Genomic DNA, 126,099 nt, shown 5'->3' on the forward strand with positions numbered 1-126,099 from the left:
GCAGAGGAGAAGGCTCCAGGGGGAGCTCAGAGCTGCTGCAGGACCTGAAGGGATCCTGCAGGAAGGCTGCAGAGAGACTTCTGCTGAGGGGGTCTGGAGCCAGGCCAAGGGGGAAGGGTTTGGAGCTGAGGCAGAGCAGGGTTAGAATGGAGCTGAGGAAGAAGTTCTTGAGTAGGAGGCTGCTGAGAGTCTGGCACAGGCTGCCCAGGGAGGCTGTGGCTGCCTCCTGCCTGCAGGTGTTCAGGACCAGGCTGGATGAGGCCTGGAGCAGCCTGTGCTGGTGGGAGGGGTCCCTGCCCATGGCAGGGGGCTGGAGCTGGATGAACATTCAGGTCCCTTCCAACCTCACAGATTGACTCTGTGGCAGCAGGCAGCCTGGGCAGCAGCCTCAGCTGGCCTGTGGGGCCAGGGATGACAATGAGAACACAGTCACAGAATGGGCTGGCTTGGAAAGGACCTCCAGGGTCATCTGCTCCCATCCCCATGCCTTGTGGACATGCTGCTGCGTGGGATGCAGCTGAGCTGAGTGGGATTTAGCTCCCAGCCTCTTGCCTGCCCTCTCTCTGCCTCTTGCTGCTTTGGTGTCAGGCTTCACCTGCATTTGTGTTCACAGGAGGCCTTCTCCTTGCCATGGAGGACCTCAGCAAGTGCTGCACCTGCATCCTCGCCCCCAGGGGCTCAGAGCCTTCTACTGGAGCCATGAGCAGGGCACAGGGATGGCACAGCAGGGTGTGTGGCTTCTCCCTTGAAGCAAAGGCAGCACCCCCAGCACTGCTGCCCAGCCAGCCCTGTGCTGGGTCATTCCCTCTCAGCCTCTCCTCTTGCAGCTCCTAGTGGTGGGAAGATGCTGGTGGACAGAAAGGAATCCTGGCTGTCTGATTGCTCCTCTGCTGCTTCATCCTTTATGAGGGGAGAGCACAGGCTGGCAGGAATGGGCCTGCAGGAGGTGGTGGTTGGGCTGGTGCTGACTCTCACTGACTTGGTCACCCTGCTGGGGAGCACTGTGGTCTTCCTCTGCCCCGAGGTGGAGAGGCTGCACACCATCAGCTGCCTGCTCACCATGTCCTTAGCCGTGGCAGACTTCCTGGTGGCTTGGCTGCTCATGCCCTTCAGGTGAGGAGAGCCTGCCAGCTCAGCTCAGTGCCTCTGCAGTGCCCCTTCTGCCCCCTGGGCAGCTGGCTCCTTCAGCAGGGCTGCCTGGAGGGTAAATGAACCCCAGAGTGCCAGGCTGGGGGGGACCCCAGGCTCCTCTGCCCCAAGCTTTGCAGGTGGTGGTGCAGCTGAGATGAGCTGGCCCAGCACCCTGGCAAGCTGAGCCTGCAGCCTGTCCCATGCAGGGGACTCCACTGCTGCCCCTGGGAGCTGAGGCCAGGCCTGGCTGTGCTCCTGGGGTGCAATGGGAATGTCTCCAGCAGCACCTTGTCCCCATCACCCCTGGGCTTTGCCATGGCACTCCTTGCACCAAGGGAGTCTCCATGCCCCTGGTAGCCACCCTGGATGTGCTGGGCCATGGTGATGAGGTCTGCCCTGAGCCTTCTCCTCTCCAGGCTGAGCACCCCCAGCTCTCCCAGCCTCTCCCCACCTGGCAGGGCTGCCAGCCCTTCTCTGGCTTTCTTGTACTGTGGACCAGTACTCCACCAAGATGCTCAGAGGGCTGAGAGCCTCCCCTGTGGGGCCAGGCTGGGAGAGCTGGGGCTGTTCAGCCTGGAGAAGGGAAGGCTGCAGGGAGACCTTGAAGCAGCCTTCCAGTACCTGAAGGGGGCTCAGGAGGTTGACCTCCCACCAGCCCAGCTTGCTCAGAGCTTCAGCCAGCCTGTGCCAGTGTCTCCCCAGCCTCCCTGTGCAGAGCTTCCTCCTCAGGTCCAACCTAACTCTGCCCTGCTCCAGGTTCAAACCACTGCCCCTGGGCCTATCCCCACAGCCCCTGCAGAGGAACTGTGGATGAGGGCTGGGAGTGCCAGGAGGGCAATGGATTGAAGCTGGGAGAGGGGAGACTGAGACTGGAGGTGAGGAAGAAATTGTTGGCAGTGAGGGTGGTGAGACTCTGGCACAGGCTGCCCAGGGAGGCTGTGGCTGCCTCCTGCCTGGAAGTGTTCAGGGCCAGGCTGGATGAGGCCCTGAGCAGCCTGTGCTGGTGGGAGGGGTCCCTGTCCAGGGCAGGGGGCTGGAGCTGGATGAGCTTTGAAGGTCCCTTCCAACCCAACCCATTCTCTGGTTCTCCTGCTCTTTGCAGGAGTTCCATGAGCATTGGCCCCAGGCCTAGGGCAGTGACAGCCAGAAGACAGGCAGCAGTGGTGCCTCCCTCCTCTCAGCCTCAACATGGCTTCTGAAGTTCTGATGAGGGGAAAATGCAGAGCAAGCAGGAGGGGCTGCCAAGCTCCTGCCAAAGCCTCATGTGAGACATGGAGATGAGGGCTGCAGGGCTGGGGAGGCTGTCTGGGGGTGGGCAGGGAGGATGCTGCAGCTGTGGGGTGCTTTACAGGGTGGGTTCAGGCCCTTCTGGGGGTGTCCTACCCCCTGCAGCTCTTACTCTGTGGGAGCTGGGGAGTGCTGGCAATGGCCACAGGGAGCAGGGGGCATGCAGTGGTGCTGAGCTGCTGCAGTGGTGCTGAGCTGCTGCAGTCTGCCAGCTCCACCCCCTGGGGTTCCTCAGAGCATAATGGACTAAAGCTGCAACCAAGGCCTACAATGGCTTGGGTTGGAAGGGAGCTTCGAGATCATCCCAGTTCCAAGCCCCTGCCAGAGCAGGAGCACAGAACCCAGCACAGGTCCCCCAGGAACACATCCAGACAGGGCTGGGAAGGCTCCAGAGAAGGAGACTCCACAGCCTCTCACCCCAGGTGGGGTTTCATGAGAGCAGAGGGGCAGAATCCCCTCCCTGTGCTGCTGCCCACAGCTTTGGATGCAGCCCAGGACACAGTTTGCTTCTGTCCTGCCAGTGACCATTGCTGGCTCAGGTTGAGCTTCTCACCCAGCACCCCCAAGTCCTTCTCCTCCAGGCTGCCCATTCCCTACCAGCCTGGATTTGTGCTTGGCATTGCCCTGCCCCAGCTGCAGGACCTTGCCCTTGGCCTTGCTGAACCTCCTGAGGTTGGCTTGGGCTCAGCCCTGCAGCCTGCCCAGGTCCCTGTGGCTGGATCCCTCCCCCCCAGCCTCTTGCCCACACCACAGAGCTGGCTGCCACATTCCCTTTTCCTCCAGGCAGCACCTCCCAGGCAGCAAAGTCACCTCTGCAGCAGGGGCTGCACAGCAGGAGCTGCACAGGAGCTGCACAGCTGCAGCAGGGGCCCAGCAGAGCCCTGCAGAGCTGCTGCAGCTGCCCTGGGGGCAGGCTGTGAACAGAAGTGAAGACACCCGAGGGCCTGGGGCTGTTTGTATAAATAAAACAAAACAAAGAGGTTTATTAAATCATTTTTAGACTTGAAAGAAGTCACAATAATTTCAGTGCACTCAACAGTGACAGCAAGTGCCTTCTGTACACCACCAACCCAAACGGATTGAGCCTGGCTGTAGAAAGAAAATCACTGCAGGGGGCAGGGCAGGGGCAGGAGGGTAGGGAAGCAGCAGAAGGGGCAGGGAAGGAGCAGGAGCAGGAGAAGGGACAGGAGAAGGGGCAGGGAAGGAGCAGAAGGGACAAGAGCAGGAGAAGGAGCAGGAGAAGGGGCAGGGCAGGAGCAGGAGAAGGGACAGGAGCAGGAGAAGGGGCAAGGAAGGAGCAGGAGAAGGGGCAGGGAAGGAGCAGGAGAAGGGGCAGGGCAGGAGCAGGAGAAGGGGCAGGGCAGGAGCAGGAGAAGGGGCAGGGCAGGAGCAGGAGAAGGGGCAAGGAAGGAGCAGGAGAAGGGGCAGGGAAGGAGCAGGAGAAGGGGCAGGGAAGGAGCAGGAGAAGGGACAGGAGCAGGAGAAGGGGCAGGGAAGGAGCAGGAGAAGGGGCAGGGAAGGAGCAGGGTAAGGGACAGGAGCAGGAGAAGGGACAGGAGCAGAAGGGCCAGGAGAAGGCAGGGAAGGGCCAGGAGAAGGCAGGGAAGGAGCAGGAGAAGGCAGGGAAGGAGCAGGAGAAGAAGGGCAAGAGCAGGGGCAGGGCAGGAGGCAGCCCCAGCAGCAGAGCACTCAGGGCTCCACTGCCTGAGCTTTTTGTGGTTTTTTTTTGCTTTTCCAAGGTACAACTCCAGCAGCTGCCCTAGGCCAGGGCTGACTTCCTCAGCCTGAAGCTGGCAGAGTCCCAACACTCTCCTACATGATTTGAGTATTGTTTAACTATGGCTCTTCCAACCACTGCCGAAAGGAAAACCAAAGCACCCCAGAGAGCAAAGCCAACAAAGAAAGGAGAGCTCCTTCTCCTCCTCTGGCTGAGCTGGGGCAGGGGGCTGGCAGAGGTGGCTGTGGGCAGTGAGAGTTTGCAGAGCTGTGGGGCTGGGGTGGTCTTTTTGCCTTAAAAATAGTGCAGAGTCCAGCAGGGGACAGCAACAACAACAAAGGATAACCAAAGAGCATCCCCAAAGGAGTTGTGGCTCATGGCAAACCCCATCTTCACTTCCCCAAGGGAGCAGCAGGGATCCTCACCAGGCTGTAGAGACTGTAATTTGCTCTATAAAAATACAGGATTTAATTCTATTTACACCTTACAGCTCTCCCTTACCCAGCAAGCTGCGAAAGTAACTGAGGAGGATGAGGATGAGGATGAAGAATCCCTTCCCCTGACCCCCTCCCCCCAGCGCAGCCCAGAGAGCCAGGAGAACGGGCAGGAGGTTGACGGGCACGGGGGCTGGGCTGCCCCCTGCCCAGGGGAGGGAATGGAATGTGGCAAAGTGTGGCTGCGGTGGGCTGGCCAAGCGATCCCAGCTCCGCCCAGCGCAGCTGCGCCCCCGGCGGGGCGGGCGGGGGCCGGGCTCGCTGCGGGCCGGCCGGGCTCGCTGCGGGCCGGCCGGGCTCGCTGCGGGCCGGGCGGGCTCGCTGCCTGCCGGCCGGGCTCGCTGCGGGGCCGGGCTCGCTGCCTGCCGGCCGGGCTCGCTGCGGGGCCGGGCTCGCTGCCTGCCGGCCGGGCTCGCTGCGGGCCGGGCTCACTGCGGGCCGGGCTCGCTGCGGGGCCGGGCTCGCTGCCTGCCGGCCGGGCTCGCTGCGGGGCCGGGCACGCTGCCTGCCGGCCGGGCTCGCTGCGGGGCCGGGCTCGCTGCCTGCCGGCCGGGCTCGCTGCGGGGCCGGGCTCGCTGCGGGGCCGGGCTCGCTGCCTGCCGGCCGGGCTCGCTGCGGGCCGGGCTCGCTGCGGGGCCGGGCACGCTGCCTGCCGGCCGGGCTCACTGCGGGCCGGGCTCGCTGCGGGGCCGGGCACGCTGCCTGCCGGCCGGGCTCGCTGCGGGGCCGGGCGCGCTGCCTGCCGGCCGGGCTCACTGCGGGCCGGGCTCGCTGCGGGGCCGGGCACGCTGCCTGCCGGCCGGGCTCGCCGCGGGCCGGGCACGCTGCCTGCCGGCCGGGCTGCCGCCGGCCCCGCCGCCGGGGGCGCGGAGCGGTCACTTGCTGGGCTGCCGGCAGTGCCTGCTCCCGGACAGGCTCATGGTCCGCGCCCGCTGCCGCAGCACGGGCCGCGGCGGCAGCTCCAGCTCCTCGAACACAGGGCTCTCGATCAGCGCCGCGGCCTCGGGCCTCGCCGTGGGGCTGGGGGACAGCATCTCCTGCACCATGGTGGACTGCAAGGGACAGGGCACACTCACACAGCCTGCAGCCCCCAGGGCAGGGCCCCAGCGCAGGCAGCTGCAGAGAGCAAGGAGGTCTCCCTCAGCCTCCTCTGCTCCACACCAACCCCCCCCAGCTCCCTCAGCTGCTCCTCCCCAGCCCTCTTCTCCAGACCCTTCCCCAGCTCTGGTGCCCTTCTCTGGCCCTGCTCCAGCTCCTCAATGTGCTTCTGGGAGTGAGGAGCCCAAAGCTGAACCCAGCCCTCAAGCTGTGGCCTCCCCAGTGCTGAGCCCAGGGGCACAATCCCTGCCCTGCTGCTGCTGCCCACAGCACTGCTGCTCCAGCCCAGGCTGCTGGAGCCCTTCTTGCCCACCTGGGCACCTTAAGGCTCCTCTCCAGCTGCTGGCACCCAGCACCCCCAGGGCTTTCTCTGCTGGGCAGTTCCCAGCCCCTCTGCCCCAAGCCTGGAGCCTCCATGGGTGGTTGTGACCCAAGTGCAGCACCCAGCCCTTGGCCTTGTTGGCCTTGGCCTCTGGATCCAGGCTGGGCAGATCCCTCTGCAGAGCCTCCCAAGCCTCCAGCAGATCCCCACTGGCACCCAGGGTAGTGCCATCTGCACACTGAGGGAGCTCAATCCCTCACCCAGATCACTGATAGAACATCAGAGACCTGGCCCAGCTCTGAGCCCTGGGGCCAGCACTGGTGACCAACCAGCACTGGAGCTAACTCCATTGCCCAGCCCTGCCTGGGCCTGGCCCCCTGGCCAGTTACACAAAATGCTCCCCAACAGCTTTTGGTTTTCCCCTGCAAAGCAGAGAGCTGCAGTGCTGAGGCAGCTGCTGCAGTGCCCAGTGCCAGACTCACCTCTTGTGCATATTTCTGAGTGAAGAGTGGTGGAAACTTCAGATTCCTAACATCACTCAGGGTCTGTGAAAACCAAAAGGGAGAGCACTATGGTCACCCTTCCAAAATGCCAGCCAGGACTCCCCCAGATCCCTGCAAGCAAAGCAGCCTGATGGCAAAGCTCCTTCTGGAAGGCTTCAGAGGGTAAAATCCACAACCTGCTGCCCCTGGCCCTTTTCAGCAGGCTGTGATTTCTCAGCCAGCAGCACCCAGGCTGCAGCAGGAACCACCCCACCAGGGCTCAGCTCTCTGCACTCTTGCACCACCCAGACACACAAATTCCACACAGTCACAGAATTCCTGAGGCTGGAACAGACCTCTGAGACCCTCCAGCCCAGCCTGTGACCCAGCCCCACCACACAGCTACAGCCTGCCACCACGTGCCACATCCAATCTGGCCCTCAACACCTCCAGGGGCAGCGATTCCACCACCCCCCTGGGCAGCACATCCCAGTGTCTGATTCCCCCTTCCATCAGGAAGTGCTTCCTGACATCCAACCTAACCCTGCCCTGGCACAGCTTCAGGCCATGCCCTCTTGTCCTGTCACAAGTTGCCTGGGAGCAGAGCCTGACCCCACCTGGCTACAACCTCCCTTCAGGTATCTGTAGAGAGTGATAAGGTCCCCCCTGAGCCTCCTCTCCTCCAGGCTGAACACCCCCAGCTCCCTCAGCCTCTCCTCATCACTTTCCCTCCAGCCCCTTCCCCAGCCTGGTTGCTCTGCTCTGGACCTGCTGCAGCACCTCAAGAGCTTCCTTGCAGTGAGGGCCCAGAGCTGCACAGTGCTGGAGGTGAGGCCTCCCCAGTGCCCAGAACGGGGCAGAATCACAGCCCTGGGCTGCTGGCCACACTGCTCCTGACACAAGCCAAGATGCCCTTGGCCTTCTGTGCCCCCTGGGCACACTGCTGGCTCCTGTGCAGCTGCTGTCCCCCAGCACTGCCAGGTCCCTCCCTGCCAGCTGCTCTCCAGACACTCAGCCACAGTCTGTAGCCTGCATGGGGCTGTTGTGCAGGACCCTGCCCTTGGCCTTGTTGAATCTGCCAGGGCAGGGCACCCAGGGCAGGGCACCCAGAACACATCCAGGTGGGGCTGGAAAGGCTCCAGAGGAGACTCCACAACCTCTCTGGGCAGCCTGCTCCAGACTCTGCCACCCTCACCAAGTTTCCCCTCCTGTTCCCCTGGCACCTCCTCTGCTCCAGCTTGCCCCCAGTGCCCCTTGTGCTGCCCTTGGCCATCCCTGAGCAGAGCCTGGCTCTAGCCCTGCACATCTTTATCCCAGCACTGAGGGCAGCCCTCAGGCTGCTCTGCTCCCAGCTCCAAGCCCCAGCTCCCTCAGCTGTGCTCACAGGGAGATGTTCCACCGCCTGCAGCAGCTCTGTGCCTCTGGGCTGGACTCTCTCAAGCAGTTCCCTGAGCTCCTTCCTGAACTGAGGGGCCCAGAACTGGACACAAGATTCCAGCTGTGGCCTCAGCAGGGCAGAGCAGAGAGGCAGGAGAACCTCTCTGACCTGCTGACCACAGCCCTTCTAACCCACCCCAGGGTGCCCTTGGCCTCCTTGGCCCCAAGGGCACATCGCTGGCTCAGGGGCATCCTTCTGCCCACCAGGACTTTGTTCTCCTCTGCCAGCTCACTCAGCTTTTAAGTGATCTGCTCCCAAGCACCTGATGTGGCAATAAAATGCCCTGCCACAGCCCCCCTGCTGCCAGCCTCAGGCAGAAGCAGCTCTCACTCTCCTCTGGAGATCTTCCCAGCTCACTGTCACTCATTGTGCACCCATCTGCTGGGCTGCCTCACCAGGCAGAGGTTTTGCTTCAGCAAGCAGTGATACTGCTTGGCTGATGCCAGGGTTCAGTGGAACAATGTGGAAGCAGCCACTGGAGTAGCTGCACTCCAGCCACGGGCAGAGAAGGGCTGGGAGGTTCTTGTGGTGCTACCAACAAGAGTAAAAGGGCAGTGACAGCCCTGGGGACTGGGCAGGCTCTTCACCCTCTTGTCTTCACAGATCCATGGAATGGGTTGGGTTGGAAAGGACCTTCAGGACCATCCAGCTCCAACCCCCTGCCATGGGCAGGGACACCTCTCACCAGCACAGGCTGCTCAGGGCCTCATCCTCATGAAGTGCATCAGAGTTGAGGCAGCTTCAGGCTCACTCTGATCACTTTGCTGCTAGACTCAGGACAGAAACTGGAAGGGCAAAGCTGCAGGAGATCCTGAGAAGCCAGGACAGAATGATAGAAGGGTTTGGGCTGGAACAGCTCTCTGAGCTCACCCAGTCCAACATCAACCCAGCCCCACCATGGCCACCAAACCATGGCCCCAGCTGCCCTGGCCACAGGGTTCTGGAACCCCTCCAGGGATGGGGACTCCACCACCTCCCTGGGCAGCCTCTGCCAGGCCCTGACCACTCCTGCAGCAAAGAAACTTTCCCTCACTCCAACCTCAGCCTCCCCTGGCACAATTCCAGGCCATTCCCCCCCACTTCTCTCACCTGAGACTAGGAAACCCAAAGAGCTCCCTGCTGGGTGCCTGTGCCAGTAAAAGTGATCTTCTTCAGGGAGGCTGCAGCTGGTGTGGGTGGGAGGGGTTGCATCAAGCACTGTCTCTCTTCCAGACCATGCTTTTTTGTCTCATTAATGCCAGAGCACTTGAAGCAAGAGAATGCAGCACCAGCCCAGCTGAGGCTGCCCCCATGGCCTGAGCCAAGCTGCTCCTTGCATCTCTGCTAACAGCACTCCATCCTCACAGGAGAACTGAGCCCCTCCAGGCACAGGTTCAAATGACTCCCTCCTTCCTGCTCACCATAAACAGGAGGAGAAACCTTCCTGGCTGTAGCCCCTGCCCTCTGTGACCTTGTACCTGAGCAGGATGGCTCTCAGGTGCATTGTAACAGCAAGGAAGGGTTGTGGTGCAGCTCCAAAGCCCCCAGGTTCACAGTGGATGCCATGAAGGTCATCAGTGGGGAGATTGTGCTCGAAGCTGTGTGACACTCACAGCTCAAACTGTGAGCCACAGTCCTCACTAAGAGCTCTGGGTGCCAAGCACTGCAGGAGCAGAGCAAGGAAGGAGGAATACAAATTCACAGTGTGGCTCCAGCTCTGGCAGGAGAAGCAAGCTGGCAGTCTCCCAGTCACAAGCTGGATTTGTGGCCTGGATTCTTGGACATCCCAGCTGAGCAGCTGCTCTAACCTGGCTTGAGCACAGAGGAGCTCTGCACAGAAGTTAAGGCCTCAGCCCAAGTGCACAGATCAGGAAGACTGAAATTTCCTTGCAGGGATCCAGGGGGTCTGCCCAAGGCTGATGAAGAAGCTGTGCTCCTAACTGCAAGGCTTTGTTAGACTGGAAGAGGAGCCCTGGGAGGTGTTTCCCCAGGGGAGCAGCTGCTGGAAGCAAAGCATCCAAGTGAGGAGCAGCCAGTGCCATACATACCCTGACCCTCTCCATCTGTGTGCTGAAAGGGTAGAGCAGCTCGAAGAGGATCAGCCCCAGGGAGAAGATGTCCACCTTGTGTGAGTAGGTGTTCCCACAGATCTGCAAGGGCAACATGGGTTAGGTCAGAAAGCTGCTCCCTGGGGGGCACCATGCACACAGCACCCCTGGCACTCAGGCTGTGGAAGTCACCAAGCTGTGTGCACAGCTCAGCACCCCAGGGCTGGCAGAACCTTGGCCAAGGGGGAGCAAGGCCCTCTGTAATCAGCTCCTCTCTGTAGGGCAAAAGGCCTCAACTCAGGTTCAGAGAACCATTTGGGCTGGAGAAGACCACAGGCTCTCAGGATGTCAGGGGTTGGAAGAGACCTCTGGAGATCTGCCAGTCCAAGCCCCTGAAGGAGCAGAGAATCCAGCACAGGGCACACAGGAACACATCCAGACAGGGCTGCAAAGGCTCCACACAAGGAGACTCCACAACCTCTCTGGGCAGCCTGCTCCAGGCCTCTGGGACCCTCACAGTGCAGAAGTTCCTCCTCATGCTGAGCTGGAACCTCCTGTGCTGCACTTTCCATCCATTGCCTCTTGGCCTATCCCAGGGCACAGTGAGCAGAGCCTGGCCCTGTGCCCTCCCTCCTGACCCCCAGCCCTCAGCTATTGATAGCCATTGATCAGATCCCTCTCAGCCTTCTCCTCTGCAGACTGAACAGCCCCAGGGCTCTCAGCCTCTCCTCCCCAGGCAGTGCTGCAGTCCCTTCAGCATCCTCATTGCCCTCCCTTGGACTCTCTCCAGCAGATCCCTGTCCCTCCTGAGCTGGGCAGCCCAGAGCTGGATGCAATATTCCAGGTGAGGTCTCAGCAGGGCACCAGACCTTTAAGATCACTGAGTCCCAACATCCTCTCACTCCCCCAAGGCTGCCAAAGCTTCACTCACTCACAGGTTCACCTCAGCCCTGGTGCTCAGCAGGGTGTCCTTGCTCAGCTGCCCAGCACCTGAGCCTCTGGAATGCATTCAGAGCAGAAGCAATGAAAGTACCCAAGCAGCAATCACAGCCACTCTAATTCATGTCTAAATCTACCTGGATTTAGAGTTATTGGCTGCTAAAGCCAGCTATATTTAGACTGACATCAAAATCTGTCTGTATTTTAGACCTACTGACATCTACATCTGTCTATGGTCAGATTTATTGATATCTACATCTGTCTATGGTCAGATTTATTGATATCTACATCTGTCTATGGTCAGATTTATTGATATCTACATCTGTCTATGGTCAGATTTACTGACATCTAAACCTGCCTGTGTTTGAACTGAGTTTCACCTCAATCTGTATTGAGTTACCTCTATATATGTAGATCAATTTACATCTAGGTCTATGCTCAGATTTATTTACACCTAAATCTACCTCTGTTAAGGTTTATGTGCATATAAATCTATCTGTAGATTAATTTATACCCAAATCTGCCTGAATTTAGATTTATTTATGGCTAGATTTAGATTAATTTACTTCTAACTCTATATTGACATTTATTTATATCTAAATCAGGGTTTATTGACATCTGATCCTATCTATGGCTTAGATTTACACCTAAATCTATCTGCAGTCAGATCAATTTCTCTCTGGGTCTACACTCAGATCAATTTCCCTCTAGGTCAAGACTCAGATCAATTTCTCTCCGGGTCTAGACTCAGATCAATTTCCCTCTAGGTCAAGACTCAGATCAATTTCCCTCTGGGTTTAGACTCAGATCAATTTCCCTCTCAATCTAGACTCAGATCAATTTCCCTCTGGGTCCAGACTCAGATCAATTTCCCTCTGGGTCTACACTCAGATCAATTTTCTTCTGGGTCTACACTCAGATCAATTTTCTTCTGGGTCTACACTCAGATCAATTTCCCTTTGGGTCTAGACTGAGATCAATTTTCTTCTGGGTCTACACTGAGATCAATTTCCCTCTCAATCTAGACTCAGATCAATTTCCCTCAGATCAATTTCCCTCATGGTCTACACTCAGATCGATTTCCCTCTGGGTCTACACTCAGCTTGATTTCCCTCTCAATCTAGATTCAGAACAATTTCCCTCTGGGTCTAGACTCAGATCAATTCCCTCTCAATCTAGACTCAGATCAATTTCCCTTGGAGTCTAGACTCAGATCAATTTTCCTCTGGCTCCAGACTCAGATCCATATCCCCCTGGCTCTAGACTCAGAGCCATTCCCCTTCTGGCTCCAGACTCAGATCCATTCCCCCTGGCTCCAGACTCAGATCCATTTCCCCCTGGCTCCAGACTCAGATCAATTCCCCCTGGCTCCAGACTCAGATCCATATCCCCCTGGCTCTAGACTCAGATCCATTCCCCTTCTGGCTCCAGACTCAGATCAATCCCCCCTGGCTCTAGACTCAGATCCATTTCCCCCTGGCTCCAGACTCAGATCCATTTCCCCCTGGCTCCAGACTCAGATCCATTTCCCCCTGGCTCCAGACTCAGATCCATTCCCCTTCTGGCTCTAGACTCAGATCCATTCCCCTTCTGGCTCTAGACTCAGATCCATTTCCCCGTGGCTCCAGACTCAGATCCATTTCCCCCTGGCTCCAGACTCAGATCCAATTCCCCCTGGCTCCAGACTCAGATCCATTTCCCTCTGGCTCCAGACTCAGATCCATTTCCCCCTGGCTCCAGACTCAGATCCAATTCCCCCTGGCTCCAGACTCAGATCCAATTCCCCCTGGCTCCAGACTCAGATCCATTTCCCTCTGGCTCCAGACTCAGATCCATTTCCCCCTGGCTCCAGACTCAGATCCATTTCCCTCTGGCTCCAGACTCAGATCCATTTCCCCCTGGCTCCAGACTCAGATCCATTTCCCCCTGGCTCCAGACTCAGATCCATTTCCCTCTGGCTCCAGACTCAGATCCATTTCCCCCTGGCTCCAGACTCAGATCCAATTCCCCCTGGCTCCAGACTCAGATCCAATTCCCCCTGGCTCCAGACTCAGATCCATTTCCCTCTGGCTCCAGACTCAGATCCATTTCCCCCTGGCTCCAGACTCAGATCCATTTCCCTCTGGCTCCAGACTCAGATCCATTTCCCCCTGGCTCCAGACTCAGATCAATTCCCCCTGGGTCCACAGATATTCACAACACTAACTCTGGGCCTCGGCTCCCAGCTGTGCTCTGAGGGGCAGAGGCTGTCGGCATCCTGCCCAACAGGCTGCTGCCAGGAGGGCCTGGAGCCCTGTGGGGGGAGCAGGGGGCACAAACCTGTTCTGGGCTCATGTAGAGTTTGGTGCCCACTTGCCCTGTGTGCCTGGCGTAGGCTGGCATGGGGGTGAGCACCGACTCCTCCTCCTCGTCCTGGTCCATGGCAGTCACCAGGCCGAAGTCCCCAACCTTCACTATGTCATCCAGGGTGAAGAAGATGTTGGAAGGCTGAGAGGAAACAACAGGGGGAGAGAAAGGGAGGGGTGAGTGAGGCAGAGGGCTCCTGGGGCCGCTGGGGCCTCGTCCAGCTCCGCTCTGCTGGCAAGGCAAGGAAGCTAGACACAGATAATATATTGACACAGCTATACACTGCTGCAGGCTGGGCAGGGGCTGGCTGCAGAGCAGCCCTGCAGAAAAGGCCTTGGGGGGCTGGGGGAGGAGAAGCTCAGCAGGAGCCAGCAGGGAGCACTTGCAGCCCAGAGAGCCAAGCAGAGCCTGGGCTGCAGCAAGAGAAGTGTGGCCAGCAGGGCCAGGGAGGGGATTCTGCCCCTCTGCTCCACTCTGCTGAGACCACAGCTGCAGCTCTGGGGCCAGCTCTGGAGCCTCTGTGCCAGGAAGGCTCTGGAGGGGCTGGAAGGTGTCCAGAGCAGGGCCACGAGGAGGAGCAGAGGGCTGGAGCTGCTCTGCTGTGAGAACAGACTGAGGGAGTTGGGGTTGTGCAGGCTGGAGAGGAGAAGGCTCCCAGGAGACCTCATTGTGGCCTTCCAGGATCTGCAGGGGGCTCCAAGAAAGCTGGGGAGGGACTTTGGAGGGTGTCAGGGAGGGATAGGACTGGGGGGGATGGAGCAATACTAGAAGTGGGGAGATTGAGATTGGCTGTGAGGAAGAAGTTGTTGCCCATGAGGGTGGTGAGAGCCTGGCACAGGCTGCCCAGGGAGGTGGTGGAAGCCTCCTGCCTGGAGGTGTTTGCAGCCAGGCTGGAGGTGGCTGTGAGCAACCTGCTGTGGTGTGAGGTGTCCCTGCCCGTGGCAGGGGGTTGGGGCTGGCTGAGCCTTGAGCTCCCTTCCACCTCTGACAGTTCTGTGGTTCCAAGGCTCCTGCTGCTGCAGGCTGCCAGAACCAGCTGGGAAGCTGAGGGAAGAGGAATGATTCTGGCATCAAACCCCAGAGTGCTCAGCTCTTCTCACCCAGGGGAGGTGTCCTGGCACTACAGAGGGCTGCAGGAAGCCACCAGCTGCTGGCAAGAGCACAGAGAAGTTCTCCAGCCCTCCCTCCTCACATGGCAAGTCCCCAGCTGCTGCTGCTGGCTCCTGGGGTTTATTCTCACCCCCAAGTGCCACACTCATATGCACCTCAGAACCTCAGCTTGGGCTTCTCTGCCCAGCACATGGGGGTGCTTGGTGCCAGCAGCTGAAGATGAGCCAGCAGTGCCCAGGGGGGCAAGGAGGCCACCAGCAGCCTGGGCTGGAGCAGCAGTGCTGTGGGCAGCAGCAGCAGGGCAGGGATTGTGCCCCTGGGCTCAGCACTGGGGAGGCCACAGCTTGAGGGCTGGGTTCAGCTTTGGGCTCCTCACTCCAAGGACACTGAGAGGTTGGAGCAGGGCCAGAGAAGGTCCCTGAGGAGCAGCTGTGCCCAACACAACCCAGCTGAGCCCGGACAGAAGCCTGAGAGCTCTGCAGCTCCAGGAGGTCTGCCTGAGCTCCCCCTCAGCTTCTTTGCCAGCTACCAATGGCCTCAGCCTTGACCTTCTGACAGGAGACTGACCTGAGAGGTCCCCTCTGGCTGGGACAGAGCTCAGAGGGGTTTACAACAGATTTTCATTCTGGATGATCCCCTCAGCTGGGAAAGCCTTTCAGACCATGGAGTGCAACCACTGCCCAGGCTGGGACTAACTCATGGCCCCCAGCACCACAGCTCTGCCTCTGCAAACCCCCTCCAGGGTGGGCATTCAGCAACCTCCCTGGGCAGCCTGTGCCAGGCTTTGAGAACCCTTCCAGGCTTCTTCTACTCTCCAACCTAAACCTCCCCTGGGGAAACCCAGGTGTGGGAGTTGGACCTGCAGGACCTGAGAGGCCTGTAAGGGATGAGGCAGGTTCCAAAGGAGAGTTGTGTTTGTCAGCCTGAAAGTGTGGGGTGAAAGCCTCCTGCTCTGTGTCTGCAGGAGGCAGCTCTGGGACTGCCCTGAGCCTGGGGATGAGTGAAGGAATTTTGTCTGCTGGAATGAGCTGGCACAGCTCTGGCTCTTGTTCCCTTGCCCACATGTCACACCAGCCACCTGGGGAGAGATGAGGCCCTCAGATGTGTTAGCAAAGTGTCTTCAGTCACCACACTGGAGGCCATGCTCAATCCACTGTCACCTCAGGCCATTGCCTCTCCTATCACCTGAGCCTGGGAGCAGAGCCCAACCCCAGCTCACTGCAGCCTCCTCTCAGGAGCTGCAGAGAGCAATGAGGGCTGCCAGCTGCCAGAGAGGCTTGCCCTGCCCTGAGGGATGATTCCTCTTTATTCCCTGGGGCACTGCACCTCCAGGTGACTGTGCAGACCTTAACTCAGCTCCTGTAAGCCCCTGCCGAGCTCACTGATGAGACTCAGCTGCTCCAGCAGGGTTTCTCTCCCCTGCCACACACAAAGATTGTGGCCAGTGTCCACACTCAGGATCTGCCAGTTTAAAGCAGGGGCTGGCACTGAGCTACCAGCCTGGCACTGCCAAGCAGCAGGCAAGTTGGGAACTGCTGCTGCCCAGGTCTGGCATGGAGCGGAGGGACCAGGACCCTGTGATGTCATCTGAGTCAGTCCAGGCCTCCCAGGAAACTACAGCACCAGAGGCTCCTGCAGGATGCCCTGGGGACAGAGCAGTCAAAGACCTTCTGACAGCAGTCAAGGAGGAGCTGTTTGCCTGCAGCACACAGCCAGGGAGGTGTCCAGCTCCAGCCAGCACCTGGAGAGTTGAGGCAGGCAGAGACTCCCAGCACTGCCTGGGCTGGCAAAGCCCTCCCAGAGCAGCCAGCACAACCAGGCTCTGCCTCTGCCCAGGCTGGGGCTGAGCCATGGCCCTCAGCACCACAGCTCTGCCTCTCAGACACCTCCAGGGATGGGCATTCAGCCACCAGCCTGGGCAGCCTGGGCCAGGCTTGGAGAAGCCTTTCAGTCAGGAAGTTTCTTCTAATGTCCAACCTGAACCTCCCCTGGGGCAACTTGAGGACATTTCCTCTTGTCCTGGGAGCAGAGCCCAATGCCCCCTGGCTGCAGCCTCCTCTCAGGGAGCTGCAGAGAGCAAGGAGCTCTCCCTCAGCCTCCTCTGCTCCACACCAAACCCCCCCAGCTCCCTCAGCTGCTCCTCCCCAGCCCTCTTCTCCAGACCCTTCCCCAGCTCTGGTGCCCTTCTCTGGCCCTGCTCCAGCTCCTCAATGTCCTTCTGGGAGTGAGGAGCCCAAAGCTGAACCCAGCCCTCAAGCTGTGGCCTCCCCAGTGCTGAGCCCAGGGGCACAATCCCTGCCCTGCTGCTGCTGCCCACAGCACTGCTGCTCCAGGCCAGGCTGCTGGAGGCCTCCTTGCCCAGCTGGGCACCCCCTGGCTCCTCTCCAGCTGCTGGCACCCAGCACCCCCAGGGCTTTCTCTGCTGGGCAGTTCCCAGCCCCTCTGCTCCAAGCCTGGAGCCTCCATGGGGTGGCTGTGACTCAAGGCCAGCACCCAGCCCTCGGCCCTGCTGCATTCTGTGGTGACCATGCCAATAAACAGATTTACCCCCCCAGCCCCCAACTCCTTTGCCACTGTGACCTTTGAGCACAAACCTTGAGGTCCCTGTGCATCAATCCCTTGCTGTGCAGGAAGTCAACAGCTTCAGCTATCTGCAGGAATATCTGCAGGCACTCCGTCCTCTCCCTCTCCTCTATCCTGCACCTTCTGCTCATCCAGTCCTTGAGGTTCTCTTTCCTGCAGAGCTGCATCTGGATGTACAGGTAGACCTTGGGGGAGGGGGGCTTGACTTTGTCTGCAATGTTCTTAGAAAGGTCCAGGCTTAAACTCGTTGGCCTTGGTGGAGACACAGAGAGAGGACTTCCCGAGGCAGACTTCTTGTGCTCGGATTCCTTTGCACCTTTTGCCTTCTCCTCAGAGAAGCTCTCCCCATGTGAAACACCAACTTTCTCCTCCTTGCTGGAGGCATTGCCACAGCCAGAGTCCTCAAACACAATAGAAGAGGAGGTCCCTTCCCTCAGGTGCCCTCCAGGAGCAGCTGAGGAGCACATCTCCAGGGAGTGCTCCAGGCCGTTGCTGTTGATGGTGCTGTCCTCTCCCTCACAGCCTGTGAGCACACTGTCCTGCAGGTTCAGCAGAGGGTCCTCTGACTGCTGCAGCTCCCTGTTGTCCGTGGCAGAGAACTCCAGAGGGGAAAACCGGCTTGCAGATGTGTCATGCTGAGCACAGGGGAGTCCCAGGGCCAGCTCCTGCTCCGAGCAAGCGGCGACAACCTCGATGTGCTCCCTGGCAGAGAAGGGCTCTGCTCGGATCTTGAAGGAGGGCACATCCATGGGGCTGGGAGAGCTGAGAGGCCAGTCAGTGCTAGAGGAACACAGCAGGCAGGTCAGCTGGGCCTGCAGGACACCCAAGGGCACTGCCCAGGTTTAGCTACTACACATCATACAATCCCAGAGTGGTTTGGGCTGGCAGGGACCTTAAAGATGAGCCAGCTCCAGCCCCTGCCATGGACACCTCCCACCAGCACAGGCTGCTCCAGGCCTCATCCAGCCTGGCCTTCAACACCTCCAGGCAGGAGGCAGCCACAGCCTCCCTGGGCAACCTGTGCCAGAGTCTCACCACCCTCACTGCCAACAATTTCTTCCTTATATCCAGCCCTAATCTTCCCTCCTCAAGCTTTAATCCACTGCCCCTCATCCAATCCCCACAGGCCCTTCTGAACAGTCCCTCCCCAGCCTTGCTGCAGGTCCAGTCTAAATCTGCCCTCTTCCAGCTCCAATCCATTCCCCCTCATCCTGCCATGGGGGAGTTGGACCTGCAGGACCTGAGAGGCCTGTAAGGGATGAGGCAGGTTCCAAAGGAGAGTTGTGTTTGTCAGCCTGAAAGTGTGGGGTGAAAGCCTCCTGCTCTGTGTCTGCAGGAGGCAGCTCTGGGACTGCCCTGAGCCTGGGGATGAGTGAAGGAATTTTGTCTGCTGGAATGAGCTGGCACAGCTCTGGCTCTTGTTCCCTTGCCCACATGTCACACCAGCCACCTGGGGAGAGATGAGGCCCTCAGATGCATTAATTATTGTGGCCTTCCAGGATCTGCAGGGGGCTCCAAGAAAGCTGGGGAGGGACTTTGGAGGCTGTCAGGGAGGGATAGGACTGGGGGGGTGGAGCAAGACTAGAAGTGGGGAGATTGAGATTGGCTGTGAGGAAGAAGTTGTTGCCCATGAGGGTGGTGAGAGCCTGGCACAGGCTGCCCAGGGAGGTGGTGGAAGCCTCCTGCCTGGAGGTGTTTGCAGCCAGGCTGGAGGTGGCTGTGAGCAACCTGCTGTGGTGTGAGGTGTCCCTGCCCATGGCAGGGGGTTGGAGCTGGCTGAGCCTTGAGGTCCCTTCCAGCCCTGACAGTTCTGTGACTCTATGATTAATCAATTTGTCTTCAGTGGAAGCAATCACTACATTGATGTCCATGACCACTCTGCTGTGTCACTGTCACTCCCAGCCCCTGTCCAGAGTCCCTCCCCAGCTCTCCTGGAGCCCCTCAGGTACTGGAAGGCTGCTCTGAGGTCTCCCAGAAGCCTTCTCATCTCCAGGCTGAACAGCCCCAACTCTCCCAGCCTGTCCCATGGGGGAGGTTCTCAGCCCTCTGACCCCCTTGGTGGCCTCCCCTGGAGGGCCATGTCACACCATGAGACTAAAGGAGTCCTCAGGTGTGGGAATCACTAAGCAGCAGGGCTCAGCATCCCTTCTGCTGCAGAGGGTGGTGTTCCCTCAGTGAGACAAGAGTGCTGATCAGAGGGACACTGAGCAAGCTCTGCTGCCTGGGCTCCCAGGGTGCAGTCAGGCTCATGTGCAGCAGCAGAAGCAGCAGCCCTGCAGGCTGAGGTGCCTGCCAGTGCCTGCTGGAGCTGCCTTGGAAGAGTGACAGCTGTGAGATGGTCATTTGATGCCTGAAATATAAAGGTTGCAACATTCTGCAAAGGGTTAGGCAGGTTCAGGTGCTATTATGAGGCCACTAAAGAGTCTGGGATGAGGCCCCACTCCTTGGCTGCTAGCACAGCCCCACTTTTGCCTCCCTCCTAACACCCTTCATCTCATTTCCCATTTTTAACTACTCCTGCCAAGCTTTATAAATGATCACTCTCATTATCCCTCACAGACTCCTGCTGAAATGAAGTCACTGGAGCACTGAAAGACTGAATGAGATCCACCTAAAGCACTGGAAAGGAGCAAAGAAGAGAGAGATGCCAAAGTGTAAAACCCCAGCAGAGCAGCAATGCTCCAACCTTCCAACCATGGGAAGGTTCAGTCACAGAAGCTGTATTAAGAACTGCAAGATGTTTCCTGAGCTGAAAGAAGGACCTACAAGGGAGGACCCAAAGAGAGGACCCAAAAATGCAGAGGAGCTACGACCAAGTGTGATATATTTGAATCACAGAGCCACAGAATGAGTTGGGTGGGAAGGGAGCCTCCAAGGGCAGCTTGGCCAAGCCCCTGCAGGCAGCAGGGACAGCTCCAGCTCCAGCAGGCTGCCCAGGGACACAGCCAGGCTGAGCTTCAGTGTCCCCAGGGACAGAGCCTCAACCCCATCCCTGGGCAGCCTGTGCCAGTGTCTCCCCAGCCTCCCTGTGCAGAGCTTCCTCCTCATGTCCAACCTAACTCTGCCCTGCTCCAGGTTCAAACCACTGCCCCTGGGCCTATCCCCACAGCCCCTGGGCCTATCCCCACAGCCCCTTCTGAGCAGTCCCTCCCCAGCCTGCCTGCAGCTGCCCTGCAGATATTGAACTGCAGCTCTGAGGTCTCCCTGGAGCCCTCCCCAGGCTGAGCCGCCCCAGCTCTCCCGGCACAGCTAACGACCATCCCTGGGCTCTCCACCAGCTCCCCAGTTCTGTTGCTGTCCAATCTCCAACTGAATTGTTAGGCTCCCCCCAGGCCTGAGTTACCTCTCATCTTTCAGCCACTGCTCATCCATCTTCTCCTGCCAGCTCTCCGGGGGAGCCTCCAGCCAGGCGTTGAAGTAGCGCACGATGCCGGGGTGCTCCAGCTTGGCCAGGGCCTTCACCTCCCGCATCACCTTCTCGCGGGCCAGCTCCCTGCCGGGCCAGCACACAACAGGGCACGGTCAGAGGGCAGCAGCGTGGCACAGACACCCCTGCAGAGCAGCTCGGCACAGCCAGGGAGGCCAGCAGTGCTGCTCCTCACACACACAGCCAGCCAGCCCCCCTGAGAACGCCTTCAGAGCGCTGCAGCAGCAGGGCCTGCTCCTAGCAGCACTCAGCCAGCTGGTCTCAAATCATGGCAGGCAGCAGAGCTGAGCAGGACAGCTTCATGCTCCCCACTCTCCCAAGGGACAGGAAAAAGAGCCCTAAGCAGCAGTGCTCTACAGGGCTGCAGGAGACACTGACAGCAGAGGAGGCAGGCAGGGACACCGTGGTGCTGCTTCTTTCACTGGCACAGAATAAGGACTCCAGGATGACCATCTCCAGTGTGGGGCTGAGTAGTGTGGAGAGGAGAAGGCTGAGAGGGATCTGATCAATGTCTATCAGTAGCTGAGGGCTAAGGGTCAGGAGGAAGGGGCCAGGCTCTGCCTGGTGGTGCCCAGGGGCAGGACAAGGACCAACAGGGACAAGCTGGAAGCCAGGAGGTTCCACCTTAACAGGAGGAGAAACTTCTCTGGTGTGAGGCTGCTGGAGCCTGGAGCAGGCTGCCAGAGAGGTTGTGGAGTCTCCTCTGGAGCCTTTCCAAGCCTACCTGGATGTGTTCTGGGTGCCCTGCCCTGGGTGCCCTGCTCTGGCAGGGGTTGGGCTGGGTGAGCTCTGGAAGTCCCTTCCAAGCCCTGTGTTCTGTGATTCTATGGACAGGCAAGCAGGCAGCCTGCTGGTATCCTGACCTAATTAATTTCTCTTCAGCAGACCACAACTGGATCCACTCAAGTCAGATGGTTTGACTGGCTTTGAGTATGCTGGGAAAAGAAGACTTTAGGCTACCTTAAATGTCTTTACTGCCAAAGAGTCACACTGCTGTAACACATTCAGAACAGAGGCATCCTGGATGTCATGGCTTTACCCCTCCCTCTACTGGCCTGCCTGTTGCTGTCCTAACTTGAGATTTCCAGAAGCAGTGTCTCCCATCTCCCACTAAAAGGAACTGCTGCAAGCTCTGTGTAGGGGAATTCAGCAGCATGGCTTGAGCACCTATGACTGAAAGACAAGGGAGGGGTTGTGGGACCAAAAAATGAAACAAAATGGGCAAATGGAGTCAGAAAAGCTGGGCAGGGAGAGAGGAAAGGGAAAAAGAAGGTAGGAAAGGCAAGGAGAGGAAGGAGAGAAGCAAATTAACAGTGCTACAAATGAGTGGTGCTGTTGTCAAAGGCTCTAATCAACAAGGGACTCAAAGCAGCCCAGGCCTTCATCCAACCTGGAGGTGTTCAGGGCCAGGCTGGATGAGGCCTTGAGCAACCTGGGCTGGTGGGAGGTGTCCCTGCCCATGGCAGGGGGTTGGAACTGGCTGATCTTTGAGGTCCCTTCCAACCCAACCCACTCCATGGATCTCTGAGCTGCCATGGAGCTGCAGCATCCTCACAAGGGTCCTGCTCTGCCAGCACTTCAGCCAAGCAGCTCACCCTCTGCTGGGATGCCAACTTCTCCACGCCAAACCCAAGTCAGCCCCCCATGAGAGGTGTGTCCTGGATGGCAGAGGGGTGCTGGGCAGGCAGGGCAGGAGCCCCTGGGGCAGCAGCCCCTGCCCTCTCACCTGTTGGGCAGCCGGATGCGTTTGATGGCGTAGTTGCAGTCGTCCACTTTGTTCCTGGCTTCAAAGACCACTCCGAAACCTCCCCGGCCCAGGCACTGGATGGGCTCAAAGTCTGTCAGGTACCTGGGAGAGGAGAGGAGGCAGGGGCAGAAGAAAGGAGGGAGGAGAAAAATGTGTTAGTACAGACAGAAACCCCAAGGCATTTGCCACTGAGAGTGAAACCCTCCTGGGAAGCGCAGGGAGCAAATCCAAGCAGCAAGTGGTGCATGGGGCAGCAGCTTGGGCTTGTGGCCAACAGCACCCTGGGGGGCAGCAAGAAAAGTGAGACCAGCAGGGCTGGGGAGGTTCTGCTGCCCCTCTGCTCTGCCCTGCTGAGACCACAGCTGCAATGCTGTGTCCAGTTTGGGGCTCCCCAGCTCAGGAGAGACAGAGAGCTGCTGGAGAGAGTGCAGGGGAGGCTGTGAGGATGCTGAAGGGAGTGGAAGAGCTCTGCTGTGAGGAGAGGCTGAGAGCCCTGGGGCTGAGTAGTGTGGAGAGGAGAAGGCTGAGAGGGATCTGATCAATGTCTGTCACTAGCTGAGGGCTGGGGGTCAGGAGGAAGGGGCCAGGCTCTGGCTGGTGGTGCCCAGGGACAGGACAAGGACCAACAGGGACAAGCTGGAAGCCAGGAGGTTCCACCTCAACAGGAGGAGAAACTTCTCTGGTGTGAGGGTGCTGGAGCCTGGAGCAGGCTGCCCAGAGAGGTTGTGGAGTCTCCTGCTCTGGAGCCTTTCCAGCCCCAGCTGGATGTGTTCTGTGTGCCCTGCCCTGGGTGCCCTGCTCTGGCAGGGGTTGGGCTGGGTGAGCTCTGGAGCTCCCTTCCTAATGTTCTGTGATTCTGTGATCTATGGAGTGTGGTCAGAAGATCCAGGGAGGTTCTCCCCCTGCTCTACTCAATGCTCAGCAAGAGCTAAAGAACCTTTGGGGGCAAAAGCCTGGGGCTGGCATCTTTTCAGTAGTGCCCATTGATAGGACAAGAGGCAATGGGCACCAAGTGGGACACAACTGATTCAAGAAGCAGTCTCCCATTCCATGGATGAGGAAGACATACAAGAGCAACATTCCTGCTCACAGGAGGCACGCTGGGATTGCTTATAGCTGCAGGCTCCCATTGGGTGCTTTGTGTCAGCTGGTGATTATCCTGCTGAGCTGCAGAACAAGGAGACCAGAACAACTGATCTCTTTCCTCTGGACAGGTCTCACACTGACATCTCCAGGGAGACCTTAGAGCAGCCTTCCAGTGCCTGAAGGGGGCTACAAAAAGCTGGGTGAGGCTTTGAGGAGCCTGGTCTAATGGGAGGTGGGAGATGTCCCTCTGCTCATGGCAGGGGGCTGGAGCTACATGATCTGGAAGGTCCTTTCCCACTGAAAGCATTCTGTGACTCTCTGCCTTTCCCAAGGGCCTGCAGTGACAGGACAAGGGCAGTGGACTGAATCTGGAAGCTGGCAGACTTAGACTGCAGATCAGGGAGAAATTCTTTAGAGTACCTTCTGTATTGAGTTTTTTTAAACCCATAGCTTTAAAACAAAGAGAGAGACCTGGAGCTGCTGGAGCAGGTCCAGAGGAGGCCACCAGGATGATCAGAGGCTGCAGAACCTCCCCTGTGGGGGCAGGCTGGGAGAGTTGGGGCTGTTCAGCCTGGAGAAGAGAAGGCTGCAGGGAGACCTCAAGCAGCCTTCCAGTACCTGAAGGGCTCCAGGAGAGCTGGGGAGGGACTTTGGACAAGGGCTGGGAGTGCCAGGATGAGGAACAATGGCTTTGAGCTGGGAAAGGAGAGATGGAGACTGGAGATGAGGAAGAAGTTCTTGGCAGTGAGGGTGGTGAGACTCTGGCACAGGCTGCCCAGGGAGGCTGTGGCTGCCTCCTGCCTGGAGGTGTTGAAGGCCAGGCTGGATGAGGCCTGGAGCAGGCTGTGCTGGTGGGAGGTGCCCCTGGAACCAAGATGATATTTGAGGTCCCTTCCAACCCAACTCTGTGACCCTATGACTGAAAGCCCTGCAAGTGCAGTGTTGGATGAGCTCACCTGGACACATATCCAGAGCTCTTGACATCACTCCAGCTGCTCTCCTGGGTGTCTCCAGCAGCAGGCTCGTACTTGCTGTCCGTCTGGCACTGCGTCTCCGACTCCTTCCGCAGCTGAGGAGGGACCAAGCCAACAACAATAAAAACCAACCCAAGCAATCAGCTCCTCAGGTACTTGAGACCAATTTGTACCCCTGGCTATGGCAACAACTGGCATCACTGAAAGCATCTCCAAAGCTCTGGTCTGATTAGGAAGTTCTTCAGCCTGAGGGTGGGGAGACTCTGGCACAGGCTGCCCAGGGAGGCTGTGGCTGCCTCCTGCCTGGAGGTGTTGAAGGCAAGGCTGGATGAGGCCTTGAGCAGCCTGTGCTGGTGGGAGGTGTCCCTGCCTGTGATGGGGAGGTTGGAGTAGATGATTCAAAGGAGGCCATGAAAATGATCAGGAGACTTGAAGACTGCTAAGAGGACAGGCTGAGGGAGCTGGGGGTGCTCAGCCTGCAGAAGAGAAGGCTCCAGGGAGACCTTAGAGCTGCCTTCCAGTACCTGAAAGGAGCCACACGATGGCTGCAGAGGGACTCTTCCCAAAGAACTGCAGTGACAGGACAAAGGGCAATGGTTTGAAACTGGAAGAGATTTAGACTGGATGGGAGGAACAAGTTCTGCCCCAGGAGGCTGCTGGAACACTGCAGCAGGTTGCCCAGGGAGGTGGTTGAGGCTCCAACCCTGGAGCTCCTCCAGGTAAGGCTGGACAGGGCTCTGGGCAACCTGCTCCAGTGGAGGATGTCCCTGCTGAGTGCAGAGCGGTTGGACTGGATGCCCTTTGGAGCTCCCTTCCAACCCAGACCATTCTGTGATCTCTCAGCTCCCTTCCCAACTAAGCTGTTCTGGGGACTGAAGAGAAAGAGTTCATTGCTTTTGCTTTGGAACCTGGAACAGTTTGCTGACAAGGCAGCACAAACCCTGGTTATGTGAAGAGGCCTTGAGAGGAACTGGGGGAGGAGACAGACAGGTCATGAACCTCTGGTATTTTCCTGTTCTCTTCAGCTTTCCTCAGGAGATTAGGTGGTGTTGGATGATAGGTTGGACACGATGATCTTGAAGGTCTCTTCCAACCTGGTTTATTCTATTCTATTCTATCCTATTCTAAGCTGTGAATTGCTTAGCCAGTCACTAAGTTCAGATTCACACAAGTTTTGTGGTGCTGGCATGCAAAAGTCCTGCTGGCCTCATGCTTGCTCTGTGCTGTAGTAGAATACACATAAGCCCTGAGTGCTAGCAAGGAAGTTGGCTCCTGCCCTGTCTCTGAGCTACCCATGGTGTCCAGCCTCTCCTCCCAGGATGCTGCAGGGCTCTGTGCCTCAGTGTGCTACATAACATCAGGGACCAGGAGACAGTGTGATTGTCTCAGCTGAACTCACAGTGGAAGATAAAAGCCTTGCAAAAGCTCAGCTCCTTTTCCCTGGCCACAAGGTAAGCAGCTGAGGACAACAAAGATGGGGAATACTCTAACTCAGGAACAGAACTCTGTCCTGGAAGCCTTCCAGCAAATCTTTCAGCAGCATGGGAAGTCCATCAGTCCCTCTGTGCTCCAGCAGATGCTTCTGTGGGCTACCGAGCATCACCCTTCCATCACTTGTCAGACTGTGCACGATCCAGAAGTCTGGGATAAGACTGGGCAAAGCTTTGGGACTCTGCTGCAAAGGATGAAAACTGCCAACAGGGCTGCTAAGTCCTTGGCAAACACCCTGAGAAGCGTTGAACACCCAGGCTGGGTCACAAGAGAGTTTCTCAAGGGGCCTCAGCGCCGCCAGAAGCAACTTCAGCCTCTGTGCTCTTAAGTGGCGCTGTGGCGGCTCCCAACACGGGGCCAGCACCGCAAGCCTCGGCAGCTTCACCCCCTGCTGAGCCACAGCTTCCCGAGCCTGCTGACATAACTGCTGGGAAAGAGGAGCCTGAGGAGCCTGGGCTCTGCCTCTTTGATCCTGCGGACAAGGGGCAGCTGTTGGAAGGGAAGCAGAGAAAGGCGGCGACAGGGAGCTGCTCTCAGCTTCCCCAGGCACTCGGGCTGCACAGCCAGCCCCTGGCTGGGAAGGGCTCCGGTACTTTGTGACACAAGATCTACAGCAAACAGTTTCAGACCGGGGACTGGGTGCCCCCTGCACTCTGGAGCTGACACAGGCTGTGCTGGGTAGCTGTGTAGAGTCCAAACTGTGTAGAGTTCAAACTGCTGCCTGCAGAGGGACCTTGCCAGGCTGGACAGATGGGCAGAGGCCAAGGGCAGGAGACTGAACAAGCCCAAGAGCCTGGTTCTACACATTGGCCACAGCAACCCCAGGCAGTGCCACAGGCTGGGCTCAGAGTGGCTGAGAGCAGCCAGGCACAAAGGGACCTGAGGGTACTGAACATAAGCCAGGAGTGTGCCCAGGTGGCCAAGAGCATCCTGGCCTGTATCAGGAACAGTGTGGCCAGCAGGAGCAGGGAGGTCATTGTGCCCTGTGCTCAGCACTGCTCAGGCCACACCTTGAGTCCTGTGTCCAGTTCTGGGCTCCTCAGGTTAGGAAAGATGTTGAGCTGCTGGAAGGTGTCCAGAGAAGGGCAACAAAGCTGGGGAGGGGTCTGGAGCACAGCCCTGGGAGGAGAGGCTGAGGGAGCTGGGGTTGCTTAGCCTGCAGAAGAGGAGGCTCAGGGGAGACCTTCTTGCTCTCTCCAACTCCCTGAAGGGAGGTTGGAGCCAGGTGGGGGTTGGTCTCTTCTCCCAGGCAGGCAGCACCAGAACAAGAGGACACAGTCTCAAGCTGTGCCAGGGGAGGTTTGGGCTGGAGGTGAGGAGAAAGTTCTTCCCAGCAAGAGAGATTGGCCATTGGGATGTGCTGCCCAGGGAGGTGGTGGAATCCCCATCCCTGGAGGTGTTTAGGAAGAGCCTGGATGAGGCACTTGGTGCCATGGTTGAGTTGATCAGATGGTGCTGGGTGAGAGGTTGGACTTGGTGATCTCAAAGCTCTTTTCCAACCTGGTTAATTCTATTCCATTCCACTCTGTCCCATTCTGCTCTATTCCACTCCACTCCATTTGGCAGGACAATGCCATCCCAGGGCCGACAGAGTCAAGCTGCGGGCGCAGAAGGCAAACCCCCGCAGACGAGAGCAGGTCTGCCCTCGCCCTGCTGCCCTCAGCCAGCAGCTGCAGCCCCGCGGGCAGCGCCGGGGTGGGTTTGGCTGCAGCACGGTCGCTCTCACACCGCCTGCCCGGCTCCCGCTTCACAGGCCACGGCAGAAGCCACCCCTCAGCAGCTGGTACCGGACCAGCTGGCACAGCCTCCCTCCTCTGTCTCACCAGTTCCATCACCAAAGCCCTGAAGCACAACTGACACAGGAAGCAGCGCAGCAAGTCATCCACTGACGCCCCGAGTGCCAGCATCCTGCAGCCGCTGCCTCGGCTGGGACTCGGCCTCAGAGGGTTAACTGCTCTGGCATCACGGCACACAGGTGCCTCTCTTCCACCATCTGGCAGGCTGCCTTACGCTCCTGCGTCCACCGATCCCTTCCCTGCTTGCATCCTCACAGCTGCTCACACAGCAGAGAAAGCTGAGGATGTCTGCAAACGTCTCCTGATGGCTCCCCCAGCACGAGGGCTGCCACAAACCTCACCCAACAGATCGCGGGGCCAGGATACCAGGCTGGTGAAGCCAAGAGCCTTCTGTCAGCCATGGGGCATCCACCGGGCACACACGGCCCGCACCCACCCGCAGGCCAAGCGGCAGAACAGACTAGAGACTAGACTAGAGACTAGACTAGAGACTAGACTAGAGTTAACCAGGTGGGAAAAGACCTTCCAGATCACCAAGCCCAACCTCTCCCCCAGCACCATCTCAGCAACTAAACCATGGCACCAACTGCCTCATCCAGGCTGGGGGCTGAGCTGGGGGCTGCGCTGGGGGCTGCGCTGGGGGCTATGCTGGGGGCTGCGCTGGGGCCATGCTTAGGGTCACACTGGAGCCGAGCTGGGGGCTGCGCTGGAGCCGCGCTGGGGCCGCGCTGGAGCTGCGCTGGGGGCCACACTGGGGCTGCACTGGAGCCATGCTAGAGCCACGCTGGGCCTGTGCTGGAGCCGCGCTGGGGGCCACACTGGGGCTGCACTGGAGCCATGCTAGAGCCACGCTGGGCCTGTGCTGGAGCCGCGCTGGGGGCCACACTGGGGCTGCACTGGAGCTGTGCTGGGGGCTGCACTGGGGGCCACACTAGAGCCACACTGGGGCCACACTGGAGCTGCGCTGGGGCTGTGCTGGGGCCGCGCTGGGCGCCACACTGGAGCTGTGCTGGGGCCACAATGGAGCCCCGCTGGAGCCCCGCTGGGGACTGCACTGGAGCCCCGCTGGGGGCTGCACTGGAGCCCCGCTGGAGCCCCGCTGGGGACTGCACTGGAGCCCCGCTGGGGGCTGCACTGGAGCCCCGCTGGAGCCACGCTGGGGACTGCACTGGAGCCCCGCTGGGGGCTGCACTGGAGCCCCGCTGGGGGCTGCACTGGAGCCCCGCTGGGGACTGCACTGGAGCCCCGCTGGGGGCTGCACTGGAGCCCCGCTGGGGGCTGCACTGGAGCTCTGCTGGGGGCCGCGCTGGGGACTGCACTGGAGCCCCGCTGGGGGCCGCGCTGGGGACTGCACTGGAGCCCCGCTGGGGACTGCACTGGAGCCCCGCTGGGGACTGCACTGGAGCCCCGCTGGGGGCTGCACTGGAGCCCCGCTGGGGGCCGCGCTGGGGACTGCACTGGAGCCCCGCTGGGGGCCGCGCTGGGGACTGCACTGGAGCCCCGCTGGGGGCCGCGCTGGGGACTGCACTGGAGCCCCGCTGGGGGCCGCGCTGGGGACTGCACTGGAGCCCCGCTGGGGGCTGCACTGGAGCTCTGCTGGGGGCCGCGCTGGGGCCATGCTGGGGGCCGTGCTGGGGCCATGCTGGGGGCTGTGCTGGAGCCACATGGGGGCTGCACTGGAGCCGCACTGGAGCCGCACTGGGGGCTGCACTGGAGCCCCGCTGGATCCATGCTGGGGACCGCGCCGGAGCCGCGCCGGAGGGGCCGCAGCGGCGCAGAGCAGGACTCACCCTGCTGTGCGGGGGGGGGTGGAAGAGCTTGCGCACGATGCAGGTGGTGGCCACGATGCAGAAGAGAATGGTGCCCACGATCTCCTTCCACCAGTGGAGCAGCAGCACAGGATCCTTCTTGCGAATGCTCTTGTAGCTCGTGTCCTCAAAGAACCGGACCGTGATCTGCGTGCTGCGCTTGCCCCGCTCTCTCTTGTAGTAGGGCAGGTAGTAGCCGTTGTCTGGTGGGGAGGACACAGAGAGGGCCACAGTGACTCAGAGGCAACCACACAACTGCTTTGCCTTCCCCCTGGCAGGTGTCCTCAGCAGACACAGAGGGCTTTTGTCTGCATGCCCCACGACTTCCAATGGCAGGTCAGAAAAGGCACTGAATCATGGCTGTGGGCTCCACAGCAACTGTGTAGAGGGGGAGGTGATGCTCCCCTTCTCTGCCCTGGTGAGACCACACCTGGAGCTCTGGGGCCAGTTCTGGAGCCTCTGTGCAAGGAAGGATCTGGAGGTGCTGGAAGGTGTCCAGAGAAAGGCCACGAGGAGGAGCAGAGGGCTGGAGCTGCTCTGCTGTGAGGACAGACTGAGGGAGTTGGGGTTGTGCAGGCTGGAGAGGAGAAGGCTCCCAGGAGACCTCATTGTGGCCTTGCAGGATCTGCAGGGGGCTCCAAGAAAGCTGGGGAGGGACTTTTGAGGGTGTCAGGGAGGGATAGGACTGGGGGGGATGGAGCAAAACTAGAAGTGGGGAGCTGGAGCTTGGCTGTGAGGAAGAAGTTGTTGCCCATGAGGGTGGTGAGAGCCTGGCACAGGCTGCCCAGGGAGGTGGTGGAAGCCTCCTGCCTGGAGGTGTTTGCAGCCAGGCTGGAGGTGGCTGTGAGCAACCTGCTGCAGTGTGAGGTGTCCCTGCCCATGGCAGGGGGCTGGGGCTGGCTGAGCCTTGAGGTCCCTTCCAGCCCTGACAGTTCTGTGATCCTGTGGTTCTATAACTGGTCTCTATCAGTGCCCATATGGAGACCAGGGATGAGCAGTGTCCCTCGGGGGCTGGTGCTGGGACCAGTGCTGTTAGACATCTTTGTCAGTGCCATGGGCACTGGGATTGAGGCACTCTCAGCAAATCTGTGGATGACACCAAGCTGGATGGTGTGACTGAATTTAGACACCGCTGCAGTGAGCAATTGGCCTCTTTACAGTTTTGGGGCAAGTCTGGTTTGGGTCAAAATGTCAAATTCATACAGGTCTCAGCCTGGCATCTCCCCACTCTGCAGCAGTTCCTCTCTGCTTTGGGCATGGGACATGGGAAGCTTTGCTCTCACAAACTAAGCCAGGGAGGCTTTCTCTTCCACTTCCAATACTTTAGAGGTAAGAAAGGTCTCTGCTTGCAACCACAATAGCATGGAGGGAAGAGATCCCTCCAGAGGGACCTGGACAGGCTGCAGAGCTGAGCCCAAGCCAACCTCATGAAGTACAACAAGGCCAAGGCCAAGGTCCTGCAGCTGGGTCAGGGCAATCCCCAGCACAAATCCAGGCTGGGTGAGGAGTGGCTCCAGAGCAGGCTGCAGGAGAAGGCCTTGGGGGTGTCAGGTGGTGACAAACTCCCCAGGAGCCAGCACTGGGCCCTGGCAGCCCAGAGCCAGCTGAGTGCTGAGCTGCAGCCAGAGCAGGGAGAGCAGCAGCACAGGGAGGGGATTCTGCCCCTCTGCTCTGCTCAGACTCATGTTCAAGGCCAGGTTGGATGAGGCCTTGAGCAACCTGCACTGGGGGAAGCTGTCCCTGCCCACAGCTGGGAGGTTAGAACTGGATGATCTTTAAGGTCCCTTCCATCCCAGCCCATTCTAGGACTCTGAATCCATGGAACCTGTCTGCATGCAGCACTTCCCAAGGAGGAATCTCCACCTACCATATGGGTACTGCAGAACTGAGAGTGCTCCATTGCTGTACTCCTCATGAGAGTATTTGTCATTGCTGAGACACTTGTCAAACTCATCAGAGCCCACCAGCACTGGAGTCCTGGAAGGAGAATCTGAGCAGAGAGAAGACAGAGTTTCCTGAGCTGAATGGTTAGGAAACTTCTGTCCTTGGATGACTTTAAATGAGAACCCCAAGGGCAGAAGTTCAGCAAACATCTCCTGGAACAGATCACGAGAGCCACAATGAATGCAAGGAAACACTAAGGGCATTTTATGGTCAGTTACTAGTACCCTGCAGACACTGAAGCTCAGCCTGGCTGTGCCCCTGGGCAGCCAGATCCAGCTGGAGCTGTCCCTGCTGCCTGCAGGGGGTTGCACAAGATGCCCTTGGAGGCTCTCTTCTAACCCACTGCATTGTGTGAAGCTGTGAATACCTCTCCCCCATGCATGGAACTCCTGGTTTGGGACAGGGCAATTCCCTCATTCCCATCACTGCAAAACTCTTCCTCCTCTTTGGCTTAGGAACTGGCTGGAGGCTGAGCCCAGAGAGTGGTGGTGAATGGTGCCACAGCCAGCTGGCAGCCAGGCACCAGTGGTGTGCCCCAGGGATCAGTGCTGGGCCCCAGCCTCTTTAACATCTTCATTGATGATCTGGATGAGGGCATTGAGTCAGTCATCAGCAAGTTTGCAGATGACAGCAAGCTGGGAGCAGATGTCGGTCAGTTAGAGGGCTGAAGGGCTCTGCAGAGGGACCTCGACCGACTGGACAGATGGGCAGAGGCCAACAGGATGGCATTCAACAAGTCCAAGTGCCAGGGGCTGCACTTTGGCCACAGCAACCCCAGGCAGAGCTACAGGCTGGGGGCAGAGTGGCTGAGAGCTGCCAAACAGAGATGGACCTGGGGGTGCTGATTGACAGCCAGCTGAACATGAGCCAGCAGTGTGCCCAGGGGGCCAAGAGGGCCAATGGCATCCTGGCCTGCATCAGGAACAGTGTGGCCAGCAGGAGCAGGGAGGTCATTGTGCCCCTGTACTCTGCATTGGTTAGGCCACACCTTGAGTCCTGTGTCCAGTTCTGGGCCCCTCAGTTTAAGAAGGACATTGAGAGACTTGAAGGTGTCCAGAGAAGGGCAACAAGGCTGGGGAGGGGTCTGGAGCACAGCCCTGGGAGGAGAGGCTGAGGGAGCTGGGGTTGCTTAGCCTGCAGAAGAGGAGGCTCAGGGGTGACCTCATTGCCCTCTACAACTACCTGAAAGGTGGCTGTAGCCAGGTGGGGGTTGGTCTCTTCTCCCAGGCAAGCAGCACCAGAACAAGAGGACACAGTCTCAAGCTGTGCCAGGGGAGGTTTAGACTCGAAGTGAGGAGAAAGTTCATCACTGAGCGAGTCGTTCATCATTGGGATGTGCTGCCCAGGGAGGTGGTGGAGTCCCCATCCCTGGAGGTGTTCAAGAGGGGATTGGATGTGGCACTTGGTGCCATGGTCTAGTTGTGAGGTCTGTTGGGACAGGTTGGACTTGATGATCCTTGGGGTCTCTTCCAACCTTAGTTACACTGTGAGACTGTGAAAACTTGGAGGCAAAGACAGAAATGTTTTACTGGGTTTGACCCTGTCAAATCCCCAGGAAAAGCAAGCAACCACTGGACACTCATTTACCCCTGGAATGATCATGAATAGAGCAGAGAGAGAGCCAGGTGGGAACATTCTCCTGGCCTGAAGCCCCCTGAGCAGCAGGAAGCTGTGCTGTGCCTTCAGGGCTCTGAGGTACTCACGGATCAAAGGCTTCCACTTGATCTTGGGCAGAGGGATAATGGAGTTGTCATTCCTGGATTCCAGAGCCTTTGGGCTGCTTGGGAACTTCTCAGAAATCCTGACTGATGACTGCAGGTACAGCTGGCCCCTGTACATCCCTGAGGGACAGAGTGCAGGGCTTAGGTTTAGTTCTCTTCAGCCACAGAAGCAAATGGCCCAGGTACAAAACATCACTGGAAAGAGTTCACAGCTGCACAGATTGCTTTGGGCTGGAAGGTCCAGGGAAGGGCACCAGAGCTGGGGAAGGGTCTGGAGAAGAGGGCTGGGGAGGAGCAGCTGGGGGGGTTTGGTGTGGAGCAGAGGAGGCTGAGGGAGACCTCCTTGCTCTCTGCAGCTCCCTGAGAGGAGGCTGCAGTGAGCTGGGGGTTGGGCTCTGCTCCCAGGACAAGAGGAAATGGCTTCAACTTGCCCCAGGGGAGGCTTAGGTTGGACATTAGAAGAAACTTCCTGACTGAAAGGGTTCTCAAAGCCTGGCCCAGGCTGCCCAGGGAGGTGGTGGAGTCCCCATCCCTCAGCTGTGGTGCTGAGGGCCATGGCTCAGCCCCAGCCTGGGCAGTTAGGTAAGGACTGGACTGTCTGATCTGCTTTCTTCCAGCTGAGCAGGGAAAGGCCTCAGCCATGTTTACTGCAGAGCAGGCTGCAGGCAGTGTCTCACCCAAGTAGACGCTGGACTCTGTGGCCCCCCTGGCAGCTTCCACCAGATCTTCCTCATCCTCCAGCACCTCACTGCTGGCAGTGTAACTTGTGTCATCAAACAGGCTGATGGGGATGACTTTGCCATCCTTCACCAGCCATGCAGAGGCAATTGGAGTGCAGAACTGAAGGAGAGAGAGGTAAGTTACTGTTGGATGAAGCAGAGAGGAGGTGAGAGCGATGCTGAGCACCGTGCTAACCTTCCCGGGGGCCTTTCTGTAGAGGTTCCAAGTCAACAAAGAGCCCAGCAGATGCCTGCTGCTTTGTGAAGCCCCCACCTGAGCCCAAGCTGACAGCCAGCCTCCATGCTCTGCAGAGCTCTGGCTTGCAGCAGGGCCTGCAGAGTCTGTCCCCCTACCTGGTACTCCCATTCCAGGTGTCCTCCTCGCCTGTTGAAAGCCATCACCTTCCAGTCAGCTACTGAGACCTTTATCACAGTGTCTTTCATCAGAGCCTCCTGCTCCTCCACATCTGAAATGATGTTGGTTTCTTCCTTGCTCAGAGGTGGTTTCAGAGTGCTCTCCAGGTACCCAGCTCGGCTCTCAAGCTCGGGGACGTAGCGCAGCTCGAAGTGACCAACGCTGAAATTCCACCTGCACGGGAAAGAGGGAAGAGGGGAAGGGAACTGACTGACCCCAGGCAGGATCCACATTCTCCATCCAGGAGGTTCTTAACCTCTTATATAGGCTGGGCCCACAGAACTCAGAGGAACACAACTGGGGAGTGCTAATCCAGAAGCACAGAATGGTTGGGGGTTGGAAGGGAGCTCCAGAGCTCACCCAGCCCAACCCCTGCCAGAGCAGGGCACCCAGGGCAGGGCACACAGAACACATCCAGGTGGGTTCTGAATGTCTCCAGAGCAGGAGACTCCACAGCCTCTCTGGGCAGCCTGCTCCAGGCCTCCAGCACCCTCACAGGGACAAAGTTTCCCCTCCTGTTCCCCTGGCACCTCCTCTGCCCCAGCTTGCCCCCAGTGCCCCTTGTGCTGTGCTTGGCCATCCCTGAGCAGAGCCTGGCTCCAGCCCTGCACATCTTTATCCCAGCACTGAGGGCAGCCCCCAGGCTGCTCTGCTCCCAGCTCCAAGCCCCAGCTCCCTCAGCCTGTGCTCACAGGGAGATGTTCCACTGCCTGCAGCAGCTCTGGGGCTCTGGGCTGGACTCTCTCAAGCAGTTCCCTGAGGTCCTTCTTGACCTGAGGGGTCCAGAACTGGACCACACCAAACAAGCTAAGAAATCTGGCCAGAGATGATGGGCAAGGTGAGAAGGCAGCTGAAATAGGGCCAATGGCACCAAAGTTTAGTGCACAGAATGAGCAATTCATCAAGCAGGACAGCTGGGGGGGTCAGGAGGAAAGCATTCATGCAGCTGATGAACATCCAAGTGTAAAGCACTCAGGAAGCACCGTGCTGCATGGCACAGAGCCACACAATTGTTTGGGTTGGGAAAGTTATCTCAGCTCACCCAGTCCAACATCAACCCAGCCCCACCATGGCCACCAAACCATGGCCCCAGCTGCCATGGCCACAGGGGTCTGGAACCCCTCCAGGCATGGGGACTCCACCACCTCCCTGGGCAGCCTCTGCCAGGCCCTGACCACTCCTGCAGCACAGAAATTTTTCCTCCTCTCCAACTTAAGCCTCCCCTGGCACAATTCCAGGCCAGTTCCTCTTCTATCACCTGATTCCAGGGAGCAGAGCCTAACCCCCCCCCTGGCTCCAGCCTCCTCTCAGGGAGCTGCAGAGAGCAAGGAGGTCTCCCTCAGCCTCCTCTGCTCCACACCAACCCCCCCAGCTCCCTCAGCTGCTCCTCCCCAGCCCTCTTCTCCAGACCCTTCCCCAGCTCTGGTGCCCTTCTCTGGCCCTGCTCCAGCCCCCAGTGAGGGCCCAAGGGTGATCCCAGATTTCTCTGCACATGTTTCTCTTCATTAATGAAGTGGAGCTCATCAACCCTGGGAGGCTTTGCAAGCTCAGGGTGGGACACTGGGGTTTTTTACCCCACTGGTTTGAATCCTCCACCCAACCCAGGGTCTCTGCCAGGTCCAGCTGCAGAAGGAGCACAGAGCTGATCTTCAGAGCCAAGAGCTCAGAAACCTTTGCACACCAACAAACTGGGCTGAAACTGAACAGCATTTCAGAAGGGAAAGAATGAAACAGGTATGGCTGGGTCTCCTTTACTCTCCTCCTCTTCCCTCCCCTCTCTCTCCTCCTCTTCCCTCCCCTCTCTCTCCTCCTCTTCCCTCCCCTCTCTCTCCTCCTCTTCCCTCCCCTCTCTCTCCTCCTCTTCCCTCCCCTCTCTCTCCTCCTCTTCCCTCCCCTCTCTCTCCTCCTCTTCCCTCCCCTCTCTCTCCTCCTCTTCCCTCCCCTCTCTCTCCTCACCCCTTCCCTCCCTCCCTTCCCTCTCTCCCTCTTCCCTCCCTCCCCTCCTCTCCCCACCCCTTCCCTCCTCTCCCCTCCTGTCTTAGTTCTTCTTTTCCCCTCCTTTTCTTCTCTTCATCCTCTCTCTTCTCTTCTTTCTCCACAGCCAGTGCTGGGGAGAGGATGCAGAGGGGCAGGGATGGCCAATCTGTGTCTTGAGCAAGGGGAGAGTATTTTTTGCACACTGTGTTTTGCTCCCCAAGGCTTCTCAAGGCCACTCTGGCCCCAGCAGGAGCCCACACTGGCTGCCTTCTGGTAGAAGTTTGGCATCTTTTATGTATTCAGGGCTTAACCTCCCCCCAGCTCTATCCTGTGAGCTGCACAGCAGCTCCTCTGTGTCACCAGGAAAGCATCTTTGCTCCTGCCTACCGTGAGAGGAGGGCTCTGGTGGAGATGCCAGCCTGGGTTTGCAGGAGCTGTGAGGAGGGAGCAGACCTCTCCCCTGCCAGCAGCAGCCCCCAGGCCCCATGGAGCCCAAGGCCTCCCTCTGCAGGCAGCAGATCCGTGGAGCTGAGCTGTGCCAGCCAGCAGCTGCAGAGCCTGCTGCAGACAGGAGAGGGAGCAGGGGCACAGGGAATGGCTGCTCTGAGCTCCATGAAGAGCCCACAGGAGGGCTGCAGAGGAACTCTTCATCAGGCTGTCTAGAGACAGGACAAGGGGAGATGGTTTGAAGCTGAGGGGGAGACTGGAGCTGAGGAAGAAGTTCTTCAGGGTGGTGAGACTCTGCAACAGGCTGCCCTGGGAGGCTGTGGATGCCTCCTCCCTGGGGGTGTTCAAGGATGAGACCTGGGCTAGTAGAGAGGAGTCCCTGCCCATGGAGGGAGGTTGGAGTAGACAGCCCTTGGAGGTCCCTTCCAACCACAGAGTCACACAATCACCAAGGCTGGAAGAGACCTCAAAGATCATTGAGTCCAAGCTGTCACCACAGACCTCATGCCTAGACCATGGCACCAAGTGCCACATCCAATCCCCTCTGGAACACCTCCAGGGATGGGGACTCCACCACCTCCCTGGGCAGCACATCCCAATGGCTAACAACTCTCTCTGGGAAGAACTTTCTCCTCATCTCCAGCCTAAACCTCCCCTGGCACAGCTTGAGACTGTGTCCTCTTGTTCTGGTGCTGCCTGCCTGGGAGAAGAGACCAACCCCCACCTGGCTACAACCTCCCTTCAGGGAGTTGGAGAGAGCAAGAAGGTCTCCCCTGAGCCTCCTCTTCTGCAGGCTAAGCAACCCCAGCTCCCTCAGCCTCTCCTCACAGGGCTGTGCCCCAGACCCCTTCCAGCATCTCAACCTCTTTCCTAACCTGAGGAGCCCAGAACTGGACACAGGACTCAAGGTGTGGCCTGAGCAGTGCTGAGCACAGGGCACAATGACCTCCCTGCTCCTGCTGGCCACAGTTCCTGATGCAGGCCAGGATGCCATTGGCCTTCTTGGCCCCCTGGGCCAACCCCATCTGTGACTGCAAGGCTGCAGCTGTGTAAGACAAGCAACCTTTGCAGCCTGTATTCCATGGGGCAGGCCTGGGGGGCAGGGTGTGAGTAGAACAGGTGCCTGGACTTTGTTAGAGACATCCTGCTGCATTCACACAGCAAAGTCACAGCCTGGACTGGTTTGTGCAGCAGCTAAGGACAGCTCACCTGTGCTCTGAGCATGAACAGGGCTCTGCACATCACCACAGCAGCTTTCAGAGTGGCACTTCTAAAAACTAAGGCTGAAAACATTTTAGGCAGGGCCTTGAGCAGCCTGTGCTGGTGGGAGGTGTCCCTGCCCATGGCAGGGGGTTGGAGCTGGGTGAGCTTCGAGGTCCCTCCCAACCCATTCCATGATTCTGGGGCTGGAATGAAGCTCTTGCAGCTCACTGTCAGAGCAAGCATGCAAGGTTAGCAGCACACACACACAGCCCTGGCTGCTCTGAGGAGCAGCTGCACCTCTGCTCAGGTAACTCCTTGGAGCTGTTGGGAAGTCCAACCCAGCTGGGAATGACAGCATCTGAAGGGTGGGTGGCAAGCAGAAGGGGCCAGGCTCTTTTCACTGGTGCCCAGTGACAGCACAAGGAGCAGTGGACACAAACTGGAGCACTGGAAGGGCCTCCTCAACATGACAGAATTCTTCACTGTGAGGCTGCTGGAGGCCTGGAGCAGGCTGCCCAGAGAGGCTGTGGAGTCTCCTGCTCTGGAGCCTTTGTGGCCCTGTCTGGATGTGTTGCTGGGTGCCCTGCTCTGGCAGGGGTTGGGCTGGGTGACCTCTGGAGCTCCCTTCCAGCCCTCCCATGCTGGGGCTCTGTGCCAGGCAGCATGGTCATTGCCATCAGTCCCAAGCACTTGCCTGGACCCCAAGCAGCATCAGGCAGCAGCAGCTGCCTGCAGGCAGGCCAGGGAGCACCTCACTGCAGGACCACCCTGGGAGGGCAGGACTACAGCAGGGGGTAACAGCAGGAGCCAAACACCCAGTCCCACAGCTCTCCTGCAGCAGGCTCCTCTTGGGGCTGGGGACTGCTTGGAGACAGCCACCCCACACTGCCTTCCCCAGGAGAGTCACTGCAGCCAGAGGCTGTCCCAGCCTCTAGGGACAGGCAGCACCTCAGGGCTGGCTTCCCAAGCAGCTCGTGGGGAGTGCTCAGGCTGTGGAGATCCCTTCCCAGCCCTGCGGTTGGGTGAAGCCAGCAGCCCAGGGACAGCCCAGGGCAGAGCCTAGGACAGAGCATGGGGCACAGGCTGGGGCAGAGCCTGGGGACAGAACAGGGCACAGCCTGGTGGGGGCACAGCCCGGGGCAGAGCACAGGGCACAGCCCGGGGCAGGGCACAGCCTGGGGGTAGGGCACAGCCTGGGGGTAGGGCACAGCCCGGGTGGGGGGGGGGCACAGCCCGGGGCAGAGCACAGGGCACAGCCTGGGGGTAGGGCACAGCCTGGGGGTAGGGCACAGCCCGGGGGTAGGGCACAGCCTGGGGCACAGCATAGGGCACAGCCCAGGGTAGGGCACAGCCCAGGGTAGGGCACAGCCCGGGTGGGGGGGGCACAGGGCACAGCCCGGGGTAGGGCACAGCCTGGGGGTAGGGCACAGCCTGGGGCACAGCATAGGGCACAGCCCAGGGTAGGGCACAGCCCGGGGCAGGGCACAGGGCACAGCCCGGGGTAGGGCACAGCCCGGGGCACAGCGTAGGGCACAGCCCAGGGTAGGGCACAGCCCGAGGTAGGGCACAGCCCGGGGGTAGGGCACAGCCTGGGGCACAGCGTAGGGCACAGCCCGGGGTAGGGCACAGCCCGGGGCAGGGCACAGGGCACAGCCCGGGGTAGGGCACAGCCCGGGGCACAGCGTAGGGCACAGCCCAGGGTAGGGCACAGCCCGGGGTAGGGCACAGCCCGGGGGTAGGGCACTGCCCGGGGCACAGCGTAGGGCACCGGGGAGGCGCCGCCGGCTGCGGGCTCCCCGCACTCACTTCTCGGCGCCGCTGCGCGGTCCCACCGCCCGCACGGTCTTCTGGGTGCGGTGCAGCAGCAGCGTCTCCTCCTGCTCCGCCTCCTCGTCGTCCCAGCGGCGGCAGCCCACGGCCGAGCAGATGTACTTCACCTGGGGCGGAAGGCAGAGGCTCGCACACGCTGCCGGCCCCCGAGGGAGCAAAGCCCAAGTCACCGCCAGCCCCGGCCCGGCCCGGTCCCCTCCAAGCCCCTCCACCTCCCAAACTGTGTGATTGCCCTTTGCCTTGTTAGCTCATAATGAGGAATGAGGACCCTGCCTAACTCTGGCCTCACAGCACCACAGCTTTGGGCTGGAAGGTCCAGGGAAGGGCACCAGAGCTGGGGAAGGGTCTGGAGAAGAGGGCTGGGGAGGAGCACTGGGGGGGTTTGGTGTGGAGCAGAGGAGGCTGAGGGAGACCTCCTTGCTCTCTGCAGCTCCTGAGAGGAGGCTGCAGTGAGCTGGGGGTTGGGCTCTGCTCCCTAGTCTCAGGTGACAGAAGGAGAGGCAATGGCCTGGAATTGTGCCAGGGGAGGCTGAGGTTGGAGATGAGGAAAAATCTCTTTGCTGCAGGAGTGGTCAGGGACTGGCAGAGGCTGCCCAGGGAGGTGGTGGAGTCCCCATGCCTGGAGGGGTTCAAGCAACCTGTGGCCACAGCAGCTGGGGCCATGGTTTGGTGTCCCTGGTGGGGCTGGGGTGCTGGTGGTTGCACTGGGTGAGCTCAGGGAGCTTTTCCAACTGTTCTATGACTCTATCTATGTGCAGCAGCTGCAAGCCATGGCCCTGGCTCCCCAGGCAGCTCAGACTCCGCTCCCCTCAGCCATGTGCTTACAGCCACACTGCAGTTTACATCCCAGGAGCATCTTATGTGCAACAGTGCTCAAAACACAGAGACAGAAGACAGCTTCTCAGGCTCTTACCTTCCCTGAGTATGAGCTCAGCCCATAGGTTGTCAGAGACTTTCCCCCAACCAGGACAACGTCCTCCCCAAATTTGTAGGAGGACTCGAGGAGGGACTCGACGGTGAAGGGCACAGCTTCCATGCTCTCCCGCTCCCTGTCCCACTGGAACAGGTCCCCATCCAGGGAAGGGATGATCATCTTGTTGCCAAACACCTGCAAGGATGGCAGGGAAGGAGGGTTACCATCAGCCCACAGCTGGATCCAAACACACACATCACAGCTGCAAGCAGCAGGGCTCTGCCCTTCCCCTCTGCTCCACTCTGCTGAGACCACAGCTGGAGCTCTGGGGCCAGCTCTGGAGCCTCTGTGCAAGGAAGGATCTGGAGGGGCTGGAAGGTGTCCAGAGAAGGGCCAGGAAGAGGAGCAGAGGGCTGGAGCTGCTCTGCTGTGAGGACAGACTGAGGGAGTTGGGGTTGTGCAGGCTGGAGAGGAGAAGGCTCCCAGGAGACCTCATTGTGGCCTTGCAGGATCTGCAGGGGGCTGCAAGAAAGCTGGGGAGGGACTTTGGAGGGTGTCAGGGAGGGATAGGACTGGGGGGGATGGAGCAAAACTAGAAGTGGGGAGATTGAGATTAGATGTGTGGAGTTGTTGCCCATGAGGGTGGTGAGAGCCTGGCACAGGCTGCCCAGGGAGGTGGTGGAAGCCTCCTGCCTGGAGGTGTTTGCAGCCAGGCTGGAGGTGGCTGTGAGCAACCTGCTGTGGTGTGAGGTGTCCCTGCCCATGGCAGGGGGTTGGGACTGGCTGAGCCTTGGGGTCCCCTCCAGCCCTGACAGCTCTGTGGTTCTAAGGCTGTCCAAGCAGGGACACTGCATTGCACTCCAGCCTCCTGTGTGGAAGCCAGAGGCTTCTCTCTCCAAGTTCTGCTGGAGACAGGAATTGTTCAGGCATTCAGAGCACAGCTGGCTTCCACTCCCAGTTAAGCAGCAGTTCAGAGGGTGACACCTGCTCCACTGGAGGCCAAACACTTCAGAGCTCAATCAGCTCATGGATCTGAATGCAGACACACTGCAGAGTCTGCCATGGGGAGAAGCACTCCTGAGGACACAGGCCCTGGCTCCACTGCAAGCTGTGCAGAGCATTTCTGAGAGCTCCCAGACAATGGCAGTGGCAAGGAAGGTTCTGCTGCACTGCTGCTTCCACAGCCAAGCCCTGTGCTGAGCTGCAGCCAGAGCAGGGAGAGCAGCAGCACAGGGAGGGGATTCTGCCCCTCTGCTCTGCTCTGCTCAGCCCCCAGCTGCAGCACTGCCTCCAGCTCTGGGCCCCCAGCACAAGTGGGACCTGGAGCTGCTGGAGAGGCTGCAGAGGAAGTCACAAAGATGATCAGAGGCTGCAGAACCTCCCCTGTGGGGCCAGGCTGGGAGAGTACCTGAAGGGACTACAGAAGAACTTGGGAGAATTTCTTCTTCATCTGCCCTGCTCCAGGTTCAAACCACTGCCCCTGGGCCTATCCCCACAGTCCCTCCTGGACAGTCCCTCCCCAGCCTGCCTGCAGCTCCCCTGCAGATATTGAACTGCAGCTCTGAGGTCTCCCTGGAGCCTTCTCTTCTCCAGGCTGCACAGCCCCAGCTCTCCCAGCCTGTCCTCCAGCCCTCTGATCTTTGTGGCCTCCTCTGGACCCTCTCCAGCAGGTCTGTGTCCTTGTTTTGGGGGTCTCATATCTGGCCCCAGCACTGCAGGGGAGGTCTCCCCAGAGCAGAGGGATCCCAGCCCACACTGCCCCCTTGCCTTTGCAGAGACTCAGATCCCCCTTGCTCTCCCCAGAGCTGCTCAGCTGTCAGCACACTGCTCCTTGGCCTTCTCTTGACCACACAAATCACCAAGAGAAAGGGCAGGGCCCAGCCTGCCCAGGCCCTGCTGCCCATCCATCACACCAAGATCTGCAGGGAGACCCTTGTTGGGAAGCATGACTCACTGCCAACGAGTGCTGGGGGACTGCTTGAGAAGCTCATTAGCAGCATGAGAGACCATAACTGACACACAGCACTGCTGGCTGGAGCCACAGTGGCTGTGCCCACCCCCAGCACTGAGGAACTGCAACCCACAGCAGCTCAGCTTCTCAGAACATGCATTAAGAGGGTGATGTTAATGAGGCTTCTTCACAAGCCCTGTCCATTTGGGCAGCCCTCCACAGCATGCTGAGAATGGACTCAGCCATGCCCCAGGCAGGGTGCAAGGAGCACCTCTGGTGCATGTGCAGTGATCAGCTCCAACCCCACCTTAGAATCATGGAATGGTCCAGGTTGGAAAGGAGCTCTGAAGGGCATCTGCTCCAACCCCTCAGCAGTCAGCAGGGGATCATCTAATCCACCCCCCTGCCATGGGCAGGGACACCTCTCAACTAGACTTGGCTGCTCAAGGCCTCTTCCAGCCTGGCCTTGAACACCCCCAGGGAGGAGAAATCCACAGCCTCCCTGGGCAGCCTGTGCCAGAGTCTCCCTTGTACTGAAGAACTTCTTCCCCAGCTCCACTCTAACCCTGCTCTGCCTCAGCTTCAAACCCTTCCCCCTTGGCCTGGCTCAAAGGACCCTCAGGAAAAGTCTCTCTGCAGCCTTCCTGCAGGATCCCTTCAGGTACTGGAAAGCAGCTCTGAGGTGCCCACAGTCTTCTTTTCTCCAGGCTGAACACCCCCAGCTCCCTCAGCCTGGCCTCATAGGAGAGAGAATCCTCCTGCCAACACAGTACTGCTGCCCAGACTCACACAGGGGCTGTTGGGGAGGGACTGCTCAGAAGGGGCTGTGGGGATAGGCCCAGGGGCAGTGGTTTGAACCTGGAGCAGGGCAGAGTTAGGTTGGACATGAGGAGGAAGCTCTGCACAGGGAGGCTGGGGAGACACTGGCACAGGCTGCCCAGGGATGGGGTTGAGGCTCTGTCCCTGGGGACACTGAAGCTCAGCCTGGCTGTGTCCCTGGGCAGCCTGCTGGAGCTGGAGCTGTCCCTGCTGCCTGCAGGGCTTGGCCAAGCTGCCCTTGGAGGCTCCCTCCCAGCCCAGTGCACTCTCTGAGTCTGATGAGCTCAGTGCAAGCAGAACCCCTGGCTGCAAGACACAGATCTGAATTCTGTGCAGGTCTAAACTCCATTCTCCCTACTGCTGATGCCCTGAGCCCAGGGCTTCCAAGTGCTGAGAATGCAGAGACTGAGCAGGGCAGGAGTGGGTCTGCACAGCTGGGTGCTGTCACTCAGCTGCCCTTGGAGGCTCCCTCCCAAGCCAAAGCAATCTGTGAGTGTGTGACACAGGCTCAGCAGCACACCAGAAATGCTCAAACAGAATGCTGAAGCCATGCAAAAGAGTCAGAAGGCTCCTGGTTATTATTTGTGGAAGCAGTGTGAGGATCTGAAACCAGAGCTGCTGCATCACTGAAATCCCCTCTGGCCTGACACTTCTTCATTCCTCTAAGTGGGTCACAGAGGAGCAAACAGCATGAAGCAAAGCTGGGATTCACCCAAAGAGAGGGAGAGACAAATCTTGCCAACATGTGCATGCCACACCTGGCACCTCCCCTGGCACTGCCTGGCACAGCTCATGCAAGGAGAAAATGTCACTGAGCTGCCCCACACTGCTGGTGACTGCTTGCACTCACAGACTGCACTGGGCTGGGAGGCAGCCTCCAGGGGCAGCTTGTCCAACCCCTGCAGGCAGCAGGGACAGCTCCAGCTGGAGCAGGCTGCCCAGGGACACAGCCAGGCTGAGCTTCAGTGTCCCCAGGGACAGAGCCTCAACCCCATCCCTGGGCAGCCTGTGCCAGTGTCTCCCCAGCCTCCCTGTGCAGAGCTTCCTCCTCATGTCCAACCTAACTCTGCCCTGCTCCAGGTTCAAACCACTGCCCCTGGGCCTATCCCCACAGCCCCTTCTGAGCAGTCCCTCCCCAGCCTGCCTGCAGCTGCCCTGCAGATATTGAACTGCAGCTCTGAGGTCTCCCTGGAGCCTTCTCTTCTCCAGGCTGCACAGCCCCAACCCTCCCAGCCTGTGCCCACAGGGGAGGTTCTCCAGCCCAGATTGTGGCCTCCTCTGGACCCTCTCCAGCAGTTCAATGTCCCTCTTGTGCTGTGGGCCCCAGAGCTGGACCCAGCCCTGCAGGTGACTGCAGAGCAGTGGGGCAGGGTCCCCTCTCCTGAGCTGCTGGGAATGTTGGCTCCCTCCCAGATATTGACCTTCTGGCAAAAAGTGCAAACACCTGGCAGTGCCAATGCTGCAGGGTGGCCTAGCACAGCCAGAGCCAGCTCTGTGCATGCCCAGCACACAGACAGGGGCCAACAGATGTCCTCCCCTTCTGCAGGGAGGGCTCACCTGTGCTAATCACCTCAGCAGTGACAAAGGAGACAGAGCAGTAAGGTCTGCACCAACATTCACACCCCAGAGCAGCCTGGGGGCAGGCTGGGAATCTGTCTTTTGAAGGACAAAAAGTGCCAGGGCCAAAGCTGCAGCATTAGCTTGTAACAACACAGAGTCACAGACCCAGTTGGGCTGGAAAAGCCCTTTCAGAGCACCCAGCCCAACCATTCCTGAGCTCTTCCAAGGCTGGTACCCATGCACCACAGCTCTGCCAGGGATGGGCATTCAACCACCTCCCAGGGCAGCCTGGGCCAGGCTTGGAAAACCCTTTCAGTCAAGAAGTTTCTTCTAATGTCCAACCTAAACCTCCCCTGGGGCAATTTGAGGACATTTCCTCTTGTCCTGTTCCTAGGGAGCAGAGCCCAATGCCCCCTGGCTGCAGCCTCCTCTCAGGGAGCTGCAGAGAGCAAGGAGGTCTCCCTCAGCCTCCTCTGCTCCACACCAAACCCCCCCAGCTCCCTCAGCTGCTCCTCCCCAGCCCTCTTCTCCAGACCCTTCCCCAGCTCTGGTGCCCTTCTCTGGCCCTGCTCCAGCTCCTCAATGTCCTTCTGGGAGTGAGGAGCCCAAAGCTGAACCCAGCCCTCAAGCTGTGGCCTCCCCAGTGCTGAGCCCAGGGGCACAATCCCTGCCCTGCTGCTGCTGCCCACAGCACTGCTGCTGCAGCCCAGGCTGCTGGAGGCCTTCTTCTCCTCTCCACCCCCTTGACCAGCTTGGATTCTCTCCTAACACTCCCCAAGCACAGGACTGTCCCAGACTGCTTTGCAATCCACTCTTGCAGCAGTGCAGAACAACTTCCAGGCTCTGCAGCTGTTCCTTTGCATTCAGAATCCCTCTCAGGTGGGACAGACAGCTGCAGTCACTAGGGAGGCACCCTGGGCATTTCCCTTGTCCTGAAGGTGTTGTTCCAGGGCCTCACTTGGAACTTTTCCACCAGCAACAACTGGCAAATGCTGTGGTACACTTCCAGGCCATGGGTCAAGTCAGGTCATGGCTTGGATGGCTTCAAATTCCTCGACAGCAGGGCACAGCCATACGAATATGAAGCCATCCAAGCCATCAAATGCTGGATGCTCAAACTTCACAGCTTAGTTTGGGGTGCCTGAAGAACCTCCCCTGTGGGGCCTGGCTGGGAGAGCTGGGGCTGTGCAGCCTGGAGAGGAGAAGGCTCCAGGGAGACCTCAGAGCTGCAGTTCAATATCTGCAGGGGAGCTGCAGGCAGGCTGGGGAGGGACTGTTCAGAAGGGGCTGTGGGGATAGGCCCAGGGGCAGTGGTTTGAACCTGGAGCAGGGCAGAGTTAGGTTGGATATGAGGAGGAAGTTCTGCACAGGGAGGCTGGGGAGACACTGGCACAGGCTGCCAAGGGATGGGGTTGAGGCTCTGTCCCTGGGGACACTGAAGCTCAGCCTGGCTGTGTCCCTGGGCAGCCTGCTCCAGCTGGAGGTGTCCCTGCTGCCTGCAGGGCTTGGCCAAGCTGCCCTTGGGGGTTCCTCCCAGCCCAGAGCAATCTGTGAGTGTTGAACGTGAGGAGAGCAGATTGAGATTGGACATCAGGCAGAAATTCTTTCCAGGGAGGGTGGTGAGCCTCTGGCACAGGCTGCCCGGGGAGGCTGTGGCTGCCCCCTCCCTGGGGGTGTTCGAAGCCAGGTTGCTCAGGGCCATGGTCTAGAGGAAGGTGCCCTTGAGCCTGGGCAGGGGGGTTGGGAGCAGCTGGTCTCGAAGGTCCCCAAAGCATTCTGTGCCTCCATCCTTCTGCACAGCAACTGCTGTGGGCTGCGCCTGCAGCGCGGGGGGCGGGGAGGGGACTTTCCTTGAAAGCACAGGCAGGCAGCATCGGCATGCGGCTCAGGTGAAGGAATGACATCAGCCTGTATCTCTGAAGCATTACCTCATCTCCTCAGCCAGGCGGTGACTCACCCAGGCAGTCAGCTGCAAATCTCTCGGCACGGCAAATGTAGGTTAGCAGGATGCGCACGGCTCCGCTCCCCCCCCCCCGAACAGCGACTGGCTGAGCGCGGCCGCCCCGCACCCGGCCCCGCCCGGCGCCTGCCTCCCCCAGCCCGGCCCCAGCCGCGGGCAGGCTCCGGAGCCTGCCGCCCAGCCCCCAGCTCGCTGCGCAGCGCCCAGCCGGGGAGCTGCCGCTCGCCATTGGCTGCGCCGAGCCTGCCGCAGCCTATCGGCGCCGGGGGCTGCTCAGTCTCCAGGCCGACAGGGGCTGAGGTAATGCGGCTGCTGCCCAGCTGCCCCGGCCCGACGGCACCGCCACGGCACCGGCCCCGCACCGGCAGCCGCGCCCGGGGCACCGCCACGGCACCGGCCCCGCACCGGCAGCCGCGCCCGGGGCACCGCCACGGCACCGGCACCCGCGCCCGGGGCACCGTCACGGCACCGGCCCCGCACCGGCACCCGCGGCACCGCCACGGCACCGGCACCCGCGCCCGGGGCACCGCCACGGCACCGGCCCCGCACCGGCAGCCGCGCCCGGGGCACCGGCAGCACGGCACCGCTACCCGCGCCCGGGGCACCGGCAGCGGGGCACAGGCAGCCGCGCCCGGGCTCTGCCCAGCGCTGCGGGGCACCGCAGGCAGCTGCCGCGGCAGGCGAAGAGCTGCGGAGTTACAGCCCCGGAGCAACAAACAACAGAAAGGCACACAAACACCCCCACAAAAATCGATGTCAACAGAGATCACAAGGAGCCGAGGCAGGGAAGGCGGCAGGAGCCGAGGCAGGGAAGGCGGCAGGAGCCGAGGCAGGGAAGGCGGCAGGAGCCGAGGCAGGGAAGGCGGCAGGAGCCGAGGCAGGGAAGGCGGCAGGAGCCGAGGCAGGGAAGGCGGCAGGAGCCGAGGCAGGGAAGGCTGCAGGAGCTGTGCCATTCCTTTGCCATGCCCGGCACAGGAAGGACACAGCGAGACTGCTGCCCTGCAGGCGCAGCTGGGGAGCCAAGCAGGCCTGGAGCCACAGAATAGTTGGGGTGGAAGAGGCCTCTGAGATCACCCACTCCAACCAGCAAGCCGACACCACCACAGCCACAGACTGATTGAACACTTCCAGGGACGAGGACTCCACCTCCCCGGGCAGCCTGTTCCAAGCCCTGACCACCAGCCCAGGCTGCTCAAGGCCTCGCCCAAGCTGGCCTTGGCCATCTGCAGGGAGGAGGCATCCACAGGCCAGGGCAACTTGTGCCAGAGTCTCACCACCCTCAGCTTTCTCCAGTCTGAAGCCATTCCCCTCCATCCTATCACTCCCAGCCCTCCCCAGCTCTCCTGCAGCCCCTTCAGGTACTGCAAGGCAGCTCTGAGGGCTCCCTGGAGCCTTCTCTTCTCCAGGCTGAACAGCCCCAACTCTCCCAGCCTGGCCCCACAGCAGAGGTTCTGCAGCCCTCTGATCATCTTGGTGGCCTCCTCTGGACCCTCTCCAACAGATCCATGTCCTGCTTGTGCTGGGTGCCCAGCACCCCAGGTGGGGTTTCATGAGAGCAGAGGGGCAGAATCCCCTCCCTGTGCTGCTGCCCACAGCTTTGGATGCAGCCCAGGATGCAGTTTGCTTCTGTCCTGCCAGTGACCATTGCTGGCTCAGGTTGAGCTTCTCACCCAGCACCCCCAAGTCCTTCTCCTCCAGGCTGCCCATTCCCTACCAGCCTGGATTTGTGCTTGGCATTGCCCTGCCCCAGCTGCAGGACCTTGCCCTTGGCCTTGCTGAACCTCCTGAGGTTGGCTTGGGCTCAGCCCTGCAGCCTGCCCAGGTCCCTGTGGATGGATCCCTCCCCCCCAGCCTCTTGTGTTCAATCTCCTGCCCTTGGCCTCTGCCCATCTGTCCAGCCTGGCAAGGTCTCTCTGCAGAGCTCTCCTACCCTCTAACAGCTCAACTCCTGCCCCCAGCTTGCTGTCATCTGCAAATTTACTGATGATGGACTCAATGCCCTCATCCAGATCATCAATAAAGATGTTAAAGAGTATAGGGCCCAGCACTGATCCCTGGGGCACACCACTGGTGCCTGGCTGCCAGCTGGCTGTGGCACCATTCACCACCACTCTCTGGGCTCAGCCTCCAGCCAGCTCCTAACCCAGCTCAGAGAGCTGCTGTCCCAGCCAGGGGCTGACAGCTTGGCCAGGAGTTTGCTGTGGGGGATGCTGCAGTCCAGGCAGACTCCATCCACAGCCTGCCCCACATCCACCAGGCAGTCACCTGGGCATGGAAGGAGATCAGGTTGGTCAGGCAGGATCTGCCCTTCCTGAATCCCTGCTGGCTGGGCCTGAGCCCTTGGCCACCCTGTAAGTGCTGTGTGACTGCACTCAGGATGACTGTTCCATAACCTTGCCTGGCACTGAGGTCAGGCTGACAGGCCTGGAGTTCCCTGGCTCAGCCAACCTGCCCTGCTTGTGGATGGGTACCAAGCTGGCAGCTTCCAGTCCCGTGGGACCTCTCCAGTGAGCCAGGACTGGTGACAAATGATGGAGAGTGGCTTGGAGCTCATCTGCCAGCTCTCTGCCACCAGCAGGCACAGCCTGCAGAAGGCTGCTTCTCAGGGACAGTGGAGGCTCAGCAGATGAATTCAGCCAACACTTCGAAAGCCACAGCTGGCAGCTTCACTCTGCAGGGCAGGAGCAGGAGTCTGCATGAGCAAACCTGGGCCAGCAGTCAGTGTGTGCCCACACTGCAAGCAGAACCCATGCAGTGGTGCAGCTACCCTGCTAGAACTGCCTCCAGATGCTCAGCACAGCACAAGGGCTTGGGATGCCCCTGGGTCAGGCTGCTCTGGAAGTGATTCCTCAGTTGCCCTTTGTTGATATGCACACAAGGAAAGGCTGAGAGCCCTGGGCATGCTCAGTCTGCAGAAGAATGAGAGGGAACCTCATCAGTGTCTACAGATATCTGAGGGGTGGGGGTCAGGAGGAAGGGGCCAGGCTCTGCTTGGTGGTGCCCAGGGACAGGACAAGGACCAACAGGGACAAGCTGGAAGCCAGGAGGTTCCACCTCAACAGGAGGAGAAACTTCTCTGGTGTGAGGCTGCTGGAGGCCTGGAGCAGGCTGCCCAGAGAGGTTGTGGAGTCTCCTGCTCTGGAGCCTTTCCAGCCCCACCTGGATGTGTTCTGTGTGCCCTGCCCTGGGTGCCCTGCTCTGGCAGGGGTTGGGCTGGGTGAGCTCTGGAGCTCCCTTCCAGCCCCTACCATTCTATGATGCATCTGACAGATGCTCTGGCTCAGGACCTCCTGCCCCTCTAAGGGGTTAGAGCTCCCCTTCACCCTGGATTTCAGGATGTTGAATCATCTGTTTCCCCTTCAGCCCCCTGCAGGATCCCTGCAGCAGAGGCTCCTACAAGCCACACTGCTCCCAACAGGAGCACACAGGGAGAGCTTTTTCTTCAACCCTTCTGCAAGGCCCCCAGCATCAGCACTACTCAAGAAGGGAACAAAGCCCCAGAGGCACAGGTATCACCTTCTGCTGAGTGAAGCTGTCCCACTGCCTGCAGCCCTGCTGACAGAGCACTCTTCAGAGCTCCCAGTGCTGTCCCAGCAGGCAAGGAAGAAGAAAAGGGACTGCAAAGGGGAGCCCACAGCTGACATCAGCACCATGCCCTCTGAGGTCTGCCCAAGGGCAGTGAGGCAGCTGCAGCAGGAAGCACCAAAGGCCCAGGTGCAGGACTTTCCCTGTGCCTCCCTCCTCTCTGCTCACCAAGGGCAGCCCTGCTCCTGTCAGCCTCCTGCCCCCCAGGGCACAAGCACAGCCTGTCTGCAAGGCCAGGGCCCTGGGAAAGGCTGCCCTTGGCCACCTCACCAGCCAGCACAGCAGCACTGCATGCAGCACCTCCTGCAGCAGGAGCATGCTGCCTCCCTCCCCTGCAGAGCCAAGAGCCAGCCCGTGCCAGGGGCACAGCAGGGCACTGCTGCCACCTGGGCAGGCTGTGCCACACCAAAGGGCTCAGCACAGCACAGCCACCCAGGGGCTGCCCACACCTCAGCAGCAGTTTTACCAGCAGGCTGCACAGCTCACCCAGCAACACTTCACAGCAGCACTCAGGTGGCCAATGCTGGCCCCCTCCTGCTGCCTGCAGCAAGATCCTTACCATAGAACCACAGAACCTAAGGGCTTGGAAGGGAGCTCCAAAGCTCACCCAGCCCAGCCCCTGCCAGAGCAGGGCACCCAGGGCAGGGCACACAGAACACATCCAGGGGGGCTGGAAAGGCTCCAGAGCAGGAGACTCCACAACCTCTCTGGGCAGCCTGCTCCAGGCTCCAGCAGCCTCACACCAGAGAAGTTTCTCCTCCTGTTGAGGTGGAACCTCCTGGCTTCCAGCTTGTCCCTGTTGGTCCTTGTCCTGTCCCTGGGCACCACCAGCCAGAGCCTGGCCCCTTCCTCCTGACCCCCAGCCCTCAGCTAGTGACAGACATTGATCAGATCCCTCTCAGCCTTCTCCTCTCCACACTACTCAGCCCCAGGGCTCTCAGCCTCTCTTCACAGCAGAGCTCTTCCACTCCCTTCAGCATCCTCACAGCCTCCCCTGCACTCTCTCCAGCATTGCAGCTGTGGTCTCAGCAGGGCAGAGCAGAGGGGCAGCAGAACCTCCCCAGCCCTGCTGGCCACACTTCTCTTGCTGCCCCCCAGGATGCCTTTGGCTCTCTTGGCCCCAAGGGCTCCTTGCTGTCCCATGCAGAGCTTGCTGCCCACCAGCACCCCAAGGTCTTTCTCCCTGGAGCTGCTCCCCAGCAGCTCCCCCCTGCTCTGCCCTGGTGCCTGCTGTGGCTCCTGCCCAGCTGCAGGACTCTGCCCTTGTCCTTACTGAACCTCAGGAGGTTACTCTCTGCCCAGCTCTCAGCCTGCCCAGGTCTCCCTGGCTGGCAGCACAGCCTGAGGGGGTCTCAGCCACCCCTCCCAGCCTGGTGTCCTCAGCACACTGGTTGAGGCTCCACTCTGTGCCCCCATCCAGGTCATGGATGAAGAGACTGAACAAGCCTGGACCCAGCACTGACCCCTGGGGACCACCACTGGCCACAGGCCTCCATCTGGGCTCTGCACCACTGATCACCACCCTCTGGGCTGTGCTCAGCCAGGTCTCAACTCACCTCAGTGTCTACTCCTCTAAGCCACACTTCTGAGCTACAGGGATGCTGTGGGAGACAGTGTCCCAGGCCTTGCTGAAGTCCCTACTCCCCCTGGGCCTGCCCAGTCAGCCCACTGCAGGTTACCAGAGCAGTCAGACACAATGTGCAGATCCACTGCTGCTCTGCTCACCTTCTGACAGCTTCTGCCCATTCCAGCCTTCCCTCTCCTTCCACCACCCCAATGCCCCACCAACCAGTTCCATGTCTCACAGGGCAGAGGAGACTGAGCCCAGCCATGAGCAGCACTGCCCTGGCTCTGCCCCTGCTGGAGGAGCAGTGCAGGAAGTGCTACTGGCACCTTGTGCTGGGCTGAGGGCTGGAGAGCTGCTCTGCCAACTCCTTGCTCTCTCCTCAGAGCAAGCCTGCAGGATCCTGCTGGAGCTGCTGTCTGCCAGGAGCCTGCACTTCAGATCTGAGCATCAGCTCCGGGGAAGCTCCCAGGCTCTGCCACTGCAGGCTGCAACAGCTGACAGCAGCAGAGGGGCTGCAGAGTTGTGCTCTCCAGCATCAAAGGCACAGACTGCTCTGGGCTGGGAGGGAGCTTGGCCAAGTCCTACAGGCAGCAGGGACACCTCCAGACAGAGCAGGCTGCCCAGGGACACAGCCAGGCTGAGCTTCAATGTCCCCAGGGACAGAGCCTCAACCCCATCCCTGGGCAGCCTGTGCCAGTGTCTCCCCAGCCTCCCTGTGCAGAGCTTCCTCCTCAGGTCCAACCTAACTCTGCCCTGCTCCAGGTTCAAACCACTGCCCCTGGGCCTATCCCCACAGCCCCTTCTGAGCAGTCCCTCCCCAGCCTGCCTGCAGCTCCCCTGCAGATATTGAACTGCAGCTCTGAGGTCTCCCTGGAGCCTTCTCTTCTCCAGGCTGCACAGCCCCAGCTCTCCCAGCCTGGCCCCACAGCAGAGGTTCTCCAGGCCTCTGATCTCTTTGTGGCCTCTCCATCAATTCCATGTCCTTCTTGTGCTGGGGGCCACAGGACCTTGTTAGGCTTGAGTGTTGATTCCTCCTCTGTCTCCTGTCCTCCCTTGAGCAGCTGAGCAGGGCAGGAGAGAGCTGCAGCATGGTAACTGCACTGCCCCAGCTTCAGCAGAGGCCAGGCCCCAATCCTGCTTGCTGAGCACCCCAGGCCCCTTGCTCTGAAGGCTGGCAGAGCTGGCACCACTGCTCCTTTAATCACACTCAACCAAGACTTGGGGCTCTGAGCACAGAGCTGCCAGGCTGCTCTGCTGCCATGGCAACAGACTCTTAAAAACTCTGCTCTTTAATAACCATCATCAGCCAAAAACATGCAGGGTGCTGGAGGAGAGACTTCATTGTGACAGGCTCCCAGCCCCCTCCTGAAGTTTGGCTGAGAAGCAAAGGCTGCAGCAGTGTGCTGGAGCATGGGTGCAGGCCACAGCTGCTGCTGCTCCTCAGCAGCCCTCAGCTGCTTCAAACTACCCCCCAGGAGAAACTGAGACACCCCCAGCCTTGAGCCCTGCAGGGACAGGGGAGCTCAGCAGCCAGCACAGCAAGGGTGGCACTGGGCCAGTGCTGGGATGCTGAAGCCCTGGGTGGTGGTAGGCCAGGGGCTGGTGGCTGTCAACTGGAAGATGCTAGAGGCACCCATGAGAACTTCCCCAGGAGGGTGGGGAGCCACTGGAACAGGCTGTCCAGAGAAGCTGTGAGGGTTCCAAGCCTGGAGGTATCCAAAGCCAGGCTGAATGGGGCCTGGAGCAACCTGGGCTGGTGGGAGATGCCCCTGCCCCCAGCAGGGAGTTGGAACTGGAGGAGCTTTAAGGTCTCTTCCAACCCAAAGCATTCTACCAACCCATGCTGTGAACTCCACCACCACCTCAGGGGCTCACACAGCTCTATGGGCTGGGAAAGCTCTCTGAGCTCACCCAGTCCCACAGCCACCCAGCCCCACCATGGCCCCAGCTGCCCTGGCCACAGGCTTCTGGAGCCTCTCCAGCCATGGGGACTCCACCACCTCCCTGGGCAGCCTCTGCCAGGCCCTGACCACTCCTGCAGCAAAGAAACTTTTCCTCATCTCCAACCTCAGCCTCCCCTGGGGCAGCTTCAGGCCATTTCCTCACCTCCCATCACTTGTTACTTGCAAGAAGATCTCAACCCCCAGCTCCCTGCAGCCTCCTCTCAGGGAGCTGCAGAGAGCAAGGAGGTCTCCCTCAGCCTCCTCCTCTCCCCACTCAACACCCCCATATCCCTCAGCTGCTCCTCCCCAGCCCTCTTCTCCAGACCCTTCTCCATCCCTAACCCCTCACTGCTCCTTTGCAGACTCCTGGGCTCCTAAAGCCCTAGCTGGGAGCTGAGCTAAGTGCTTCCCTTCAGAGATGGAGAGGAGGGGCAACAGCAGAGCCCCAGCTTGCTTTGGGGGCCCAGGGTTCCAGGTGATCTTTGCCAGAGCTGACCTGTTGCTGCCTGGCACAGGAGGGGTGTGCAGATCAGGAGACAGAGGCTGTGTGCCTTGGGGAATTAAGTCACAAAGGCACAAAGATAACCAAGGAGAAGAGAAGGCAGCAAGGGCAGAGGAGTGCAGGGAACAGGCAGGGAGTGATGAAGAGGTACTGCCTGGGCAGGGCAACTGGAAATGAGCTGTCAGGAAGCTGCTAAACTGCCCCCAGTGCTCCACTCCCTGCAGAAGGGGAGGCTGAGGAGACCTCCCTGCTCTCTGCAGCTCCCTGAGAGGAGGCTGCAGGGAGCTGGGGTTGGGCTCTGCTCCCCAGGCTCAGGTGACAGAGGGAGAGGCAATGGCCTGCAGTGGTGCCAGGGGAGGGTCAGTGTGGGTATAAGGAGAAATCTCTTCACTGAAAGGACTCTCAAACAGGGGCAGAGGCTGCCCAGGGAGGTGGTGGAGTCCCCATGGCTGGAGGTGTTCCAGGCCCCTGTGACCATGGCACTTGGGGCCATGGGGGGGTTGGGTTGCTGTGGGACTGGGTGAGCTGAGAGGCCTTTTCCAGCCCAAACCATGCTGATTGCCAGCTGCCTGCCTGAAAGAGGCACCTCCCTCCCTCTGCAAGGGGAGATGTAAGCTGCAGGGCACTGCCCCTGCTGTGGGCAGCCCAGGCAGCCATGCCCTGTGCTGCAGCAGGCCCTTGGCTGGGCATCAGGAGTGTGAGCCACCCATGACCTGCCAACAGCAGAGCTGAGCACCAGCCAGCACAACACATGCAATGGACCAGAAGTAATTGAATCACAAGCTGCTATAGAGAACTAAACCAGAGAGGCAGCCCAGAGAAAGCCACCTGATGGCAGATGACCTTCCCAAGCTCTGCAGCACTGCATCCTGACCCTGCCTGGGAGGCTGGCAGATGAAAGCTGCTGACAAACATCAGCCTCCAGGGACTGAGGAACTGTCCTGGCTTGGGTCAGGGCAGAGCAGCACTTGGGAGGACTGGGGCTGAGAGCTCTGCTACCACACATGTGATGAAGCACAGACCCAGGCTGGGTGAGGAGTGGCTCCAGAGCAGCCCTGAAAAGAAGGCCTTGGGGGGGTCAGGTGGTGACAAACTCCCCAGGAGCCAGCACTGGGCCCTGGCAGCCCAGAGCCAGCTGAGTGCTGAGCTGCAGCCAGAGCAGGGAGAGCAGCAGCACAGGGAGGGGATTCTGCCCCTCTGCTCTGCTCTGCTCAGCCCCCACCTGCAGCACTGCCTCCAGCTCTGGGGCCCCCAGCACAAGAAGGACCTGGAGCTGCTGGAGAGGCTCCAGAGGAGGCCACCAAGATGATCAGAGGCTGCAGAACCTCCCCTGTGGGGCCAGGCTGGGAGAGTTGGGGCTGTGCAGCCTGGAGAAGAGAAGGCTCCAGGGAGACCTCAGAGCAGCTTCCAGTACCTGAAGGGCTCCAGGAGAGCTGGGGAGGGACTTGTGACAAGGGCTGGGAGTGACAGGAGGAGGAACAATGGCTCTGAGCTGGGAGAGGAGAGATGGAGCCTGGAGATGAGGAAGAAGTTCTTGGCAGTGAGGGTGGTGAGACTCTGGCACAGGCTGCCCAGGGAGGCTGTGGCTGTCCCCTCCCTGGAGGTGTTCAGGGCCAGGCTGGATGAGGCCCTGAGCAGCCTGTGCTGGTGGGAGGTGTCCCTGCCCATGGCAGAGGGATTGGCACTAAAGGATTTTGAAGGTCCCTTCCAACATAATCCATCCAGTGAAGCTCTGAAGTTCTTCCTCTAGCTCTCCATGCATCTCCTAACAGCAGCTGGCATCACCCAGCACCTCTGCAGCAGCAGCAGTCCCTGCAGCAGAGCTCTGGCAGTGCTCCCCACAGGCAGGGGCAGCAGAAAGCCACCAGCTGCCCTCCTGGAGGCCTTCTCTGCTGTAACTGCAGAGCCCCAGGCACTGCTTGGAAGCTGTGCAGCAAGGCCATGGGTCTGAGTGCTCTCCCTGCTTGTCACCTTGACAGGGAGCAGGATGCTCAGCTCCACCACCCCCCCTGCATTGCCCTCCCCACAGGCTCAACACCTCCCAGGAAGCAGCTTGCTGCACTTCCTAGGAAAGTACAGCTGCTGGCTGCCCAAACACCTAACCCAAGCAGTCTGTCATGGAACCATGGGAGGGCTTGGGCTGGAAAAGCTCTCTGCCCTTAGTGAGGGCCACTGGATTTCCCCCTGCCCAGGTGTCCCAGGATGGCAGCACAGCCCCAGGGCTGTCAGCCACCCCTCCCAGCTTAGCATCATCACTGCACCTCCAGAGGGTCCTCTCTGGCCTCTCATCCAGTGAAGAGACTGACCAAAAGTGGAGCCAGCCCTGAAGAATACAGCCCCAGGGCCATGAGAGAGCTGGAGAGCCTCTGGAGGGCTAAGGATGGGGCCAGATGGTGGGACACAAGCCAGCCCAGTGGCTTCACCTCCCCAGGCTGCAGTTCCCCATGGCTGGGGACATGGCAGCTGTCCCCTGAGCCCTCACCTCTCCAGAGAGGCACAGAGATGCTTCCTGAGGGGTCACTCTCACCCCAGAGCCCAAGCCAGGGCACTGTCACCTACACCCTGCTGCAGCCTCTGCCCACTGCTCTGATCCTACAACTGCTCCCACACCTGCAGGCCTGGCCTCAGCTTTGGGCTCCTCACTCCCAGCAGGACACTGAGGAGCTGGAGCAGGGCCAGAGGAGGGCAACAAAGGCTCTGGAGAAGAGGGCTGGGGAGGAGCAGCTGAGGGAGCTGGGGGGGTTGGGTGTGAAGCAGAGGAGGCTGAGGGAGACCTCCTTGCTCTCTGCAGCTCCCTGAGAGGAGGCTGGAGCCAGGGGGGTTGGGCTCTGCTCCTGGGACAAGAGGAAATGTCCTCAAGTTGCCCCAGGGGAGGTTCAGGTTGGACATTAGAAGAAACTCCTTGACTGAAAGGCTTCTCCAAGCCTGGCCCAGGCTGCCCAGGCTGGTGGCTGAATGCCCATCCCTGGGGGTGTCTGAGAGGCAGAGCTGTGGTGCTGAGGGCCATGGCTCAGCCCCAGCCTGGGCAGAGGCAGAGCCTGGTTGTGCTGGCTGCTCTGGGAGGGCTTTGCCAGCCCAAACCATTCTGTCACCTTACCACAGGAGCTGCCCTGCAGCATTCCCACAGTGCAAGGAGAAATCACAGCCCCAAGGCCTGTCCCAGCTGCTCCTCTCACCTCACCACCATCACCTATGCCACCTTCCCACCCTCTCCTCAAACATCACCTACCAGCTTTTCCACAAGAGTATCTCTGCCACTTCCCTCTCCCACAGCAGGCTTTGCTCTGCCTCCATCCTGTCTCCAGCCTCCCCTGTCCCAGGATCTTTGCTCTGAGGCTGCTGGAACACTGCAGCAGGCTGCCCAGGGAGGTGGTTGAGGCTCCAGCCCTGGAGCTATTCCAGGTGAGGCTGGACAGGGCTCTGGGCAACCTGTTCTAGTGGAGGATGTCCCTGCTGGGTGCAGGGGGCTGGACTGGATGAGCTCTGGAGCTCCCTTCCAGCCTAGACTCTGTGATCAGCCACAGGGGCAAGGTCACAGCTTCCTGGAACAGATCCCCATGGAAGCAGGAGACAGAAGCCCATGAAGCAGTTCAGCACAGAGCTGTGCAGGTAAGAGGAGCAGCCACCCTGCTTAGGCACTGAGAGCAGCCTCAGCACTGTGCTGGCAGCCACCCTCCCTGCCTGACAGACACCTCTCTATTGTCACTCTCATTAAGCATCATTAAGGAGCTGACTCTTCCCTGAGTCTGCTCCTCTGAGCACTCCCCACAAGAGTCAGCTGCATCAAAAGGAAGCTCCTCCTTAGGTGTGCTGAGACCTCACCTGCAGGGCTGGGGCCAGCCCTGGAGCCCTCAACACAAGGACCTGGACCTGATGGAGCAGCTCCAGAGGCGGCCATGGAAATGCTCAGGGGCTTGGAGCAGCTCTGCTCTGGGGACAGGCTGAGGGAGCTGGGGGTGTTCAGCCTGGAGAAGAGAAGGCTCCAGGGAGACCTAACAGCAGCCTGCCAGGACCTGAAGGGGCTGCAAGAAGGCTGCAGAGAGACTGTTCCCAAAGGCCTGCAGGGACAGCACCAGGGGCAATGGCTTCAAACCAGAGCAGAGCAGATTGAGATTGGATGTGAGGAACAAGCTCTGCCCCAGGAGGCTGCTGGAACACTGCAGCAGGTTGCCCAGGGAGGTGGTTGAGGCTCCATCCCTGGAGCTATTCCAGGTGAGGCTGGACAGGGCTGTGGGCAGCCTGCTCCAGTGGAGGATGTCCCTGCTGAGTGCAGGGGGTTGGGCTGCAGGAGCTCTGGAGCTGCCTTCCAGCCCAGCCCCTCCTGTGCTTGTATGAAGGCTGAGACTCAGTAGCTTCAGCCCCAGCCCAGGCAGCAAGCTTCATGTGCAAGGAGCAGGGAGCTGCAAGCAGAAGGCTTTTCCTCTTCCCAGGGCAGAGCAAAGGAAACTTCTGAAACTCTTCTGCAGAAGCCTGAAGTGCAGCTGCCACCTTCCCAGCACTGCCAGCCTGCCCTGGATGGTTCCTGCTGCAGCCTGGGGCCAGGGCAGGAAGGCTCCCATTGTAGTTCCCCAGACACTCCACGAGCAGCTCCTCCCTCCTCATTGATCTGTGCACATGACAAATGATGAACATCTCACTTGTCAGCATCTTAGAGCAGCACTTTGGAGAGCTGAAGTGTTTGACAGAGCTGCTGGAACAGTTGAAACCTCCCTGCCTCACTCTGCTAATTAACACATGAGCTCCAGAGAGCAGAGCTGACAGCTGACAGCCTGCACAGGCAGCAGCTCTGCTCCGCTCCCAGGGCTGGGAGAGCTGAGCTCTGCTCTGCAAAGGCACCAGGAAACTCAGCTCAGGCTTCCAGAGCAGGGCCAGTTCCCTGCACTCTCTCCCAGGACAGCTAAACACCCACCCAGGGGAGCAACTACAAGCCAGCAGCAGCCTTTCCTCCCCTCTGGAAGGACACAACCCTTCGATGCTGCCAGGGGAGCACAGGGAGCTCCTCACCTGCCTCTTGCTGGAGGGAGGCTACCAGCTGACATCAGACTGCTGGAGGCTGGAGAGACACAGAGCCACACACTGCTCTGGCTTGGGAAGGGCCTTCCACAGCACCCAGCTCCAAGCCCTGCCAGGGGCAGGGACACCTCTCACCAGCACAGGCTGCTCAGGGCCTCATCCAGCCTGGCCCTGAACACCCCCAGGCAGGAGGCAGCCACAGCCTCCCTGGGCAGCCTGTGCCAGAGTCTCACCAGCCTCAGTGCCAACAATTTCTTCCTCCTCTCCAGTCTCAATCTGCCCTCCTCAAGCTTCAATCCATTGTTCCTCATCCTGGCACTCCCAACCCTTGTCACAAGTCCCTCCCCAGCTCTCCTGGAGCCCTTCAGGCCCTGGAAGGCTGCTCTGAGATCTCCCTGAAGCCTTCTCCAGGCTGAACAGCCCCAACTCTCCCAGCCTGGCCCCACAGGGGAGGTTCTGCAGCCTCTGCTCACCTTGGTGGCCACCTCTGGAGCCTCTCCAGCAGCTCCAGGTCCTTCTTGTGCTGGGGCCCAGAGCTGGAGGCAGTGCTGCAGGTGGGGGCTGAGCAGGGCAGAGCAGAGGGGCAGAATCCCCTCCCTGTGCTGCTCTCTCCCTGCTCTGGCTGCAGCTCAGCACTCAGCTGGCTCTGGGCTGCCAGGGCCCAGTGCTGGCTCCTGGGGAGTTTGTCACCACCTGACCCCCCCAAGGCCTTCTCCTGCAGCCTGCTCTGGAGCCACTTCTCACCCAGCCTGGAATTGTGCTGGGGATTGCCCTGAGCCAGCTGCAGGACCTGGCCCTTGGCCTTGTACTTCATGAGGTTGGCTTGGGCTCAGCTCTGCAGCCTGCCCAGGTCCCTCTGGATGAATCCCTTCCCTCCATGCTGAAGAGGAAGAGAAAGCCTCCCTGGCTTAGTTTGTGAGAGCAAAGCTTCCCATGTCCCATGCCCAAAGCAGAGGAGATGCTCAGAGTGGGGAGATGCCAGGCTGAGACCTCAATGAATTTGACACTTTGACCCAAACCAGACTTGCCCCAAAACTGTAATGAGGCCAACTGCTGAGTGCAGCAGTGTCTGAACTCACTGCAGGGAGTCTGCCAGCTGACAATGACAGCAGATGAAACACTGAAGTGATGAAAGCCAGGCTCTGAATGTTGAAGTGAAGCTTATTTGGAGCACTCAGCACTTGTGCTGCCTGCCCAACCCTGCCAGCTCTCAGCAGCATTTGTCCCCATGGCAGGCAGGCTGGGAAGGCCTCTGCTCCTCACACTCCATGGCCTCTGGCAGGCTGCAGGGAAGTTTGACTTCCCAAATTAGCCCTCTCCTGGGGCCTCTGAACTGCCAAAATCCACCAGCCTCTTTGGCCACAGCTGTAGAAAGCATTTGAGAGCCCACCTGAAGGCTTCCCCTCTGCATGACAAACACTTCAGAATGCACAGGGATCCCAGGAGTTCCACAAGTCACTGGCTGCAGCCTCCAAAGGGAAGGGAGTGTGGTGTGGGGAAGGCTACAGTCTGTGCTGGCTGAGCACCAGCCTTGGCTTCTGCAGTCACAGCACACTGGCAAATGCTCAGACCCTGGGCAGAGCAGCTGAGTGACAGCACCCAGCTGTGCAGACCCACTCCTGCCCTGCTCAGTCTCTGCATTCTCAGCACTTGGAAGCCCTGGGCTCAGGGCATCAGCAGTAGGGAGAATGGAGTTTAGACCTGCACAGAATTCAGATCTGTGTCTGGCAGCCAGGGGTTCTGCTTGCAGTGAGCTCATCAGACTCAGAGAGTGCACTGGGCTGGGAGGGAGCCTCCAAGGGCAGCTTGGCCAAGCCCTGCAGGCAGCAGGGACACCTCCAGCTCCAGCAGTCTGCCCAGGGACACAGCCAGGCTGAGCTTCAGTGTCTCCAGGGATAGAGCCTCAACCCCATCCCTGGGCAGCCTGTGCCAGTGTCTCCCCAGCCTCCCTGTGCAGAGCTTCCTCCTCATGTCCAACCTAACTCTGCCCTGCTCCAGGTTCAAACCACTGCCCCTGGGCCTATCCCCACAGCCCCTTCTGAGCAGTCCCTCCCCAGCCTGCCTGCAGCTCCCCTGCAGATATTGAACTGCAGCTCTGAGGTCTCCCTGGAGCCTTCTCTTCCCCAGGCTGCACAGCCCCAGCTCTCCCAGCCTGGCCCCACAGCAGAGGTTCTCCAGCCTCTGATCATCTTTGTGGCCTCCTCTGGACCTTCTCCAGCAGCTCCAGGTCCCTCTTGTGCTGGGGGCTCCAGAGCTGGACACAGAAGCCCAGGTGGTGTCTCAGAGAGCAGAGTGGCAGAATCACCTCCCTGAACCTGCTGGCCAGGCTGCTCTTGACCAGCAGCTCCCTACAGGTGCCACAGCACCACTGTAAGTGCCTAGCACTGAACCCATCTGTGAAGGAGCACAGCTTGCAGCTGCCACCTGCCTCTGCACAGAGCTCTGCACTGAGACCTGGGGGTTCAGTTCCACTCCAGAACATGTTTCAGGAAAAGCTCTTCTGGTAGTGCTTTTACTGAGGAAATGAAACAGGTCTGGAAAGGCAAAAGCCATGCATAAGCAACTCATTCTCAGACCTGAAGCACCATGAGTGGACCATGAGTGGACCATGAGTTACCACTCTCACTCCTTCTGCAGTCTGGTGGAGGGAGTCCCTTGGGGGGCAGTCCTGAGGGGCCAAGGAGGCCAGGTGAGGCTCTGGTGAGAGAGGATTCTGCCCCTGGACCCTGCTCTGCTCAGACCTCACCTCCAATCCTGCCTCCAGCTCTGCTGTCCCCAGCAGAAGGAGGACACAGAGCTGTGGAGTGATTCCAGAGCAGGCCACAAAGAGGATGCAAGGGCCTGGAGCAGCTCTGCTGTGAGCACAGGCTGAGGGAGCTGGGGGTGCTCAGGGGACCTTAGAGCTGCCTTCCAACACCTGAAGGGATCCGAGAGAGATCTGGAGAGGGTGAAAGCCTGGCACAGGCTGCCCAGGGAGGAGTTGAATCCCCACCCCTGGGGGAATCTCTGAGGCAGAGCTGTGGTACTGAGGGCCATGGCTCAGCCCCAGCCTGGGCAGGGTTAGAGAATGCTTGAATCTGATCCCAAGGGTCTTTCCCAAGGGGAGGGACTCTGTGGCTCTTTGTCACCCCCATGAAGTGTCCTAGTTGGAGCCCTTGGGCAGCAATGATTTCTGGGTGCCACCTCTTCAGTGCAGGGAATAATCCCCAAGCCCTTCCTTCCAGACTCAGGGGACCTGAAGTGCTGTGCCCAGAGCACCCAGCAAGGCACCAAGCTCTTCAGGTGGTCTCTCAGCTCACTGAGCAGTGAGGCAAGCCCCCAGTGCTCCAGGGTGACCTTCAGCACTCTGCTCCTTGTGTTTCCTGTCAGCCTGCTTCCCCAGGAGACAACCCCCCCAGCCCTTGGTTCATTCATGAAGCCACAAGGACTTTGCTTTTCCTGAGGGGACAAAAGCACCCAGGCACAAAGGCAGCACCTGCCAAAGGCAAGGCAGATGATCCTTCCCTTGGCTGCAGATTACCAGGGACTTGCCTCCACTCAGCCACTGCAAACCATTCCCAAGCTCCCTTGCATCAGCTGCTTTGGTAGTTGTCACTTACCTCAGCCCCTGACAGGCTCAGTGGGTTCAGAATGGCAGCATGATGTAAGCACCCCAAAAAGGGGCTGCAGCACATGGGCTGCACTGTGCAACATTCCTCAGGGCAGGGATTGTCCCCCTGGGTGCTCAGCACTGGGGAGGCCACTTCTGCAGTGCTGCATTCAGTTCTGGGCACCTCAACACAGAGGGACACTGAGGGGCTGCAAGGGGGGCAGGGGAGGCCAACCAAGGGGCAGGGGAGGAGTCTGCTAAAGAGCAGCTGAGGGAACTGGGACACTGCTTAGTTTGAGCAAGAGGAGGCTGAGGGGAGACCTTACCACCCCTGAAAGGACAGCAGAGAGGTGGTGCTGCTCTCTTCTCACAAGGAATTAGTGATGGAACAAGGGGATGGCCTCAGGCTGTCCCAGGGGAGGGTTAGGCTGCAGGCTGGGCATTGGGGAAAGTTTTCAGTGCCAGAGTGGTCAGGGACTGGCAGAGGCTGCCCAGGGAGGTGGTGGAGTCCCCATGCCTGGAGGGGTTCAAGAAGCCTGTGGCCAGGGTTTGGTGGCCATGGTGGGGTGGGGGCAGTGGTTGGACTGGATGGTCTGAGAGGGCTTTTCCAGGCCAAACAATTCCATCACTCTACCCTGGTTTCTCAAGTCCTGGTTAGTGGTGACCCTGGCAGAGCAGGGCTAAAGGTTGGACCTGATGGTCTCAAGGCTCTGCTCCAGCCTCCATGGCTCCAGGATTCTGTGACAGGGAGGACACTGCAGTCACCTCATCACCTACAGGTCTGGGCTCCAAGCTTTAGGCAGGAAGGGGACTAAGCCTTACCTCTGGTTTACTGAGGCTGGATGAGACCAGAGAGCCTGAGCCCACGTCCAGGTCCCACTGCTTCCTGCCGCTGTTCTCGGGGTCCAGGGCAGCGATCCGGCCGTCCAGGGTGCTGATGATCACCAGGGCCCTGCAGGGGAGACTCTGTCAGAGCTGCAGCAGGGCCCTGCCTGCGGGCTCCACACTGCCCTCCAGGCTGAGAGCCACCGGGGGGCTGAGAGGAGGAGAGCTGCCGGCCTGCTCCCGGGGCAGGCCTGACCTGCAGCCCTGGCTGGCATCACCTGCTGAGGCACTGACACCCACAGCAGAGCTGGCCTCCTGCCAGGCCCCCCACACTCATCTTAAACACAGCCCTTCCAAATCACCCCAGCCTGGGGCTCCAGCTCCAGGGAGAAAGACCTTGGGGTGCTGGTGGGCAGCAAGTTCTGCATGGGACAGCAAGGAGCCCTTGGGGCCAAGAGAGCCAAAGGCATCGTGGGGGGCAGCAAGAAAAGTGAGGCCAGCAGGGCTGGGGAGGTTCTGCTGCCCCTCTGCTCTGCCCTGCTGAGACCACAGCTGCAATGCTGTGTCCAGTTTGGGGCTCCCCAGCTCCAGACAGACAGAGAGCTGCTGGAGAGAGTGCAGGGGAGGCTGTGAGGATGCTGAAGGGAGTGGAAGAGCTCTGCTGTGAAGAGAGGCTGAGAGCCCTGGGGCTGAGAAGTGTGGAGAGGAGAAGGCTGAGAGGGATCTGATCAATGTCTGTCAATAGCTGAGGGCTGGGGGTCAGGAGGGAGGGCACAGGGCCAGGCTCTGCTCACTGCGCCCTGGGATAGGCCAAGAGGCAATGGATGGAAACTGCAGCACAGGAGGTTCCAGCTCAGCATGAGGAGGAACTTCTGCACTGTGAGGGTCCCAGAGGCCTGGAGCAGGCTGCCCAGAGAGGTTGTGGAGTCTCCTTGTGTGGAGCCTTTGCAGCCCTGCCTGGATGTGTTCCTGGGTGACCTGTGCTAGGTTCTGTGCTCCTGCTCTGGCAGGGGCTTGGGCTGGCAGATCTCCAGAGCATCCTGTGAGCCTGCAGGGACAGGCCTGGCTTGCAGCAGGCTCCCACTCTGCTGGGGGAGTGCAGCTGGAGCACTTCACAGGCAGCCTGCACTGGGGCAGGCCTGCAGCCAGGGACCCAGCAGGACCTTTCCAGACACTGGACGGAGTGGGAAGCAGGAACTGTGCAAAGCAACCTGGCTGTGGGTGAGGGTGCAAGGGCAGGGGGTGGCAGTGAAGGCACAGGCTGTGGGTGTGACCTGGCTGTGTCAGACAAGGAAGGACACTGCAGCACTGTGGGGAACTGCAGCCAAAGGTCCCAAACTGCCAGTGCAGGGAGCTGGGGGCTGTGGAAAGGGGAGGGGAGGAGCTGCCATTTGCCTTTGAGGAGGGGCAAAGTGAAGTCATTGTCTTCAAACACATGCGCAAGGACAGGGGGGTCATTGTATCACCTCCAGCAAAGGCCAAGGGAAAGCCTGCAGCTTCACACAGAGCAGTGACCCAGACACCTGGGGGGACCTCAGACGCAGAGGGCTGAGCGGGGCAGCCCCAGAGGCAGAGGGCTGAGCGGGGCAGCCCCAGACGCAGAGGCCTGAGCGGGGCAGCCCCAGAGGCAGAGGCCTGAGCGGGGCAGCCCCAGACGCAGAGGCCTGAGCGGGGCAGCCCCAGAGGCAGAGGGCTGAGCGGGGCAGCCCCAGACGCAGAGGGCTGAGCGGGGCAGCCCCAGAGGCAGAGGCCTGAGCGGGGCAGCCCCAGAGGCAGAGGGCTGAGCGGGGCAGCCCCAGAGGCAGAGGGCTGAGCGGGGCAGCCCCAGAAGCAGAGGGCTGAGCGGGGCAGCCCCAGACGCAGAGGCCTGAGTGGGGCAGCCCCAGACGCAGAGGGCTGAGCGGGGCGGCCCCAGACGCAGAGGCCTGAGCGGGGCAGCCCCAGAGGCAGAGGGCTGAGCGGGGCAGCCCCAGACGCAGAGGGCTGAGCGGGGCAGCCCCAGAGGCAGAGGCCTGAGCGGGGCGGCCCCAGACGCAGAGGCCTGAGCGGGGCAGCCCCAGAGGCAGAGGGCTGAGCGGGGCAGCCCCAGACGCAGAGGCCTGAGCGGGGCAGCCCCAGAGGCAGAGGGCTGAGCGGGGCAGCCCCAGACGCAGAGGCCTGAGCGGGGCAGCCCCAGACGCAGAGGCCTGAGCGGGGCAGCCCCAGCCCCAGACGCAGAGGCCTGAGCGGGGCAGCCCCAGCCCCAGACGCAGAGGCCTGAGCGGGGCAGCCCCAGACGCAGAGGCCTGAGCGGGGCAGCCCCAGACGCAGAGGGCTGAGCGGGGCAGCCCCAGAGGCAGAGGCCTGAGCGGGGCAGCCCCAGAGGCAGAGGCCTGAGCGGGGCAGCCCCAGAGGCAGAGGCCTGAGCGGGGCAGCCCCAGTGGCAGAGGCCTGAGCGGGGCAGCCCCAGAGGCAGAGGGCTGAGCGGGGCAGCCCCAGAGGCAGAGGCCTGAGCGGGGCAGCCCCAGACGCAGAGGGCTGAGCGGGGCAGCCCCAGACGCAGAGGGCTGAGCGGGGCAGCCCCAGAGGCAGAGGGCTGAGTGGGGCAGCCCCAGAGGCAGAGGGCTGAGCGGGGCAGCCCCAGAGGCAGAGGCCTGAGCGGGGCAGCCCCAGAGGCAGAGGCCTGAGCGGGGCAGCCCCAGACGCAGAGGCCTGAGTGGGGCAGCCCCAGAGGCAGAGGGCTGAGCGGGGCAGCCCCAGAGGCAGAGGGCTGAGTGGGGCAGCCCCAGAGGCAGAGGGCTGAGTGGGGCAGCCCCAGAGGCAGAGGGCTGAGCGGGGCAGCCCCAGACGCAGAGGCCTGAGCGGGGCAGCCCCAGAGGCAGAGGCCTGAGCGGGGCAGCCCCAGACGCAGCGGCCTGAGCGGGGCAACCCCAGAGGCAGAGGCCTGAGCGGGGCAGCCCCAGACGCAGAGGGCTGAGCGGGGCAGCCCCAGACGCAGAGGGCTGAGCGGGGCAGCCCCAGACGCAGAGGGCTGAGCGGGGCAGCCCCAGACGCAGAGGCCTGAGTGGGGCAGCCCCAGAGGCAGAGGGCTGAGCAGGGCAGCCCCAGAGGCAGAGGGCTGAGCAGGGCAGCCCCAGACGCAGAGGCCTGAGCGGGGCAGCCCCAGAGGCAGAGGCCTGAGCGGGGCAGCCCCAGAGGCAGAGGCCTGAGCGGGGCAGGCTGAGCCTGGAGAGGAGGAAGAAATTCTTTAGACTGAGGGTGGTGCGACACTGGCACAGGCTGCCCAGGGAGGCTGTGTTCCGCCTGGAGAAGGCTCCAGGGAGACCTTAGAGCATCCTTCCAGTACCTGGAAGGTCCTTTCCAGCTAATGGGAGGTGGGAGATGTCCCTCTGCTCATGGCAGGGGGCTGGAGCTACATGATCTGGAAGGTCCTTTCCAACTGAAAGCATTCTGTGATTCTCTGCCTTTCCCAAGGGCCTGCAGTGACAGGACAAGGGCAGTGGACTGAATCTGGAAGCTGGCAGACTTAGACTGCAGATCAGGGAGAAATTCTTTAGAGTACCTTCTGTATTGAGTTTTTTTTAAACCCATAGCTTTAAAACAAAGAGAGAGACCTGGAGCTGCTGGAGCAGGTCCAGAGGAGGCCACCAGGATGATCAGAGGCTGCAGAACCTCCCCTATGGGGACAGGCTGAGAGAGTTGGGGCTGTTCAGCCTGGAGAAGAGAAGGCTGCAGGGAGACCTCAAGCAGCCTTCCAGTACCTGAAGGGCTCCAGGAAAGCTGGGGAGGGACTTTGGACAAGGGCTGGGAGTGCCAGGACAAGGAACAATGGCTTTGAGCTGGGAAAGGAGAGATGGAGACTGGAGATGAGGAAGAAGTTCTTGGCAGTGAGGGTGGTGAGACTCTGGCACAGGCTGCCCAGGAAGGCTGTGGCTGCCTCCTGCCTGGAGGTGTTGAAGGCCAGGCTGGATGGGGCCTGGAGCAGCCTGTGCTGGTGGGAGGTGTCCCTGCCCATGGCAGGGGGTTGGAGCAGGATGATGTTGAAGGTCCCTTCCAACCCAACCCATTCCATCAACCTGTGACCTGTCACCAGCTAGAAACTCCCACAACAGAGAGCTGCACAGAAGGCCATGTGGCAGCTGCCCCCCCTGAGGTGGCCAAGCAGCTCCTCTCCTCCAACAGCTCAAGGAAACTGTTAGGAAAATACCAACTGAGCAAATATTTGAGCAGCAGCCTCCAACAGCTTCTGCAAGCCGAGCAGACACAATTATTCCAGCTGTGCAGAAACCAAGAGCAGGTTAATGATCAACCAGGGGGCAGGAGACTGTTCTCAGGCATGGCAAACAAAGCTCACACACTGAACTGGGAGGCAGCATTGATCTGCTGGAGGGTAGGGAGGCTCTGCAGGGAGACCTGGCCAGGCTGGATGAGCCATGCCCAGTGGGATGAGGTTCAGAGCCAAGGGCTGGGTCCTGAACCTGGGTCACAAGCACCCCATGAAGGTTGCAGGTCTGGAGAAGAGTGGCTGGACACTACGCAGCAGAGAAGGCCCTGGGGGTGCTGGGTGCCAGCAGCTGGAGATGAGCCCAGGGGGTGCCCAGGGGGGCAAGGAGGCCACCAGCAGCCTGGGCTGGAGCAGCAGTGCTGTGGGCAGCAGCAGCAGGGCAGGGATTGTGCCCCTGGGCTCAGCACTGGGGAGGCCACAGCTTGAGGGCTGGGTTCAGCTTTGGGCTCCTCACTCCCAGAAGCACACTGAGGAGCTGGAGCAGGGCCAGAGAAGGGCACCAGAGCTGGGGAAGGGTCTGGAGAAGAGGGCTGGGGAGGAGCAGCTGAGGGAGCTGGGGGGGTTTGGTGTGGAGCAGAGGAGGCTGAGGGAGACCTCCTTGCTCTCTGCAGCTCCCTGAGAGGAGGCTGCAGCCAGGGGGGGTTGGGCTCTGCTCCCTAGTTTCAGGTGACAGAAGGAGAGGAACTGGCCTGGAATTGTGCCAGGGGAGGCTGAGGTTGGAGATGAAGAAAAATCTCTTTGCTGCAGGAGTGGTCAGGGCCTGGCAGAGGCTGCTGAGGGAGGTGGTGGAGTCCCCATGGCTGGGGGTGTTGCAGAACCCTGTGGCCATGGCAGGGTTGGGTGATGGTTGGACCCAGAAGCAGTTCTGTGATTGCCCCAGGGCTCTGGACACACAGGGCAGAAGCTGTTTGCTTTATGCTACAGATTTTTCTCTGAAGCCCTCTAGCACTGCATGGGAGCATGTCCCAGGTGGCTCCAGTGCAACGGTGTCTTGGTGCAGCTGACAAGTGGAGGATGAGCAAAGGCAGCAGGGTGGCTGAGAGAGAGGGACAGAGACAGCGAGTGCAGTGCAGAACCCTCCCCCAGAGCTGCCTGTGAGAGGCTCCCCTCCTGCCTGCCTTCTCCTCCAGCAGCAAATGTTTGATGCCTTTGTGCAGCTCTCCTCCACCTATTATCCGTCCCCAGCAGATGCAAACCTCAACCTTCCCCAAGAGCTGCCTCATCAGCTAGGCCTCAGCACCACCACCAGCAGCAGCTCTGGGATGTGTACCTGTGGTCACCCAGGTGGTGCTGTGCCCACACCTCAGCTGAGCAGGAGGGGGGAGGCTCAGAGCCTCAGATCCCAGCTGCTGAGGGAACCTTCCTGCCAGCAGCACACCCCTGCAGCAGCTCCAACTGCCCCCCCTGCAGCAGCTCCAACTGCCCCCCCTGCAGCAGCTCCAACTGCCCCCCCCTGCAGCAGCCCCAACTGCCCCCCCTGCAGCAGCCCCATCCGCCCCCCTGCAGCAGCTCCAACTGCCCCCCCCTGCAGCAGCTCCAACTGCCCCCCCTGCAGCAGCTCCAACTGCCCCCCCCTGCAGCAGCTCCAACTGCCCCCCCTGCAGCAGCTCCAACTGCCCCCCCTGCAGCAGCCCCCCCCCCTGCAGCAGCTCCAACTGCCCCCCCTGCAGCAGCCCCATCCACCCCCCTGCAGCAGCTCCAACTGCCCCCCCCTGCAGCAGCTCCAACTGCCCCCCCTGCAGCAGCTCCAACTGCCCCCCCCTGCAGCAGCTCCAACTGCCCCCCCCTGCAGCAGCTCCAACTGCCCCCCCCTGCAGCAGCTCCAACTGCCCCCCCCTGCAGCAGCTCCAACTGCCCCCCCTGCAGCAGCCCCCCCCCCCCGCAGCAGCCCCCATGCTGACATCCCTCCAGGGCAGTGGGAGCCTTTCACCAAGCCCCTTGGCCACCAGCTCCGGCACAGCCTTTGCTTCCTGCTTGACCTGCTGAGCAGAGCTTGCTGTGGCCCCCAGGAACGGGAGCAGCTCAGCCACACCTGCACCACACGGCATGAGGGAGTGCTTTGGGTGGGAAAGCTCTCTGGGGTCACCCACTCCAACCAGCACCCCAGCACCACCACGGCCCCCCAAACCACGGCCCCAAGTGCCACAGGGCTCTGGAACACCTCCCTGGGCAGCCTCTGCCAGGCCCTGACCACTCTGGCAGCACAGAAGTTTTTCCTCCTCTCCAACCTAACCTCCCCTGGCACAATTCCAGGCCATTGCCTCTCCTCCTCTCACCTGAGACTGGGGAGCAGAGCCCAAGCCCCAGCTCACTGCAGCCTCCTCTCAGGAGCTGTAGAGCCAGAAGGAGCAACCATGAATCTGCCTTGAGAAATGGAACTGGCTGCAAGAGCAGCTTGAGCTTCCCTCTGTGAGGAGAGGCTGAGAGAGCTGCACTTGGCCAGCCTGGGGAGGAGAAGGCTCAGGGCAGACCTCATCACCATGGCCCAGCACATCAAGGGTGGCTACCAGGGGCATGGAGACTCCCTTGGTGCAAGGAGTGCCATGGCAAAGCCCAGGGGTGATGGGGACAAGGTGCTGCTGGAGACATTCCCATTGCACCCCAGGAGCACAGCCAGGCCTGGCCTCAGCTCCCAGGGGCAGCAGTGGAGTCCCCTGCATGGGACAGGCTGCAGGCTCAGCTTGGCAGGGTGCTGGGCCAGCTCATCTCAGCTGCACCATCACCTGCAAAGCTTGGGGCAGAGGAGCCTGGGGTCCCCCCCAGCCTGGCACTCTGGGCTCTGAACCTGAAGCTCATGTTTCTGGTTCCATCTTACCTTGCTCCTCAAAACCAGTCCTGCCTGTCAGAGCCTGCAGAAGAGCCTTGCTCTAGTAACAAAACCCTTTGTTTCTTACTCTGCTTTAATGCAAATCAAAACCTTGATGAGGCTTAAGCCTTCTCCCAGCCTGCAGGCAGGTGGAATCCTTTCCCCCTAAGCTGAATCAGAGTCAGTGCTGCACTGTGCCCCAGAGTGCCAGAGCCCAGGGCTGGAGCTACACTCCCAGGATCAGACTGCCCTCTTCCATGTTCACACTCCCTCTGTGAGCCTCTGCTGCTTGCACCTCGGCCTGCTGAGAGTGTGAGGTGCTGACAGGAGACCTTCCAGCTTTCAGGCACTAGCTCAATGAGCTCTGACAAAAAACCACTGAAGCAGCTACTTCGAGGAACTATTCTGGAGCCTGGAGTGTTGTGAAGCAGGCAGCTTGGCTCCTGTGACCCCCCTGTGCTGCCACAAGCCTTCTGCAGTGGATGATGCCCCATTCTTACAGCAACCCAGCAGCATCTGGCCCTGACTGGAGGGTGAAGAGCTGTGCTGCGAGCTGTCCCTGTGAGGCTTTGCTGGCTGCAGAGGTCAGGGCTGCACCTGCAGCTCCATCACACTTCACTGCAGCAGCCACACTCTGGAGGCAGCCCTGGGACACCTGAAAGTTGCAGGGAAAAGGCATTTCTGTGCCAGCTGCTGCCCTGGGTACTGGGCACACAATGGTTGGGTTGGAAGGGACCTGCAAGCTCATCCAGCTCCAGCCCCCTGCCATGGGCAGGGACACCTCCCACCAGCACAGGCTGCTCAAGGCCTCATCCAGCCTGGCCTTCAACACCTCCAGGGAGGGGACAGCCACAGCCTCCCTGGGCAGCCTGTACCAGAGTCTCACCACCCTCACTGCCAAGAACTTCTCCCTCATCTCCAGTCTCCATCTCCTCTCTCCCAGCTCCAATCCATTGTTCCTCATCCTGGCACTCCCAGCCCTTGTCAAAAGTCCCTCCCCAGCTCTTTCAGGTACTGGAAGCCTGCTCTAAGGTCTCCCTGCAGCCTTCTCTCCTCCAGGCTGAACAGCCCCATCAGTGAGGAGGGTTAAGCTTCCTCCCCTGGGCAGGGGCAAGGCCCTGAGCTGAGTGAGGTTCCCAGAAAGACTCTAAGCCAGCCTGGCCCAGCAGTGCCACAAAGTTTGCCCTTTGGCAGCTCCCAGCTCTCCCTCCTCAGCTCCAAGCCCAGCCAGGCCATGGGCACAAGCAGAGGCTGGCCAGAAGCAGAGCAGAGTGTGCACAGGGCAGGTCCTGCTCTCAGCACCACCTGCACAGAAGCCATCTCAAGCCTCCACCTGCCCTGCCCTCCAGACTCATCTGCCTGACAAACTCTGCCAAACAATTCCTTAGCAGTGGCTTCACCACCTCCTGACTGGGGACAGCCCCAAGACTGCCTTGATCAAAGCCTCCAGCTGCCAACAACAGCCAAGTGTCCCAGGAGCACTACCCAAGCAGCCCTGGGGCCTGGCACATCAGCCCTCCTGAGCCACAGAGCCTTACTCAGCTGAAGGCTGGAGGTCCAAAGTCACAACTGTAGTGCCAGGCAAGCAAGGGGAAGAGAGCCAAAGAGCATCCAGGCTGCAGGGCCCTGGAGGGGCAGGGATTCTGTTGAGAGCCAATCATGGACTCTAGCAGAGAGTGAATCTCATCACAGATACTACAGAAGGGAGGGAAACAAAGCCACCACCACGAGCCCAGGGCTGTAGATAGTCTCCACAAGCCTGGAGCAGAACCAAACCAAGGCAAGGATCTCACAGGAAGGCATCACTCCAAGCTAGGCAGCTCCTGCTACCCCAGCAGGCTGCTCAGCCAGCAGTGCACCCTGGAGGCACTCACACACAGCCCCTGGCCTCCAGCTGCTGCTCCACAGCACAGGGACCAAGTGATGGAGGAGCAAATGCCTTCTGTGCCCTCACAGATGGGCAGCAGGAGGACCCAAGCAGGGGGCCAGGAGAAGGTGGCACACACAGAGGTATCAGAAATCACACAGCTGGCAGAGCCAGCACCAGCAGCACACAGTTAGAGCTCACTGGCACCTTGGCAATGTGAGAACCCTTTGGGCACACCTCCCCACCCCAGCCACCCACAGCCAGCCTCCACAGCTCGCTGACAAGGCCCTGGGTTACCATTTCCTGTCCTCTTTTGCCCACAGCCAGGAGCTGCTTGTTGGAGTGCAGCTGTAATGGTCCCCCAGGCACAGCATCTGCTGCAGGCTGCCACAGGCACTGACAAGAGGCCAGCCCTGGCCCTTCAGGCCACTGCCTGTATCCCACCAGGACAGCTCACCGTGGAGCAGCTGGCCTGAGCACTCCTCTGCTCTGCTGAAGGTGTCAGCTCTGCCCCAGAGCAGAAGAGCTAAGACTGCAAGGGAAGATCACAGCATGGGTTGGGTTGGAAGGGACCTTCAAGCTCATCCAGCTCCAGCCCCCTGCCATGGACAGGGACACCTCCCCCCAGCACAGGCTGCTCCAGGCCTCACCCAGCCTGGCCTTCAACACCTCCAGGCAGAAGACAGCCACAGCCTCCCTGGGCAGTCTGTGCCAGAGTCTCACCACCCTCACTGCCAAGAACTTCTCCCTCATCTCCACTCTCAGTCTCCCCTCTCCCAGCTCAAAGCCATTGTTCCTCACCCTGGCACTCCCAGCCCTGTCAGCAGTCCCTCCCCAGCTCTCCTGGAGCCCTTCAGGTACTGGATGTACACAGCATGGAGGAGGAACACTTCTGGAGCCCTCCTACACCCTGCCACTGGGCAAACCCTCTGTGTGCATTCCACTAAGCTGGGTTCTTCCAGAAGAACAAAGCAGCACTTGGCATCACTGTGGTACAACCTTTACCCCTGCTCTGGCGGCAGTGTCAGAAGCTCCACAACCTTAGAACCCTCCAAAGGCATTGGGGCCACTGCAGGCACAGCTGCCAGTCACACTCCAGCTCCCAGCAGCGATGCCAGGTCCAAAGCCTGCCTGAGTGCAGCTGCAGAGCACCAGGGGTCACAGCTCACAGCGTGGCAGGAGTTGGAAGGGACCCCTGGAGATCTGCCAGTCCAACCTCCTGCCAGAGCAGGAGCAGAGAACCCAGCACAGGGCACACAGGAACACATCCAGACAGGGCTGCAAAGGCTCCACAGAAGGAGACTCCACAACCTCTCTGGGCAGCCTGCTCCAGGCCTCTGGGACCCTCACAGTGCAGAAGTTCCTCCTCATGCTGAGCTGGAACCTCCTGTGCTGCAGCTTCCATCCCTTGCTCCTTGGCCTATTCCAGGGCACAGTGAGCAGAGCCTGGCCCTGTGCCCTCCCTCCTGACCCCCAGCTCTCACAATTATAAACTAAGCCTCACATTTTCTCCTGGGAACTTAAAAAAAAAAGCCTCAAACCAAAGCTGAGCACACTGCACTTCGGCCACAGCAACCCCAGGCAGAGCTACAGGCTGGGGGCAGAGTGGCTGAGAGCAGCCAGGCAGAGAGGGACCCGGGGGTAGTGGTTGACAGCAGCTGAACATGAGCCAGCAGTGTGCCCAGGAGGCCAAGAAGGCCAAGGGCATCCTGGCCTGCATCAGGAAGAGTGTGGCCAGCAGGAGCAGGGAAGTCCTTGTGCCCTGTGCTCAGCACTGCTCAGGCCACACCTTGAGTCCTGTGTCCAGTTCTGGGCCCCTCAGTTTAAGAAGGACATTGAGAGACTTGAAGGTGTCCAGAGAAGGGCAACAAGGCTGGGGAGGGGTCTGGAGCACAGCCCTGTGAGGAGAGGCTGAGGGAGCTGGGGTTGCTTAGCCTGGAGAAGAGGAGGCTCAGGGGAGACCTTCTTGCTCTCTCCAGCTCCCTGAAGGGAGGTTGTAGCCAGGTGGGGGTTGGTCTCTTCTCCCAGGCAAGCAGCACCAGAACAAGAGGACACAGTCTCAAGCTGTGCCAGGGGAGGATTAGGCTGAAGGTGAGGAGAAAGTTCTTCCCAGAGAGAGTTGTTAGCCACTGGGATGTGCTGCCCAGGGAGGTGGTGGAGTCCCCATCCCTGGAGGTGTTCAAGAGGGGATTGGATGTGGCACTTGGTGCCATGGTTTAGTCATGAGGTCTGTGGTGACAGCTTGGACTTGATGATCTTTGAGGTCTCTTCCAACCTTGGTGCTACTGTGACACATTCCTGTGCCTGCAGCAAAAGCAGCTGGGGCTGGGGTTTTGCTGAGGCCATGCTGACCTGCCAGACCAGATGGACAGTGTGCTGCTAAAGGACAATCAGCTGACAAATTCAGATGGAAGGGGGGGGGGGGGGGGGGGGGAGAGGAAAAAAAAGAGAGAAATGAGGCAAATACTATGGCCAGGCAGATGTTCTATTTTTATTTGATGACAGCAAGTCTATTCCTATGCAGTAACCAATTAGAGAACAGCTACATTTAATCTCAGCCTTGAATCACTCCCTTGAAGAGCTTCAGTGCATTCGACTCCGCTCTCGTAGCCAACACAGAAGACTCATTCTGAAACACACACTCAGGGGCTGCACAGGAGTCCCATGAAAAACTGAACCCTCCAGAAGCACAGGACAGTAGCTCAGCTCCTGAGGGCCTGGCAGGCAAAAGAATGATCCTGCTGCTAAAAGGTGAAGAGGTTCTCACAACCTCATGAGTTTCAACGAGACCAAGGGCAAGGTCCTGCAGCTGGGGCAGGGCAATGCCAGGCACTGATCCAGGCTGGGCAGGGACTGGCTGGAGAGCAGCCCTGCAGAAAAGGCCTTGGGGGTGCTGGGGGAGGAGAAGCTCAGCAGGAGCCAGCAGGGAGCACTTGCAGCCCAGAGAGCCAAGCAGAGCCTGGGCTGCAGCAAGAGAAGTGTGGCCAGCAGGGCCAGGGAGGGGATTCTGCCCCTCTGCTCCACTCTGCTGAGACCACAGCTGGAGCTCTGGGGCCTCTGTGCCAGGAAGGCTCTGGAGGGGCTGGAAGGTGTCCAGAGAAGGGCCACGAGGAGGAGCAGAGGGCTGGAGCTGCTCTGCTGTGAGGACAGACTGAGGGAGTTGGGGTTGTGCAGGCTGGAGAGGAGAAGGCTCCCAGGAGACCTCATTGTGGCCTTCCAGGATCTGCAGGGGGCTCCAAGAAAGCTGGGGAGGGACTTTGGAGGGTGTCAGGGAGGGATAGGACTGGGGGGGATGGAGCAAAACTAGAAGTGGGGAGATTGAGATTGGCTGTGAGGAAGAAGTTGTTGCCCATGAGGGTGGTGAGAGCCTGGCACAGGCTGCCCAGGGAGGTGGTGGAAGCCTCCTGCCTGGAGGTGTTTGCAGCCAGGCTGGAGGTGGCTGTGAGCAACCTGCTGCGGTGTGAGGTGTCCCTGCCCGTGGCAGCGGGACTGGGACTGGCTGAGCCTTGAGATCCCTTCCAGCCCTGACAGTTCTGTGGTTCTCCTCAAAGCACACCCGATGGCAAGTTCTCAGCTGGTTTCTGGCTCGGGTATCCTGACCTAAAAGCGTTTCACTTTCAGATTGGGCTCTCAAACGCAGCAGGCACTTAGTCATGTTCTCTGCCTTCAACCTCTGCCTGCGGCTTCTCATCCCATCTGCCTCAGCCAATGCGAAAGCAGAATGCAAACAGCTCAGCAACATTTCCGCGCTTGAGTCAGGGCGGAAAGCCTTCCTCTGGCCAGGGCTGCTCGCTACATGTGATCACGGAGCCCATCGCTTCCTCCTGCGAGCTTCTACAACCTGCCCGGCAGTTCGTCTCAGGCGCCTGGCTTCCCTTCGGGCACACACCAGCGGCCGTGTGTAGCAAACAGCGCCACAAAGACCGCGTCCTCCTCAGGAGAGCACGGCAAGAAGGCAGAGAGGGCTGCTCGGAACGAGGGCGAAGCGCAGGTGCTGGGCAGGGCTCAGGCGGCAGCAGCTCTGCCTTTGGGTTTCCCTCCCGCTGGCGCGGAGCTGCCGCTCGGGAAGCCTCAAGGCAGGGAGCGAGGCTCGGTGCTGCCGGGGTGCGGGCAGACGTCTGTCACACGGGGGCACAGCCGGCAGCTTATTTGTCTAAGCACTACAGCGCTCCGCTCACGAACAGCCGCGGAAAGGAACGAGCGCCTTAACGCTGGTCCTGAAGTTCCCTTTCCTTCCTGCCACAGCCTCTCCCGGTCCAGCCTGCCCATCCCTGCAGCTCCCCAGCACAGGACACATCTCCTCTGCCTCTCCTTCCACCTTCAGAGCCTGCCCTGCGTGTCCCCGCAGCTCAGCCAGGGGCAGCTCAGCCAGGGGCAGCCCTTCCCAGCGTACCCCTCCCGCACCCCTGCACCGCACAGCCCAGCTCTGCCGCCTCGCTCTTCCCTTCTCCCCACTCCGGCCCTACCGACCCTGCCAAGAGCCCCTCCAGCGAACCCCACTGCCGCACGACCCCTTCCCCACACACGACCCCCCGGACCGAGCAGCTCCTTAAGCAGCACCCCAGCTGCTGATCTCCAGCCGGGACACAGCCCGCTCCCCTCCCCCCCACCATCCCAGCAGCACCGCAAACCGGCCCCGGTCTCTGCTCCCTTCTCTCCTGCGGCACCGACCCCCGCCCCGGGTACCGGTGGCCGCCAAGCATCCCCTAAACCGGGCGCTAGCCTCCTCCCCAGCATCTCCACGCACTAATCCGCCGCCCAGAAGGCCGACCCCTGCCCCCAGCAGCCGCATGCACCGGCCCTCGGCCGAGCAGCTGACCCCCCCCCGCCTCCCCTCGCAGCCCCCGGTCCGCCCGTCCCGGCCCACCTGCCGCCGCTCCGGGCCTCTCCGCTCTCCTCAGCCTCCTGCTCGCCGGGGGCCGCCGTGGCCACCCCGGCCTCATCATCCTCCACCGTCACGTCGGCGGAACCGGCCGGCAAAGCCGCGGGAGCGGCGGCCGCCCCCAGTCCGAAAGCGGCCTCCACAGCCGCGGCATCGCCCGTTGGCGGCTCCGGGCCGCCCGCCGCCACGCCGAACAGCACCAGCAAGGTGAAGGCGGCCAGAGCGCTGCGGCACCGCAAGCCCCGCATGGAGGGGCCCCGCCTCGCCCGCCGCCGCGCAGCCGTTAGGACATGAACGCTGCCGCCAGCGCCGCTGCCGCCGCCACAGAATGGGCGCCCGCGCTGCCCCCGCCCCGCCCCGCCCCGCCCGCCACGTACCGGCACCCCGCGCGCGGTCGCCCCCGGCACCGCCGCCCGCCCTTCCGCGGCGGAAACGCAGCCCATTGGGCCAGAGCCACGCCGCTCCGCCCACCGCTTCCTTCTGATTGGTGAGACTGGCGGGGAGGGCGGGAAGGAGCGGTGTTTGTCAACAGAGCTGCCGGGCCAATTGGAGTCACGCCGCTCTCTCCCCTCCCTCCCCCGCTGCTCCGGCCAATCGGGAGCGCATGATTCACCGACCTGCTTCGGGATTGGCCGGGTCGCGACACCAAGCGCTCCGCTGACTGGCGCGCCGGGCGGTGCGGTCCCGCCCCCTGGCGGCCAGCCCTCGGCCTCGCTGCAGACGTGGCCGCTCCTGCGCGCCCGCGGGGCGGGGCCGGCGGCGCACACCACCCGCGGCGGGGGCGGGGCCGGGAGCGGGACCCCTCCCGGACGAGTGGACTCGTGGGGCGGGAGCGGCGGAAGGAGCTCCGTTGGGGGTCCGCCACGTCCGCGGGGAGGCCGGGGGAGCTGCCTGCCGAGGGCACAGCATCCGAGGCATCCGTCCGCCTGTGCCCGCTCCAGCGCCAGAAGTGGGCAGATTTAGCTTGGCTGTGAGGAAGAAGTTGTTGCCCATGAGGGTGGTGAGAGCCTGGCACAGGCTGCCCAGGGAGGTGGTGGAAGCCTCCTGCCTGGAGGTGTTTGCAGCCAGGCTGGAGGTGGCTGTGAGCAACCTGCTGCGGTGTGAGGTGTCCCTGCCCATGGCAGGGGGTAGGAACTGGATGAGCCTTGGGGTCGATAACTGTCTGATTCTGTAATCTCTCTCTGCTCACTGCCTCAGGCTGGCAGATCCTAACTTGCTTCTGCTTGACCTTGGCTCCACTGCTTTTGTTGTGACTGCTGTTAACGTCGCTGCTCCTGTCTCTTGTCCCTTTAGCACAGGGGGGCAGGGAGGCAGAAGCCAGCAGCTTCCCCTGCTCCTCGGCCAGGGGGGCTTTGTGCTGTTTGTTACTTGTAAATGCCTGTGGGCATTGTAAATACTGTATCCTTGTACACATCCATTGTCTCCCAGTGTAGGTTGCAGTTCTGCTTGTGATTACAGCTTCATTTGCTGCCAGCTGAGCTGCTCTGGCAAAATTTAATGCTGGGGGGGAATTTGCAGCCCAGTGCATGGAGTCATACCCCAGCTTTGCTTGCTAACTAGACAGGAGCTGAGCTGGCATCTGCATGTCCTACCTGCCACACATCCGTCCCTCCTGATACCAGCCACGAGCCTGGCCCGTGGATAGATTTCTAGGACCACCCCAGAGAGGACCCCTAACCCTAACCCCTAACCCTAATAACGCTAACGCTAATAACCCTAACCCCTATCCCTAGCCCTAATGACCCTAACCCTAATAACCCTAGCCCTAGCCCTAATGACCCTAACCCTAATAACGCTAAACCTAATAACCCTAAACCCTAACCCTAATAACCCCAACCCTAACCCTAATAAACCTAACCCTACACCTAACCCTAACCCTACACCCTAACCATAAACCCTAACCCTAATCCTAATAACCCTAACCCAAATGCTAATAACCCCAACCCCAACCCTAATAACCCCAACCCTAATAACCCTAACCCTAATAACCCACACCCTAAACCTAACCCCAACCCTAACCCTAACACCTAAACCTAATAACCTCAACACTAACCCTAACACTAACCCTTCCCCTAACCTTAACCTTAATCCTAATAACCCTAACCCTAATGCTAATAACCCCAACCCTAACCCTAATAAACCTAACCCTAATAACCCTAACCCTAAACCTAATACCCCTAATCCTAATCCTCATAACCGACACACTAACCCTAACCCTAAAACCTAACCCTAATAACCCCAACACTAACCCTAATAACCCTAACCCTAATAACACTAACCATAAGCCTAATAACCTTAACCCTAACTCTAATAACCCTAACCACAACCCAAACCCTAATAACCCTAACCCCTAACCCTAATAACCCTAACCCTAATAAACCTAAACCTAACCCCTAACCCTAACCCTAATAACCCCAAACCTAACCCTAACCCTAATCCTAATATCCCTAACCCTAATAACACCAACCCTAATAACCCTAACTCTAACCCTAATAACCCGCACCCAAACACCACCTCTAACCCTAACCCCAACCCTAACCCTAATAACCCTAACCCTAATCCTAACCCTAAGGACCATAACCCTAACCCTAACCCAAACCCAATCTAACCCTAACCCTAATAACCCTAACCCTAATAACCCTAACCATAACCCCTAACCCTAACCCTAACCCTAATAAACCTAACCCTACCCCTCACCCTAACCCTAACCCTAACCCTAATAAACCTAACCCTACCCCTCACCCTAACCCTAACCCTAACCCTAACCCTAACCCTAATAAACCTAACCCTACCCCTCACCCTAACCCTAATAACCCTAACCCTAACCCCTAACCCTAACCCCTAACCCTAACCCTAATAAACCTAACCCTACCCCTCACCCTAACCCTAATAACCCTAACCCTAACCCTAATAAACCTAACCCTAACCCTAATAACCCTGACCCTAACCCTAACTCTAATGACCCTACCCCTAACCCTAACCAGGCTCTTTATCTTTCCTGTCTGATCTCTCCACTAATAAAGCCGAGCTGCCAGTGTTCCTTCCCTCTTGGCTTTGGGCCTGTGGCTCTTTGATGAGCTCTCTCTGCAGTCTGTCATTGTCATTTTCAGACTTCTACCTACATTTTGCTTCCTTCTTGCACTTGTTTTGAGCAAGTTGGAATCACAGAATCACAGATCTGCTGAGCTTGGAAGAGACCTTTGAGATCACCAAGCCCCCTCATTACTTGTCTAGAGCTCACAATCCAACCGCTGCTGCCTCTTGGAAACGCCCCCTGTGACTCCACCACATCCTTGGGCTGCCTGTTCCCATGCCTGAGAACCCTTCTGGGGAAGAAACTTTTCCCAGTATCCCACCTAAACCTCCCCTGGCACAACTTGAGGCTGTTTCCTCTTGTCCTGTCACTTGCTGCATGTGAGAAGAGCCCAACCCCCACCTCCCTGCAGCCTCCTCTCAGGGAGCTGTAGAGGGCAGGGAGGTCTCCCTCAGCCTCCTCCACCCTAACCCCCCCCAGCTCCCTCAGCTGCTCCTCCACAGCCCTCTTCTCCAGACCCTTCCCCAGCTTGGTTGTTCTTCTCTAGACACACTCCAGCCCCTCAGTGTCCTTCTTGGAGTGAGTGGCCCAAAAGTGCCCCCAGGGTTGGAGCTGAGGCCTCAGTGTGCACTGGCAAAGCAGCAGCTGCTGGCAGTCAGGCCATGGGCACTGCTCCCCAGCCAGCCAGGGAGCTGCAGCCCAGAGCCTTTGGTTTCTGGAGCATTTCACTCCACTGTAACAGAGTCTGAAAGCCTTCACCTTGTGCCGCATGCATTCTGAGTAACTGCAGTGACATTTCATCATGGCACCCACCTGGCCTGCTAATACCTTCCTGCTTTAGCTAACTCCTCTCTCTCTAGGGTTTTCCTGTCCCAGTGTTTACAAAGAGTAATCAATCTCTTCTGGTTTGCTTGGCAAACCACACCAAAGGCTTTCACCCTTCCCTTCCACTCCTGGCTCTCTGCTGCCCTGCTCCTCTCACCAGCCCTCCCCTGCACCTGCTCCCCTTGAAGCTCATCTCTTGCACAGCAAGGTTTGGGGCACTCATGCTGAAGGACCACTCCAACTTAGTTAACAGGAGGAGAAACTTCTTTGATGTGGGGGTGCTGGAGGCCTGGAGCAGGCTGCACAGAGGCTGTGGAGTCTCCTCTGGAGACTTTCCAAACCCCCCTGGCCAGTTCTGGAACCCCTGTTACAGGAAGGATCTGGGGGTGCTGGAAGGTGTCCAGAGCAGCGCCATGAGGAGGAGCAGAGGGCTGGAGCTGCTCTGCTGTGAGGACAGACTGAGGGAGTTGGGGTTGTGCAGGCTGGAGAGGAGAAGGCTCCCAGGAAACCTCATTGTGGCCTTCCAGGATCTGCAGGGGGCTCCAAGAAAGCTGGGGAGGGACTTTTGAGGGTGTCAGGGAGGGATAGGACTAGGGGGGATGGAGCAAAACTAGAAGTGGGGAGATTGAGATTGGCTGTGAGGAAGAAGTTGTTGCCCATGAGGGTGGCGAGAGCCTGGCACAGGCTGCCCAGGGAGGTGGTGGAAGCCTCCTGCCTGGAGGTGTTTGCAGCCAGGCTGGAGGTGGCTGTGAGCAACCTGCTGCGGTGTGAGGTGTCCCTGCCCATGGCAGGGGGTTGGGACTGGCTGAGCCTTGAGCTCCCTTCCAGCCCTGACAATTCTGACTGATCTGGGGCAAGCTGCCCTGGGTGCCCTGCTCTGGCAGGGGGGTTGGACTGGGTGAGCTCCAGAGGTCCCTTTCCATCCCCACCATGCTGGGATGCTGTGATATGTGAATTCTAACCCCCACTACAGGCACAGACTGTACAGAAACTGGGACTCTGTGCCATGCTTTCCCCAGTAACTCTTCTCCTGTCCCACCAGTTGTCCAGAGGGCTGGGGAGACAGACAGGCAGTGACCACAGACCCCAGAGGTTCAGGCTAACAGAGTACCCCACAGGCAGACTCCCACTTCAGCCATTCTGCTGGGTCATGAAGATTTATTCAGCTTAAGGCACAAGAGCCACAGCCTTGTGCAAGTGTCCCTCACCTCATTTTGTTGCACCTCCTCCCAGCCCCCACCCCGAGCAGCAGTGGAATGGAATGGAATGGAATGGAATGGAATGGAATGGAATGGAATGGAATGGAATGGAATGGAATGGAATGGAATAGAATAGAATAGAATAGAATAGAATAGAATAGAATAGAATAGAATAGAATAGAATAGAATGGAATAGACCAGGTTGGAAGAGACCTTCAAGATCACCATGTCCAACCCATCAACTAATCCAACACCACCTGATCAACTAACCCATGGCACCAAGCACCCTATCAAGTCTCCTCCCGAACACCTCCAGTGATGGTGACTCCACCACCTCCCTGGGCAGCACATCCCAATGGGCAATCACTCTCTCTGTGTAGAACTTTCTCCTCACCTCCAGCCTAAACCTACCTTGGCACAGCTTGAGACTGTGCCCTCTTGTTCTGGTGCTGGCTGCCTGGGAGAAGAGACCAACCCCCACCTGGCTACAACCTCCTTTCAGTGAGTTGGAGAGAGCAAGAAGGTCTCCCCTGAGCCTCCTCTTCTCCAGGCCAAACAACCCCAGCTCCCTCAGCCTCTCCTCCCAGGGCTGTGCTCCAGACCCCTCCCCAGCTTTGTTGCCCTTCTCTGGACACCTTCCAGCACCTGAGGCTTTTATCTTTGGGGGGAGGCTCTACCAGCTTTCCAGGCTCTCATCGGGATGAATCCCAGCGTGCTCAGCACTGAGGCAGCCGACAGCTCTGGGTGTCTGACGGGCACTGTCACCACGAAGCCCCACGACAAGCTCTGAGCGTTACCGAAACTCTGCGCCAGCCGCAGGCTTCCTGCGCTGCGCACGGCAGTGCCTCTCGCTCTGCACTCCGCTGCGCCTGGCACAAGGCTCTGCCTCCGGTCAGACACCGTCCGGGGCGAGCGGCAGCCCGCAGGCCGTGCGGCAGGCTGGGGCTGGCTGTCCCCAGCGCTGCTCTCAGCCCCCGGCCGCGGCGCTGCTGTGACCCCCCGGCCGCGGCGCTGCTCTCAGCCCCCGGCCGCGGCGCTGCTCTGACCCCCCGGCCGCGGCGCTGCTCTGACCCCCCGGCCGCGGCGCTGCTCTCAGCCCCCGGCCGCGGCGCTGCTCTGACCCCCCGGCCGCGGCGCTGCTCTCAGCCCCCGGCCGCGGCGCTGCTCTCAGCCCCCGGCCGCGGCGCTGCTCTCAGCCCCCGGCCGCGGCGCTGCTCTCAGCCCCCGGCCGCTCCTCTCCAGCCCCTTCGCGCTCAGCGCGGCCGCGGCCAGGCCCAGAGCGCCACCTGGCGGCTGCCCTCTGCCGGACTCACCGATTGCGTTGGCTGGAAGGGAGCCTCCAGGGACAGCTTGGCCAACCCCTGCAGGCAGCAGGGACAGCTCCAGCTCCAGCAGGCTGCCCAGGGACACAGCCAGGCTGAGCTTCAGTGTCCCCAGGGACAGAGCCTCAACCCCATCCCTGGGCAGCCTGTGCCAGTGTCTCCCCAGCCTCCCTGTGCAGAGCTTCCTCCTCATGTCCAACCTAACTCTGCCCTGCTCCAGGTTCAAACCACTGCCCCTGGGCCTATCCCCACAGCCCCTTCTGAGCAGTCCCTCCCCAGCCTGCCTGCAGCTGCCCTGCAGATATTGAACTGCAGCTCTGAGGTCTCCCTGGAGCCTTCTCTTCTCCAGGCTGCACAGCCCCAGCTCTCCCAGCCTGGCCCCACAGCAGAGGTTCTGCAGCCTCTGATCATCTTTGTGGCCTCCTCTGGACCCTCTCCATCAGGTACATGTCCTTCATGTGTTGGGGTTCCACAGCTGGCCCCAGCCCTGCAGGTGAGGTCTCCCCAGAGCAGAGCAGAGGGGCAGGATCCTCTCTCCAGCTCTGGCCACACTGCTTTGGATGCAGCCCAGGCTGCCCTTGGCCTCCTGTGCTGCCAGTGCCCATTGCTGGCTCCTGTCCAGCTTCTCCCCCCCTCCAGCACCCTCAGGTCCTTCTCTGCAGGGCTGCTCTCAACCTCATCATCCTTCAGCCTGGCTTGATATTGAGGATCGCCCTGACCTAGGTGCAGGACCTTGCACTTTGCCTTATTGAACCTCTTGAGGCCTTGCTGAACCTCAGCCACCTCTCCAGCCTGTCCAGGTTCCTCTGGACACACACAGCTACTGGGCAGACAGCTTTGATACCCAGAGGTCTTCTCCAGGAGTTCTCTCAACTTAACAAATGCTTTTCAGCAGGGTTAAGCTGGACTAAGTATGCCACAGAAGATGCTCCTACAACCTTCCCACTCCCAACTGACTGATCCTGCTGCCAGGAAAGGTCCCAAAAACCCGAGCTTGGCTTTGTTGGTTGCTTTACCCTTCAGACAAAACCAGCTCTCTGCCAACACATGGAAGCAGCAGGAGAACCTGGCAGTGGATAAGCTCCATAAGTGATGGAGCACAGGGTGGGAATGCTCCTTTCTGGCAACAGTGCTGTCTGAGAGCAGGGCAGCTTCAGCCAGTTTCCCAGCTCCCCTTCAGGGAGATGTTAGCTGCTCAGTTTGGCTGAGCCAGCTCAGCTGTGCCCCCCTGTCTCTGCCCACTTGGCAAGGCAGGGCAGCACGGGGCACAGCAGTGCCAGTGCCATCCCTGTGCCCAGGCTGGGAATGGATGGTGTGTGAAGGCAGCCAAGAGCAGGATCGTGCCTTTGTCTCAACCACAAGCTGTTCTCTCAGCTGCTGTGTCCCTTCCTAACATCATTTCAGCCTCAGATGCAGCACTGGGCACCCCAAGTCCTGCAGCCAGCCTTGCCAGCCTGAAGGCCCAGGCTGCTCCCTGCATTTCACCAGGGCTGGCAGGTGGCAGCCACCTCCCTGCTCGGCAAGCAACATGTCTGCTGCAACAAAGCAGGTTCAGACACCTCCCTCCGTCCTAAGCAAGAGGGTGGGAGCTGGCTGGCAGCCAGGCTGTGACACGGGACAAACCCAGGCTTGTAGGAGCCACCCCTGAGCTGCCTGCAGGCAGAGCTGGTTGTCCCTGACATACAAAGCAAATCCATCTCCCAGATGTCCAACCCCAGCTCGGGGTGCAGGGCAGGGACCAGAGACCTGCCTGCTTTCACCAGCACAGAAACCCCAACAGGAGGCCCTGCTGCCTCCATGGCCATGGTGCTGTTGGGTTGCTGGGTGGACTGGGTGACCTCAGAGGGCTTTTCCAACCCAAGCAACTCTGAGATTAGAATAGAATAGAATAGAATAGAATAGAATAGAATAGAATAGAATAGAATAGAATAGAATAGAATAGAATAGACCAGGTTGGAAGAGACCTTCAAGATCACGGTGTCCAACCTATCATCCAACACCACCTAATCAACTAACCCATGGCACCAAGCACCCTATCAAGTCTCCTCCTGAACACCTCCAGTGATGGTGACTCCACCACCTCCCTGGGCAGCCCATTCCAATGGGCAATCACGCTCTCTGTGTAGAACTTCTTCCTAACCTCCAGCCTAAACCTCCCCTGGCACAGCTTCAGACTGTGTCCTCTTGTTCTGGTGCTGGCTGCCTGGGAGAAGAGACCAACCCCCACCTGGCTACAACCTCCTTTCAGGGAGTTGTAGAGAGCAAGAAGGTCTCCCCTGTGCCTCCTCTTCTCCAGGCTAAGCAACCCCAGCTCCCTCAGCCTCAGCACCCCCAGGTCCCTCTCTGCCTGGCTGCTCTGAGCCACTCTGACCCCAGCCTGTAGCACTGCCTGGGGTTGCTGTGGCCAATGTGCAGCCCCTGGCACTTGGATGTGTTCAATCTCCTGCCCTTGGCCTCTGCCCATCTGCCCAGCCTGGCAAGGTCTCTCTGCTTTGATGTTTGCTTTCCTCCAGGGAGACTCTGTGAAAGATGTGCTGCAAGCCAAAGCATCAGCTGCTGCTGTGAGGACACCCTCAGGATCACCACCCCGTGCTTCACCTCTGGGATAACACTGCCTGCTCTGGTGGGGCTCAGGAGATGCCCACCTGTCAGGAAGGGCATCTCATTCTTTTCCTAATATCCAACCTACAAACCTCCAGGGGAGGCTTAGCTTGGAGATGAGGAACAGTTTCTTTGCTGCAGGAGTGATCAGGGACTGGTAAAGGCTGCCCAGGGAGTGGTGGAGTCCCTGGAGGTGTTCCAGAACCCTGTGGCCGTGGCGCTTGGGATGTGGTTTCATGGCCATGGTGGGGCTGAGTTGAAGCTTGGAGTCAAAGATCCTAAAGGTCTTCTCCAACCCAAAGAGCTCTGTAGTTCTCTGACAAGGATGAACTTCCTCTATCAGCATAGAACCCCAGTGGCTGCTTTGCACTGCAGGAAGCAGCTATGGGATGGAACAGAATCACAGAGTCAGCTGTGTTGGAAAAGCCCTTTCAGAGCACCCAGTCCAACCCTTATCTATCTCTGCCCAGGCTGGGGCCAGGCCATGGCCCTCAGCACCACATCTCTGCCTCTGTGAAACATCTCCAGGGAGCAGGATTCAGCTGCTTCCCTGGGGAGTCCATTCTATGGTTTCAGAACTCTTTCAGTCAAGAAGTTTCTTTCTAATGTCCAACCAAACCCTCCCCTGGGGCAAACTGAGGCCATTTCCTCTCATTTTGTCACTTGTTCCTAGGGAGCAGAGCCCAACCCCCACCTGGCTCCAGCCTCCTCTCAGGAGCTGCAGAGAGCAAGGAGCTCTCCCTCAGCCTCCTCTGCTCCACACCAAACCCCCCCAGCTCCCTTAGCTGCTCCTCCCCAGCCCTCTTCTCCAGACCCTTCCCCAGCTCTGGTGCCCTTCTCTGGCCCTGCTCCAGCTCCTCAATGTGCTTCTGGGAGTGAGGAGCCCAAAGCTGAACCCAGCCCTCAAGCTGTGGCCTCCCCAGTGCTGAGCCCAGGGGCACAATCCCTGCCCTACTGCTGCTGCCCACAGCACTGCTGCTCCAGCCCAGGCTGCTGGAGGCCTTCTTCTCCTCTCCACCCCCTTGACCAGCTTGGATTCTCTCCTAACACTCCCCAAGCACAGGACTGTCCCAGACTGCTTTGCAATCCACTCTTGCAGCAGTGCAGAACAACTTCCAGGCTCTGCAGCTGTTCCTTTGCATTCAGAATCCCTCTCAGGTGGGACAGACAGCTGCAGTCACTAGGGAGGCACCCTGGGCATTTCCCTTGTGTGATGAATGGAGTGATAATTCGTGCCAATTAGATGAGTTTGATTGAAGCAGAAACTCTAAAACAGAAGTATGGGTGGGCTAGATAAGGATATGGAGCTGAAAAGTGAGACAGGGATGTTTTCTTTTATTATAGAATGTCCTTTGCCTGTGTTATCACAGAGTCACAGAACCACAGGATCACAGAATCACCAAGGTTGGAAGAGACCTCAGAGATCATCAAGTCCAAGCTGTCACCCAACACCTCATGACTAACCAAACCATGGCACCAAGTGCCACATCCAATCCCCTCTTGAACACCTCCAGGGATGCTGACTCCACCACCTCCCTGGGCAGCACATCCCAATGGCCAATTCCTCTTTCTCAGTGAAAAACTTTCTCCTCACCTCCAGCCTGAACCTCCCCTGGCACAGCTTGAGACTGTGTCCTCTTGTTCTGCTGCTGGCTGCCTGGGAGAAGAGACCAACCCCCACCTGGCTACAGCCTCCCTTCAGGGAGTTGGAGAGAGCAAGAAGGTCTCCCCTGAGCCTCCTCTTCTCCAGGCTAAGCAACCCCAGCTCCCTCAGCCTCTCCTCACAGGGCTGTGCTCCAGACCCCTCCCCAGCCTTGTTGCCCTTCTCTGGACACCTTCAAGTCTCTCAATGTCCTTCTTAAACTGAGGAGCCCAGAACTGGACACAGGACTCAAGGTGTGGCCTAAGCAGCGCTGAGCACAGGGCACAATGACTTCCCTGCTCCTGCTGGCCACACTGTTCCTGCTGCAGGCCAGGATGCCATTGGCCTTCATGGCCACCTGGGCACACTACTGGCTCCTGTTCAGCTGCTGTCACCCAGTCCCCCCAGGTCCCTCTCTGCCTGGCTGCTCTCAGCCACTCTGACCCCACAGCCCCTAAGCAGGCAATGTTGCACCAGCAGTTACCATCCCAGCAGGCAAGGTGGTGCCAGCCAATGTCCTTCAGCACCACATCCGTGCCTCTTGCCCACAGGATGGACCTTCAACCACCTCCCACAGAACCCCAAGGCAGTGCAGCTGCTCCTCCGGCGCCTGCCTGAGGCACAGCCCCCAGCAGACGTGGGCACTCTCCCAGCCTCCCCACCTCTGAGCTGCAGGACGGTCGCTGCCAGCCGGCGGAAGGCGCCGGGGCAGGAGCGGCCGGCGCGCGCTGCGCGTCACCTGCTGCCCGCACAGCGGCCAGGGCCACCCCTGCGCCGCGGGAGCCGGCAGGCAGAGCGCAGCCTTTGTGCAGACACCTCCCCCTCGTCCACAGCACGGGGTGGCCACCCCGGGCAAACAAAGAACCCAACCTTTCTAGTCCCAACAAAAACCACAGTGGAACTGCAGCGCTGGGCAACAAAACGAGCCAGGAATGCAGGGGGCACAACCACGAGGGCAGCCCTGCTGCTGGGAGGGCAACAGCACAGAACATTCATGACACCTCCTGAGGCTCAACAAGGCCAAGGGCAAGGTCCTGCAGCTGGGGCAGGGCAATCCCAGGCACTGATCCAGGCTGGGCAGGGACTGGCAGCAGAGCAGCCCTGCAGGAAAGGCCTTGGGGTGCTGGGGGAGGAGAAGCTCAGCAGGAGCCAGCAGGGAGCACTTGCAGCCCAGAGAGCCAAGCAGAGCCTGGGCTGCAGCAAGAGAAGTGTGGCCAGCAGGGCCAGGGAGGGGATTCTGCCCCTCTGCTCCACTCTGCTGAGACCACAGCTGGAGCTCTGGGGCCAGCTCTGGAGCCTCTGTGCCAGGAAGGATCTGGAGGGGCTGGAAGGTGTCCAGAGCAGGGCCACGAGGAGGAGCAGAGGGCTGGAGATGCTCTGCTGTGAGGACAGACTGAGGGAGTTGGGGTTGTGCAGGCTGGAGAGGAGAAGGCTCCCAGGAGACCTCATTGTGGCCTTCCAGGATCTGAAGGGAGCACCAAGAAAGCTGGGGAGGGACTTTTGAGGGTGTCAGGGAGGGATAGGACTGGGGGGGATGGAGCAGAACTAGAAGTAGGGAGATTGAGATTGGATGTTAGGAAGAAGTTGTTGCCCATGAGGGTGGTGAGAGCCTGGCACAGGCTGCCCAGGGAGGTGGTGGAAAACTCCTGCCTGGAGGTGTTTGCAGCCAGGCTGGAGGTGGCTGTGAGCAACCTGCTGTGGTGTGAGGTGTCCCTGCCCATGGCAGGGGGTTGGGACTGGCTGAGCCTTGGGGTCCCTTCCAGCCCTGACAGTTCTGTGGTGCTATGATTCTGCTCCACGTGTTGTGGCCTGACCTTGACATGAAGAGGAGGCTCTGCAGACCTGCAGCTCCCCCCCATCTTGGTGGCATTGCAGCCTGGAGAGAAATTGAGCTGCCTGTGTGTGGTCCCAATGTGGCTCCCAGGGCTGAGAATGCTGGTGCAGAGTCCTGCCCCTGGGGAGGAACAATCCCCTGCAGCAGCACAGCTGAGGGGGCACCTGCTGGGAAGCAGCACTGTGGAGCAGCACCTGGGGGTCCTGGGGGACAAGTTCCCCATCAGCCAACACTGTGCACTTGTGGCCCAGAAGGCAAATGGTCTCCTGAGGTGCATTTAAAAGTGTGGCCAGCCACAGGTTAAGGAAGGTTCTCCTCCCCCTCTGCTCTGCCTCATCTGGAGTGTTGTGTCCAGTTCTGAGCTCCCAAGAGACAGGGAACTGCTTGAGAGAATCCAGCAGAGCTCCACCAAGCTGCTGAGGGGCCTGGAGCAGCTCTGTTAGGAGCAAAGGCTGAGAGCCCTGGGGCTGAGAGCCTGGAGCAGAGCAGCCCCAGAGGGGAGCTGAGCAATGCTCAGCAAGAGCTAAAGGAGCTGTGGGGGCGAGAGGCTGGGGCCAGGCTCTGCTCAGTGGTGCCCAGGGACAGCACAAGGGGCAAGGGGGACAAACTGGAACCCAGGAGGTTCCACTTAAAACCTGAAGAAAACAGGAGGAAAACTTTCCTGTGAGGGAGCAGGCTGCCAGGACAGGTTGTGGAGTCTCCTTCTCTGGAGACATTCCAACACCCCCCCCGGCCATTGTGACCCTGGGCAAGCTGCTGCGGGTGCCTCTGCTCTGGCAGGGGGGTTGGACTGGGTGATCGTCAGGGGTCCCTGCTGATAGGATTAAGCGGGGCAGTGTCTTTACAGAGGGAAGAACTGGCTAAGAGGGAGTTGAAACAGCAAAGACAGAACCAGACAGTTCACCTTATCCACGGGTTTGTGGATCACAAACAGCCTCTGCCCAGGGCCTCACCTGGGCTCTGGCTGTAAATCAGCAGGTGGCTGTCTGAAGGCCACAGACATTGAACACCACCTGAGCTGCTGAACTGTTAGGACAGAGCTCAGGCTTAACTTCTTCACCCAGAGAAGTGAGAAGCCTCATTCAGATGAACACAGAGTGTGTGACGCAGGGGCTGGGGGTGTTCCATGTGGAGGGAGACATGCAGTAGGTGGACTGGGGAGTCTGCAGATCCTGAGTGCTTCAGCCAGGGGGAAAGGGAGAGGGAAATTCGTGTCTGGGAGTTCAGGATGGAAGTGACAGACCCCACGGAGAACTGTCCTGTGCACTCCCCCTTTACTCAAAGTTTTAGAGGACTTCTCTGCCTCCGTTAGGAACAGGAAGCTCTAGCTCGGATTCATCTTTCCCTCCTAGCCCACCACGCCGGGATGCTGTGACACTTGGAGGCTGTTGGGTTGAGTATCTCTCCACACGCACGGACACAGCACAGCACCTGCGGCTTGCGGAGCAGCGCGGCGGAGGGAAGCGCGGGCACGCCGAGCTGTGCCGAGCCGTGCCACGCCGAGCGGAGCCGTGCCGTGCCGAGCCACGCCGTGCCGTGCATTATGGGCACTGTAGTTCTCGGCTCGCAGCACTACAAGTCCCAGCCTTCCGCAGCAGAAAGAGGAGGAGGAGTAGCAGCAGAAGGAGGCGGAGGAGGAAGGCAGCCGGCTCGGCCCAGGCCTCCAGCCCGTGAGGGAGAGCCCCCCGGGGGCGGGCCGCGGCGGCATGCGGCTCCTCGGCCGGCCCGGCCCGCTCCGCAGCACTGCCCTGGCTGCCCGGCCGCCAGGCAGGCTCAGAGCGGGGCCGGCGGCGCGGCGGCGCTTCTCGACCCGCGGGCGGCCCGGCGGCACCATGGCAGAGGAGGCCAAGAAGCTGGCAGCCTTCGCTGCCGTGGACCAGCACGTCCAGGTGAGGCTGCCACGGCTCGGCTCGGCTCGGCTCGGGGCGCCGACCCCGCGGGCTGCGAGCGGCGGCGGGGAGCCCCCGGGGCACAGGGTGGCGGCAGGGGGCACGGAGCCTCGGGGTGCCCGAAGCGGCCCCGGGGTGCAGGGGCTGCCCCACAGCACGGAGCGGCTCTGGGGTGCAGGGGCTGCCCCACGGCATGGAGCGGCCCCGGGGTGCAGGGGCTGCCCCACGGCACGGAGCGGCCCCGGGGTGCAGGGGCTGCCCCACGGCACGGAGCGGCCCCGGGGTGCAGGGGCTGCCCCACGGCACGGAGCGGCCCCGGGGTGCAGGGGCTGCCCCACGGCACGGAGCGGCCCCGGGGTGCAGGGGCTGCCCCACGGCACGGAGCGGCCCCGGGGTGCAGGGGCTGCCCCACGGCACGGAGCGGCCCCGGGGTGCAGGGGCTGCCCCACGGCACGGAGCGGCTCTGGGGTGCAGGGGCTGCCCCACAGCACGGAGCGGCTCTGGGGTGCAGGGGCTGCCCCACAGCACGGAGCGGCCCCGGGGTGCAGGGGCTGCCCCACGGCACAGAGCGGCCCCGGGGTGCAGGGACAGCCCCACGGCACGGAGCGGCCCCGGGGTGCAGGGACTGCCCCACAGCACGGAGCGGCTCTGGGGTGCAGGGGCTGCCCCACGGCACGGAGCGGCCCCGGGGTGCAGGGGCTGCCCCACGGCACGGAGCGGCCCCGGGGTGCAGGGGCTGCCCCACGGCACGGAGCGGCCCCGGGGTGCAGGGGCTGCCCCACGGCACGGAGCGGCCCCGGGGTGCAGGGGCTGCCCCACGGCACGGAGCGGCCCCGGGGTGCAGGGGCTGCCCCACGGCACGGAGCGGCCCCGGGGTGCAGGGGCTGCCCCACGGCACGGAGCGGCCCCGGGGTGCAGGGGCTGCCCCACGGCACGGAGCGGCCCCGGGGTGCAGGGGCTGCCCCACGGCACGGAGCGGCCCCGGGGTGCAGGGGCCCCACGGCACGGAGCGGCCCCGGGGTGCAGGGGCTGCCCCACGGCACGGAGCGGCCCCGGGGTGCAGGGGCTGCCCCACGGCACGGAGCGGCTCTGGGGTGCAGTGTCTCCAGAGCACAGAATGACCACCGCGTGCACTGATGGACCTCAGGGTGTGTGGAGTAATCGTGGGGGGTAGGCGGTGAGACCCCCACCGTGCGGGGTGGCCAGGGGTGCACAGAGCCTCCCGGTGCAGAGAGGAGCTCCGGGCTGCACGAACCCCTCCAGTGCACAGTGTGGCGGCGCGGTGCTGGGACACCCCGGTGGATGGAGTGGCGATGGGGTGCATGGAGCCTCCCAGTGCATGGGCAGACCCTGGAGTGTGCGGAGCAGCTCTGGGTGGCAGGGACCTACCCCCAGTGCAGGGTGGCCGTGGGGTGTTCCACGCCTGCCAGTGCGTGGACCGGCTGCAGGTTGCAAGGACTCCTCCCGTGCGCTCCGCAGCCCGGAGGTGCATGGATGGATTGTGGCATGCACGGGCAACTCAGCCCCACCTGGAGCATGGACAGTCTCGGGGTGCACTGGACCGATCGTCCCTGCCAAGCCTTTTCCTCCCTCGTTTTGGTGTGCGCTCCTTTCAGCCTGCAGACAAGGCAGGCTTCTCCCTCGCCCTGCGCGCACCCTGCGCGCACCGCCCGGGCAGCGGGTCCTGAGCAGCTCCACACCTTCACCCTGCCCCCTCCTGCGAGCTGGGCTGCCGTGGGGGTTCAGGCTAGCGCCGCGTCCCGCTCCTTAATCCAGCTGTGGGCTGCTCCCCTGCTGCACCCTGTTTCTGAGCCAGAGCCCCTAACCAGGGAGCTGTGCCCTCCGCAGGGAGGGAGGTGCAGCAAGGGGCTGAAGGGCAGCCAGGAGCGGAGCTACTCAAGCTTTGGCTGCTCAAGCCTGATTGTGAACGCCTGGGAGGTGAAGGGTTAAAGCCACGCAGTGGATATCGCAGTGTTTGCTGTGCAAGGCCTTTTGCAACGACGGTGGCGAAACTGGAGTTGAGTTGTTGCCAAGACGTTAGCGGCCGGGGGTGGGGGCGGCAGGGGAGTTCTCCTTCCAGCTTCCCGCGCTGGGTTGGTGCCTTGAGGCTCAGCTGCTGAGGGCTCCGCTGGCGTCCCGTCAATGTTTCACTGGTTCTGTAGCCCCCGAGCGCTCCGTACCTGCCTGCCAGGAGCGCAGCTGCAAGCTGCCCCGGCCGGCGGAAAGAAAAGCGGGCGGGGAGGAGCCCTTCGCTTGCTGACCCGAAGCAAGCCGCGGAATTGTGTGGCGAGGGATTGCAGGAGCTCTGGTGGAGCCAAGGTGTGGAGCCAGGGCAGGACTGCTGCTGTGGGTGGGCACACAGAGTCACAGGATCACAGAGTGTTAGGGGTTGGAAGGGACCTCTGAAGATCATCGAGTCCAAGCCCCTCCGCCGGAACGGCATCACCTAGGGCGGGTTGCACAGGAGCACCTCCAGGTCTGGGTGAGAAACACCCGAGGACGGAGGATGAACAGCTGAGGCAGTGAGCAGGGTTCCCCTCCAAACTCCCCTCGGTGTACTTTACAAACACCTTGTTTGGCCTGGGTGAGAGCAGGACCATGACCCCAGCGTTCCAGTTAGAGCACAAGGAGTCCCAGAGCGGGCTCTGCAGGGCGCTGACTCTGGCTTAAGTCCCTGCTGTCACCTGCTCCGGTTTGTGATCGGGGTGGGGGGGGGGTAGGTTGGACGTTGGAAGAGCTGAGTGCACCTTTGATTTGGATTGAAATGTGGCTCTCAGTTTTGAGCTTCCCCTAGTGAAAGCAGCTGTCCCTTGTGCTCTTCTGAAGCCATGCAAACTCGGGGTGATGTTTCTGGCTGATCAAAGTTCAGAGCCTGGCTGTGAGCCTGCTTAAGGAAAGCACACAGTGCCCAGGGGAAGGCTGCAACTGCTGCTTGTGCAGGGTGTCTCAGAGCAGGTTAGGGTCGCCACAGTTAGATGGCTGCAGTCTCAGAGGGAACCAGCCTCCCCTTCAGTTTGCCCTGTCAGGGTGCAGCTGCTGTGTGTAACAGTTTGGGCTTTAGATCTGTCGCTGCTAGTGGGAGGAACAACATCAAGTCTGAAAGCAAAGCTGGAGGCTCCCTCCCCCCTTGCCTGATCGGGAGGTGTGTGACTTGAGCGGCTTGGTACTACATCAGGCTCCTCGTCTGGCACCATCCTTCACCCCCATCCCAGCAGCTCCCTGTGCAGCCTGTGGCAGAGGCAGGCTGGGGGTGGGTGGGGGGATAGGACAGGAGAGCTTTTTGCTCTTGCTTTTGTTGAAGGCAGTTTTGTTTGCCCACAGCATTTGTCCCTGGGCAGCTGTAGGAGCAGATTTGCCCAGCACTGCAGCAGACACCAAGAGGGTTCTGTTCATTTTGGAGAAGGCTGCAGGGAGACCTCAGAGCAGCCTTCCAGGACCTGAAGGGGCTGCAAGAAGGCTGGGGAGGAGCTTCTTAGAAGAGCTGCGAGTGCTGGGACGAGGGACAATGGCTTTGAGCTGGGAGAGGGGAGACTGAGAGTGGAGATGGGGAAGAAATTGTTGGCAGTGAGGGTGGTGAGACTCTGGCACAGGCTGCCCAGGGAGGCTGTGGCTGTCCCCTCCCTGGAGGTGTTCAGGGCCAGGCTGGATGAGGCCCTGAGCAGCCTGTGCTGGGGGGAGGTGTCCCTGCCCACGGCAGGGGGTTGGAGCTGGATGAGCTTTGGAGGTCCCTTCCAACCCAGCCCCTTCTGTGGCTGTGTGACCAGGCTCAGGCCGTGGGCTCTGCTGCCCTGAGGGCTCGTTGGGGCAGGCTGGCCTGGGGCTTTAGCGCTGTAAGCGGCTTGGGGAGAGCTGGCTTTGGGTTTACACAACAGTGCTGAGGGCAGGCCCTGCTGGCAGCTCTGCAGAGGGCACAGTGTGGGCGAGAGCCAGGGGCCCTTCTGCCCCAGAGGGCTGAGGGCTGCTGAGAGGCAGCTTTGGCCTTCGCCCTGTATCGATCTCCTGCTCTTTGCCCACGTCAGTCCTAGTCCTGCACACCTGGGTTGGCCCAGCCCGGTGGCGCTGCTGGCAGCCGCTCCATGCCCGTGGCTTGGTTGGCACCTCCAGTGCTGGGCCCTGGGTTAGCAGGGGCAGTGCTCACTGCTGCCTCTGCTCAGGGAGTCCATCCCGGAGTCCTCAGCTCCGTATGGCTCCAGCCCTTGGGTTTGTGTGCTGGGGTTTGGTAAGCAACTGGAAATGGCTTCTGTGCAGGTGGTGCTGAGAGCAGGACCTGCCCTGTGCACACTCTGCTCTGCTTCTGGCCAGCCTCTGCTTGTGCCCATGGCCTGGCTGGGCTTGGAGCTGAGGAGGGAGAGCTGGGAGCTGCCAAAGAGCAAACTTTGTGGCACTGCTGGGCCAGGCTGGCTTAGAGTCTTTCTGGGAACCTCACTCAGCTCAGAGCCTTGCCCCTGCCTAGGGGAGGAAGCTTAACCCTCCCCACTGATGGGGCTGTTCAGCCTGGAGGAGAGAGGGCTGCAGGGAGACCTTAGAGCAGGCTTCCAGTACCTGAAAGAGCTGGGGAGGGACTTTTGACAAGGGCTAGGAGTGCCAGGATGAGGAACAATGGATTGGAGCTGGGAGAGAGGAGATGGAGACTGGAGATGAGGGAGAAGTTCTTGGCAGTGAGGGTGGTGAGACTCTGGCACAGGCTGCCCAGGGAGGCTGTGGCTGTCCCCTCCCTGGAGGTGTTGAAGGCCAGGCTGGATGAGGCCTTGAGCAAGCTGGGCTGGTGGGAGGTGTCCCTGCCCATGGCAGGGGGCTGGAGCTGGCTGATCTTGCAGGTCCCTTCCAACCCAACCCATTCAAATTCATCACCAGGCCCCTGGTGTGCTCCTCCTGCTTCATGGCGGAGTGGCTGACCCTGAGACTTTCCCTGCTCCTTTAGGGCATCCAGCTGGCCCAGGGAGCTGTCCCACCCCCTAGAAGCAAGGGCACAGAGAAGACCCTGCCTCTTCCACCTTGAAACAAGGACTGCCCCTGTGCTGCCTGCTCTGCTTGCCCTGTCCTTGCCTGGCCACACTTGGCCCCGAGCGCGGGAGGGTGGCAGCGGGAGGCCTGGGGGAGCTATTGGGTTTCTGCTGGCAGCGTTGCTGGCATGCAGCTGGCAGCTGTTGCTTGCCCCATCTTTTGCAGAGTCATGGTGATTAGTGAGGGCTGGGGGATAAGCTGAGCCTCTGCTTGCCTGCTGGGTGTCAGGGAACTTTTGTTTCTTTAAGGTTTTTGACCTGCAGAAGGGAGGGAAATAGTTAATCCGAGAGGAATGTGACCTGCCTTGAGCAGGCAGGCTGTCAGCTGAGTTAGGTTTTAGCTGGTTGAAGTGCTGCAGGTGTGGTTTTCTCCTTCCACAACTGCTGAACTGTGGCTTCACTCCACATGGAGACAGAACTCCAGACCAGTCTAATGTCCAAGAGATAAAGCACAGCAGCTCCGTGCCTGCCTCTCCGGATGGCTTCAAGTCTCTCCCGTCTGGAGTCTCTCTCTAGTGATGTTTGGCCTCTTTAAGTTGATTTAAGCTTTGGAACCCATGCCAAGAAGGAGAAACACACTGGAAATGGGAAGTTTATAAGAGGCTCTCAGTTGGTGGGAGATGGAGCTGATGATAAACAGATGTACACAGCAGAGCTCCTTCTGTGGAGCCAACAGAGCTGCACCCATCCACCCTCAGCCTGCAGCACCTTTCACAGGTTATGTTCTGGGTGAGACAGCAGTGACCCTTCTTAAACTACACCCTAGGCAGGGAGAGGCCAGGGCTGAGCTGTGGTTAAGCTGTGACCCTCTTCAGCACACCCTGCCAGGCTCACCCATCCTTCAGGCTCGCTGCTGGGCTCTCAGGCAGCCAAGCTGTGTGCTCTGGTTTGGGGGAGCAGTGTTTGTTGTGCTCCAGAACAGCTGCTGTGCTCTTTGCTTTGGCCTCTGGTGCATCCCTACTGTTGGCAGCAGACCCTTGCTTTTACTGTGTGGCTTCCTTGGGAGATGTTATCTCGAGGCTGTTTCAGCTTCTTCCTTTGTGGCATTGTCTGAAGCTCTCAGCTTTCCGGCAGGGGAGGATGTGCCAGCAACCAGAATGAGAGGAAATGGCCCTGAACTTGTGCCAGGGGAGGGCTGGGTATCAGAACAATTTCTTCACTCAGAGAGTTCTCAAAACACTGGCAGAGGCTGCCCAGGGAGGTGGTGGAGTCCCCATGGCTGGAGGGGTTCCAGAACCCTGTGGCCATGGCAGCTGGGGCCATGGTTTGGTGGCTGTGGTGGGGTTGGGTTGCTGGTTGCACTGGGTGAGCTCAGAGGCCTTTTCCAACCCAGACAGTTGTGTGGCTCTCTGGAGTCCATTCCACAGCTGCCTTTGCTGGCTGTGAGCTTGGTGAGGGCAGGAGCAGTGGGGTCCTGCTGCACACAGCTCAGTGTCCCCAGCACACAGCTCTGCCCCATCCTGCCCGGTTCAAACAGCAGAGCAGGCAGAGGCTGTGGCTGTAGGCTGTCAGGAGCTGCCAGCAGCTTCTGGTTGCTTCTGCTTGGTGGCCTTGCTTCCCTCAGAGCTGCTGGGGAGGCTGCTGCATGGACCCATTGGCTTCTTTTTCCAACCCCAACAATTCAGTGCCTGTGTGGGACACCCCAAGAGCTGGGGCATTTATCAAGGACATGGCCTTTAGGGAAAGGCTGAGCTGCTCAGCACCCCTGAGCCGCAGCAGCAGCTGTGCCCTCGCCGGCACACTGCGTTCCCTGCCCTGCCTGCAGCCTGCTGCGCTGCTGTGTGCTGGCAGGGATCTGGGCAAGCTTCCTCTTGCACGTGCTCAACACCTCCAGTCTGCTGGGAGCAGCTGGCAGCCCTGGTGCTACAGAAGCATAGAACTGGAGTTGGAAGGGACCCCAGGGATCATCCAGTCCCAACCCCCCTGCCATGGGCAGGGACACCTCACACCACAGCAGGTTGCTCACAGCCACCTCCAGCCTGGCTGCAAACACCTCCAGGCAGGAGGCTTCCACCACCTCCCTGGGCAGCCTGTGCCAGGCTCTCACCACCCTCATGGGGAACAACTTCTTCCTCACAGCCAATCCCAATCTCCCCACTTCTAGTTTTGCTCCATGCCCCGCAGTCCTATCCCTCCCTGACACCCTCAGAAGTCCCTCCCCAGCTTTCTTGGAGCCCCCTGCAGATCCTGGAAGGCCACAATGAGGTCTCCTGGGAGCCTTCTCCTCTCCAGCCTGCACAACCCCAACTCTCTCAGTCTGTCCTCACAGCAGAGCAGCTCCAGCCCCCTCGTGGCCCTGCTCTGGACCCCTCCCAGCCCTCCCCAGTGACAGCTCTCCTCTGCCTCTCTTTGCTTTGCAGAACAATCAGGTCCTTGGCATCGGGAGCGGCTCCACGGTCGTCCATGCTGTGCATCGATTAGGTAGGCTGCTCCCCTCCTCCTCCTCTCCTTCCCACCGCAGAAAGTCCTCTCCTGTGGCTGCCCCAGCCCCTGGAAGCAGTCTGGATGCTGCTGCCTTAGAGCTCAGGTCTGTTCACTGCCTGCTCAAAGCCAAAGGTTAAAACTGGGTCTTGTGCTCCGAGCGTATTGCATGGAGAGTGCTGAGGAGGTAGTGGTGTGGCACCTGTTTTGCCCATGCTGCCAGCCAAAGTGCTTCCCTGGCACTCACCCTGTGCTGGAGCTGAGCCCCTGTTTCAGTGCAGCTCTGCCAAGCCCTGGCTTGCTCTCTGGCTTTGGGCCATGCAGCTGCTCTGCTTCCGTTAACCGTTGGTGTGCAGCTCCCATCCAGGGCTGGCTGCGAGGCTGCTGCTGGAGGGGGCTGCAGAGGAGCCCTCTGGGTTTGGTGTTTTGTATACCCTACACCTCCATGGCCCTGCTTGCCCTGGGGGCAGCTCTGCTCGGGGTGGGCTTCAGAAGATGAGAGCACAGCATTCAAGCGAGGCAGAGGCATTTCTGCCGAGCAGGGGTGGTTGCCCTCAGCCTCCTTACAGAGGGGGCAGAGGTGCAATGGTTCCTTGCAAGGGCAAGGAGGTGCTCTACCCTCCTCCTGCTCTGCTGACCCTGGCTGCAGAGCAGAGCAGCCCTGTGTGGAGTGCAGCATCAGCCCTCTCACTCCTGGGGGCCTTGCTCAGGCACAGGGAGGTAATGCGGGGTTCAGTGTGTCCCACCGGGGGGCCTGGGGGGATCTGCTGGAGCCCTCCAGCTCCTGGGGGGCTGGGGGGATCTGCTGGAGCCCTCCAGCTCCTGGGGGGCTGGGGGGATCTGCTGGAGCCCTCCAGCTCCTGGGGGGCTGGGGGGATCTGCTGGAGCCCTCCAGCTCCTGGGGGGCTGGGGGGATCTGCTGGAGCCCTCCAGCTCCTGGGGGCAGAATGGGACCTGGAAGTCCCCCAGCAAGGAGGGCTGAGGTCTGGGCACAGAAGTGAAGCAGAGGTGGTGCTGTGCCTGCCCCTTGGCACCCACCCCACAGAGGCTGTGCATAACTCTCCTCTGGGAGCTGGTGTGGGAGCTCAGCTCAGCTCTCTGGGCTTGGCTCAGTGTCACAACCCCTCTCAACTCTTGTCAGGATTGGTCTCTGAGTAACTGGATCTGGTATTGGAAGGGGAGTGTCTGTTCCAGGCTGCTGAGTTCTCACCCCTGCTGAGCACATTAGCACTGGACCAGCAGCCTCAGTGACTGCATCTTGCCTCCTTCCAGCCTCACCTGGCAGCACCTTGTGCTTGCTCTTGCTGACTCTGGAGCTGGTGGCTTATGCCTAAGTGGTGTAATTAGTGAAACAGCATATTGCTCATAATGAGTCCTCAGTAAGAGGTGTGTGAGTGGTTTGGGGTTAGCCTGGGGGAGGAGAGCTGAGCTTCCATTTCATGGCATACTGGACTTTATTAGGCCCTTCCCTGCCACGGGTTTCAGAGCTCTGTAATAAATGAATGTGAGGTCCCCAGGGCAGCAGGCCAGAAAGCCTCTCAGGCAGCTGCTGAAGCTTTCTGTTTCCAAGGAGCACAGCAAAACCAGTCTGCTGGAGGGAGGGAGGCTGGGGCTGTGTCCCAGGTGAGGATTTGCTGCCCAGGCTCCTCTGCTGCTGCAAACACAGCAGGTTAATGGCTCCTGGTGCCTGGGAGGGCTGAGCCAGGCTGGGGGGCTAAATACTTCTGCCTGTGGAAGCTGAGGCTCAGCCTGTGCAGGGTGGCACCTGTCTGCCTGGTGAGCCTGACTGAGTGATTGGCAAGCCAAGCAAATAATTGCAGTGATTCAGAGGGGCTGCTCTGAACTGAGGGCTCTTAAAGGGAAAGCTGCTGTGAGCTTGTCCTGCTGCAGCAGCACATGCAGGCCTCTGCTGTTTGTGTTTCCCCTGCAGCCCAGCGGGTTAGAGAGGAGAACCTGAGCATTGTCTGCATCCCAACCTCCTTCCAGGTAAGTGCTGCCCTCCTGTGCTGCTCCAGACACTCAGGGGGTTCCCTTGGGCAGCTCTCCAGCCTGGCTCACTGTGCTGGGAGTTAATGGAAGCACCACTGAAAGCAGCTGGGATGCAGCCTGCAGATGGACCTCAGGAAGCCTTGAGGACAGGCTGGATGGATGAGCCAAGGCCAGGGGGATGAGGGTCAGCAGGGCCAAGGGCTGAGTCATGGAGGCTCCAGGCTTGAGGTAGAGTGGCAGGAAACTGCCCAGCAGAGAAAGCCCTGGGGGTGCTGGGTGCCAGCAGCTGAAAGTGAGCCAGGGGGTGGCCAGCTGGGCAAGAAGGCCACCAGCAGCCTAGGCTGGAGCAGCAGTGCTGTGGGCAGCAGCAGCAGGGCAGGGATTGTGCCCCTGGGCTCAGCACTGGGGAGGCCACAGCTTGAGGGCTGGGTTCAGCTTTGGGCTCCTCACTCCCAGAAGGACATTGAGGAGCTGGAGCAGGGCCAGAGAAGGGCACCAGAGCTGGGGAAGGGTCTGGAGAAGAGGGCTGGGGAGGAGCAGCTGAGGGAGCTGGGGGGGTTTGGTGTGGAGCAGAGGAGGCTGAGGGAGACCTCCTTGCTCTCTGCAGCTCCTGAGAGGAGTCTGGGGCCAGGTGGGGGTTGGGCTCTGCTGCCCAGGAGCAGGACAGGATGAGATAAATGATCTCAAGATGCCCCAGGGGAGGTTCAGGTTGGACATTAGAAGTTCTGGACTGAAAGGCTTCTCCAAGCCTGGCCCAGGCTGCCCAGGCTGGTGGCTGAATGCCCATCCCTGGAGGTGTCTGAGAGGCAGAGCTGTGGTGCTGAGGGCCATGGTCTGGCCCCAGCCTGGGCAGAGTTAGGCACTGGTTGGCCTGGGTGCTCTGGGAAGGCTTTTCCAACCAAAACAATGCTGTGGTTCTGTGAGCTGGTGCTGTTTCAGCCTGCCCTGAGCTGCAGGGGTGCCATGGTACCAGGGCTATGTGCTGAAGCTGTGTCTTGTGTTGGTGTGTGGCAAGCTCTGGATGCTGCTGGTGGAGCAGCTGCTCTGTAGTGGTGAACCAGACTCCTAATACACAATTCCTTGGAGGCTCTTGGCCTCCTTTGACTCTGTGTCAAGCCCTGCAAACTGCCAGAGCCAGGCTGCAAGCAGTAGTAGGAAGCTGTGGTTTGTCAGGAGGCACCCAAAGTGCATCAGCTGCCTTCCAGAAGGGATTGCAGGATGGGAATCACTGGAATCTTCTCCTGGGACTGGGTCATCCCAAGGTGGCTGTTGAGAGGTTTGCAGAGAGGGATTGTGGCTTGGTGGTGAAAAGCAGAACTGCTGGGGAGGTTTCTGAGCTGCTTCCCTGTCTTCAGGCAACTGGCTTTGGTCTCTCTGCCTCTGTTCCCTGAGGTGGGAATGTGCTGCAGAGGAGCAGCTTGGCCCCTTCAGGCAGGTAGTGGTGACTTGACGTGGACCACCCTCTGCCCTGGCCCAGAGGCAGCCCTGTACCCTGCTCACAGTCCTGCTGTGGACCTTGGAGTGGTGCTTCTGCCCCAGCTTTACCACCCTGACTTCATCAGCAGTCTGTGCAGCTGATCTTGGAAGCCTCTTCCAAGCTGGTTGATTCTGAGGCTGTCCTTGAAGGGTTTTCAGGACCTCAGTGACCTGGAGACTGAGCCCACTTCAGCCTGGAGGTTGGGTAGAGACCAGCACGAGCTTCCCTCAACTCTTGTGGCCACTGAAGCTCCTCTTAGCTTGCAGATGTTGTGTGGGGGTGAGGGTGGGGTGCTGGGGCTTTGGTTTTCCCAGCTGTGGCAAACAGCCAGTGGCCACCTGGGGTCTAACACAAATGGCTGCAGTAAAAATCAGTTCTGTGGGGATTTTTGTTTGTTTGTTTCCCTCCTTTAACCTCTCAGTGCCTCTGTAGGATATAGAGAGTGTGGTGAGAGCCTGCCTTGGGCACTGAGGGGCTGGAGTGTCCAGAGAAGGGCACCAGAGCTGGGGAAGGGTCTGGAGAAGAGGGCTGGGGAGGAGCAGCTGAGGGAGCTGGGGGGGTTTGGTGTGGAGCAGAGGAGGCTGAGGGAGACCTCCTTGCTCTCTGCAGCTCCCTGAGAGGAGGCTGCAGTGAGGTTGGGGTTGGGCTCTGCTCCCTAGTCTCTGGTGATGGAAGGAGAGGAAATGGCCTGGAATTGTGCCACTCTGCTGCAGGAGTGGTCAGGGCCTGGCAGAGGCTGCCCAGGGAGGTGGTGGAGTCCCCATGGCTGGAGGTGTTGCAGACCCCTGTGGCCATGGCAGCTGGGGCCATGGTGGGGCTGGGTTGCTGGCTGGGCTGGGTGATCCTAGAGGGCTCTTCCAACCCAAGCACTTCAGTGGTTGTGTGAAATATCCCATCCTGAGACAGGGACCCACCTGGGCTAGGAACAGTGCTCTGGGTTCCAGTGTCAGGTGTTGGGGGAAGTGGTGCCAGGGCAGGAGGGATGTGCTGGAGCCTGTGGTGCTGTGGAGTGCTGGGGCAGTGGTGTGGCAGTGCAGGGTTTCTTAGCAGTGAAACAAAGAGGTGGCTGCTAAAGGGGAGGGAGAGCCCTGCAGGAGCAGCAGTGCCCCAGGCCTGGGGCAGGCTGTCTGAGCTGGGCCAGCTGCCAGCGCAGTCCCCGGGCGGCAGTGGTGCCCACAGGTGGGGCTGGCTGCCTCAGCTCCCCGGGCTTTAATTCTCCTCCTTTCCTCTCGTCAGTCTGGGTTGTCCCAGCAGCAGCAGTAAGCTAGAGCAGGGTAAGTACCTGTCCCCTGGCTGCTGTTTGTGCCTTCCTCTCACCCGGAGCTGAGCACACGGGGGAGCTCTGCCCTGCCCGGAGCTGTGCCGCCGCCGCTGCTGCTCTCCCCGCTGGGGGAGCTCTGCTTTGGAGTCCTGCTGCCCTGCCCTGCTCTGATGGCCTTGCCAGCAGAGAGCCTGAGAGCCACCTCCTTTCCACACCGCTGACTCCCAGGCTGCATGTCCAGCACTGTGTCTTTCAGTGCTTTCCATCCCCAGATCCATGGGCACGCTGTGAGCTGCCTGCTGTTTGGATTTGGTGAGGCAGGCCAAACCCAGAGTGCAGGTGAGGAGCACACAGCCTGTGGGGATGAAGCTGCACGCCATGAAGTGCCACAGCAAACAAGCCAGGAGCACCACCTGCTGAGCTTCATGCTGCTGGGGTGCCCATGGGTGGGGTTGATGCACTTGGATGGTGTTGGTGGGTGGGAGCCATGGGAAGCAGTTGGCCCAGGCTGTGGTCTTAGGGGTCTTGGTCGAGCTGTAGCGTGGCAGGAGGTTCAGACTTGAGCACAGTCTGTGCATGGAGGGAGCCTCACTTGGGTGAGTGCAAGTGTGAGGTCCTGCAGCTGGGTCAGGGCAATCCCCAGCACCAGTCCAGGCTGGGTGAGGAGTGGCTCCAGAGCAGGCTGCAGGAGAAGGCCTTGGGGGGGTCAGGTGGTGACAAAGTCCCCAGGAGCCAGCACTGGGCCCTGGCAGCCCAGAGCCAGCTGAGTGCTGAGCTGCAGCCAGAGCAGGGAGAGCAGCACAGGGAGGGGATTCTGCCCCTCTGCTCTGCTCTCTCAGACCCCACCTGCAGCACTGCCTCCAGCTCTGGGGTCCCAGCACAGGGAGGGGATTCTGCCCCTCTGCTCTGCTCTCTCAGCCCCCACCTGCAGCACTGCCTCCAGCTCTGGGGCCCTCAGCACAGGGAGGGGATTCTGCCCCTCTGCTCTGCCCTGCTCAGCCCCCACCTGCAGCACTGCCTCCAGCTCTGGGGCCCCAGCACAAGAAGGACCTGGAGCTGCTGGAGAGGCTCCAGAGGAGGCCACCAAGATGCTCAGAGGCTGCAGAACCTCCCCTGTGGGGCCAGGCTGGGAGAGTTGGGGCTGTTCAGCCTGGAGAAGGCTTCAGGGAGATCTCAGAGCAGCCTTCCAGTACCCTGAAGGGCTCCAGAAGAGCTGGGGAGGGACTTTGGACAAGGGCTGGGAGTGCCAGGATGAGGAACAATGGCTTTGAGCTGGGAGAGGAGAGATGGAGACTGGAGATGAAGAAGAAATTGTTGGCAGTGAGGCTGGGGAGACTCTGGCACAGGCTGCCCAGGGAGGCTGTGGCTGCCTCCTGCCTGGAGGTGCTGAAGGCCAGGCTGGATGAGGCCCTGAGGAACCTGTGCTGGTGGGAGGTGTCCCTGCACATGGCAGGGGTTGGAGCTGGATGAGCTTTGGAGGTCCCTTCCAACCCAGCGCATTCTGTGACTCTGTGATGCTCTGCAGCACAGGGGATCTGATGCACTCAAGGTCCTGTAAGCTCCAGCTCCTGCTTTCCATCGGAGGGGCAGCTCCAGGGTAGCTCTGGGGTCCTATGTGGCGTTGGCCCTGAGGGGGGTCCACGGTGGCTTCAGAAGCAGATGAGTGCCACCCAAGAGCTGCTTCAGCAGGCTTCCCACCGGCTCCACTTGCCAGTTTTTGCCTTCTTTTGGGTTTTTGGGGGGGTGTGGGGATTTCCTTGCCAGTGTGCCCCCCCCGGCACCGTCAGTGCCGCGCTCCTGCAGTTTCTCACTGTGTGGCTCCTGTTTCTCAGCCAAAGGGACTCGGAGCGGCTGGGTGGGCAGGAGAGGGAGCGGTGGCCAAGCTGCACCAGCGCAGGGCTCACAGAGCCTCTGCCGTGGGTCCAGGTGGTTGGCAGCAGGCTGATGGTGCTGGCTGCCGTGCAGGATGTGGAGCCCTGCCCCGGCTCAGCTCAGCTCGGCAGAGGGTGAGCTTGTGCCGGCAGTGACCTGCTGCTGAGCCGCTGTGCTGCCGGCAGCCTGCCCACCAGCCTGGCCTGCAGCAGGGGGGCTGAGGGGCCGGCAGGGGGCTGCCGCCCCGTGCTGCTGGCACTCACTGGGCTTTGTGTCGGTGCACAGGCCCGGCAGCTCATCCTGCAGAGCGGCCTCACGCTCAGCGACCTGGACCGGCACCCCGAGGTGAGTGCTCACACCGGCCCCCCGACCGCCCCCGCCCCGTGACCGCTCCCCCCACCCCCGACCGCCCCGCCCCGTGACCGCTCCCCCCCGACCGCCCCGCCCCGTGACCGCTCCCCCCCGACCGCCCCGCCCCCCCGTGACCGCTCCCCCCCGACCGCCCCGCCCCCCCGTGACCGCTCCCCCCCGACCGCCCCGCCCCCCCGTGACCACTACCCCCCCGACCGCCCCGCCCCCCCGACCGCTACCCCCCCGACCGCCCCGCCCCCGTGACCGCTCCCCCCCCGACCGCCCCCGCCCCGCGACCGCTCCCCCCCGACCGCCCCCGCCCCGCGACCACTCCCGCCCCCCGACCGCCCCCGCCCCGCGACCACTCCCGCCCCCCGACCGCCCCCGTGACCGCCCCCGCCCCCCGTGACCGCCCCCCGCCCCCCACCGCCCCCGCCCCCGTGACCTCTCCCCCCCGTGACCTCTCGCCCCCGTGACCTCTCCCCTCCCCGACCGCCCCCGCCCCCGTGACCTCGCCCCCCCGCGACCGCCCCGCCCCGGCGACCACCGCTCCCACGACCGCCCCCGCCCCCGTGACCTCTCCCCCCCCCGACCGCCCCCCGTGACCTCTCCCCCCCCCGACCGCCCCCCGTGACCTCTCCCCCCCCCGACCGCCCCCGCCCCCGTGACCTCTCCCCCCCCCGACCGCCCCCGCCCCGTGACCACTCCCGCCCCCCGACCGCCCCCGCCCCCGTGACCTCTCCCCCCCAGACCGCCCCCGCCCCCGTGACCTCACACTCCCCCAGCCGCCCCCCGACCTGCTGCCCCTGGCCCGCTCCTCACACGGCGCCAGCAGCCTTTGGCCCCTCAGCACATTGCGGCACTGTTGGGCTCCTCACTCCCAGCAGGACGCTGAGGAGCTGGAGCAGGGCCAGAGAAGGGCAACAAAGGCTCTGGGGGACAGGGCTGGGGAGGAGCAGCTGAGGGCCCTGGGGGTGTTCGGTGTGGAGCAGAGGAGGCTGAGGGAGACCTCCTTGCTCTCTGCAGCTCCCTGAGAGGAGGCTGCAGTGAGCTGGGGCTTGGGCTCTGCTCCCCAGTCTCAGCTGATAGGAGGAGAGGCAATGGCCTGGAATTGTGCCAGGGGAGGCTGAGGTTGGAGACGAGGAACAATGTCTGTGCTGCAGGAGTGGTCAGGGCCTGGCAGAGGCTGCCCGGGGAGGTGGTGCAGATGCCTGGAGGTGTTGCAGAACCCTGTGGCCATGGCAGCTGGGGCCATGGTTTGGTGGCCGTGCTGGGGCTGGGTTGAAGCTTGGACTCAATGATCTTGGAGCTCTTTTCCAAGCCACGCAGCTCTCTGGTTCTGTGAACCAGAGCTGCCTTTGTTTACTTCCCCCCTGGGCTGTAGCTCCTCCTGAGTGCTTGCCCTGGTAGCTGGCAAGCAGGCTGCCCAGTTGTGGCTCCCCCCAGGCCTTTGGAATCTCTCCCAGGCTGAGGCTTGGTGGCCTGAGATGGAGATGTGGTGTTGCTGAAGTGTTGTGACCAAGATCTCCCCCAGCAGCCCCCAGCCCATGGCTCACAACAGCAGAGGGGAACTGATGTGGCTGCAGGCAGCAGCTGTGTGGGGGTGAGGTGGGGCTGGTGTCCTCGGGTGGGGGACACACCAGCTTGTCTCTGGGGAGGCAGCAGAGTGCTCCCAGCTCTCACAGCATCTCTGCCTGCTGCTTGGGACCTGACACCCTCCCAGGAGCAGCCTCTGGATGCTTCCCAGGAGGGATTTCCACAGCAGGTTCCTCCTCTTGCTACAGCTTGATGTTGCCATCGATGGAGCAGATGAAGTGGACTCTGACCTCAACCTCATCAAAGGTGGAGGGTGAGCCTTGCTGTCCGTCTGTCTGTGCCTGGTGCTGCTGCTGGGTGGCCTCTGAGCGTCCTGGCCTGGCTGCAGATGTCTCTGGGGTGGGCTGGGGAGGCTGAGGGGATCCTGTGCAGGGCTGTGAGTGCACCTGAGGTGAGAGCTGGCTTCTGACCCAGAGTGTGCAAGGGACAGCAGAGTAGGGTAGGGGAAGGAGCCCTGGTATGGGCCAGGAGGACCACCAAAGGGGACTGGACTCTGAAGAGCAGTCTGCTTTCTGCTGGAGTTTCAAAGGCTGAGAGTTGGGGCTGTTCAGCATGGAGAAGAGAAGGCTCCAGGGACACCTCAGAGCAGCCTTGCAGTACCTGAAGGGGCTCCAGGAGAGCTGGAGAGGGATTTTGGACAGGGGCTGGGAGTGCCAGGCTGAGGAGCAATGCCTTCAAAGTGGAAGAAGCTGGATGTAGGTTGGATGTTAGGAGGAAACTCTTCCCCATGAGGGTGGTGAGGCACTGGAACAGGTTGCCCTGAGAAGCTGCAGAGGCTCCAAGCCTGGCAGTGTTGAAAGCCAGGCTGGGTGAGGCCTTGAGTGAGCTGGGCTGGTGGGAGGTGTCCCTGCCCGTGGCTGATCTTTAACCCAGGCCAAAGCAGTGCAGGGGTCACACTGATGTGATGTGTTTTTGTCCCTGCAGCGGCTGCTTGACCCAGGAGAAGATCGTTGCAGGCTATGCCAAGTGCTTCATCGTGATCGCCGATTACAGGTGGCAGTGTGACCGCTGGAGCCAGCTCTGTGCCCCGTGGCAGGGTTGGGAAGCTGCTGTGTGAGGCCTTGACTCTCCTTCCACTGGGGCAGACTCCCACTTCAGCCTGGCTGCCTCATTTTGAGCTCAGCAGGCCCTGCTCCTGCTTTGGAGCCAGCGGAGCTGCTGAGGGCAGGGCTGCTCTGCTGGCAGCTCGGTGCCCGGCAGCACAGAATGCATTTGCCCTTCTGCACGTGCAGCTGCAGGGAAAGGATCTCGTGTCCTGTTTGCCCCAAACATGTCAGAGCAGGGCTCAGAGGGAGCAGAGCCTCCTGCACTGAGCTGCTCCTCCTGCATGAGTGCCCAGGGCAGCTGCCTGCCGCGTCCGCCGGGGCCTGCGCCGCGAGGGGGAACGTGACTCTGAACGGGGGCAGCCGTGCCAGGCCTGACGCTGAGCACCCCCTCCTCCAACTGTGTCCTCAGGAAAAGATCCCAGAGCCTGGGGGAGCACTGGAAGAAGGGAATTCCCATCGAGGTGATCCCCATGGCTTACGTCCCTGTCAGCAGAGCCCTGAGCAGGAGCTTCGGGGGCACGGCGGAGCTGCGCATGGCGGTCAGCAAAGCGGTGAGAGGCCCTGGGCCCCCCCAGGGCTCCCCAGCCCCCCAGGGCACCCCAGCCTCTGGCCATGCCCAGGGGGCTGCCCTCCAGTTCAGACTAAGAGCTTTCTCCTGGGCCATGGGTTTGGCATTTCTGCTGAGAGGGTGGCAGTGATCCAAGGGCAGCCTGGTCCCCTGCTCCTGATGTGGCTGTGTGTGTGCAGGGGAAGGAGCAGGTGGCCTGGGTGAGGCTTGTGGGGACTGCTCTGGCCCACTAAACCATTGTGGGGATGGCTGGACCCTGAGAGGACTCTGCCAGACCCTGGCTGTGCCTGGTACAGAAGGAGCTCCTGGTGACAAGTGGGATTTGGGTCCTATGAGGAGCAGCTGAGGGAGCTGGGGGGGGTTGGTGTGGAGAAGAGGAGGCTGAGGGAGACCTCCTTGCTCTCTGCAGCTCCCTGAGAGGAGGCTGCAGTGAGCTGGGGGTTGGGCTCTGCTCCCTAGACTCAGGTGACAGGAGAGGAAATAGCCTGAAGTTGTTGTGCCAGGGGAGGCTTAGGTTGGAGATGAGGAAAAGTTTCTATGCTGCAGGAGTGGTCAGGGCCTGGCAGAGGCTGCCCAGGGAGGTGGTGGAGTCCCCATGGCTGGAGGTGTTCCAGAGCCCTGTGGCCATGGCACTTGGGGCCATGGTGGCCATGGTGGGGCTGGGTTTGGGGTTGGACTGGGTGAGCTCAGAAAGCTTTGCCAGCCCAAACAGTTCTGTGATTCTTTGCTTCTCAGGGCCCTGTGGTGACAGACAATGGGAACTTCATCCTGGACTGGAAGTTTGACAAGGTCCATGACTGGAGTGAAGTGAACACTGCTATAAAAATGATACCAGGTAATGGCTGTGGTGCTGAGCAGCACAGAACTGGCTAAGGCCTGCTCCAGGGCACAGAGCCCTGCTGCTGGGAGCTCTGCCCTGGGCAGGAGGAAATGTCTGAGTGCTTCCTGCCCTCTTCTGGGTCAGCACCGTGCTGGGGGTTGGAAAGGGCCTCGAGTTCATCCAGTCCAAGCCTGCTGCTGAGGCAGGGTCACCCAGGGCAGGTCACACAGGAACACATCCAGGTGGGGTTTGAGTATCTCCAGAGGAGACTCCACAGCCTCCCTGGGCAGCCTGCTCCAGGACTCTGTCACCCACATCTGTTCCTCCTTGAGAGATCAATCAGCTGCCTCAGCACAGCTGTACCCTGGTGGCCTTCCTGTGCAGTGCTGAGCTCCTGGAGTGCTGCTGGCTGCCCTGGGACACCACTTCCCCTCAGGCACAGCACTCCTCTGCTCTGCCCTGCTCTCCTTCAGCCCTTTCAGACAGGGACCTCAATGGAGCCCCTGGGGGCTCTGGGAGGAGGCTCTGCACTGCCTTACAGCATTTCCCAGAAGCTGCTTACAGCCTTCTGTAGTCACAGAGTTGTTTGGGCTGGAAAAGCTCTCTGAGCTCACCCAGTGCAACATCAACCCAACCCCACCACAGCCACCAAACCATGGCCCCAGCTGCCATGGCCACAGGGTTCTGGAACCCCTCCAGCCATGGGGACTCCACCAGCTCCCTGGGCAGCCTCTGCCAGGCCCTGACCACTCCTGCAGCAAAGAGATTTCTCCTCATCTCCAACCTAAGCCTCCCCTGGCACAATTCCAGGCCATTCCCTCCTGTTCCATCACCTGAGAGCAGGCAGAGTGCAGCTGCCTTTGCTGTGAGGGTGCAGCAGGTCCCAGCTGTTCCTGCAGCTGCTGCTGTGCAGGGGAGCAGCAGGGGCTGACCCTGCTCTTTGCAAACCTGCTGCAGGGACCCTGCTTTGCCCCTGACCTGCTCCTGGGGCCAGAGCTGCCTTTGGATGACTGAGGTTTGCCCAGGGCTGGTGGCACTGAGCAGCAGCCAGCCTGGAGCAGCCATACCTGGCTTGCTTTCTGGTTGTCTTGGCAAAGCCTGCTCCTGAATCTGGTCAGCTTAGGGCTACCTGTTGTGGTGTACTTAATAGTTGAGTTATCTCAGATGCCTCCCTGGGCTCAGCACTGGGGAGGCCACAGCTTGAGTGCTGGGTTCAGTCTTGGGCTCCTTGCTCCAAGGAGGACATTGAGGAGCTGGAGCAGGGCCAGAGAAGGGCACCAGAGCTGGGGAAGGGTCTGGAGAAGAGGGCTGGGGAGGAGCAGCTGAGGGAGCTGGGGGGGTTTGGTGTGGAGCAGAGGAGGCTGAGGGAGACCTCCTTGCTCTCTGCAGCTCCCTGAGAGGAGGCTGCAGTGAGCTGGGGCTTGGGCTCTGCTCCCTAGTCTCAGGTGACAGAAGGAAAGGAACTGGCCTGGAATTGTGCCAGGGGAGGCTGAGGTTGGAGAGGAGGAAAAATCTCTTTGCTGCAGGAGTGGTCAGGGCCTGGCAGAGGCTGCCCAGGGAGGTAGTGGAGTCCCCATGGCTGGAGGGGTTCCAGAACCCTGTGGCCATGGCAGCTGGGGCCATGGTTTGGTGGCTGTGGTGGGGTTGGGTTGCTGGTTGCACTGGGTGAGCTCAGAGGCCTTTTCCAACCCAGACAGTTGTGTGGCTCTCTGGAGTCCATTCCACAGCTGCCTTTGCTGGCTGTGAGCTTGGTGAGGGCAGGAGCAGTGGGGTCCTGCTGCACACAGCTCAGTGTCCCCAGCACACAGCTCTGCCCCATCCTGCCCGGTTCAAACAGCAGAGCAGGCAGAGGCTGTGGCTGTAGGCTGTCAGGAGCTGCCAGCAGCTTCTGGTTGCTTCTGCTTGGTGGCCTTGCTTCCCTCAGAGCTGCTGGGGAGGCTGCTGCATGGACCCATTGGCTTCTGCCCTGCTGGAGGAGCAGCCTGCTGGCCTTGGCCTGGCCCAGGCTCTGTGAGCCCAGTGGTTACCCAGCACTTGCTGGCAGCCAGCAGCATGTGGCAGGCTTGGGGCTTTGGCAGGAGCAGAGCTGCAGGGAGCAGCTGAATGCTCTGGGGACAGCTGCTGGCCTGGGCTGCCCTGCTGCTGCAGTGCTGCACAGGAGCTGCAAGGATGCTGAGGGGACTGAACAGCTGCCTGGGGAGCAGAGGCTGTGGCCTGGGGCTGGGTAGGCTGCAGAGAAGGCTGAGAGGGGAACTGATCCATGTCTGTAAATGTCTGAGGTGGGAGGCAGGAAGAAGGTGCCAGGAGCACTGTGGTGGTGGTGTCCTGTGCCAGGACAAGGGGCAGGGGATTCCAACTGGAAGCCAGGAGGTTCCACCTCAGCATGAGCAGAAACCTCTCTGGTGTGAGGCTGCTGGAGCCTGGAGCAGGCTGCCCAGAGAGGTTGTGGAGTCTCCTCTGGAGCCTTTCCAGCCCCACCTGGGTGTGTTCTGGGTGCCCTGCTCTGGGTGCCCTGCTCTGGGTGTCCTGCTCAGGCAGGGGTTGGGCTGGGTGAGCTGTGCAGGTCCTTTCCAACCTCTTACCTGTGATGTGGCTGCTGCCTGGGGCTGTGCCAGGCACGGGATGGGGGTCGGGGGAGGGAGTGCCGGGCACGGGATGGGGGTCGGGGGAGGGAGTGCTGGGCACGGGATGGGGGTCGGGGGAGGGAGTGCCGGGCACGGGATGGGGGTCGGGGGGAGGGAGTGCCGGGCACGGGATGGGGGTCGGGGGAGGGAGTGCCGGGCACGGGATGGGGGTCGGGGGAGGGAGTGCCGGGCACGGGATGGGGGTCGGGGGAGGGAGTGCCGGGCACGGGATGGGGGTCGGGGGAGGGAGTGCCGGGCACGGGATGGGGGTCGGGGGGAGGGAGTGCCGGGCACGGGATGGGGGTCGGGGGAGGGAGTGCCGGGCACGGGATGGGGGTCGGGGGGAGGGAGTGCCGGGCACGGGGCTGTCCTTGGTCGGTGTGCCGGTGTGTCCGTGTGCCGCTGTGCGGGCGGCTGAGGCCGGGTGCCGTCCCGCAGGCGTGGTGGAGACCGGGCTGTTCCTGGGCATGGCGCAGGCGGTGTACTTCGGCATGCAGGACGGTTCTGTCAGCGTCCTCCAGCGCCAGCCCTGCTGACCCGCGGCCCGCCGCCGCCGCTCCGCTCCGCGCTGCCCTCCCCGCCCCTGCCTTAACCGCAGCGCGGCCGCGGCGGCCCCGGGACCCGCGGCGAGCGTTGGCCGTGCGGGAGCGAAGAGCGAGGCTCTGCTTCTGGAGAGCTCTGCTCCGGCGGCCCACAGCGGAGCCGGCGCCCGGCAGCCAGCGGCGCGGAGTTGATTCAAGCGTTTGAGTTGAGGTTCTGAGAGTGCTGCACCTAAAAGAGTGCCCCGGGCCTGGCGGCCTGGCGTTGGGCTTGGGTTTCTTGGGGGTTGGAACAGAACTTGAACCCTTCTGGGTGCTGGTGACCCAGGGCAGCAGTGCTGCTGGTGCTGGTGACCCGGGGCAGCAGTGCTGGTGGTGCTGGTGACCCAGGGCAGCAGTGCTGGTGACCCAGGGCAGCAGTGCTGGTGGTGCTGGTGACCCAGGGCAGCAGTGCTGGTGACCTGGGGCAGCAGTGCTGGTGGTGCTGGTGACCCAGGGCAGCAGTGCTGGTGGTGCTGGTGACCCAGGGCAGCAGTGCTGGTGGTGCTGGTGACCCAGGGCAGCAGTGCTGGCGGTGCTGGTGCCCCTAGGTCCCAAGTCCCACCCTGAGCCCCCTGTCTGGCAGAGTGATGCACACACAGAGCACATGCAGTGGGGACCTGCTGATGCCTTATTTGGAACCTTTTTGGTTCAGGATTTTATTGCCTTTTATTTTTCTACACCACTTTTTTTAAGCCCTGTGGGATGTCTGTCTGTCCTCTGTGCTGGGCCCCTTCTGCTGGGCTCTGCATCCTCTTGTCTGGGCCAGGGCTGAGGTCCTGTCCTGGAGGGGACATTGCTCTTTTGTTTGGTTGGTGTTTTTTTGAGCCCAAAGCTGCTCTCCATGGTTTCAGTACCTCTGCTGAAAGTCTGTTCCTGTCGTTGGAGATGTCTGGGACTCTGTTAGCCCAGAGAACATTTGAGTCCTTGGTGGAGTGTGGAGAAGCAGCTCTCAGCTGCTGAGGGCAGGTGGAAGGCTGCTAGGCGGCGGCCGAGGGTTCCTTGTCCCCCCTGCTGGCCGCTGGCTGGGCTGGGGAAGGACAGAGCAGAAGGCAGAGGAGAAGGCTTCCTGCCCGAGCTCTCCACATGTAGCAGGAGAGAGAGACTCCTCCACCAGCTCGTTCTTGTTCTGGGTGTCCAGGTGCTTTGCATGGTTCTGGTGGCCAGATGCAAGGCCTCTCTTTGTCTTGTGGACTCAAATAAAACTGTTCTACTACACTCCCTGGTGGCTGGCTGGTTCTTGAGGGGACTCTGCTGTGGGCATCCTCAGGCTAACTCCTGCCCCTTCCAAGGGCTCTTCCCCCAGGCCAGCTTCCCCCTCTTTGTGCTGCAGGCTTCCAGGGGTTAATGAAGCAGATGATCTAATGGCCACTCACAGGCTGCAGCTCTCCTCTCCTAAATCTGCCTGTCCCAAACCTCTGCCTCCCAACACAGCTGCTTTTGTCTCCAAGAAGGAGCTATTTTTGTGGCTTGCATCCTCCCCTCCCTGCACATCCATTCTGCTGATTCTGAAGCACTCCTTGGGAGCCAGCTGGGCCCCATCCAGCCCACAACGTGCCAGCAGCACCACAGCCTCTCTTCCTGCCGGCCTGCTGCTGCCAAGCCCCACTCCTGCCGCGGGACTGGGGTTAGAGATGCACCTTGGGCACCTGAGGCAATCCCCCTGGAGCAGCAAGCAGTGGAGCTGCTCTGCAGAGATGAACCCCACAGCTCCACAGGGATCTGCAGCAGGAGTGTTTGCCACAGAGCTGGGTCCAGGGGGGAGGGTGCAGGGGGAAGCTGTGCCCCCGTGGCTGTGCAGGTCAGGGACTGCTGTGCTAAAGCCAGCCCGAGTCAGCAGTTCCCCCGCGGGGGCGTGGTTAATGCAAATGAGCCCCAGGAACAGGCGTGCTCCCTGCAGGCCAAGCACCAGGGGTGTCCCCAGGGATCAGTGCTGGGCCCCAGCCCCTTTAACATCTTCACTGATGATCTGGATGAGGGGACTGAGACAGTCACCAGCAAGTTTGCAGATGACACCAAGCTGGGGGCAGATGTTGGTCAGTTAGAGGACAGAAGGGCTCTGCAGAGGGACCTTGACCCACTGGACAGATGGGCAGAGGCCAACAGGATGGCATTCAACAAGTCCAAGTGCCAGGGGCTGCACTTTGGCCACAGCAACCCCAGGCAGAGCTACAGGCTGGGGGCAGAGTGGCTGAGAGCTGCCAAACAGAGAGGGACCTGGGGGTGCTGATTGACAGCTGCCTGAACATGAGCCAGCAGTGTGCCCAGGAGGCCAAGAAGACCAATGGTATCCTGGCCTGCATCAGGAACAGTGTGGCCAGCAGGAGCAGGGAAGTCATTGTGCCCTGTGCTCAGCACTGCTTAGGCCACACCTTGAGTCCTGTGTCCAGTTCTGGGCTCCTCAGGTTAGGAAAGAGGTTGAGCTGCTGGAAGGTGTCCAGAGAAGGGCAACAAAGCTGGGGAGGGGTCTGGAGCACAGCCCTGGGAGGAGAGGCTGAGGGAGCTGGGGTTGCTTAGCCTGGAGAAGAGGAGGCTCAGGGGAGACCTTCTTGCTCTCTCCAACTCCCTGAAGGGAGGTTGTAGCCAGGTGGGGGTTGGTCTCTTGTCCCAGGCACTCAGCACCAGAACAAGAGGACACAGTCTCAGGCTGTGCCAGGGGAGGTTCAGGCTGGAGGTGAGGAGAAAGTTCTTCCCAGAGGGAGTTGTTGGCCACTGGAATGTGCTGCCCAGGGAGGTGGTGGAGTCCCCATCCCTGGAGGTGTTCAAGAGGGGATTGGATGTGGCACTTGGTGCCATGGTCTAGTCATGAGGTCTGTGGTGACAGGCTGGACTTCATGATCTTTGAGGTCTCTTCCACCCTCGGGGATTCTGTGAACTCATTCACATAGCTGATCTCCCATTCTCCACCCAGCCCTGCCCTCCGGTGGGTGGTCGTTGAGGATGATGAAGTAAGAGGATGAAGGCTGGGTCGGTCGGGCTGGGGCGCGAAGCGGGGCTGGGCCCTTCCCGTGGATCGCCCCAGCTGCGGCGGCCCCGCGGCCAAGGCGCGCGCCGCCGCCCCCCGGCCCTCGGTCCGCGGGGGCCGGAGGGTTCCCGCGGCGCGCGGCGCGGTTCGCGGCCCGCGCGGCCGCGGCGTCGGCGCGCGGCTTGGGCGGCGGCGGGTGTCCCCGGGGGGGTCCCCGGGCCGGCGCCCCGCCTCGGCCGGCGCCTAGCAGCCGGCTTAGAACTGGTGCGGACCAGGGGGGCACCCAGCTCAAACTACAACACTTCCACACTGTGTGTTTGTCACCTTTGGTCCAATTACTTCTTGTCACACAGGGTCACAGGACCTTAGAGGCTGGAAGGGAGCTCCAGAGCTCACCCAGCCCAGCCCCTGCCAGAGCAGGGCACCCAGGGCAGGGCACACAGAACACATCCAGGTGGGGCTGGAAAGGCTCCAGAGCAGGAGACTCCACAACCTCTCTGGGCAGCCTGCTCCAGGCTCCAGCAGCCTCACACCAGAGAAGTTTCTCCTCCTGTTGAGGTGGAACCTCCTGGCTTCCAACTTGTCCCTGTTGGTCCTTGTCCTGTCCCTGGGCACCACCAGCCAGAGCCTGGCCCCTTCCTCCTGACCCCCAGCCCTCAGCTAGTGACAGACATTGATCAGATCCCTCTCAGCCTTCTCCTCTCCACACTACTCAGCCCCAGGGCTCTCAGTCTCTCTTCACAGCAGAGCTCTTCCACTCCCTTCAGCATCCTCACAGCCTGCCCTGCACTCTCCCCAGCAGCTCTCTGTCTCTCTGGAGCTGGGGAGCCCCAAACTGGACACAGCATTGCAGCTGTGGTCTCAGCAGGGCAGAGCAGAGGGGCAGCAGAACCTCCCCAGCCCTGCTGGCCACACTCTCCTTGCTGCACTCCAGGATCCCCTTGGCTCTCTTGGCCCCAAGGGCTCCTTGCTGTCCCATGCAGAGCTTGCAATCGTGTTCCAGTTCCTCTTATCTCTTAGACTAACAGTTTCTGCTTTTTTTAGTCAAAAGAAGCATTCAAACCTTGACCCTTGGTGGTTAAATGTTCAACTAGTTGCAGAATGTTCAACTAGGGCAGGACTGAGCTGCCCTTGGCCCTGGTTCATGGATTCCCTTGGCCCTGGGGAAGACAAAGGTGTCAAGAGGGAGCAACAGCAGCACTGAAGCTAATGAGCAAGAGAGGTAATGGAACAAGAGCCCATGCCAAAAATAATGCAGCAAGAGAGGGCTTCAGATGGGAGCTAATTAACCTTTGGTTAATAGGGGAAGTAATTAAACTGAATTAATTAAAGTAAGTCGAAATAAAGTAGGTGTTCAGTTAAAGTGAATCACCTCAGGCCACCCCTGCCAAGGGTCAGAGCCGGGCTGGCCACTGCAGGAGTGCCAAAGGCTCTCCAGGAAGCCCTCTGCTTCCCAAAGGGAAGAGAAAGGGAAGGAGGCAGAGAGACTGAATGGGTGGGAGAGAAACTGAGCCAGCTGGGATGGAAATAAAGTAAAACAGACAGAAAGAGACAAACCAACATCAGCCCTGAGCTTGTGAGCAGCTGGATGTAACCAAAGCAGTGATGCTGGCTGTGGTCCAGCTGCTCCAGCAGGGGAGGAGGAGAAGAGCCAAGTGCCAGGTCCTGCACTTGGGTCACAAGCACCCCATGGAGGCTCCAGGCTGGAAACTGCCCAGCAGAGAAAGCCCTGGGGGTGCTGGGTGCCAGCAGCTGGAGAGGAGCTAGGGGGTGCCCAGGGGGGCAAGGAGGCCACCAGCAGCCTGGGCTGGAGCAGCTGTGCTGTGGGCAGCAGCAGCAGGGCAGGGATTGTGCCCCTGGGCTCAGCACTGGGGAGGCCACAGCTTGAGGGCTGGGTTCAGCTTTGGGCTCCTCACTCCCAGAAGGACATTGAGGAGCTGGAGCAGGGCCAGAGAAGGGCACCAGAGCTGGGGAAGGGTCTGGAGAAGAGGGCTGGGGAGGAGCAGCTGAGGGAGCTGGGGGGGTTTGGTGTGGAGCAGAGGAGGCTGAGGGAGACCTCCTTGCTCTCTGCAGCTCCCTGAGAGGAGGTTTGGGGTGAGGCTGGTTCTGGGCTCTGCTCCCCAGTCTCAGGTGATGGAAGGAGAGGAACTGGCCTGGAATTGTGCCAGGGGAGGCTGAGGTTGGAGATGAGGAAAAGTTTCTTTGCTGCAGGAGTGGTCAGGGCCTGGCAGAGGCTGCCCAGGGAGGTGGTGGAGTCCCCATGGCTGGAGGTGTTGCAGACCCCTGTGGCCAGGGCAGCTGGGGCCATGGTGGGGCTGGGTTTGGTTGGACTGGGTGTTCTTGGAGGGCTCTTCCAACTCAAGCAATCCTCTGATCCTCTGCAAAGGGAAGAAATCCTCCTTCCCTAAGTGGTTTTTCAGTTACCCAACTTTGTGATTCTTGCAGAGCTCCTCTGCAGTTGGAACCTCAGGTAAGAGAGGACATGTTCTGCCTTGAAGATGAAGACCTGGAAACCACCTCTCATTTTTTCACCCAAAGCCTCTGGAGCCTGTTCATTTTCCCTTCCAGTACCTCCAGTGGGAGCTGTAGTTCCCCTTCCTCTCCACAGCCCATCCTGGTCAGCCTAAGCAGAGGCTGAGCCATCTGCTCCCTGGGGTCTGGAATCTCAGGCAGGATTCATTCACAGATTCAGAGAATGATTTGGCTTGGAAGGGACCTGCAAGATCACCCAGCTCCAACCCCCTGCCATGGGCAGGGACCCCTCCCACCAGCACAGGCTGCTCAAGGCCTCATCCAGCCTGGCCTTCCACACTTCCCTGGGCAGCCTGTGCCAGAGTCTCCTCACCCTCACTGCCAAGAATTTCTTCCCCATCTCCAGTCTCAATCTGTCCTGCTCAAGCTTCAGTCCATTTCTTCTCATCCTGTCCCTCCCAGCCCTTGTCCAAAGTCCCTCCCCAGCTCTCCTGGAGCCCCTTCGGGTACTGGAAGGCTGCTCTGAGGTCTGCCTGGAGCCTTCTCCTCTCCAAACTGATCCCTGGCAATCCCTTTCCCATTGTTCTCTCACTTCCCAGGGCTCCAGGCTGGGTTTGGATGGTTTCCTCCCTTCAGAGAATGCTGTAACAGCACCCTCACAGACATCCAGCTGCAGTTTTGTTTGCAGGGAATGCTGCCACTGGAGTGAAAAGGGAATCCAGAGGAGCAGTTAGTGGCCACAGCAGAGCCTGATGCTGACCCAGGCTGCTGCTCTGCCTCTGCTGTGTTCAAAGGAGGAAGGAGGATGCCCTGAAGGCCTGGGGGAGGTATCTGCTGCGACCCTGCCTTTGAAAGAGAGGTGGAATCTGCACACACTGACACAGACTGCACTGGGCTGGAAGGGAGCTTCCAAGGGCAGCTTGGCCACCCCCTGCAGGCAGCAGGGACCCCTCCAGCTCCAGCAGGCTGCCAGGGACACAGCCAGGCTGATCCTGAGCGCGGAGCCCATCCAGCCTGAGCCATGCTGCGATTCCTTCGCACTCAGCAAGCTGCAGAGCTGCCTTCTGCCTGGAACCAGAGGGTTTCAGAAGCTCCAGAGAGCCCTAAAGGCTCCCGTCCTTCCTCTGGGCAGCAGCTGGGGTTGCTTGCATGGTCTTCGTTTCTTGCTCTCCAGCTGCACTTGCAGAGGTCCTTCTCGAGTCCCCTTCTCCTTGGGGTTGGACTTGATGCTGCCCTAAGGTCCCTTCCAACCCCAACGTCTCCGATGCCGTGATGCAGCCCAGCCGGGCGGCGCAGCAGCGATGCAGCTGTGACACCTAGCGGTGCCTGCGGCCCCTGCGGGACACCCGCGGCAGGCTGCTTCCCCCTGCAGGCTGCGTCCCGCGGCAGGCTGCTTCCCCCTGCAGGCTGCGTCCCGCGGCAGGCTGCTTCCCCCTGCAGGCTGCGTCCCCCTGCAGGCTGTGTCCCCCTGCAGGCGGCATCCCCCGGCAGGCTGCGTCCCCCTGCAGGCTGCGTCCCCCTGCAGGCTGCGACCTGCTGCAGGCTGCGTCCCCCTGCAAGCTGCGTCCCCCCTGCAGGCTGCGTCCCCCTGCAGGCTGCGTCCCCCTGCAGGCTGCGTCCCCCTGCAGGCTGCGTCCCCCTGCAAGCTGCGTCCCCCCTGCAGGCTGTGTCCCCCTGCAGGCTGCGTCCCCCTGCAGGCTGCATTCCCCTGCAGGCTGCGACCCGCTGCAGGCTGCATCCCCCTGCAGGCTGCGTCCCCCTGCAGGCTGCGTCCCCCTGCAGGCTGCGACCTGCTGCAGGCTGCGTCCCCCTGCAAGCTGCGTCCCCCAGCAGGCTGCGTCCCCCTGCAAGCTGCGTCCCCCCTGCAGGCTGCGTCCCCCTGCAGGCTGCGTCCCCCCTGCAGGCTGCGTCCCCATGCAGGCTGCGACCCGCTGCAGGCTGCGTCCCCCTGCAGGCTGCGTCCCCCTGCAGGCTGCGTCCCGCGGCAGGCTGCGTCCCCCTGCAGGCTGCGTCCCCCTGCAGGCTGCGTCCCCCTGCAGGCTGCGTCCCCCTGCAGGCTGCATCCCCCTGCAGGCGGCGTCCCCCTGCAGGCGGCGTCCCGCGGCAGGCTGCGACCTGCTGCAGGCTGCATCCCCCTGCAGGCGGCGTCCCCCTGCAGGCGGCGTCCCCCGGCAGGCTGCGACCTGCTGCAGGCTGCGTCCCCCTGCAGGCTGCATCCCCCTGCAGGCTGCGACCCGCTGCAGGCTGCGTCCCCTTGCAGGCTGCGTCCCCCTGCAGGCGGCGTCCCCCTGCAGGCTGCGACCCGCTGCAGGCTGCATCCCCCTGCAGGCTGCATCCCCCTGCAGGCTGCGTCCCCTTGCAGGCTGCGTCCCCCTGCAGGCTGCGTCCCCTTGCAGGCTGCATCCCCCTGCAGGCTGCGTCCCCCTGCAGGCTGCGACCCGCTGCAGGCTGCGTCCCCCCTGCAGGCTGCATTCCCCTGCAGGCTGCGACCCCCTGCAGGCTGCGACCCGCTGCAGGCTGCGACCCGCTGCAGGCTGCGTCCCCCTGCAGGCTGCGACCCCCTGCAGACTGCGTCCCCCTGCAGGCTGCGACCCGCTGCAGGCTGCATCCCCCTGCAGGCTGCGACCCGCTGCAGGCTGCGTCCCCCTGCAGGCTGCGACCCGCTGCAGGCTGCGTCCCCCTGCAGGCTGCGTCCCCCTGCAGGCTGCATCCCCCTGCAGGCTGCAACCTGCTGCAGGCTGCATCCCCCTGCAGGCTGCGTCCCCCTGCAGGCTGCATCCACTGCAGGCTGCGACCCGTGGCAGGCTGCGACCTGCTGCAGGCTGCGACCCCCTGCAGGCTGCGACCCGCTGCAGGCTGCGTCCCCCCTGCAGGCTGCATCCCCCTGCAGGCTGCAACCCGCTGCAGGCTGCGTCCCCCTGCAGGCTGCGTCCCCCTGCAGGCTGCGTCCGCTGCAGGCTGCATCCACTGCAGGCTGCGACCCGTGGCAGGCTGCGACCTGCTGCAGGCTGCGACCCCCTGCAGGCTGCGACCCGCTGCAGGCTGCGTCCCCCCTGCAGGCTGCATCCCCCTGCAGGCTGCAACCTGCTGCAGGCTGCATCCCCCTGCAGGCTGCGTCCCCCTGCAGGCTGCGTCCCCCTGCAGGCTGCGACCCGCTGCAGGCTGCGTCCCCCTGCAGGCTGCGTCCCCCTGCAGGCTGCGTCCCCCTGCAGGCTGCGTCCCCCTGCAGGCGAAGCCCGGCCGCAGCTCACAACGGCTGCGACCCCCTCTGTGACCGCGCAGTGCGAGCGCCAGCCCCGCACCTCCACGGCACCGAGCGAGGCATGGCCACAGGCCCTGGAGCCTGCAGGGATGGGGACTCCACCGCCTCCCGGGGCAGCCTATGCAGGGCTTGAGAGCCCTTTCAGACAAGAAGCTTCTGCCAGTAGCCAACCTAAGCCTCCCCTGGGGCCACCTGAGGCCATTTCCCCTGGTGCTGCCACTTCTTACTAGGGAGAAGAGACCAACCCCCCGTGCCCAACCTCCTCTCAGGGAGCTGTAGAGAGCAGTGAGGTCTCCCTCAGCCTCCTCTTCTCCACACTGAACACCCCCAGCTCCCTCAGCTGCTCCTCCCCAGCCCTGTCCACAGGCTCACAGGATGTCAGGGGTTGGAAGGCAGCTCTGGAGATCTTCCAGCCCAAGCCCCTGCCAGAGCAGGAGCAGAGAACCCAGCACAGGGCACACAGAACACATCCAGACAGGGCTGCAAAGGCTCCACAGAAGGAGACTCCACAACCTCTCTGGGCAGCCTGCTCCAGGCCTCTGGGACCCTCAGAAGTTCCTCCTCATGCTGAGCTGGAACCTCCTGTGCTGCAGTTTCCATCCATTGCCTCTTGGCCTATCCCAGGGCACAGTGAGCAGAGCCTGGCCCTGTGCCCTCCCTCCTGACCCCCAGCCCTCAGCTATTGACAGACATTGATCAGATCCCTCTCAGCCTTCTCCTCTGCAGACTGAACAGCCCCAGGGCTCTCAGCCTCTCCTCCCCAGGCAGTGCTGCAGTCCCTTCAGCATCCTCATTGCCCTGCCTTGGACTCTCTCCAGCAGATCCCTGTCCCTCCTGAGCTGGGCAGCCCAGAGCTGGATGCAATATTCCAGCTGTGGTCTCAGCAGGGCAGAGCAGAGGGGGAGGAGAATCAGACCCTTCCCTATGACCACACAGTGATTGAAAGGGGAAGACTTCATGGGCAGTTCCTCACTGATGGAGCTGCAGGAACAGAAATGTCATCATCTGAAGTCAGTGTGGTGCCTACACTTCGCAGGCAGGGGCAGGGATGCTTGGCCAGCCCTTGTTCTTCTCCACTGCAACAGAGCTTGAAAGGTTTCCCAGGATCTGAGAATGGAAGGAATTGCTTCAAAAGGCAGATTTGAGTGGCACTAATTCTGGGGCTTTTCAGCACTGCCAAGACAACTTTAGAGAGGAGCAGAAAAATAGCTCAGAAAATGGTGAAGAAGAGGTCCCTGAGGTGAGAGATGGTCCTGAGAGTGTGAGATCCTTGATGAAGAGCTGGCAGCAGCTGCTCAAAGACTCACAGATTGCATTGGGTTGGAAGGGAGCCTCCAAGGGCATCTTGGCCAAGCCCCTGCAGGCAGCAGGGACAGCTCCAGCTAGAGCAGGCTGCCCAGGGACACAGCCAGGCTGATCCTGAGTGCAGCTCTAAGGTCTCCTCCCTCCTCGCTAAGGTCTTCTCTTCTCCAGGCTGCACAGCCCCAGCTCTCCCAGCCTGGCCCCACAGCAGAGGTTCTCCAGCCTCTCATCATCTTTGTGGCCTCCTCTGGACCCTCTCCATCAGCTCCAGGTCTCTCTTGTGCTGGGGTTCCTCAGCTGGCCCCAGCCCTGCAGGTGAGGTCTCCCCAGAGCAGAGCAGAGGGGCAGGATCCTCTCTCTCCAGCTCTGGCCACCCTGCTTTGGATGCAGCCCAGGCTGCCCTTGGCCTTCTGTGCTGCCAGTGCCCATTGCTGGCTCTTGTCCAGCTTCTCCCCCCCCAGCACCCCCAAGGCCTTCTCTGCAGGGCTGCTCTCAGTCTCCTCACCCCCAGCCTGGACTGATGTTGAGGATTGCCTCAACCCAGGTGCAGGACCTTGCACTTTGCCTTACTGGACCTCATGAGGTTCTCCTCAGCCACCTCTGCAGCCTGTGCAGGTCCCTCTGGCTGGCACCATCCTGTCCTTCAGGACACCACACCATTCAGCCTGGCATCAGCTGCACACTGCTGCCCTAACTGTGGACTGTGCAGGGTAGAGAAGGCAGCTGTGCAGCAACTCATTGGCCAGAGACACATCTGGAGTGGGGCAGAGTCAAGCTGCTTGGATGTGGTTTAAGGCAGTGGTTTGGCTCCTGCCCGAGAACTTTCTGTCCCACCAGAAGCCATTGAGCTGATTTCATCCACTGCAGAGAAAGTAAATACTCACCCAGGGAGAAGCAGCACAGCAATCAGCCACAGGCAGGGAGCAGTGGCCTTGAAAAGCTCAGGGCAGGCTCAGCTGCAGTGAGGTAACCAAAGGATTAGGAAGGGTTTAGGGATTGAACACAGGAACAATGGTTTGCAACCACTGCAGAGAGCCTGGAGGGCAGCTCAGGGGTGAGGTCCCTCCTGAAGGTGTTTTTAGGGAAGCAGCTTCATTGTAAGACAACACAGGGCCTGGAGCTGAGCTTAGGAAACCACAGAAGCACTGAACCTTAGGGGAGGAAGGGAGCTCCAGAGCTCACCCAGCCCAGCCCCTGCCAGAGCAGGGCACCCAGGGCAGGGCACACAGAACACATCCAGGTGGGTTTGGAAAGGCTCCAGAGCAGGAGACTCCACAACCTCTCTGGGCAGCCTGCTCCAGGCTCCAGCAGCCTCACACCAGAGAAGTTTCTCCTCCTGTTGAGGTGGAACCTCCTGGCTTCCAGCTTGTCCCTGTTGGTCCTTGTCCTGTCCCTGGGCACCACCAGGCAGAGCCTGGCCCCTTCCTCCTGACCCCCAGCCCTCAGCTAGTGACAGACATTGATCAGATCCCCCTCAGCCTTCTCCTCTCCACACTACTCAGCCCCAGGGCTCTCAGCCTCTCTTCACAGCAGAGCTCTTCCACTCCCTTCAGCATCCTCACAGCCTCCCCTGCACTCTCTCCAGCAGCTCTCTGTCTCTCTGGAGCTGGGGAGCCCCAAGCTGGACACAGCATTGCAGCTGTGGTCTCAGCAGGGCACAGCAGAGGAGAACCAGGCACAGGGTCAGTCTAATCTGCCCAGCAGTAGGCATCTTCACCATGGTTAACCATCCTGGGCTCCTCTTAGGGCAGGTTTGGGGGTGTCCTCCTCACCTTGGACTGCAGGAGGGCAAACTTCAGCCTGTTTAAGAGACTTATTCACAAAGTTCCCTGGGTATCAGCCCTCAAGAACTGAGGGGTCCAGGCTGGTTGGAGCTACTTCAAACAGGAGCTCTTGAATAGAATAGAATAGAATAGAATAGAATAGAATAGAATAGACTAGACTAGACTAGACTAGACTAGACTAGAATAGAATAGAATAGAATAGAATAGAATAGAATAGAATAGACCAGGTTGGAAGAGACCTTCAAGATCATGGTGTCCAACCTATCATCCAACACCACCTAATCAACTAACCCATGGCACCAAGCACCCTATCAAGTCTCCTCCTGAACACCTCCAGGGGTGGTGACTCCACCACCTCCCTGGGCAGCACATTCCCATGGCCAATCACTCTCTCTGTGTAGAACTTCTTCCTAATCTCCAGCCTAAACCTCCCCTGGCACAGCCTGAGACTGTGTCCTCTTGTTCTGGTGCTTCTTGCCTGGGAGAAGAGACCAACCTCTGCCTGTGTACAACCTCCCTTCAGGGAGTTGGAGAGAGCAAGAAGGTCTCCCCTGAGCCTCCTCTTCTCCAGGCTAAGCAACCCCAGCTCCCTCAGCCTCTCCTCACAGGGCTGTGCTCCAGACCCCTCCCCAGCTTTGTTGCCCTTCTCTGGACACCTTCCAGCAGCAAAGGCCCAGCTGTAACTGAAGCTGAACCCCTCTGTGAGAGACAATAAAAAGCATTGTTACAAATACATTAACACTAAAGAGAAGGGCAA

General features: G+C 60.7%; 2 protein-coding genes across 2 annotated transcripts; one reads left to right on the plus strand and one right to left on the minus strand.

Annotated features, from left to right (window-relative positions):
• Positions 1-5,504: 5,504 nt before the first annotated feature.
• EIF2AK3 (eukaryotic translation initiation factor 2 alpha kinase 3) lies at positions 5,505-77,945 on the minus strand. Its single transcript, XM_054172214.1, has 17 exons — positions 77,591-77,945; positions 63,784-63,913; positions 40,473-40,667; positions 39,536-39,666; positions 34,042-34,276; positions 33,646-33,808; positions 32,951-33,088; positions 31,171-31,293; positions 29,286-29,506; positions 24,191-24,303; positions 22,128-22,250; positions 20,318-20,467; positions 16,986-17,754; positions 13,255-13,422; positions 9,997-10,098; positions 6,532-6,594; positions 5,505-5,681 (listed from the first exon to the last, which is right to left on the minus strand). Exons 1-17 carry the CDS (start codon positions 77,851-77,853, stop codon positions 5,505-5,507), a joined length of 3,264 nt encoding a protein of 1,087 aa, XP_054028189.1. The 5' UTR covers positions 77,854-77,945.
• Positions 77,946-91,685: 13,740 nt separating this feature from the next.
• RPIA (ribose 5-phosphate isomerase A) lies at positions 91,686-113,525 on the plus strand. Its single transcript, XM_054172379.1, has 9 exons — positions 91,686-91,951; positions 99,315-99,375; positions 101,306-101,361; positions 106,260-106,319; positions 108,110-108,174; positions 108,846-108,914; positions 109,377-109,518; positions 110,271-110,370; positions 113,418-113,525. Exons 1-9 carry the CDS (start codon positions 91,769-91,771, stop codon positions 113,513-113,515), a joined length of 834 nt encoding a protein of 277 aa, XP_054028354.1. The 5' UTR covers positions 91,686-91,768; the 3' UTR covers positions 113,516-113,525.
• The last annotated feature ends 12,574 nt before the right edge of the window (positions 113,526-126,099 follow it).

Source organism: Dryobates pubescens, chromosome 23, assembly GCF_014839835.1.
Source record: "Dryobates pubescens isolate bDryPub1 chromosome 23, bDryPub1.pri, whole genome shotgun sequence".
NCBI classification, from domain to species: domain Eukaryota; kingdom Metazoa; phylum Chordata; class Aves; order Piciformes; family Picidae; genus Dryobates; species Dryobates pubescens.

Excerpts from the sequence above, each read along its gene's own strand:
- EIF2AK3 (XM_054172214.1), bottom strand. The coding sequence starts at position 77,853 with ATGCGGGGCTTGCGGTGCCGCAGCGCTCTGGCCGCCTTCACCTTGCTG. Across the intron at positions 29,507-31,170 it reads AGTTCTGCAGTACCCATATG|ACAACGGCTACTACCTGCCC; the intron begins GTAGGTGGAGAT and ends CCTCCCCACCAG. Across the intron at positions 24,304-29,285 it reads ACCCCCCCCCGCACAGCAGG|CTGCGGAAGGAGTCGGAGAC; the intron begins GTGAGTCCTGCT and ends GTCCCTCCTCAG.
- RPIA (XM_054172379.1), top strand. The coding sequence starts at position 91,769 with ATGCGGCTCCTCGGCCGGCCCGGCCCGCTCCGCAGCACTGCCCTGGCT. Across the intron at positions 91,952-99,314 it reads CCGTGGACCAGCACGTCCAG|AACAATCAGGTCCTTGGCAT; the intron begins GTGAGGCTGCCA and ends TTTGCTTTGCAG. Across the intron at positions 106,320-108,109 it reads ACCTGGACCGGCACCCCGAG|CTTGATGTTGCCATCGATGG; the intron begins GTGAGTGCTCAC and ends CTCTTGCTACAG.